At 40.7% G+C, this 123,292-nt stretch overlaps 12 non-coding genes and 3 gene segments (V, D, J or C); 7 read left to right on the top strand and 8 right to left on the bottom strand.

Annotated features, from left to right (window-relative positions):
- Nucleotides 1-18,981: 18,981 nt before the first annotated feature.
- Nucleotides 18,982-19,064, bottom strand: trnal-uag (transfer RNA leucine (anticodon UAG)). Its single transcript has one exon. It is a non-coding gene; the product is annotated as a tRNA-Leu (tRNA).
- Nucleotides 19,065-20,368: 1,304 nt separating this feature from the next.
- On the bottom strand, nucleotides 20,369-20,451 carry trnal-uag (transfer RNA leucine (anticodon UAG)). Its single transcript has one exon. It is a non-coding gene; the product is annotated as a tRNA-Leu (tRNA).
- Nucleotides 20,452-54,640: 34,189 nt separating this feature from the next.
- Nucleotides 54,641-54,713, top strand: trnaf-gaa (transfer RNA phenylalanine (anticodon GAA)). The gene has a single exon. It is a non-coding gene; the product is annotated as a tRNA-Phe (tRNA).
- A 1,584-nt stretch (nucleotides 54,714-56,297) lies between these two features.
- On the top strand, nucleotides 56,298-56,893 carry LOC132884391 (T cell receptor alpha variable 14/delta variable 4-like). The segment is given in 2 exon segments: nucleotides 56,298-56,364; nucleotides 56,562-56,893. Coding segments are annotated over 2 exon segments (399 nt in total).
- A 7,931-nt stretch (nucleotides 56,894-64,824) lies between these two features.
- trnaf-gaa (transfer RNA phenylalanine (anticodon GAA)) lies at nucleotides 64,825-64,897 on the top strand. Its single transcript has one exon. It is a non-coding gene; the product is annotated as a tRNA-Phe (tRNA).
- Nucleotides 64,898-67,363: 2,466 nt separating this feature from the next.
- Nucleotides 67,364-67,550, bottom strand: LOC132897730 (U2 spliceosomal RNA). The gene has a single exon (XR_009656368.1). It is a non-coding gene; the product is annotated as a U2 spliceosomal RNA (small nuclear RNA).
- Nucleotides 67,551-69,281: 1,731 nt separating this feature from the next.
- Nucleotides 69,282-69,396, bottom strand: LOC132896596 (U5 spliceosomal RNA). Its single transcript, XR_009656103.1, has one exon. It is a non-coding gene; the product is annotated as a U5 spliceosomal RNA (small nuclear RNA).
- Nucleotides 69,397-77,818: 8,422 nt separating this feature from the next.
- Nucleotides 77,819-83,827, top strand: LOC132884395 (T cell receptor alpha variable 12-3-like). The segment is given in 3 exon segments: nucleotides 77,819-77,858; nucleotides 77,951-78,258; nucleotides 83,675-83,827. Coding segments are annotated over 3 exon segments (501 nt in total).
- A 5,951-nt stretch (nucleotides 83,828-89,778) lies between these two features.
- On the top strand, nucleotides 89,779-90,357 carry LOC132884403 (T cell receptor alpha variable 14/delta variable 4-like). The segment is given in 2 exon segments: nucleotides 89,779-89,845; nucleotides 90,041-90,357. Coding segments are annotated over 2 exon segments (384 nt in total).
- Nucleotides 90,358-97,287: 6,930 nt separating this feature from the next.
- On the bottom strand, nucleotides 97,288-97,360 carry trnat-ugu (transfer RNA threonine (anticodon UGU)). The gene has a single exon. It is a non-coding gene; the product is annotated as a tRNA-Thr (tRNA).
- A 1,986-nt stretch (nucleotides 97,361-99,346) lies between these two features.
- LOC132895797 (U5 spliceosomal RNA) lies at nucleotides 99,347-99,461 on the bottom strand. The gene has a single exon (XR_009655835.1). It is a non-coding gene; the product is annotated as a U5 spliceosomal RNA (small nuclear RNA).
- Nucleotides 99,462-100,944: 1,483 nt separating this feature from the next.
- Nucleotides 100,945-101,130, bottom strand: LOC132897510 (U2 spliceosomal RNA). Its single transcript, XR_009656338.1, has one exon. It is a non-coding gene; the product is annotated as a U2 spliceosomal RNA (small nuclear RNA).
- Nucleotides 101,131-101,326: 196 nt separating this feature from the next.
- On the bottom strand, nucleotides 101,327-101,440 carry LOC132896482 (U5 spliceosomal RNA). The gene has a single exon (XR_009656060.1). It is a non-coding gene; the product is annotated as a U5 spliceosomal RNA (small nuclear RNA).
- Nucleotides 101,441-102,391: 951 nt separating this feature from the next.
- trnap-ugg (transfer RNA proline (anticodon UGG)) lies at nucleotides 102,392-102,463 on the top strand. Its single transcript has one exon. It is a non-coding gene; the product is annotated as a tRNA-Pro (tRNA).
- Nucleotides 102,464-102,955: 492 nt separating this feature from the next.
- On the top strand, nucleotides 102,956-103,027 carry trnap-agg (transfer RNA proline (anticodon AGG)). The gene has a single exon. It is a non-coding gene; the product is annotated as a tRNA-Pro (tRNA).
- The last annotated feature ends 20,265 nt before the right edge of the window (nucleotides 103,028-123,292 follow it).

A 123,292-nucleotide genomic window follows, 5' to 3' on the forward strand; every position in this document is an offset into this window, starting at 1 on the left:
CAGTATTTGCTTCAGAAGCATGCGATTGGGATGTATAGTAGATTTACAAGAATTAAACTATCATACTATTCATTACCTGGTGCGTAAAATCCGTAATGTGAGTGATGAGGTACGAACGTCCCAGCAGGCATTGAGCTTGGTGAGCCCTCATGGATGTGCCTGCAGCTGGATTGGTGCGAACACTGCGAGTTCATCGGGAAGTGGTGGAACCCAGAGCCTGGATTGCCATGGCCCATTACGGATGCTTGGGAGGGTTCGGATGTCCTGTCACAATCCGTCACATTCTGTGAGCCATCACCATGATTGTTGTGAAGAGCTTCCTCAACCAAGACTGAATCTAAACACAGAGACAGGGCAGATATTAATGAATAAAAAGTACTAAAAATTCAGATGATTGCTAGAGACCAAAAACTTAGCTAGCTGGCACTGTACAAGCAAGATGACTTTCCTTTTCTTATTCTCTGTCTATTGTCTTTACAAATTCCTGTAGATGACTCACTTTTTTTCCAAGGCTATTCTCCGATTAGTGAAATAGTAGTTTTAGGTGTGTCCAAACCTTTTATTGGTACTGTAGCTAGCCCTTTATCGGTGTACCATATGAAAATCTCCACACCCAAACTACCATAAATATCATTAAAAAAAAAAAATACCATAAATAACCCAAAAATATGTTTTCAACTAGAATACTTGCGTGTGGAAGGTGATCCCTCTTGATTTGCAATATTTGTTGGCATAATGTTAATCGTGAAGCATTCATGCCCCTTTCAAGGAATTTAGTCCACTCTCTTATCTGTTATCTTATGTCTCGTGCACATTCGAGGATTTTCAAATCTTAGCCAAGTTTAAAAATGTGGGCAACAGACAGATTTAATCAATTTTTTTTTTGTATTTTAATCGTAAGAATGCACACACCAGATGATTCATTCAAGGTGCAAGACCACACATTTGGCGATTATACTGAAACGATGTAGATGAATAAATATGTATTTTAAACTACCAACCGTTTTTCATCGTAGCAGAGTTTTCCTTGGGTGAATTCACCATCTGATAACAGAAACACTTTGTTGACTTGCTGGTCACCTTTATCCCAGCAGCAATCTTGGCCTTGTTGCCAGGCGTGAGTCGCTTTAGTTTGACCAGAAGCTCTGGGTTTGCCCGTCTGAAGTACTCGTTGTGAAAGTGATGCCGCTGGGCCAAGGCGAAAGCTTTGCCGAATTGCTGCCTCTCTGAGCTGTCATGATCTGGGTGCACTTTTCTGAAACCATACAGGTTTAGCTGGCGAAAGAAACTGATGATGGAAGTGGTTTTGAAGTACGCTCTCGTCTGCTCATTAGGAGAACCTAACACTTCTTCTTCAAAGGGTTCCTGATAGATGAGTATTTGTTCCCCACTGGAGTCCCAGCAGATTGAGCAAATTTGAGGATTGTTCACCAAATGCCACAACTTGCTGGGGAAATGGTTGGGGTTGATCGGGATGGTGAAGCATGTTTCTTTGACTTCCAGACCAGCTGAAGAATTTGCAAGCACCTGGTGAAAACGGACAGGAGCTCAGGGTTAGTGAACTGCAGTTATTGATTTATATAGACATTTGTAAACTAACTTGATTATAACAGTTGCTCTTTAGTGTTGACTAGTTAGCAAGGCGGGGGGGGGGGGGGGCGCAACGTCACACACTCAGAAAATAAAGTGCAGTAGTAGTCCTATTATGCATGGTCATTGGGACAGTACCCTCTAATGTGCTTATTTGTCCCATTTATATACTTCCTGGGAACACATATGGGCCTTTCTGATCCTACAAAGTACCCATAGTTACCTTGAGGCCCAATAATGAGCCCTAAGGGTACATTAGTGTAGATTGTACCTTGGGGAACAGAAATGGACTCTTACTGTAACACTATTTCTGAGAGTGGAGACTTGACCAGCCTCCTTTTTGTTCTTGTTTTTTGTTTGTTTTGTTTTAAAATAATCAAACAAAAACAGACCCAAAGTCAGTTTGAATTACACGATCATGTGTGGCTTATTGTCTGATATCTGGAAACGTACACCTGTTATTTTGGTTCCATTGGAGGTTCTCTGTTCTCCCCTCTTCTCAGAACCGTTAAAACTATGCGGGAACCGTTACTCACGCGCCAGTCTCGCGTGTTTACATTCAAAAGGAGACAAGCATGCGCATTTTCTTCTCTAGCACGCGCTGTGGAAAAACATGAATATTCAATGAGCGCGCGCGTGGACTTGTCCAATCAGAGTAACAAGCGCATGCAACTTCATCCGGCCCACTGATCTCTCTGTAAAATATCTGACTATTTTCTACATTGTAGAACAATACTGAAGAGATGGAAACTATCAAATAATATATGGAACATTGATGGAATTATGTAGTAAACAGAAAGTGTAAAAAAAAAAAAAGTTTCATATTTTAGATTCTTCAGAGTAGCCACCGTTTACCTTGACGCTTTGCACACTATTGGCATTATCTTAACCACTTCATGAGGTCGTCACCTGGAATGCTTTTCAATTAACAGGCAAATAATAAAAATACAGTAAACAGCCCTGCTCCACAACTGTAGTAATGCATATTATGTCAAGAACCGCTCATCTAAGTAAAGAGAAACGACATTCATCATTACTTTAAGACATGAAGTGTGTTTTAATGAATAAAAATAAAGAAAAACTACTGAATGAGGTGTCCAAACTTTTGACTGGTACTGTATATGAATATAGAATAACAGTTACAAATCATGAAATCTTTGAGGTAAATGATTGTATTTAGAATGCATGTGTAAGTTTGACGTCTTTTTGTCGTGAGTTAAAGGGCAGAGGAGTGAAACATGATATGGTTACACTTTCTCTCTCTGCTTCGCCAGACTATTGACCAGTTCGAGTCCGATGGCTGTTACTGCAAATGAAGGGGAACCGGGAGATGGTTTATGATGCACAAGCTCCTTTTTTGATGGGTATGCAGCATTCCTTTGGATTTTTTCCCTCTAATAAATCCTTTTTATTTATTAACTAAACTAAGTAACCAACGAATTAACTAATTTATTTATTTATTTTTGAATAAATAAGGCTGCGTTCTGTGTGTTTTTCCTTACAGTGTCATTGCAATGATGAGTCCTGAAGACAGCTGGGTGGCCAAGTGGCAAAGAATAGGTGTAATTTATACACTTCACTATAATTCAGGTCATTCATTTATATATACATAAATGAAATAAAGTCAATATTTGGTGTGAGATGACCCTTTGCTTAAAAAAAAAAGTAGTCTGAGGTACAATGAGTGCAGTTTTATGTGGAAATGAGCTGTAGGTTTTACTGAGCATCTTACAGAACCAGCCACAGTTCTTCTGGACACTTTGACTGTCACGCTCGCTTCTTCATTTTGCAGCAAAACCCAGCAGCCTTCATAACGTTTTCTTTTTTAATGTGAAAAGTGCTCTTATGTAATATGCTGTTCAAACATTTTGTTTTTTTTTTCTGTAACATTTAATTTTGTGCTGGAAAATGAATGTTTGGGACTCTAAAATGTTTTTGTATTCACTCGATAATGTAGAAATCATAAAATAAAAATCTATAACAAAGTTTGTATGAAAAAAACAGGGTGCCTAAGACTTTTGCACAGTCCTGTGTATATATAAATAAAATATTACTGCATTTGTGAATCTGTTATTTTCTTTCACAGGAAATTTCAAAGCAGGTGTCTATCCAGCCATCCATTATCTGTGGCCGCTTTATCCTGTTCTACAGGGTCGCAGGCAAGCTGGAGTCTATCCCAGCTCACCATAAGCTGGAACATTTACTGGAAGATTACAGTAACTGGCAAACACACCGCCTAGTGGCCAGTGTTAGTAATTACCAGTCAGACACACCGCCGAGTGGCCAGTGTTAGTAATTACCAGTCATACACACCGCCTAGTGGCCAGTGTTAGTAATTACCAGTCAGACACACCGCCTAGTGGCCAGTGTTAATAATTACCAGTCAGACACACCGCCTAGTGGCCAGTGTTAGTAATTACCAGTCAGACACACTGCCGAGTGAAGAATGTCTTAGCGTTAATAGGCCGTAAGGTGAACCCCGAAAAGTCTTTCAGAAACAAGATTCCGCTCCGACGTCTCCGAACTACATAATATCCAATTCTTAAAAATGGACGTATTATGAAATGATGTCATCAAAAAGTTCTCACCTTGTAATGCTGTCAATTTTTCGCACGAAGGCTTGAAAAAGCGAACTAATGTCATCAGCGCGGAATGATATTTTGGCACCGCGGAATAAGATTTCGCTACAGAACAGGTTCCACGGTTGCTAACGTAGCCCATAAACACCCGCGATGTAGCCTATTTCGTAAACAAGAGACCAACATGGCAGCCGCCACAGCCTCGTCTAGCAGCAGTGGAGGAGAGGAAAGTTTGGAAATAACGGCAAAAAGGAGAAAACTTCTTGCACGTAAGCAGTGCTATATGCATATAGCTTCTGTGAAGCACGGAGTGACCCAGGAATTTACCTTCAAACGGTGGAATACGATGACCACAGTATTCTGGTACACATTAAGGACAAAGACTGTGTGGCTCTGGAGGTGCAGTACCACAAGAGCTGCTACCAGCAGTACACCAGATTTCTGAATGAGCCTGCTAGACAAGAGAAGGACAAGTAAGCCATGTACTAACTTCTCATACATGACCATAGAATGCTACTTGCTACTGTTCAATGTGAAGACAATTAGTCACAGCACTGTGTGTGTGTGTGTGTGTGTGTGCATGTGCATGCATGCGCATGTTTATTTAGGTCAGTGTAGTAGTGGTTGGCAATATCTATCTGCATTTCTTTTCTAAATACTTCAGATAATACATACATTCAATTTAGCATGTAAACATTGCACCTTGTGTAAGTTGTATTTTGTTCCCCTGTACTTGTGTACTGTCAATGAAGTAAACTCTGAAACCTAATCTAAATCTTATGTATATTCTGCTGTATTTTCTGAAGGAATGAGCCAACATATGAAATAAGCTACAAGGCGTTCTGTGAGAGGATCATCCGGCAAAGGCTGATTATCAACCAGGAGGTGCTGAGAATGGCCCATCTGAGAAAGTTCATTGACATGGTGAAGTCAATCAAAGGACTGGCAGATGCTCTTGTGTCTCTGCAGGAGTCTGTTGCACGGACTTGTGCAGGTGTAGCAATTGCTCAAATATGAAGGAGACAGAGGACAAGGAAGATGACCAGTGCCCTGACAGTGATGAGGAGTAGCACCTGACTGAATGTTAGTGTGTGTGTGTGTGTCTTCCCCCCCTCTCTCTTTCTCTGTCACTGACACCTAGGTCATTGCCTGGATGCTGACCCCTGCCTTTTTGCACCGTGCCACAGGACCTTTTTTTATATATATATATATATATATATATATATAAAAAATGGGTGGCACGGTGGTGTAGTGGTTAGCGCTGTCGCCTCACAGCAAGAAGGTCCTGGGTTCAAGCCCCGGGGCCGGTGAGGGCCTTTCTGTGTGGAGTTTGCATGTTCTCCCCGTGTCCGCGTGGGTGTGGACATGTTAACCTAACATGCAGGTTAGGTTAACTGGTGACTCTAAATTGACCGTAGGTGTGAATGATTGTGTGTTTATGTGTCAGCCCTGTGATGACCTGGCGACTTGTCCAGGGTGTACCCTGCCTTTTGCCCGTAGTCAGCTGGGATAGGCTCCAGCTTGCCTGCGACCCTGTAGAAGGATAAAGCGGCTAGAGATAATGATATATATATATATATATATAAATAATAATTTTTTTTTTGTGTATATATAAATTTGCATTTGTAATGTGTATATATCACTGTTTTGTTTACATTTTCTATTAAAGTTTGCAATTTGCCACATAGTTATGTTGTGTGATGTATGATGACTCAGTCTTGCACCTTCTTTGTTGCCGCTGCTGCAGGTGCATAGTGCTGCCTAGTGCGTTTACCTACCTCTACTGTGCCGCTGCATAGGTAGTGAATACTTGAATCCCTGCCATTGTGCCTCTGAACTGAGCAATAGAACTGCAATATTATATATAGGTTGTATTATTATTATTATTATTGTGTATTATTCCTATGGACTCTTCTCCTTCCTGCACAATTTCTTAAATCTTGATCTGAAATCACACGCATTGCCTATATATTATATATGCCATTTTATGGCTAATCCATGGTGTGTATAGCCCACAATGACGAGTCAATACTCTATTCCATTACTGCCTGTGTAACATTGTAGGTCTGTTTTTCAAGCAAATTGTTTTATGGTTGATCAGTACTTTATAGTTAATAACCTAAGAGAATGAATACATGAATGGTCCTAGTCATAGACCATTACACCATATTTTGTAGTATAATGGTGATAATAAAAATTATTTTTATTCTAATAATATAAACACTTCAATATACCACATATATGCAATATTGTCTTAGTGATGTATTTAAAGCACTATTTAGGACTTAGAAGACATTTCACCCACTTTGGAGGGCGTTTTGGAGACTTTCTACTAATGTGACTGTAATTACGCAAGCTGTCAGCTGATCTGTGGTCAAAAATCGGCAACGCGATTGGTCCAGACTGGTCACGTGATGTCCCAACACGTCATTTTTAGAGGAAAATAGTTCGCCACGCGATCGCTCGGTGCGAGGAATTGACAGGATTATAAGGTGAGAACTTTTTTCGCCACACTTTCTAGTACTCATTCTTAATTTTAAAATAAATATTTCGTAGTTCGGAGACGTCGGAGCGAGATGAAACGAAAACGGGGTTCACCTTACGGCCTATAAGAGGCTTTTGAGAAACCCAGCCCTGATCAGTATGAAGGTAAAGAAGAAGGAATGAGAATAGACAGTCATGCGATTAGTGTGTGTCGTGTTAGTAGACTATTAAAACTTAAAAAAAAAAATACAAATCACTCAGTTAGTACAAGGTGACTTACTACGAAGGAGAAGATTAAATCGCTGATAGCCGCTGATGAATTGCTGATAATCGCTGATAATCGCTGGAAACTCGCTGTTAAGGTTTGTGTCGCTCTGAAGCTCTGTGTGGATGTGTGGCTCTTATATAGCTGCAGATTTTGAAACATAACTAATTAAACTGTTTTCATTTAAACTAATTAAACTGTCTTCTTTTAAACTAATTGAACTAATGAAATTGTCTGAATCATGTGACCTGGGTTTCCCCCTAAACTTTAGGGGAAAACCCAGGTCATGTGACCAGGTGACATCAGCTCCCTGAGAGAGAGAGAGAGAGAGAGAGAGCATCCTGATCGCTCTGTGTTGCTCAGTAGCCCATTCAGTGTTCTGTGTGGGCGGCTTTACATCTTCTCTCCCGGACCGAGAGCTCATAGGCTCGTCAGAGTGAAGCCATCTGGCCGCCATCTTACCCCTCACATCGCGTGGATTTGGTTTGTGTGTTAAACCGTCATATCCGATCAAACTGGCCCCAAGACAAGTTTCTCCTGACCCCCATCCCCATTACCTCCTCTTATTTTCTCAACTTTACCCCCATTCCTTACATATCTTTATAGCGCTCCCCTTCACTGTTTTTTTTTTTTCTTTTCCATTTCAGTCTCTGGTCATTTTATGAACAGCTCTTTTACTACTATAATTATTTTTACAGACATTATTTCAGTTTATCTTTTTCTTTTGTATAGTTCTTCCTTCCTTTCTATCTGTTTATTTAAATACCAACACAAAGGCTATCCTTCCTTTCTGTTTAGGACAGCTGTTGAAACAGGAATATTTTCTCATGTTATTTGCCATTTTCACTTCATTCTTACAGTCAGGTTTTAACAGTATTTATTGGTCACAAGCTGCATGAATATTGTGACAGTGAATTATGTGACTTTGCAGCTTTGCTGAGATTTCGTCCATATAGCGTTCCGATGCTCTCCCAACTGAGCTGCTTTACCTGAAAATCAGTAATGTATGAGGCAAAAATCAGACGCTTGGTCCAGGAGCAAGGTGAATCCCATTTTATCTGATGACCACGTTCGTAGAACAAGCCCGACCATGCCACCATCAGAGCTCTGTTCTAATGCTCCCTGAGCCACCATGTTGCACCCAATGCACACATTTCTTTAAAGGTCCCATGGCATGAAATTTTCACTTTCTGAGGTTTTTTAACGTTAAAATGAGTTCCTCTGACCTTCTTAAGTCACCCCAGTGGCTAGAAATGTCATAATGTGTAAACCAAACTATGCCCACCCTTTGTCAACATTTGAGAATGGCGCGTCAAAATGGCGCGTTGATAGGCTCTTCCCTTTACTACGTCAGCAAGGGAGATGATCCCCACGCCCCCCCTCTGGATTCCCACCCACTGTATGGATTGCCCGCCCAGCTCAAAAGTTGCCACCATAGATACGTCACTTCAATTTTGTAGTAAGGAGACCATAGAGGACACAACAACATGGCACCACCTAAGTGAGCGAAACATGGAAATTGCGCTGTACATGGATGTGACAACACAGAAAGGAGTCTGTTTTTACTGCCGACGGGAGAGCCTCTGAAGACGCAGTGGCTTAATTTTATTTACTTCAATAATACGCCGTCAAGTCTACCTAAGACGGTGTATGTTTATCAGAAGCATTTTCCTGGTGAATGTTTCCACAACTTGGGACAGTACAGGGCAGGTTTTGCACATCAACTGTCACTGAAGCCTGGGTCCGTACCAAGCATCCCTGCCGCATCAGCCACAACCAGCGAACAAGTAAGTGTATAACTGATAAGTCATTTTGCCGTGTTTTAAAATCGGTGCGTTAGCCTTGCAATGGCTACATTAGCTGTGCAGCTAACCGCTTCCTGCAGTTAGCCAGGTACTCTGTGCTACAAAACCAAAAAGCATGCAGCATGCTCTGTTAAACTGAGTTTAGTCTGGAAATTGACTGTAACTTATGAGCTTATGTTTGACTATTGCTCCGCAATGCATGTCTTCTGTTGGATAAGCGATATGTTGCTGTAGTTGCTGCTTCTATCCTCTTTGGTTATGGAGTGCGTGTTCAAGCCTAGGGTATTATACGTTCGTAAACTACCACTCCGAACACTCTCACTCTCTGTTCTCTGTGTCACGTTGAGATTACGAAAGGAGTCCGAGGGAGAACGGGGTTTTGTCTTAGCAGCATGGCTACAGGCGCTGATGGCAGCGAGTATGTGTGTACGCAGCTTGGTCAAGCCCCTCCCCCCATGGCCCGCCCCCACCCTCTACCCTTCCCCGCCTCCATGCTTCTCATTAGCAAAACGACGCACTGGGAAAAGGGCTGAAATGGGGCTTTCTCCCAGGAGGCTATATCTACGTGCCGAGGGTTCATTTCGAGAAAGGCTGCGGATATAACATCCAGAAACCTCCACGAACCCGTTTAAAGCATCAACAAACCACCATGCCATGGGTCCTTTAACTGCATGGACCAAAATTCACAGCCATGACCCATTTTCATCTTTAACAAAAGTTATTTCTTTGTCCATCATTCAAAGTGGGCAAAAGCTTTTAAAGGTTCCACCAAGAATTGGACTCGGATGACTGGATTCAAAGGCCAGAGTGCTAACCGTTACACCATGGAACCAAGTTATGCTCCACTTTTAATTTTTAGAAGATGAATACAGACCCGGGGCATTGCTAGACATAAAGCTCTATTGGGTCACAGCCCCCCCATATCAAAGGTTTATGGTAGTTATTGATTTTCACCCTGGCAAGACTGCATAGTTTTTGTAGCTTATATAAATGCTAGTATGCACTGACTTTTGAGTGCTACGCGATTCTGTAGATTAGAACTAACTAACTACTTTTGACAATGCAGTGAACTTACTGAAGGTTGACAGCCGTAAATCAAATGCATACAGCATCAACAACTAGCATCACTGTTGCCAGCTGACCGAGCATAGATCAATGATGATAATATTAACATACAGCTAGATCATCTTACCTCCCTCCACCTTATCCACATCTCTCCTTACTGCTTCTCTCCCTGTCTCTGTTTTGGATGAAGAATTTCCTGATGTCCATCTGCAGAGGTACAACCCTGATTCCAAAAAAGTTGGGACAAAGTACAAATTGTAAATAAAAACGGAATGCAATGATGTGGAAGTTTCAGAATTCCATATTTTATTCAGAATAGAACATAGATGACATATCAAATGTTTAAACTGAGAAAATGTAGCATTTAAAGAGAAAAATTAGGTGATTTTAAATTTCATGACAACACCACATCTCAAAAAAGTTGGGAAAAGGCCATGTTTACCACTGTGAGACATCCCCTTTTCTCTTTACAACAGTTTGTAAACGTCTGGGGACTGAGGAGGCAAGTTGTTCAAGTTTAGGGATAGGAATGTTAACCCATTCTTGTCTAATGTAGGATTCTAGTTGCTCAACTGTCTTAGGTCCTTTTTGTCGTCTCTTCCGTTTTATGATGCGCCAAATGTTTTCTATGGGTGAAAGATCTGGACTGCCAGTTCAGTACCCGGACCCTTCTTCTACGCAGCCATGATGCTGTAATTGATGCAGTATGTGGTTTGGCATTGTCATGTTGGAAAATGCAAGGTCTTCCCTGAAAGAGACGTCATCTGGATGGGAGCATATGTTGCTCTAGAACCTGGATATACCTTTCAGCATTGATGGTGTCTTTCCAGATGTGTAAGCTGCCCATGCCACACGCACTAATGCAACCCCATACCATCAGAGATGCAGGCTTCTGAACTGAGCTCTGATAATAACTTGGGTCGTCCTTCTCCTCTTTAGTCCGAATGACACGGCGTCCCTGATTTCCATAAAGAACTTCAAATTTTGATTCGTCTGACTACAGAACAGTTTTCCACTTTGCCACAGTCCATTTTAAATGAGCCTTGGCCCAGAGAAGACGTCTGCGCTTCTGGATCATGTTTAGATACGGCTGCTTCTTTGAACTATAGAGTTTTACCTGGCAACGGCAGATGGCACGGTGAATTGTGTTCACAGATAATGTTCTCTGGAAATATTCTTGAGCCCATTTTGTGATTTCCAATACAGAAGTATGCCTGTATGTGATGCAGTGCCGTCTAAGGGCCCGAAGATCACGGGCACTGAAAGGGTTCCCCCAGCTGGAACGGTCAACTTCTCGAGACCAATGCCCTCGTGCCACCTGCAGAATTCTGGGGAAAAAAAACACCGCGAAAAAACAGAGAACCAGAGATCGGTTTCACTGCTGTTTATTCAGTTTTCCCACCAAAGATGAAATTTTACAAACAACCTTTTATAACAAATTATAATCTCTCTAAACGGCCTATTGTGTCTGTCGAATATGTGTGTGTGTGTATGAAAAGGATGTGTGTAAAATGTGTGTGTGTGTGTGTGTTTGTGTGTGACCTCAGAGAGGGGTGGGTGTAAGATGTGTGTGTGTGTGTGTGTGTGTGTGTGTTGTGTGTGTGTGGATATCTTGTGCTAAGACAGCAAATCACATCTTAATTCCAATTCCTTAATTCCATTAATATGTATGTGTGTAAGTGAAAATATATCCTGTATACATTTCAGATGTTCTAACAGATATCAACATTTACCTCATGTTCTGATAGAATGTTCCAAAACACGTCTCGAGCAATGTGTCTAGCTTAGACAGAAGGTCACACGGTAACTTACAAGTTACACAGAATTCAATGCCTTCTAACATACAATATTAAGAATAAGTATTAAGTATTAAGAATTACTGCCTTCTTGGTCAAGAATAAATATTTACAATTATTTATCCTTCCAAAGGAATAAAACCTTACAATATGTGTGTGTGTGAATGAAACCTTCAATCATAAGCAAAATAACATTCATATCAGCGATTCAGCAATTTCAGCATTTATGCACGTCAAAGCGTGTGAGATATTTTCACAACAATTTTAAACAAGACACCATGTTTATGTCTAGCAAAGAGGAAGGTCAGGTTAGTCTAAAATAATAAAGGATCTTAAAAGCTCTAAAATATTAAATCATAAAGTCTAACAATCCTAAATCACGTGTAGCTATAAAACTAACTTAAATCATGGCTTTAAATCTAACAATCCCCCCCTTTGATACTAGATTGTAATCTAGTATCACACCCCAATATTCTGATCATACATACAACTCATATGCTTGAGTTAATCCTTGCTCTTCTTGATGGGTATTGGTGCTCAGAGGGCGGGCATGCCCTATCAGCCCTTGTCCCACCTCACCGGAGCTTAGAGAAACTCGAAACCTCTTAATTTGTCCCAAATACACACTACTTCCTTCAGAGTAATTTGTTCTAAAACAGTGAGGGAAAATGGAATTATAGGGCATATCGACCTATAGTGAGAACAGAGTCCTATAAGAATACAGAGCTTCAGAGCATAGAGACGTGTAATAATACATCAGATGGCATCAGATGACAGACATAACAACTTTCATTCGTGTGGTGTGTGCTCATGCAGTCCAGTTAGCGAATTGCCAGAAGATGTTGTCTTGAGGTCCAGCTCGAGCGGGTAACCCTGCTCCGAGCAGCAGTAGAGTAGTCACGAAACTCGTGATGAGGACTGTCATGGTTGTAGTGAGGATGATTGGTCCCAAATGGGGCGCAAGATCTCTTCCCGTCTTTGTTCACAACGTCTTGCAGGTAATATAATCTGAGGATTCTCAGTCGGCCAGGGCTGCACACAGGTCATGTCAAATCTGTATAGAGCTCAGAGAGAGAGAGAAAGAGAAAACAGAGACTGGATAGGGACATAGAAAAAACGTTAATAGCAAACTTGTCATTGTAACACAGCTTTGTTATGGAGCCTTCTTCAATCGCGTGGCATGGATCCACTGTGGAAAAAGATCAGTTAAAACAGCAGTAGACTAAAAGTAATGGCGACTATGTCTGCAGGCCCACTATATATAGGTTCTCCCAATTGTCCAAATCGTTTAAAAAGTCGCACCAGCACCTTGTCTCCCACATGAAAGGGGTGTGTGGGTGCTGATGGTGGAGATAATATTGTCACAAATTTTATGCAACTTATCTATAAGGGCTGCAGAATACTCATCCATATGCGTTTTCAAATCAGAGGTAGCCGGAGCCAGAGTTCCCTTCTTCCAGGGGAGAGGGAAAGGTCTTCCAAAATAATTTTTTAGTGTCAGATGAATTTCAGCCAGAGTGGCTGGCAATAAGTCTACCCAATTTTTCGAACCTGTGGCCTGCATGGCCTTAGTTAGTTTGTCTTTCAATGTTCGATTAGTACATTCTACAATATCAGAAGATTGAGGGTGGTACGGAATATGAAAACGCCAGTTTAGTGAGAGATACTTACAGAAAGGTTTGTGTGACTTTTGAAGTGAAAGGGGTACCCTTGTCTGAGTCTATGGCGTCTGGAACCCCATAACGAGGTATTATTTCTTTTGCCAGAATACGAGTAACTACCTTCGTGTTCTCTCGAGAACAAGGAAAAGCTTCTACCCATTCAGAGAATTTGTCCAGAATCAAGATGACAAAAATCAAATGAGAAAGGAAGAGCGTATGCCTCATGCACAATATCAGGCAGTGAACACACAGAGTAACCACAGAGGTATTATAAATATTATAAATTATAAATATTATACATCGTTTGAGGGTTTAGAACAAGAACCATCAACAAAGATCCCTAGAGGGCTGGAGGAGAGAGATCAGACCTGATACTAGTAGTATGTACAGGTACGATTTTTAGACAGCCAATATCAATGTCATCCCAAGTGTCATCCCGAGAATTAAGGAGGCGTGCGAGAGCGTGACCTACATTATCAAAAGAGGATGTGACACAAATTTCAAGATTGTTAGTAGAACAGAGAATAAACAGTCATATGTTAATTTAATTATCAATTAAATTACTGATAAATTAATTTAATGGGTCTGTAAATTTTGCAACACCTGTTTAACTTGATGTGACGAGTGCAAGATCAATGAGTGAGACAAAACCAATTTTTCCGCATCTAAAACCATCAGAGCACATGCAGAGACAGCCCTTAGACACGCAGGTAAGCCTTGAGAAACAATGTCTAATGTTTTGGATAAAAAACCCCGCACAAGGACGCATCCCCCCCTCATGCTCCACAGAGGCTGTGCCTTGGTGTTCACAGGCATAGAGCTGGAAGGGCTTGGAGTAATCAGGTAACCCCAGAGGTGGAACAAAGAGCGCTTTTGAGGGAGTGATGAGCGTCCATCATAGTATCAGTCCAGGTCAAAGGCTGTTGCAGTGGATCATGATGAGAGATTGAAGAACGGAGAATCTTGTCATATAAAGAGCAGTCAGGGATCCATTGTCTGCAGTAATTGATAAGACCCAGAAAAGACATCAGTGCATGTTTAGTTGCAGGGTGTTTTGGCGTTTTGTGTCTAGAATGACAGCTTTGAGAAAGTTCAAAACTTCAAAAGTTCAAATACTTAAGTGTCCATGCAATATTATGACTTGGTCCTGGAAACCTTAAAGCCCTTGTGCGCCAGATGTTGGAGCAGGTGCAAGGAAGTGTCTTGGCAGATTTCTGGTGACTCAGCAGATACCAGAAGATTGTCTGCGCACTGCAGGACCACAGAGTCCTGAGGGAGGGAGAGGCCACAGAGTGCGTTACGAATTTGAATTACGGCTGAAAAGACAGCAGGAGAGTCAATGAAACCTTGAAACAATGAAAACGTGTTAAAGCATACTGTTTCCCCATGTGCGTGAAGTGTTTTTCAACAGGAACGCTGAAAAAGGCAGAACAGAAATCAATAAGAAATGTCAGGTACAATGGATGCAACAGGGACAATCAATTAATTAATCTTACGTAAATCCTGCGTAAAACGCCAGGTACCATCAGATTTAGGTACTGGATTGACAGGTGTATTGTATGAGCTGGTACACGGTCTCACCACGCCTTGGATGACATCAATCCAGAGAGAGAGGTACTGCTTAACATAAACAGGCGTTTAAATGACGTTTTTTCTTCTTAATGGTTAAATAAAGATAAACCCAAGTCTCCGATTTATAAACACCACTGGAAGGACAAAAATTTTTTTTTCTCCAACATTCTTCAAGTAAACGTTTGTTAACTCTGTTTCTTGCTGAAAACAAATTATGGTTAACTAAATACATTAAAGGCCTATCCATTCCATATCCTCTGTGGTTTTTAAAGGCAAAAGTATGGAGGTTTAAAACTCAGCAAACAGTTAATCAGAACATTTCATATCAATAGTTCGAAATTAGGAGGAACATGTTTAAGCTTAGCCTCATAAGGAGCAATAAGTTTAAAAAAAGAAAAGGAGATATAAAACAGGGCAAATTGAAATGACAAACAATTTCACTGAATGTAATTTGAATAAAATTGAATAGCTGATAAGCACCTTTTGTTGGATTCGATATGTGACAGAGACTTAAAATCCTCAAAACACATTTTTAATTCAATTAAAAATAATGGGAATGGACATTTTGACTTTATGTATATGGAATTTACCTAGTAATATAAAGAGATTAATTATATTACATTTATTATTGTGAGAAAGTGCCAAGTGCAGATATCTGTGTCCTTGTCTGCCATGCTTGCATGGATGGTTGTTTGTTTATATTATTGCTATCTATCTGGGTCAGTCTTATCTCAATGTTGACTGAGAAAAGAGACAGAGCATATTGCTACGGAACAATTATTCAAATATTATATTTATAATAGGACGACAATTATTCCACGTCTCGCTAAAACGCGTCAGAAACAGAAGTATATAGGATATTTAAAGGTTAGAATTTTCAGCATGACCGTTACATATGATTAATAAAAAAATACCACTACACGATCAGTTTTAAAATGTTTTAGATCAACATTAGGTCATTGTTAAACTTTTCGGCATTTCCATTCACAAGTAGGGTAAATATATTTGATGCCTTTTATTATGCCTTTAAACAGGAAGTGGTATACTACTCAATATTTTAAAAATGATTCCTGATAAATATCTTCAAATCTGAAAGTGATATTTGAGCTGAATTAATCAAACTCAAAGCCTTAAATATATTTCTTCTGTTTTTACCATGTCTATTTAATTTAAGTGAATGTTTTAAAAATGGTTTTTGTGTTGTATTTGCTTGTACAGTTATTTCATTATTTAAGGTCTGAACGTATAGAATTACTGCCCAAATCTGAATAGACGAGAGTTTTGTCCTAAAGAGCTGCTTTTTCTTTTATCTAGTGCGCATGCCCAGCTCACAAGCATCATGGGAACTGGAGTTCTAATGTCATCAACACATAACATCACAATTTTGCCGTCACATACTTCTGTCCTACTTCGTATTCATCATTTATAGGATCTAGACTATAAAGCATCATGAAACTGCATTAATAGCTGCACTATTAATTATTAAAACACATTAATAGTCTTATAGACTACTCAGGGGTCCTGTTCAGAGATCACCTCGCAGACCACTCGTGACTTTACTGGTAACTTTCCAGTTACAAGTTTCAGACTATCGACACACAATGAATATAAAATAAAATAAAACGCTGAAACTAATTGATTAAGAAGCAGCCATTCTGTGTTGAGGGAAGAGGATCTCTTCTCTCCTTCCGTAACAGTGATGAGATTCACGAACGATTCGGATCTTTTTCGAGACGAAACATAAAAATGACTCGATCGAGCGAATTGATACAGACGCATGGACTGCATTTGTTTGAGTTCATGCACACGTAATGGTTTGAGGAAAGTTCATACTTTAATTTCATGCAGCATGAAAGTGTGATTATTGTTTGCAATTTGAAAACAGGAATACAAATAAGGTTTCCGTAGATTCTGAGTCAAGAGTGAAGAGTGAATCAAGTAAATTGATTCACACGCATGCGAGTTTGTTCTAAAGAATCGATTCAGTGAAGCTTTCGTTGAGATTAAAATGCACAATATACAGAATGTCCGTATTTTATACGGATTTGATTCAATAAATGTAGTATACGGGCGTACAAATAAAGTTATACGGATTCTTAAAAAAATACGTCAATATTTATTTAGAGCTATAATCAATTCCCACGATGATAAAAGAGCGCATAACATTTACACTTTGTGTTTTTTTCAAACATTGGAGCTTTGTATTCATTCTGAAAAAGTAACCGGGATATATCATTGTTAATTATCATTCAAATTTTAGGTAAATTATTTTAATTTGCATCTTATAAGGATTTTAATTGCCAAATTGTCTAGAATGCTAAACCACAGCAATTCATCCAATCCCGTGGGGTTTTCTCGGGGTCCGGGCACCTTAATACAATTTTCCCCCCATGGTGGCACGAAGGAATCAGTCCCGAGATTAATTATTGTGGGTAATTATTATGGGTTTAACTCATAAAGCACGCTCTTCCCGTGACAGCTCATTCACTTTACGAGGATAACCTTCTCATAAACCAATTACGAGGATAACCAGAAAATCTTCCCATAAACCAATTACGAGGATAACCAGAAAATCTTCCCGTAAACCAATTACGAGGATAACCAAACAAAAATCTTCCCGTAAACCAATTACGAGGATAACCAAACAAATTCTTCCCGTAAACCAATTACGAGGATAACCAAACAAAATCTTATAAATAGATAAGTGGGTTTTTCTGATACTACCAACCAGGCGGAAGTCCCCCCCAACTAATCAATTAAAAGAGACCCCTTACCTGACTGGAAGTATCCCCGTACGGGCCACCAAATTGAAAGGGTTCCCCCAGCTGGAACGGTCAACTTCTCGAGACCAATGCCCTCGTGCCACCTGCAGAATTCTGGGGCGAAAAAACACCGCAAAAAACAGAGAACCAGAGATCGGTTTCACTACTGTTTATTCACAGTTTTCTCACCGAAGATGAAATATTACAAACAACCTTTTATAACAAATTATAATCTCTCTAAACGGCAGCTGTGGTTATGTATTGTCTATCGAGTGTGTGTGTGTGTGTGTGTGTGTGAAAAGGGTGTGTGTGTGTTTGTGTGTGACCATGGCTATGTATGTGTGTAAGCAAAATAATATTTCATATCAATGGATATTTCAGCATGTATGCACGTCGAAGGGCGAAATGTTTTACGACAATTCTACTATGTTTAGTCTTAGCAAAGAAGTGTATGTCTTCTCCACTGGAGGAAGGTCAGGTTACACAGGGATAGTTTAAAATCACTGTTATAATAAAGGATCTTAAAAAGCTCTAAAATATTAAATCATGAAGTCTTAACAATCCTAAATCGTGTGTAGCTATAAAACTAACTTAAATCAGGGCTTTAAATCTAACAACAACCGTCTATGGGCAGCGCTGCTAAAAAAAGCCAGGGTTGCAAAACGAAACCCTGGAATGGACTGCAATGACCAGTATTCACCCATCCTATGGCAAACAGAATCTCAAACTTACTCGTAAGCACGCTAAATTGCGTAGGGAAACATCAAGGCATCCGTTTCAGTACCTTAAGATGCAAAACTGGATTTCAACGTGGTATCAGTACACCATCCCGAACATTAGTAAGCAGGACTTAACAGACCTCAGGATCAAGATAGAAGAACGCTTCTCCACTGGATACCGCTAGCCGAACACTGCTCCTAGTCCGCTCGGCCAGACAGCAGAGCGAGACGCATCGTCGACCACACCCAGGTCTTGAGCTGGCCACGTGAGTTGGCAATGCACTTGGGCCACTGCTCAAATACCTATGTGCGGTGATCAAAAGAAGACCGCCGTCCCGTTTCACACCGAGAGCACAGGGGCTCTGGCGAAACCGATCCACCGCCAGTCGGACCGACACGGGCAGCACTCGACAGGGCCCCAAATTTCACACCACACGTCGCCAGCAGGATTCGAACCTGGCAGGGAAACCCCAACGGATTTCAAGTCTGCGGCCATGACTACGGGAGGTGCCCAAATTCGTGAGCGACAAAAAAAAAAAAAACACCCCCACCGCTTTTTTTTGGCAAAGCCACACCAGACGAAGACTTCGTTTTCACCCACGCGATGGCGAAACTCCCCCCCACCACAGGCTGTTTGCACCAAGCGTGGGCCACAAGGCCCATTAGCAAACCGCTGCAACAAATGTCAGAAGTGGGATTCGAACCCACGCCTCCAGAGGAGACTGCGACCTAAACGCAGCACCTTAGACCGCTCAGCCACCCTGACACAAAGCGCCCAGCCAGAATCCGGCGTGGAACATGCTGAGGTCTCATGTCGACCTCACACGTGGGCCATGCGCTTGGCCAACGATTGCAATACTCTGGGCCGTGCTTTTACAAGCAACCTCTGCACACTTTTTAAGACAGTGCTTTGACTCGACCTGTCCGGGAGAGAAGCCCTTTCCGTTTCGGGCAGATTCCTGGAATTGGACCCGCTCCGTCTTTTGCCAGACAAGCTCGGGTAAAAGCCTCCACAGAACAAGGTTCCGGCTGCCTTTCATCAAACCCAATTTCAGATGGCGTCAGCAGCATACTCAAAGCAGCGTGGGAGACGTCGAGTGGAGGTCGAGGACATCGCTTTAACCAGGTGGCCACGACTGCACACGGGGCCACGGGACAGCGTGGACAAATTATCAGGAGATGCTTCGGTGCACTTGGTTTCAAAACGCATACGCTTCAGGGAGGCAAAATCCTCAGGTTGGACGTGAACGAGTCTACGGCCTAGCCTCGTTGATTCACTGGATGTACAACCGTCTGTGGGCAGGGCTGGTAAATAAAGCCAGGGTTGGAAAACGAAACCCTGGAATGGACTGCAATGACCAGTATTCACCCATCGTATGGCAAACAGAATCTCAAACTTACTCGTAAGCACGCTAAATTGCGTAGGGAAACATCAAGGCATCCGTTTCAGTACCTTAAGATGCAAAACTGGATTTCAACGTGGTATCAGTACACCATCCCGAACATTAGTAAGCAGGACTTAACAGACCTCAGGATCAAGATAGAAGAACGCTTCTCCACTGGATACCGCTAGCCGACCACTGCTCCTAGTCCGCTCGGCCAGACAGCAGAGCGAGACGCATCGTCGACCACACCCAGGTCTTGAGCTGGCCACGTGAGTTGGCAATGCACTTGGGCCACTGCTCAAATACCTATGTGCGGTGATCAAAAGAAGACCGCCGTCCCGTTTCACACCGAGAGCACAGGGGCTCTGGCGAAACCGATCCACAGCCAGTCGGACCGACACGGGCAGCACTCGACAGGGCCCCAAATTTCACACCACACGTCGCCAGCAGGATTCGAACCTGGCAGGGAAACCCCAACGGATTTCAAGTCTGCCGCCATGACTACGGGAGGTGCCCAAATTCGTGAGCGGCAAAAAAAAAAAAACACCCCCACCGCTTTTTTTTGGCAAAGCCACGCCAGACGAAGACTTCGTTTTCACCCACGCGATGGCGAAACTCCCCCCCACCACAGGCTGTTTGCACCAAGCGTGGGCCACAAGGCCCATTAGCAAACCGCTGCAACAAATGTCAGAAGTGGGATTCGAACCCACGCCTCCAGAGGAGACTGCGACCTAAACGCAGCGCCTTAGACCGCTCGGCCACCCTGACACTAAGCGCCCGGCCAGAATCCGGCGTGGAACATGCTGAGGTCTCATGTCGACCTCACACGTGGGCCATGCGCTTGGCCAACGATTGCAATACTCTGGGCCGTGCTTTTACAAGCAACCTCTGCACACTTTTTAAGACAGTGCTTTGACTTGACCTGTCCGGGAGAGAAGCCCTTTCCGTTTCGGGCAGATTCCTGGAATTGGACCCGCTCCGTCTTTTGCCAGACAAGCTCGGGTAAAAGCCGCCACAGAACAAGGTTCCGGCTGCCTTTCATCAAACCCAATTTCAGATGGCGTCAGCAGCATACTCAAAGCAGCGTGGGAGACGTCGAGTGGACGTCGAGGACATCGCTTTAACCAGGTGGCCACGACTGCACACGGGGCCACGGGACAGCGTGGACAAATTATCAGGAGATGCTTCGGTGCACTTCGTTTCAAAACGCATACGCTTCAGGGAGGCAAAATCCTCAGGTTGGACGTGAACGAGTCTACGGCCTAGCCTCGTTGATTCACTGGATGTACAACCGTCTGTGGGCAGGGCTGGTAAATAAAGCCAGGGTTGGAAAACGAAACCCTGGAATGGACTGCAATGACCAGTATTCACCCATCGTATGGCAAACAGAATCTCAAACTTACTCGTAAGCACGCTAAATTGCGTAGGGAAACATCAAGGCATCCGTTTCAGTACCTTAAACTGGATTTCAACGTGGTATCAGTACACCATCCCGAACATTAGTAAGCAGGACTTAACAGACCTCAGGATCAAGATAGAAGAACGCTTCTCCACTGGATACCGCTAGCCGAACACTGCTCCTAGTCCGCTCGGCCAGACAGCAGAGCGAGACGCATCGTCGACCACACCCAGGTCTTGAGCTGGCCACGTGAGTTGGCAATGCACTTGGGCCACTGCTCAAATACCTATGTGCGGTGATCAAAAGAAGACCGCCGTCCCGTTTCACACCGAGAGCACAGGGGCTCTGGCGAAACCGATCCACCGCCAGTCGGACCGACACGGGCAGCACTCGACAGGGCCCCAAATTTCACACCACACGTCGCCAGCAGGATTCGAACCTGGCAGGGAAACCCCAACGGATTTCAAGTCTGCCGCCATGACTACGGGAGGTGCCCAAATTCGTGAGCGGCAAAAAAAAAAAACCACCCCCACCGCTTTTTTTTTGGCAAAGCCACACCAGACGAAGACTTCGTTTTCACCCACGCGATGGCGAAACTCCCCCCCACCACAGGCTGTTTGCACCAAGCATGGGCCACAAGGCCCATTAGCAAACCGCTGCAACAAATGTCAGAAGTGGGATTCGAACCCACGCCTCCAGAGGAGACTGCGACCTAAACGCAGCGCCTTAGGCTACGTTTACATTACGTCGAATCAGCGGATCATCAGATTAACGTTCTTAAAACGATTCGCGTTTACACTAAAACCGTTAGCCGTGCACACAGCAACACCAATACGCGGATACGCTCGGCTCCGCAGGCATCCCCCGCTCCAAATCACTCCGCCCTGAACAGCGAGTGCCCTCTGGAGGGTGTGCACTCCGGCCCTGCGCAGCTCACAGAGCGCGCGAGTGAAGTGAACAAGCCACGATTCGGGACTGAGCCGCTGTGTGTGAGATCCCAGCGCATATCACTTATTACTTGCAAGTGGAAGGATGGCAAGCCTAAAGACAATCATAACTACACAATGGGCAGTATTTGCATCAGTATTTGCAGTATTTTCATACTTTTATACTCTTTAATGAAAGGTGATACAAGGCGGAAGTCTGCGCCGTTTTTCAGCAGTCGCATCACATGACCAACGCCAGCGAATCAGGAAGGTGGATGTCACAGTGACGTTGTCCAATGAGACGCCAGCTAGAGCTCAGCACAGCGTATTCGCGTATTCTCAATGTTTACACAGCACCGGAGCTGATACGATCTAGATTGAATACCTGGACGCTGGCGGATTCCCGTTTCCCCGCTTTTTCAGGGGGGTTAATGTAAACGGACAGTGCATCCGCGAAGAAAATGAGACAGATACGGTCTAGTGTAAACGTAGCCTTAGACCGCTCGGCCACCCTGACACAAAGCGCCTGGCCAGAATCCAGCGTGGAACATGCTGAGGTCTCATGTCGACCTCACACGTGGGCCATGCGCTTGGCCAACGATTGCAATACTCTGGGCCGTGCTTTTACAAGCAACCTCTGCACACTTTTTAAGACAGTGCTTTGACTCGACCTGTCCGGGAGAGAAGCCCTTTCCGTTTCGGGCAGATTCCTGGAATTGGACCCGCTCCGTCTTTTGCCAGACAAGCTCGGGTAAAAGCCGCCACAGAACAAGGTTCCGGCTGCCTTTCATCAAACCCAATTTCAGATGGCGTCAGCAGCATACTCAAAGCAGCGTGGGAGACGTCGAGTGGACGTCGAGGACATCGCTTTAACCAGGTGGCCACGACTGCACACGGGGCCACGGGACAGCGTGGACAAATTATCAGGAGATGCTTCGGTGCACTTCATTTCAAAACGCATACGCTTCAGGGAGGCAAAATCCTCAGGTTGGACGTGAACGAGTCTACGGCCTAGCCTCGTTGATTCACTGGATGTACAACCGTCTGTGGGCAGGGCTGGTAAATAAAGCCAGGGTTGGAAAACGAAACCCTGGAATGGACTGCAATGACCAGTATTCACCCATCGTATGGCAAACAGAATCTCAAACTTACTCGTAAGCACGCTAAATTGCGTAGGGAAACATCAAGGCATCCGTTTCAGTACCTTAAGATGCAAAACTGGATTTCAACGTGGTATCAGTACACCATCCCGAACATTAGTAAGCAGGACTTAACAGACCTCAGGATCAAGATAGAAGAACGCTTCTCCACTGGATACCGCTAGCCGAACACTGCTCCTAGTCCGCTCGGCCAGACAGCAGAGCGAGACGCATCGTCGACCACACCCAGGTCTTGAGCTGGCCACGTGAGTTGGCAAGCCACTTTATCCTGTTCTACATGGTCGCAGGCAAGCTGGAGCCTATCCCAGCTGACTACGGGCGAAAGGCGGGGTACACCCTGGACAAGTCGCCAGGTAATCACAGGGCTGACACAAACAACCATTCACACCTACGGTCAATTTAGAGTCACCAGTTAACCTAACCTGCATGTCTTTGGACTGTGGGGGAAACCGGAGCACCCGGAGGAAACCCATGCGGACACGGGGAGAACATGCAAACTCCACACAGAAAGGCCCTTGCCGGCCATGGGGCTCAAACCCAGCCTTTCTTACTGTGAGGCAACAGCACTAACCACTACACCACCCCTACACCGCCCCTATTGAAATATGAATAAAAAACAACAACTTCTTTTTCCCAGCAACACTTTTTTTTCCTGGTAAATGAGGAGCGTAGTTCATTTAAACAAAACAAAACAAACAGACAGACAAGCAAACAAAAAAGGCTTGGTTTTTCACCTTTCACAACAAGATGGCATCATTAGATGTCTTATTGTGGGCCAAGCACGAGGACCCTGCTCACGTCCCAGAGACCTTGACTTGTTTGTTTATGAATACTCCTTTTCACAATAATGTTCACTCTCTTCAATCATACATACATAGTCATTTAATATATAATGCAATGCAAAAAAAAAGAGATTGTACAGATGTGAGATTTTATTGCAGTTGTGCTCCAATCTAATGGAGCTTCAGCAACGTTTCAGATTTTTCTATCAAGCTGAATAATCCAATTGTCATCTCACCAAAGCCAAAATGACTTGTTTCTCTGAATTATTGAAGAAAATTGAAATTGCAGTCGGGCTATAAATACAATTTGTTAATAATGTGTGACCTGTAATATATTTGTCTCCTGCATGGACAAGCACATTGCAGCTGCAGTGAATAAAATGGGCTCTGGACAGGTTCACTTGCAATGGAGGTGTTTGTGATTGGATAATGTAAATACTTTATTGTGCTTACAGAGTTTCATGTTTAAATGACAAATAGCAACCATGAGATTTTGTTTAGTCTTTAGGTTTATAAAGCAGAATAATAATATTAAAATCATATGAGGCAAATTAATTAAAAACTAGACATGAGAAAGAAGACAGGTAGGCCAGGCAGCAGACAAGGCTACAGGGAGGAAATGAGGAACACAAAATAAATAAAACACCCAGTTTCTCTCTCTCTCTCTGCAACCTTCACTCGATCCAGCAAACTTCACACACAAAATGCATCACACCTTTTAAGGCCTAATGGCTTACTGGTATCTTTCATAATATTGTGAAGAGCAGCAGCTGGTTTGTTCCTCACCTCAGTGAAATAACAGGCTTCATTATTACAAAGTCAATAAATCAATTGCATTGTGATAATATTAATAATAACTTGTCATACTAAATTATTTGTCATGATTTATACTTATTTACAGCAATTTCAGATCAGGCCAAATCTCCTAATGCAGCAAAACCACTTATAAAACAAATATAACAGGGAATTTAAACATTTAATAATGTATTAATTATATTATATTTTTACAGATTAGAATGATGGATTTTTCATAATTCCATGAATTCTGCTGACAGTCGGAGTTGAAGACAGGTTCCCCATGTGAGGCTGAATGTAAAGCCAGGATGCTTCAGTAAGAATCAACAATCTGTCAGTAACAATGGTGACACTGTCATGTGGTGCTGTGGGCTGGAGCTTCATGAACCTTTATGATGTGAACATATCATAGTACAGAAAGAATACTTTCACTCAGCTGAGACCATTCATCATGTTCACTGTTATATTCATGTGTCTGTGGCTTTCACTCGGTGAGTTAACTTTGACTTTTTTTTTGTCACTGCAGAAATATTAAGTGTTGAATTAGTGTTTTATTTGTCTGTGTGCTGGGAAGAAAAATCAGAATGTGGGTCTGACTTATGTCATTCTGGCTTGATGGTGGAAATGATAACATTTTGTTCTCTTCTCTATGACAGGTGACTCCATGGCAGATTCAATAAGGCCACTTTTCACTCAAACAGTTATAGATGAAGGCAGTGATGTTACTCTGTCCTGCAACTATGAAGCAAGTGGTACAGGACATGACCTGCACTGGTACAGACAATATCCAAAATCTAAACCAGACTTCCTTCTTTATATATCAGAAAGTGGATATAAAAGTGACTCAATCCCACCACGTCTCTCTGCTAAAGTTGATGAAAAGAAGAAACAAGTGGATCTGCTCATCTCCTCTGCTGCTGTATCAGTCTCTGCACTATACTACTGTGCTCTGCGGCCAACAGTGACAGGAAATCCAACTGCACTGTACAAAAACTTTGTCCCAGTTATGTTATACTGAAGGCTGATCAACTGCTAAAGTTACACAATTCCAGATGATATAATATCAATGATATAATCAGTTAAAAATAAATAAATGGGGGGTTAGATAGGTCAATAAAAACAAACACTCACCTGCAGGTGTAGTAGGAACTTCTCCTTGATTCTAAGATCCCTGTTCTTGGCTGCAGGAGTGGAACCCAATGTGTTCTTCTGCAGTTGCATGCTGAGATACTTTTCTGCTCACCATGGTTGTAAAGAGTTGCTATGAGTTCATGAGTCCTTCCTGGCAGCTTGAACCAATCTGGCCATTTTCCTCTGACCTCTCTTGTCAACAAGGTGTTTCCACCCACATTTCTAATGGTCAGTTTTCAGTGACACTACTTCGACACTCACACTGTCTCTCTCTCTCTCTCGTTCCTGGCCATCTGAAAGACACACAGAGACACACGTTAATAGACAGCAAGTAATTAGACACAGTTTGACCTTGTCACATGTTAACTGCTGGTTCAATCTGACTCCTCTCCATTCACAGCCAACGCTCGACCACACCCTCACTGCCACACTCATCTTTATTATTTGCACTGCTCTTTTTAAATGTATGTAGTTCAGTTTCTGTCTCCTTATTAAGTTATCATCAACACCCATAATGTCTCAGGAAACTGAGGCATGTGCCAACTGACTATTAAATATCACGATTAAACTGATGATAAATTTTACTAAAAATATATAATTTGTCACTCACATATCTCTCCTTTAGGACCACAAACATTCTAAGCTACATTATTATATTGCAGCATTCAAAATCTCAGATAACATCCCATCTCATAAGATTATGATCATATTTCCAAGTCTCTCTCTCTCACTCTATCTTGCTCTCTTGCACACACATAAATACCATTTTCTCCAATGCATCCAGGCTCAGTTGACTGCAGCAGCTCATTTGTGGTGTCTGGACAACACAAATTTATATTCACATTAATATTGTGTGGCAAAAAAAAAAAATCCCTATATGTGAATAATCTTCCAAAGGCTGGCTATGGTTCGGTCAGCTGGCTGGTTCTGCGTAGGCTACATGTCACATTAAAACACATGATGAAATTATGTCAGGGCAACTACTGGTGTCTACATGAACACAAATTGTTATTGACCTGTTAAATAAACTTAGACTCTATATATCAGGCTCTGGGTTACCGATCAAAGGTTCAAGCCCCAGCACTGCCAAGCTGCCATTGTTGGGCTCTTGAGCAGGGCCCTTAACCCATTCTGCTCCAGGGATGCTGCATTATGGCTGACCCTGCCTGCTTTCTAACAAGCTGGGAGAAATTTCACTGTGCTGTAATGTATGTGTGATAAAGGGGCTGAGAGGGCTGTACCACAAAACAAACTTGTGGTTTTGTTATGGTAGCCAGCCTCCCTTCATCAAATATTTACAAGTTAGGTTAATTGGTATTACAGCGTGGGTTAACAAATGGTGAACAATCTTTTCTAATCACGTCCTCCATAAAGTAATACTGTCAGAGCTGCCAAGGTATGTGAAGGCGCATGGTGTCCCATCCAGTATCTATTCCTGCTTCATCCACAGTGCTGCCAGGAGACGCTTCAGATCCACCACAACCCTGGACAGGATAAAGCAGTTACTGAAGATAAATGGATGTTTTGGAAGTCAGTTATGGAAATGTGACCAGGATAAAGTGATCCCTGGAAATAAATGATGAATGAATGAATATTTGTTGTCTGCAGCTGCAGGACACTAAACAGCTGCTGATATTGTTAAGGTAGAGTGGGTTTGTAAATGAATCTACAATATGTCTCACAGCAAAGTTGGAGATTTTTCAAGGTTGATCTGCGGCTTGATTCTACAAGACTTAAAGTTGTAGTTTAATAATAGTGGCACGTGTGGTTTTGTTGAACATAATTACTTCTTGATGAGGGATTTGATTTTCTGTGAACAAATTTATTTCAATTAAATATTGGATTGTTCTCTTTTTTTCAGTGTGAGATGAAGTTACTTCACCAAATGGTGGATTTTTTTCTCACCCTTTTTACTAATCTTTACAAGGGGTGCCTACCGGTATAATTGTGGAGGGCAGTGTATGTCAGTGGGTGGAGTTACATCTGGAGACAGCAGAGACAATCTCAAATACACAACAATGACATTTATTTCTAAAGCTAGAGGTCTGAACTAAACACTCAGGATAACAATGTTACTCCTCTTCATGCTTTTATTCACCATTGCTGAAACTGGTAAGCCATATACATTACACACGATTTTAATTTATGTTTTAAAAGAAACAAAAACAGCAAATATTTATGAATAATAGTTTATTAACCTTCATCCTACCAAGTGGGGTCCATCTGGACCCCGCACCTATATGTTTGTTTGCCATTTTAAAAATATGTGACATACTGCCTCACCGTTTTATGAATTTGTCGGAATTTATGTCTTAATTAAAACACTAAAGCACCGGAAGATCAGCTTTTTGCATTGTGAAGGTATAATTAATTTGTTACTGGGGTCCAACCGGACCCCAGAGTAAAGTTTATCTGTCTTTCATTTTATAATTGAATAGCACACTGAAAGTTAACTTCTTTTATTTCTTTTATGTTCCATAATGAAACTACCAAGGCATTCCTTCTTGGGGTCCGTGTGGACCCCACTGCTGCAATAAGCACAGGCTGCAAAACAAAAGCCCTAAATTATTTTACAATTACTTTTTTGTTTTAAATTCTGTAAGAAAAGACCTAAGTTGTAATCCAGAATGTTTTACAGCTGCATGATCTGCAAAAATCATGTATATAATGCCAATTTTTTTTTGTGGCACTATAATTTGCTACATGTATGCTAGTTATTGCAATATTATTGCAATGTTATTGCATTTATAATACATCATTGATATTCAGCCATAGTGGATTTTGTTCTTCAATAAAGTTATGTCTGTTTGCTGCATTGAATTGGTTCTTACTGCATTGATTTCAAGGTATTCCCCCCTGGGGTCCATACGGACCCCGCCTGATAGTTTGTGTATGTAAAATTGGCTGGTAGGATGAAGGTTAAGTGTGTTCTTTATGCCTTGGGCCCTTTAGTGTATTGCTGTCATTAATACAAGATGTTCTGAACAAAACTTATCTGGTGATTTTGTCTTTATAAGCTTTAATTTTAAAGAAAAGTATTGGGGTCCAAACGGACCCCACATGGTAAGATTAAGGTGTAAAATAGCATGGTAGGATGAGGGTTAATAGTGAATAGCCACACTATTAAAATAGTATCTTTGTCACAGAGGCTGCTGACAACAGCATTAAACCAGACCAAACCACTATATCTGGAACCGAAGGCAGCAACATCACACTGTCCTGCACATATACTGGATCAGTTAACAGTCTCTACTGGTACCAACAAAAACCTGGATCAAGACCAGAGTTTCTGCTGCTGATTTTTGAAGGCAGTAAACAGGTCACAAAGGCTGATCCGCCTCACCCACGAGTGTCCATCAAACTTGATAAAACGAGTAAGAAAGTGGATCTGCTCATCTCCCCTGCTGCAGTGACAGACTCTGCACTGTACTACTGCGCTCTGGAGCCCACAGTGACAGGAAACCCAACTACACTGTACAAAAAGCACTACACATGACTGGAGCAGAGCCGTGCTTTTCTCACAAGATGGAGCTCTTTACATGTTTACATTCACATCTGCACTGCCTGTCTGTGAAAAAAATGCTTTTGAAGATCAACTGTTATTTGTGTACCTACTGTATGAAAAAAAAACTTTTCAATAAGATTTTTTTAATTAGAACAAAATAATACTCACCACTGGCATCTCAAATATCCGAATGATAAATTAAATATCTGATAATTTACTTCATTAAGAGTTTTGTACAACATGAATCCATGGACAACACATTTCATGTCCCTGTGGTTGTAGCACAATAACAATCTACTGAAAGCTTTCTCAATCATACTAATGTTTCTCACACATGATATCATCATTGCGAAACTCCACCTGACATGAGGCAAACCACATTTGGTTGCCATGGCCAGAATTGCAGCAGTAGGGTGGCCAGTTCCTTTCTGCACACTCCCACACCTATGGGCAATTTACAGTAACCAGTTACGCAACCTCACTGCATGTCTTTGGACTGTGGGGAAAACCAGAGCACCCAGAGGGAACCCTAGCCACTGGGCTTGAACGCAAAACTTTTGTATTGTGAGTCACCAGTGCTAACCACTCATGCCACCCACTCACACATACATAAGTCCTACTTACCAGGCTTAATCATTGTAAAAATAACAGTTAAAAAAAGAAACAACAATGAACAATACAACACAAACTAAAATGAAATCGAATTACAGGTAAAATCAGCTTCATTTCCATTTTCCTTCCATGTTCCCTTTTGAGACAGTAACAGATGAGTTCCAGAAGGGGGCAGTAATGCAAGTCTGCACAGACTGTGCGCATTGATTACGCATGTGTGGAACTGAATGTGCAGTAATGTGCCGATTCAATGGTGGTAGTGCACATGCATTCAGCTTCAATACACTGGAATGGACACACTGTGTCATTCAGCTTCAACACACTGGAATGGACATGCTATGTCGAACGTATACAGTGTAATCTTGGAAAGCTGATTTTTCAGTGTCATTTAAGGTCAATTATAATGGGAATGAGAGTATTGAAGAACACAGAAAATAACCATAGTAAAAAGTGGAATAATAGGCTTTGGGCATAAACCATCAACAAACACATGCACATCATGCTGAAAAGGCCCAGAGGATTAATCCCAACTCATGCTGGAGACATCAGTAATTTCATGTAAACAGTCAGGTGAGTCAGGAGGTTCAGAGGATGATGAGGCAGTCAGTAGATGATGTAACAGTACAGCAGGTGAATTGGGAGTGTCTGCAGCCTTAATAGAAGGACTTTGGGTCACAGAAAGGATTGCTTTATCCCCACCGCAATCCTGTGCTGTCATGTGTTGTGTCTGAATGTTAGTAAGAATTGTCACTACCTGGTGAGATGAATATACAACAAGTGAATGAGACAAAACAATTTGTTCAGCATCAGGGCAGATGCAGTGACGGCACACAGACAGGCAGGCATGCCCTGAACAAGCAATTCTAGAGTTTTAGAAAGGGATAACTACCTCCATGCTCTTGAGCTGACACTCCAGCTGCCGTCCCTCCTGATTCAAAGACATACAAGTGAAAGGGCAAAGCATAATTCAGCAAACCCAATGGAGAAGCAGAACAGAAGGAGGTTTTGAGTCTTAAAAGAGGTTCATCATGTTCTCTGTCCATGTGATTTGTTCAGGAGAGTCCTTTTTACAAACAGAGTGATGGACTTTATCATGTGTGGAGCAGTGAGGAATCCACTGTCTGCAGTAGTTGACCAGACCGAGGAACCTTAGCATGCCTGTCTGGGTGCTGGGACATTTGAGCTCACAGAGAATTCGCTGTCTGTCCTTGGACAGTTTTCTTTCCCCTTGTGAGAGCACAAATCCCAGATAAGAAACAGTGGGGAGGCAGCAGTGTAGCTTTGAGAGCGAGGCTAATTAATTAATTAATTAATTAATTAATTAATTAATTCCTCAACAGCTGGACACTGTCTGTGGAACCATGAAGATTCACCAGGTAAATTTCAGTTCTATGCTGTTGGCATAATGTGGATAATCTGTAAAGCAGCATTAACATACAGTCTTTCCGACTGAAACAGATGTTCACCAACACCCTGGGACACATAAACTGGCAAGAACTCAGCTGCTTCTGGTCAACTCCAGATGACTGTAAGTGCCCACCACATCTAAAAGAGCTGCAAACATGGGTGTGCAGAAATCTGTGATGACTGCAGAAGCAACCTTTGCTCTGGTCACTGAAATCACAGACAAACTCAAAGGATGTTGGTGTGTTGTAAAATATGACGGCTATGTGTGTCCAGGAATAATTCAAAATATGGATGCAGAGGATTACACTTTTGTCAAAACTATGAGCTGTTCAGGCCAAAACCATTTCTTATGGACTATGAAGGATGATATTCTGTGGTATTAGCCACATGTTCTCCTTTGCCTTATCCCACCACCTCCGTCAGTGATGAAGAGGCACATGAAGCTGCCAGTGGATGTCTGTAAGAAACTGTGTTCCCATATTGAGATATGAGATTTGTGAAGGAATCAGACTTTGGGTTCAGGAGACCCATAATTAAAATAGGTTCATTCAGCTACTGGACACACTCATTTACTCTCTGTCACCCAAGTCTTTCTCCATCTCTTTTTCTCTCAGTCACTCTCCACATCTCATCTCTCCAACTTTCTCACATGCACCTCTCCTTCACATTTTTTTATGTTCAGAGTCATGTTTAAAGGCAACCATATTTTGATGAGCATTGTTTCTTTAAGTTTTAAGCTAAAGATGTCAACTGTATGGATTACCATCTTTGTCCTCAAGCTAAGGTCTCATAGCCCGAATCATTTCTTGGTAGATGCCGGTAGATGATTTTGAGCCTTCCAGGGGTCAACCGGCACATGTTCTGGGCCCTTCTGTCAGAACACGTGAGAGTCAGGGAGCTACCTTCACAACTAAGAGGGCATGGCTTGCATCCCCAGAAAATTTTGTCGTGTTGAAAATTGCTGTGGGTCAAGCACAAGATGAATTCATCTGTCGCAACCATGAAGGCATCTGTGAGCATCCTTGAAGCATACATGATCATCCTTGAGGCATTCGTGAGGCTTATGTCAGCTACCAGGGGTTATGATCGCATTCCATTGCAACCATTTAGCTCAAATTGTTCATGGAACAACATTCTGCAGAAAGTAAAAAGTTTGCCTAGAGGGGCGTGGCTTATTTTGTCTTGCCGTGGCTATGCCGTACTGTAGTCATGAAATCTGTACACACTGCCATCATTGCTGTAAGGCCATACATTGCTAAATGTTGCTGGCACCATTGGTTTTACCAGCGTCTTCCATTGCTATCATCAGGGCTACTGTGGCTTCATTTGCATATTTACTTCACCCAAATTTATGCGACAGATCATCCCCACAAATCTGCCAGAATGACCGCGGTAGGCCTGGCCACAGTTTTCATGGACCAACCGGCTATGTGTGGCCTTAGCATAAGAGTCTTTGTCTATGTTCAGATTGTCAGTCCAAATCTGATTTTTGTGCATATCAGCTTTTGCAAATCTCTTTTGGTCTGACTGCTATGATCACTTTTTTTTTTCAACATGGATGACTTTTGACACCATATAAAGTTCACATTTAGGTTACATGTACAGGAAACAATACAAGTTTGTGGTGCACAAAATAAAGCAGGGAAGGCAACCTTCCTACGTCTGTGATGCTGTGTCATTATTTTTTATAAAACCTGTGCCATGGCTCCACATTACCATGTGGTAAATAAGCAAGCCCATTTCATGACCCTCCATTTTGCATCATTTATATCAACTACTTTTGGAAGCAATGCTATTACTATAGCAACCAAAATAAATAAAACTGAAAATGAGGCTCGTCACACAGACAGACAGATCGGCTCTGATCACCTGCAATATATAATGTGGACAGTCAATCAGAAAGATTGGATTCAGATCTGATATGAAAAAAAGAAAGGATTTAGACTCACAGTCTGAACATAGCATTTATGGCTAGGCTATGTTTGGATTTTTCTGCTGTTTTAATTTGATGATGTTATTGCTCCATCTGATTCTCTAGCAAACAACTCATAGGCTTCTTGAAGATTTGGGGGGGGGGGGGGGGTTTCCTCTCTATTTTGGTTGATTATAATATGCCATTTTTTTCATTGATGTCATCACCAAAACATTATCATTACCAGAAACACCACGTCATAACTGCTGTGATACTTTATTTACAGCAAAAGCAGGTTTAAAACTGTTTTATCTTCAATGCTGCACTGTTACATGTAAAACTTAATGAAATAATCACCCACCTATCCAAAGGGGAAAAAAATCTGAAAATAATTTTCCACACATTAAACAAAAGTGTATAGTTATACAGAAAAATAATGATTTGATGGTGAAAAGATGAAAATTGTCATGTTGTGGAATGTTAAAAACTCAAAGAAACTCAAACTAGTAAATAAATAAATATATTTTTTTAATGGTTAACAATGTCTACAGCATAGGAGATAAGCAGATCATTTGTACTCACCGTGTTAAAGACTGTAGTTTTGATGTTACAGATGTGAATTACATTTTGCTACGCCACCTGGCAAATAGTTATAAAATTTATTTATTATATATATGCTCAGTTGACATAATTTACTTGACATAATTAAAAGAAAATTATGACTAGTTACCTTTTATCAGAATTTAAGAGGGGAAAAAAGAGAATAGAAGAATCACCCATGCTCCACTGCAAATATTTTAATTGCAAAGTAATGTGTGATAAATAAATTATCTACTTGCACATGCAGTTGATTGACTAGCAGCTACCTAAGTACAGCGCATTAACCAACAACCCAGCTGTATTTAATGATAACCTATAGCTATCCTTACCTTACTCAGCTCCCTACATGCTTGCTAATCGCTAGTGTTGTAGTCAAGATCACCAAAACTGAGACCAAGTCATGACCAAGACCAAAGTGTATCGAGACCAAGACTTTGAAGGGTTGAAAACAAGTCAAAACCAAAGCAGGATGAGACCGAGTCAAGACCAGGACCAGACCAATGTGTGTGAAGGGTGCGGGAAGGGGTCATGGCCATTAACAGGAAAAGAAAAATTAAAATTCGCAGTGAGTCATGTTATTGTCATTTGAAACAGGAAATTTTACACCCAATCACAGTAACGATGTTCACAAATAAATCAGACAATTCATAGGCAATGTAGTGAAATCCCCACAGTTGTGGTCTTGACCAGACTTGAAATAAAATCCTGAGTCCTCAATGACTGAGACAAGACCAAGTAAAAATGTGGTCAATTCGGAGATGAGATCGAGGCCTTCAAAACATGGTCTTGAGATCAGTCTCAAGTACCACAACACTACTAATAGCTTATTTGAAGAGTTTGAAGAGCATACATCACATCCAGCTAAAGCATTATGTATTTACCCCCAAAATGCTTAGAAGTTCAAAGAAAACCTGTTCATCAAACTCATGTTTCACAGTCAGGGTTGCGAGATTGGATTAGGTTAATCTTTTATTTATTTATTTATTTATTTATTTATTTTAATGTGTTATTGTCTCATCCATTGAGGTTGAAATTGGTTTTGATGTTGGGAAGGCATGCAGTTGAAGCAAAGTAAAAAATAAAATAAAAAAAATCAATAATTCCCCTCAAATACATTGAACCTAAAGTAATGAGCCTGAATTGAAAATGTAAGGAATAGAGATTACAGATATTTGTTTTTAAATGTAGGGAGTAAATCTAAAGTTGTCAGAAAAATAAATACTCAGGTAACAGATATCTGAAAACTCTACTTAAGTACAGTAATGAAGGATTTGTACTTCGTTACTTCCCACCTCTGCAGTTCACTGACACTGATACTGTGAAGTGATGATCTGTACAGAGTTATGCCACAACAGCTGCACTTCCTGGGCGTGGCCTTCTAAACACATTTTCCCTCATGTATGAAGTTCAGCACATACAGCACTATTATACAGAATCCTCACAGAGCTGTGTTCAGAAATGGCTCAACTGTACAACTTACTGTATGCAGTGAGATACATCCCACTGATTCTCACTGTAGCAACAGTTAATTAACCTTCATAAGTTAATTAATTTTATAAATTTTTATATAATAATTTAAGTATGAGTTGATGTAGTTGATGTTTTGGGTACATTTACAAAAATAGTTCAAATATGTATTTTTATATTCATATTTATTTTTATATTCTTGTTTGCTTCAGGCAGTGTTGCAGATAATACTGGGCCAGCGGACAAAGATACCAACATTGTGGGGAAAGAAACAGACACTGTTACTCTGAAATGTTCATATCAGTCAAGCAGCAATGACATTTGGCTTTTCTGGTACAAACAATATCCTAACAGCGCACCACAGTTTTTACTGTATAAAGGCGCAAAGTCACGAAGTTATTAGGGCCCGAGCCCAAATGGGCGAAGGCCCTATTGTTCTTGTAAGAGTTCACTATTCTTCTTCTTCTTCTTCTTCTTTATTTTTCTCCGCTGTTGGGCCATTTTCGGGGCGCTTGCCATGGGCGAAAACGCACGAAATTTGGTGCCAGTTCCAAGAATTGCCACCGCTACTCAGAACCAAAAGCCCAAACTTGGCCAGGGCTCAGGGCCTCTATAGCGCCCCCTAAGTCGTTGTGATTTTGGCCTCCCGCATTAAGGTGCCTGGTTGCCATGTAGTTTGTAGTAGTGGCATGCCATTTGGTACGCATATGTATCTCACTAAGCTGGGCAAAAATGTAATGCCAATGCATTAGCCACGCCCAACAGGAAGTGAGGTACTTTCACTTTTGTGCGAAATGCATGGCCACGAAGACGGCGCAACTCCTCCTAGACCGTTCATAGGAATGTCACCAAAATTGATACACATCATCTACAGACATGGCTGACAAAAGTTACTAAATACGTTTCACGTGGGATAAACTGTTCAGAAGTTATACGTCAATCAATTTTCAATGCTAAATTTTACATGCTTAAAAATTCATAACAAATCTTCTAATTGCTCAAAACTGCTCATACTTCACATGCAAATCACTCATTGGGCTTCTGACATGTTACCCAATTTCTGTGATATTTCGCCACTGGGGGCGCTATTTTTGGGCAAAAAATCCAATCTTTCCTCAAATTTGGTCAAACTTCACGGCCACCCTCTTACTACCTCCCATGTCATGTATACCACATTTTGGGAATTTTCGTCCATGGGGGGCGCTGTTTTTGGCCGCCGCAATTGCTCCAAAACGGGTTTTTGGTAAATAATTCCATAATGCTTTTCCTTCACACCACTACCTTGTGATAGTACGTTGCTGTTGTAGACACTTATTTTTCCTACTCATAATCGCTCATGTACAGCATAGCGCCACCTACTGACATGGGAAAAACCAAAAAATTTATTCTTCAAAAATCTATATCTCATCTTCTAATTACTCAATTGTCATCAAACTTCATACGCAAACTCTTCATAGCTCACCTGACATATACGCCAAATTTTGTGCACTTTCGCCCCTGCGGGTGCTGGTTATGGCAAAAATGATATTGCAGCTTCTGATTTGTCAAACTTGGCAAGCAAACTCTTTTCAAGACCCTTATTGGGGCGCTTGCCATGGTCGACAATGCACGAAATTTGGCTCCTTTTTCTTAGACTGCCACCGCTACTGAGAACCAGAAGCCCAGATCCAGGCGGGCCTCAGGGCCTCTATAGCGCCCCCTAACGTGTTGTGATTTTTGCCTCTCGCATTAAGGTGCCTGCTTGGCATATAGTTTCTAGTTATTATTATTATTATTAGGGCCTGAGCACCGTCCAGTGCAAGACCCTATTGTTTTTGAAGGATGATTATTATTATTATTATTATTAGGCCCCGAGCACCGTACAGTGCGAGACCCTATTGTTGCCATGTGTCCAATTCTGTGCTTTGTCGCCATTGTGGGAGTAATGTCTCTTGCCGAAGAAGCTGTGGAAGGTATTTCGCGGGGACGCATGCCCCCGCCCCCCTTGGCCGCTGGCGCGAGGGCCCGTCAAGGCCGCTTGCGGCTTTAATTCTAATTACAACCCCACTGGCGCTCGATTCAAGGCAGAAACATCCTCAGACTCGACTGAACTTACTATTAAAGATCTACAGATCTCAGATTCTGCACTCTATCACTGCGCTCTTCAAGTAGGAGCAGCACAGTCATACAGAGTCAATAAGAGGCTGTACAAAAATCTAACATTTGTAAAAACCACAGAAGGTGAAAGATACTCCCTTTACCAACTTGTTATCAGTTAACCACAGACGCAAACAAAAGCGATAACGCAACTGAAATAAATGGAAAATAAATGTAAGAAGGTATGAACTACAATACATTAATCAGAGTAACTTTTTAAATCTACATTTTTCATGCTCGAGAATGTATTTTAATGACACTACCAGAACCATGAAGGTCTGGTGTTACTGGTGGAAATGATGTGTAAATAAATTAATTTACTTTTTCTGTTCAGTTTTCCCCATGATTAACTTCATTCATTCATTCATTCATTCATGTGTTTACAACCCCGATTCCAAAAAAGTTGGGACAAAGTACAAATTGTAAATAAAAACGGAATGCAATGATGTGGAAGTTTCAAAATTCCATACTTTATTCAGAATAGAACATAGATGACATATCAAATGTTTAAACTGAGAAAATGTATCATTTAAAGAGAAAAATTAGGGGATTTTAAATTTCATGACAACAACACATCTCAAAAAAGTTGGGATAAGGCCATGTTTACTACTGTGAGACATCCCCTTTTCTCTTTACAACAGTCTGTAAACGTCTGGGGACTGAAGAGACAAGTTGCTCAAGTTTAGGGATAGGAATGTTAACCCATTCTTGTCTAATGTAGGATTCTAGTTGCTCAACTGTCTTAGGTCTTTTTTGTCATATCTTCCGTTTTATGATGTGCCAAATGTTTTCTATGGGTGAAAGATCTGGACTGCAGGCTGGCCAGTTCAGTACCCAGACCCTTCTTCTACGCAGCCATGATGCTGTAATTGATGCAGTATGTGGTTTGGCATTGTCATGGTGGAAAATGCAAGGTCTTCCCTGAAAGAGACATCGTCTGGATGGGAGCATATGTTGCTCTAGATCCTGGATATACCTTTCAGCATTGATGGTGTCTTTCCAGATGTGTAAGCTGCCCATGCCACACGCACTAATGCAACCCCATACCATCAGAGATGCAGGCTTCTGAACTGAGCGCTGATAACAACTTGGGTCGTCCTTCTCCTCTTTAGTCCGAATGACACGGCGTCCCTGATTTCCATAAAGAACTTCAAATTTTGATTCGTCTGACCACAGAACAGTTTTCCACTTTGCCACAGTCCATTTTAAATGAGCCTTGGCCCAGAGAAGACGTCTGCGCTTCTGGATCATGTTTAGATACGGCTTCTTCTTTGAACTATAGAGTTTTAGCTGGCAACAGCGGATGGCACAGTGAATTGTGTTCACAGATAATTTTCTCTGGAAATATTCCTGAGCCCATTTTGTGATTTCCAATACAGAAGCATGCCTGTATGTCATGCAGTGCCATCTAAGGGCCCAAAGATCACGGGCACCCAGTATGGTTTTCTGGCCTTGACCCTTACGCACAGAGATTCTTCCAGATTCTCTGAATCTTTTGATGATATTATGCACTGTAGATGATGATATGTTCAAACTCTTTGCAATTTTACACTGTCAAACACCTTTCTGATATTGCTCCACTATTTGTCAGCCCAGAATTAGGGGGATTGGTGATCCTCTTCCCATCTTTACTTCTGAGAGTCGCTGCCACTTCAAGATGCTCTTTTTATACCCAGTCATGTTAATGACCTATTCCCAATTGACCTAATGAGTTACAATTTGGTCCTCCAGCTGTTCCTTTTTTGTACCTTTAACTTTTCCAGCCTCTTATTGCCCCTGTCCCAACTTTTTTGAGATGTGTTGCTGTCATGAAATTTCAAATGAGCCAATATTTGGCATGAAATTTCAAAATGCCTCACTTTTGACATTTGATATGTTGTCTATGTTCTATTGTGAATACAATATCAGTTTTTGAGATTTGTAAATTATTGCATTCCGTTTTTATTTACAATTTGTACTTTGTCCCAACTTTTTTGGAATCGGGGTTGTATTATGCATGTACAGTACATATACGGTAAATGTTACTTTGCGGTATGTGAGCTCAGGTAATGGACCTTGAGGAACACCCTGAACAGATGTGAGTTTGTTCCCTCAGATTTTTTAAACTGAGCACTCAATAAAAAAACCACACATTTGTAAGCCATACTAACTCCCCTGTGTAATGACTGAGAACTTGACATAGAATTTAGAGTTAATGAAACTTTGCTCAAGCACAATTTAATTGGATGTAACCTACACATTGATAAAGTACAGGGAACTTTAAACACTAGTTCCTATAACAAACTTCTATACCCCCCCCCCCCCCCCCCCACACACACACACACACAAAGTTTTGTGAACTTTCAATTAATAATTTGAGTTTCTGTCCAAAAGTTAAGTTGACTCAAAAATTTGTATGCAGAATGTTGACAATTGATTATTTTAAATTATTTTTTAATTTTAATTATTTATTTCTTTATATTTTTTTTAGTTGAAGTCACCACAGTGCTCATACAAGAGCATGAGTAAAAAAATAAAAAAATAAAAACATACTGGTTGTCACAGGAAAGGAGTAAAAAATATATGAATTCATTATCGTTTAGTACTGTAGTGTATTTTATTGTTGATGTTTTTTTCCGTATATTTTTAGGATGTTAAATAAACAGACTGAATAAATAAAATTCTCATTTGCAATATGAGATGAAGCAGAGTTGTCATGAATATGAATAAATATGAGTGGGTGGAGCAACATGTCGAGACATCAGAGAAAATCTCAAATGCACAACACAGGCATCTATTTCTAAAGCTAGAGGTCTGAACTAAACACTCAGAATAACGATGTTACTCCTCTTAGTTTTCTTCAGTATCACTGATATTGGTAAGTCATATACATTACACATGAAATAATTATTTTTATCATTAAGAAGCACAATTTCTGTATGAATAGCTTCATTTATGATGAACATTTCACAATATTATTGTAATGTTTTTCTAACAGAGGCTGTTGACAACAGCATTAAATCAGACCAAACTAATATATTTTCAACTGAAGGCAGCAACACCACGCTGTCCTGCACATACACTGGATATACTGGAACAGGTACCAGTCTCCACTGGTATCGACAAAAACCTGGATCAAGACCTGAGTTTCTGCTGCTGATTCTTGAAAGCAGTGGAAGTGTCATACACACTCAACCCCCTCATCAACGACTGTCCATCAAACTTGATAAAACGAGTAAGAAAGTGGATCTGTTCATCTCCTCTGCTGCAGTGACAGACTCTGCACTGTACTACTGCGCTCTGGGGCCCACAGTGACAGGAAACCCTTAAGAGTAAAGGACCGGATGGTATCTGTGGTCGTCTGCTGAAAACATGCTCAAAAGAACTGGCTCCAATATTCCACCACATATTCAACAAGTCCCTGCAAATCCAGCGTGTGCCCAAATGTTGGAAGGATGCTGTGGTGGTCCCAGTCCCTAAATCCAGCTGCCCTAAAGTATTAAATGACTTCAGACCCATAGCGCTCACATCCATAGTCATGAAAACTTTTGAAAAACTAATTAAATCTGTAGTTATGCTGAGGACACAGCCTGACATGGATGTATTGCAGTTTGCCTATAGACCACAGAGGGGAGTTGAAGATGCCACCGCCACCCTTCTGAATATGATTTTTAAACATTTAGAAGGGAAAGACACTCATGCACGACTCTTATTTATTGATTTTATGTCTGCTTTTAATTGTATCCAACCTCATGTTCTGATGGGAAGGCTTGAGGAGGAATTTAATTTGAGTAAAAACCTTTTGGGGTGGATTTTAGACTTTCTAATAAACTGGACACAGAGAGTACGGATCAATGGGACTATGTCTGACCAGACTTGCTGTTCCACTGGATCACCACAAGGATGTGTTCTGTCCCCTCTGCTGTTCATTTTATATACAAATATGTGTCAGAGCAACAGAGCTGGCAGATCCATTATAAAATATGCTGATGACACAGTTATTTTAAGTTTGTTACATGGTAGTGAGACAAGCCATGGCCCAATAGTAGATGAATTCAAAGACTGGTGTGACACGTCCTTTTTACAGATGAATGTTTTGAAGACCAAGGACATGATTGTTGATTTTAGGAAGTACCCCCAGACTCAGATTCCCACAGAAATACATGGTCAGAGTGTGGAGATAGTGGACAAATATAAATATCTTGGCACTATCATCGATAACAAACTCACTTTTGAGGCAAATTGTGAAGCTGTTTTTAAAAAGGCCAACCAACGTATGTATTGTCTGAGGAAATTGTCTTACTTCCACATTGACCGAACCCTACTGACTCTGTTTTATCGTGCTTTTATTGAATCTATTTTATCCTTCTGTTTGGTATGCTGGTTTAACAACCTATCTTTGAAAAACAAAAACTCACTTAATCAAATAGTTAAATGGTCTAGCAGACTCATTGGAGAGCCACAGCTTAGCCCTGAATCTTTGTACAACAGGCAACTGCAGAGGATAGCAGAATCCATTTTACAAGATGGCTCCCACCCATTAAATAAGGAATTTCAGCTCTTACCCTCTGGTTATAGATACAGCCAACCTGCCTGTAAAACAAAGCACTTCAGAGGAAGCTTTGTCCCCTCTGCTATTAGAGAAATTAACAAAATAGCCTCTAAACATGGACTGTGATGGCACATTTCTAGGGTATTTTAACTATATGATACCATGTCTCTTAAACAGGGCTTTGAACCGGAATTTTTTTCCTATTGGTTCGTTCCGAACAGAAACGGAATTTTAACGTTTCCGGTTTTGGGTTCCACCATTAAATAGCCGTTCCCGAACCGGTTAGAACAAAAAAATTTCGTTCCCGGAACGGTTAATTACGTTCCCTGTCAGCTGTTTAACAAATGGCTATAAAATTATGTCTCTGTCTCATCCAGCTTAAGCCAAATGTAGGCTAATTCTATTACAACCTTCATTAAATAAGACAAGAAATAATTCAAAACAATTATTATTTCAAATGTTGGCGATTTGGATTCTCAGTATGTCTTCCCATCTACACAAACAGAAAAAGTGCCAAAAATGAAAGATAATTCGTTTAGTGTGTTACCAAAGGCTAGTCAGGCCCTATAGAGGGCTACCGCATGACGTCACCGCGCCGCGAGATTTTGTTAGGCGCCATATTGGAAGTACACATCTATGCAAATACATACATTCATAACAAACTACAGCTGAAATGTAGCCAGGGCCGGTTCTGCCCTAATCTGGACCCGGGTGCAACATCGCGCAACCCCCCCCCCCCAAAAAAAAACAGTCTAAATCAGGACAACCATCACATAACTATAACTATAAACATTTTATATCAACTATTTTAACTAAATGGGCTATAATAAATAAGCCTGCAGGCAGCCACGGCGGGCTGCCTCAGAAAAGTAACCATTCAATGACGCAACTGAAAGCCTGCAGCCACGGCGGGCTGCCTTAAAAAGTAACCATTTGTCCTACCTTAAAACTCGTTTTGTATTTTCGACCCTCCGTTTATTTTCTTTCCTTTTCTGAAAACCCGATTTGTGTCCAGACATTTTGTTCTGCTACCAACGAACTAACTCGTCAGGTCTCGTCTCTCGAGCCCGCGATGATTCCCGTGGGAAGGGCAACAACTGATACATTTTTACAAACAGCCAATAGGGAGGTTGCATCGTTCAGGCTCTTCTTTGCTCAGACACTCAGTAATGGAGACATGATAGTAGTCCACCTTCCCGCTCTCTCCATTCAATCAGCAAACGTCACACAGGAAGTGAACCCCAGCGGGTCATAGAAACTTGCGCAGGAGAAGAATGACTATTTGTAGACTACAGAAACTTTGAGGAACGAAATAAAAACCGGTATTAACCGGTTACCATTATTTTTAATAAGCGTTTCTGTTCCGGAACATAAAAAATAATAAAGTTTCTGGTTTCGTTTCTGTTCCATGTAAAATAGAAAAAGTTCCCGGTTTTCATTCCTTGAACCGGTTCAAAGCCCTGCTCTTAAATAGGATGCACTACTTTTGGTGTTGTCTTGTGTTTAGTGTGAAATGCTTGTATGTTATGTCTTGTGTTTAGTGTGGAATGTTTGTATGTTATGTGTGTCCAAGATGTTTGGGTGTTTTGTATGAGCAGAGATCACTTGACTGCAAACCAAATCTACCTTTGGGTACTAATAAAGTCAACTAACTAACTAACTAACTACAATGCATTAATCAGAGTAACTTCATAAATCTGCATTTTTCATGCTCGAGGATGTATTTTAATGACACGACCAGAACCATGAAGGTCTGGTGTTACTGGTGGAAACGATGTGTAAATAAATTAACTGACCTTTTCTGTTCAGTTTTTCCCATGATTCATTCATTCATGTGTTTATTATGCATGTACAATACATACAAATATTACTTTGCGGGATGTGAGCTAAGGCAATGGACCTTCAGGGACACCTTGAACAGATGTGAGTTTGATCATATCCATATGACAAAGATGAAACAGATGAACAAGGAAACTACTGGTGGATTTTGTTTTCCTTGTTTTATGTTTTTTGCTTGTACAACATTGTGTACAACTTTGATAAATAATGGTCACATACTGTATATATAATCCAGGGCTTTCCCCAAAGTGTGGCTACATGACGCTCCACCACAGAGTGGCATGGCATGGCAGAGTGCTTTCTGCACCTAAATATCTACTATTCCCCTCTGAAAATGACTAATCACGATAGAAATAGGAAGATATTGTAATATACAGGTCTAGACTATTCTGGTACTCAACCCAAAAGTGAAAATAAAGGGTTTCACTGTGTGAACTGACTGCCATTCGCAACCATATACAAAACTGTGTTCTAGGTGCTGGTCACTAGATGGCGCTGTTGCATGATTTGACCTTGATTCTGTTCCTGGCACTATACTGCAGGCTTGTGTGTGTGACTTTTGCCTGTTGGGTCTGTAGTTGACAGCTGTATTGCTAGCATTCTAATTTCAGCTGATGTATTGTTCAATATTATGTATTTTTGTTGTGCAATAAAATTAAATATTTCTCTGAATTGACTGTTTCCAGTGTTTTCATTTCAAATCTAATTTTGCCCTTTAAATTTTGCCCCTTGCATATTTGACAAGGTAAAAAACAGCAAATTTAATAAGGTTGAATTGTGCCTAAATCAGCCCTATATATGCCACCAGAATGCATCATTTCGAGGCAGCATGCCCCCGGACCCCCCTAGCAGCCGGCCCTCCAGGCCAGGCTCTGCATCAGTAGCACTACTCTGACATTTTATTATTTTTTTTTCTGGGGAAAGCCCTGTAATCTAAAACATAATTACGTGATCAGGAATGGCTTTAGTATGATGGTGTATTAGGGCCACTGAAGTTAAAAAAATTACAGAGCTGGGGTGTGGGGGTAATATTCTGAGGAAAATTCAGAATTTCTTCAATTAAAGTTGTAAATGTATGATAAAAAAAACAGATATTCTCTCTGATTGTAAAGTCATTAATTTTCAAGAAAAAAAGTCACAAATTTATGAGAAACAAAACTCGGAAAACAGTGTTTTTGTCAAGTAACCACTTCACTTTGCAAGGTTGGATCAACATCATCACGACCAGTGTTGGGCACGTTACTTTCAAAAAGTAATTAGTTATAGTTGCTAGTTACTTTTCCCAAAAAGTAACTGAGTTACTAACGGAGTTACTTTGTCATAAAAGTAACTAATTACCAGGGAAAGTAATTATTCCGTTACATTTTGTTCCCCCTCAAAAAAAATCAAATTCAATTAGTGTAATCATAATAAAAGTGAATGTTAAATGTGTTTAATGACTGAAATGGACACTTAACAGAACCAATTAGTAACGTTATCTACAGTATATTAATATTTTTGTGGGACAATGTGAGATAAGACATATATCAAATGTAATATATTTTTGTAGTTATTAAAATTATGTTACTAATTACTGGCCACTGACGAGGACAAACGCTTTGTTCCTCGACATAATGTGCATTGCACGTAAACACTCTTGCCTTTTATTTCAAGTAATGAAAAGTAATGTCTGCATTTCCAGTGTGAAAGCGCAGTGCTGGGCTGACCGCTCGCCATCGCTGTGTCTTCTGATTGAAAGAGCACGCAGTAGTGCAGTAGGCGTGGCCTACCTACGTATGTTGTCCAAATCTACTCTGATTGGCTTACTGTGCCGTTGTCTCGTGTCTCCCCACCCCACACTAAAGCAGAGGAAAGAAAGGCTGAGCGAGCAGCGTGCCAGATGAGAACAGCTTTAATAAAGTAATGCATAGTATTTTATTGTAAGTAATGGGAACGGCATTATAACGATGTAAAAAGTAATTAATTAGATTACTCGTTACTAAAAAAAGTAACGCCGTTAGTAATGCCGTTTATTTCTAACGCCGTTATTCCCATCACTGATCACGACACAGATGCCATAGATTTCCAGAGTTATAGGAAATGCAGTCCTTCATCAGTTGCGCAATATAAAAGAATAAAATGTCATTTTGAAACGGCTCAGCTGTTAACTATAACTGAGAGTTATAGGAAGTGGAGTCTGTGTAGTCAACTACCCCTACTATTTTCAGATTTTTCTCATCAATTTTTTTTTTCTCATAAATTTGTCACTTTTTTCTTGTAAGTATCTCAGACTATTAACCCCTCCACCAGCTCAATATTTTTAATATCTGGCCCTAATATGCCATTGTACTCTATTTGAAATGAGATTTGAGATGCCATTGTACTCTATTTGAAATGAGATTTAAACTTTCAAGCATGTTTGTAGGTGGACTGGCTAATTGCAGATAAGTGTGAATGTGTGTGTACATGGTGTCTTGTGTTGTTCTTGTGTCTGATCCAGGATGTATTTCCTGGTTTTATGCCTGGTGGTGTTCGGATAGACTCCAAATCCACCGCAATCCTGACCTGGATAAAGCAGTTACATGAACATTTGTTGGCTGCAGCTGCTTATATTGTGTACAGTGGGTTTGTAAATGATTATATAATATACCAAACTTGAGGATTTTTGATGGTTGCTCTGTAGCTTGGTTCCACAAGCAGGGGCGTGGCCACCGGGGTGGCCGGGGGTGGCATTGGCTACCCCTGAAATTTGGTTGGCCACCCTAAGTGGCCCCCCCTCCCCCCCTCAGTAAGGGAGAAAAAAGGAGGGTTTAATTAATTGCAAAATTTATTTTTCCACACATATGTATAAAAGTACAATTTAAAAGTGTTTTGATGTTGGGCAATATTATTTTTAATTATTTTGTACGCAACAGTATAACTGCTTTTGCGAATAGGTTATTGGCCGCACAGGAAGAACGTCAATTTCATCCAATCACAACAGAAGAAGTTGGACCTCTTTCATGTTAATCAAGCTGGTATGGTTCCTGAGAACACCACCACTGCGGTGGTTAAACGCAAAGATTAATTAAGGTAAGTGAGAATGTCCAAAGTGTGAAAAAAGTGTGAATGTTAGTGTTTAATGTATTGGGAATTTCGCAGGTGATTAGGTAACGTTTGTGTAGCTGAAGTTAAGGAGCTAACGTTAGCAACATTAGCTTGACAGTATGTTATCAGCATTTAGCTGTGCAGTTATGTACTCGCGTATGGGTCCCAAAAAAGACGGTTCGAGCAGAAAAATAGAAAGGTCACACATGTGCGAGTACCGAATTCAGCCCATTCATTCTCATTTTTCTCCAGGAATGAATTCGTGCAAAGAGGATCTAAGTACAGTAACTTTTTCGCACATAAACAAACTTCCCTTTGGCACACCTCTAACACAGCCTGATAGATTTGACTTGAGTCAGGTCGGTGTCCTGAGCAGCCGCCTGAACTAGGCTACGTCCCTCGAGGGAAAAAAAAAAAACACGCAGCCCCACATGCAGACAGTAGCCTCGTCAAAAAATATCACCCCATCGCATTGAGGCTGAATGTCTTTGTCTAAATTGTTGTATGCACCATGTAGTTTGCCATCTCATGTCGTCATATCTCCATCTTTGCATCCTCTGCGTTGTGTTGCTGGGCAAAGATGTGCTCCGATCAAATTGCCATGCGATCTAAACTGTAGGCTACTGTAGCCGTCAACCTAAGTAAAAAGTTAACAAAATGGCGAAGTTATGGGGACATAAAACTAACTTGTGAACTTAAAATAATGCCATGCCATGAGAATTTGTGTTTGTTTAATCTTGATAGGCTACATCAATCACTCATCAGTGTCTATGTTGTGAAAATACTTCCCCCAACTGAGCATCCTTTCCTGTCCTCCTACTTCATGCTTATTGTCAGCTTGGGTAAAGTCAGTTTTATATTGGACATTTATTTAAGTAAATATTCAAAATAGAAACGTGATAGACCTACATCTGAAAAAATGTGACACATGAGGATTGTGGCACATGAGGATATTTGTCTGTTTCAAAGTTGGTTTGACAAAAAACAAGTGTTATTTTTTCTGACAGATCTCGCTTGTATGTTGAATGTTAAATGAATGTCCAATATAAAATGTCTTCATCCAACGTTGAATGTAGGCCTATGGGATGGTCCCAAGGCATTTTGGGAGATGTAGTTTTCTTATAGAGAGAGAAATGTTTGAGTGTTCAAAGTATGGAACACAAAATCAATATGTACTTGTACTAATGTACTATGTATCTATGTATTTGTATTATTAGCAGTATGATCACTAATGGCCTATCAAACATGATAAATGCCTAACTGAGCATTATGGCTTTACTTATTTTCTCAGGGGCAGACTAGGGAAAGAAGGTAGTAATAGCGGGAACGATGAAGAGATCTCAAAACATTGAGACTTTCTTTATTGTAAATAAGAAAAAAAGATCAGCTGCAGGAGACAGTGAGGCTAAGAAATCATCTTCAGGACAGCATTCAGCAGGTAAATAAATCATAAAATTAATAGTGCTAAATGTGTACTTAACCATAAGACAACAAGTTGAAATATATGCCTTATGTTTATGCATTAATGGAATATTTCTTTGTGTGGTCAGAGATTCTCCCCAGTGAGGGAGACAACCACTCAGATGAGGATCCACAAGAGTCTGTATGTGGAAGTTGCAGTGGCAGCGACACAGGCGAGGCTCCACATTCTCTGCTCCCTACATCGTCCGAGTCATCAGGTATTTAACTTCTAGTTTTGCTTGAAGATTAAGGAAAACTTGTACAAAAAATATGGATGAAGCAGTTTGGTGCATTATTTAATAGATGACCCAGGATTAGCTCAGTAATAATAAACTCAGTAATAATTATCTCACTAATTAATCATCAATAAAGTCATATTACTTATAATGTAGTCTACTGGTTATTATTGTCATCACCTAAAATCAGAGGCTGTCATAGGACACTTTAAACCATTTTATGTCAATACAATAGGGGTGTAAAGGTACAAGTACATTTACCGAACCGCTCGAAATCGAACGTTAGGTTCAATACAGTGCTGTATCGAACAGGAGCCTACAGTCAGTTTACATAGGCCATGATTGCATGCTGCCACTACATGTGCAGTGGCTCTTTAATATTCAAGAGGGTACTCATTCATGATTGGGGTGGTTAGGGAAGGATTTTAAATATTCATGAGGAAACTTGTCCGTGATTTGTGCTACTGTGATCATGTGTGACAGAGGTTTGGTTTAATAAACAACGTGCTGAGCAAGCAAATGGTTTAACATGTTATTCCTATACTGTACCGAAACGAATTGTGACCCCAAAACCGAGGTAATCGTGATTTTTGTGTATCGTTACACCCCTACAATACAATATGCCACCCCTCTACAGATTGTGACCCTATTTGGCCCCCCCAAGAAAAAAATCCTAGACACGCCCCTGTCCACAAGGTTTAAAATTGTAGTTTTATCAAAGCCATAGACTTGTACTGATAGACCGTAAACAAAAACAACTTGGAAGATGTGTGCCTTGATCTGAAGAAGTAATTAAGAAGCACAGTTTTGTGAGAAGAAGCTTAAAATGCTTTGTTTCACATAGAGGAAGCTGGAGTCAATCCCAGCTCAACACGCACACCTACAGGGAATTTAGAACAGCCAGTCGACCTGATTCATATGTTTTTGGAATGAAACCCACACAGACACAGGGAGAATATGCAAACTCCACACAGAAAGGCCTTGAACCCAGACCCTTCTTGCTGTAAGGCAACAATGCTGACCACTGCACTGCTCTGACCATGTTATGCTATCTTCAGTTTGACAAAAGTTGTGTAAACCAACAAGAAAGACTTTTTTTGTTTTCAGTTTATGCCTATTGGGTCTCAAAACTTTGCTATACATTCTACCAATGGTGTTTAAATAAAATTCAGATTCTTGGGGTAAAAACTGTATTTTTATTTGTGTTGTTCTACAAGCTGTAAGAATGGCAATTAAGGAATAACATTTATTTTCTATATTAGTATAGTATTATATAATATTAGTATATTGTCCAAATGCATCATTTTTGTAGTGTTAGAGAATTGAAGTCTGAAATTGAAAGTTGTTTTATTTCTCCTGAAATTTGGCAAAGAATTTTAATACAAAAATATTTCTGCAAAACACAAATTGTTGACTCAGTTTCTCCCGCAGATTTTTTAAACTTAGCACTCAATATAAAACACAGGTTTATAAGTCAGACTAACTTCCATTCGTAATGACTGAGAACTTGATATTGAATTATGAGTGAATGTAACTTTATTCAAACACAAATTTGTAGGTTACATCCAATTCAATTTTCAAATACAGGGAACTTTAAATACTTGTTCCTATAACAAACTCCTATAAAACACACACACACACACACACACAGTTTTATGAACTTTAAATAAATAACTTGATTTTTTATCCAAAAATACAGTTTACTCAAATATTTGTGTGTGGAATGTTGACAGTTTTTTTAAGCTGAAGTGATCACAGTGTTCATACAAGAGTATGAATTAAAAAAAAAAGGTTGTCACAAGAAAGGAGTAACAATATATGAATTCATTATCTCGTGTATTTTATTGTTGATGGTATTTTTCTATATATTTATAGGATGTTAAACAAGCAGACTGAATCAATAAAATTAACATTTTCATTCTGAGCTGAAGCAGAGTTGTCATGAATATGAATAAATATGAGTGGGTGGAGCAACATGTCGAGATGTCAGAGAAAATCTCACATGCACAACACAGGCATCTGTTTCTAAAGCTAGAGGTCTGAACTAAACACTCAGAATAACAATGTTACTCCTCTTAGTTTTCTTCAGTATCACTGATATTGGTAAGTCATATACATTACACATGAAATAATAATTTTTTTTATCATTAAGAAGAACAATTTCTGTATGAATATCTGCATTTATGATGAAAATATGACAATATTATTATAATGTTTTTTTTTCTAACAGAGGCTGCTGACAACAGCATTAAATCAAACCAAACTAATGTATTTTCAACTGAAGGCAGCAACACCACACTGTCCTGCACATACGAGTATACTGGATATACTGGATCAGAGATCAGTCTCCACTGGTATCGACAAAAACCTGGATCAAGACCTGAGTTTCTGCTGCTGATTCTTGAAAGCAGTGGAAGTATCATACACACTAAACCCCCTCATCAACGAGTGTCCATCAAACTTGATAAAGCGAGTAAGAAAGTGGATCTGCTCATCTCCTCTGCTGCTGTATCAGACTCTGCACTGTACTACTGCGCTCTGAGGCCCACAGTGACAGGAAACCCAACTACACTGTACAAAAAGCACTACACAAGACTGGAACAGAGCCATGCTTTTCTCACACGATGGAGCTCTGTACATGTTTACCCTCACTTCTTCATCATATCAGTTTAACCATCATTTTTACACTGACAATATGTTGTGGTAATACGTTATTTTAAAGGAAGACAATATTGGAGGTAAACTAATGTCTTATTCTTGGTAGAATAAAGCCCAACTTGCACTTCACTATTCTTTAGTCTTTATTTATAAAGACCTGTATTTCTTTATAATTATAATAACTACAATATGTTTCCTCTGTTATGAAACAGGCCTTAAATTATCACTAGAAGCAAAAAAGCACTAAACAAGTTTTTAATAAGTTCATATACATCCCACTTTCTAAAGTCAAGCTCTTGCAAATCCACAGTGATTTTACACAGTGAGGTGGGTTTTAGTGAAATGAAGTCATTATTGAAAATTTCTGATATATATTAGCCTGGGGGGCGGCACGGTGGTGTAGTGGTTAGCGCTGTCGCCTCACAGCAAGAAGGTCCTGGGTTCGAGCCCCGGGGCTGGCGAGGGCCTTTCTGTGTGGAGTTTGCATGTTCTCCCCGTGTCCGCGTGGGTTTCCTCCGGGTGCTCCGGTTTCCCCCACAGTCCAAAGACATGCAGGTTAGGTTAACTGGTGACTCTAAATTGACCGTAGGTGTAAATGTGAGTGTGAATGGTTGTCTGTGTCTATGTGTCAGCCCTGTGATGACCTGGCGACTTGTCCAGGGTGTACCCCGCCTTTCGCCCATAGTCAGCTGGGATAGGCTCCAGCTTGCCTGCGACCCTGTAGAAGGATAAAGCGGCTAGAGATAATGAGATGAGATATTAGCCTGGTGGATACACAGTACAACTAGGAACAGCTATTACACATAATATAATCTTATACCTTTTATACATTTACTTAAAAATGAGAAAATTGTCATGCATGTGTGCAATCTACTTTCAGTGTTTCCTCTTTTTATAATAAACTGTTTATTTGTGAATTATTCTTAAATGCTTCAATATGTCTCAAGGCTTGTAAAAATATTTCTGCGAACAAAGACTAAACAATGGGAGAAAATCTTTCAGCAACATTAGTAACAGCCGAACATTGGCACCAGTTACCAGTTCTGTTCATACGAACTTTCATTTCTGAGAGGATCCATAAGCAAAACTCTTCTTTAACATAATGAGAGCATGAAAACTGATTCCATCATTGTCTTGATTGTTGGATTTTAAGTCATCCTTTTAATGTACTTCTTATGTTTAATGACAGTTTTTCAATGAAAAATACTGTTTCACAAAAATGTTCAGTGATTCCTTGATGACTTCTGTTAAAAGCGAGTTTGGATATTTGGGGTTTATATTCTTTTTTCAGGTTTTTTTTTCACAATCTATTTTTTTTTATACCAACACAAAAGCTATACAGTACAACAAAACAAAGACAAGAGACAAAGACAACAGTGCACAAACAATGAGCACTAGATGTGCAGTGAACCAAGGGAAGAGGCAGATTTTCAAAAGTGCAAATTAAATCCTTAAGTGATTTATACAGTATCAGTGATTTGTATCAGTTTTTTTCTACCATTTTCTACACCGCAAAACAATACTGAAGACACCAAAACTTTGAAACAACATATGGAACACACATAGAACTATGTGACATACAAAAAAGTAAAAAAAAAAATCCCACAGGCTACAGGAATGACAGACCGCATAAGAAACAAGGGGATGGGGGCGTCGTGGCTCGGGTGGATAGGGCGCCATTCCGGGGACCCGGGTTCGGTTCCGACCCGGGGTCATTTCCTGGTCCCTCCCCATCTCTCTCCTGCTCATTTCCTATCTCTGCACTGTCCTGCCCAATAGAGGGTGGAAAAAGCCCAAAAAAAATCTTTAAAAAAAAATAAGGGGATACAAAAAATGACAAAACCTACACAATGATCGCAATGTAAAAGATAGTGCAAAAACCCCATCATCCCACCAGTGAAGCAGGCAGGGGCCCAATACAGACACGGCAACCACCGATGGGCCACATCACCGCCCCCGGGACCCCAGACAGACCAAACACAGGGCAGCAAACGGGAGAGTAGAGCCGACACCAGTGCGCAGCTTTGTCCTCGACCTGCACTGCAACGACCTCATCCCATCTCTCCTGCACATCTAACAGTGTGTGTGTGAGTGAGAGAGAGATTTTGATCATATATATATATATATATATATATATAATCAAAATCTCTCTATTCTTTATTCATTTTTTTATTTCACAATCTATTTTATTTACTACACACAGATCAAAACCTCTCTCTCTCTCTCTCTGTGCGTGTGTGCACTTATAAGGGAGATCATTACCCCCTTGACACTGTGGATAACAGTTGAAATAATCAAGACTGCATGATTGGGGGGTAACAGTGAACTGAGCGAGCACAGAGAATACATTTACCTCATTATTTAGCTTATTATTTGCTCATTCTTTCGTGTGAACGTTTGTTCATTTAATTAAAAACATGCTTGGAAGAAAAGAAATTGCCAAAAATGTAAAATAGTTTCATTCATCAATTACCACATTACATCATGCTTCCAGATGATACATATATGTTCTTTACCAGCTGGGAGGTCCGTATGGTGAAATACTGTACCGTGACCGAGGTCTTGAAAGTACTGAGCGAGGCCCTCTGGGCCAAGGTCAGTATTCAAGGCCAAGGTCACGGTATTTCACCATACGGACCGACCTTAAGCTGGTAAATAATATATTTATTTTTTTCTTTACAAAATTCTAACAGAAAACAAGAGTGCCTGAAAGGGAAAACCGAGCTGAGGCGAGCTGCCATTTTGAATCCTCATTCACAGCTGTAATGCAAATGGCTTCCTCCTCGGTATACAAGTGCACTTCCATGGCAGGAAATAAACTACATTTTGCTCGGCGTTAGCAACAGTTACAGGATTTTAGCTTTCTCCTGAAATGTTTTCTTTTATTTCTTCTTCCTCAGGGTCGTAAAACTCGCTTTCATTGTGAAGACTGTCGTTATCGCTATCCATGCTGTAAAATTAATGCTATTCTCCTGAGAAATGCTGGCAAAAATGTATAAGATTTTTGATAATCTTATTTAAAAAAAAAGATAAATGTTGACAAAAAAATACTACTATGTTTGTTGTTGTTGTGAACGAGCGAGTTGCCAGAGGTCCATAACCGGGGTCCATAACTGGGGTCCATATTGTAGGATACGGACCCGCTTGCCAGCCAATCAGAGCGCAGGATTTGATGGAAACCGGACCACGAAAAAAATAATACATATTATTTTAAACACTTTATATTTCATTAGATTTTGGTTAAAAAGGAACACCATGAGACCTTACTGATTGGATTTAGCAACTACTAATGTTTATATCGGTGACATGACTGCCTAGGTGGTAACATGAGCTTGCCGAAATAGCTCAGTAGGGAGAGCGTTAGACTGAAGATCTAAAGGTCCCTGGTTCAATCCCGGGTTTCGGCACTGTGGTGTGTGTTCATCTAAGCTTTTGACCAAGGGTCTGTTTGATTTTTTTTGCCAGGTCGCTGTCAGTATATGCCAGTAATTTGGTGGCGAAAATAATCTGGCCTCTGTTCCATGATGTAATGTTTAGCACTGTGGACTTTGACTCTAGTGGTCTGAGTTAAAATCTCTGTAGATTCTTTGTTTGCAGCTTGTAATATACACAGATTGTCTCAACTACAGGGTCCTTTTGGTCAAGAACGCTGTCATGTCCCAAACCCTTTGTTTCCGTTAAAGTGCTTGTCTTACGAAAATTACACCTTATAAAACTAGACATGTTAAATAGTTTACTGTCTAAATTGTATTTTAATATGAGACCAGGGACATGTTCTGTTAAGTTGGTAACGTTTGGCTCTTTGAGTCCGCCATTACACGAACGCGTTCCTGGTAAGTTACTGTTCATTCAAAGAAGTGATGTCATATGCAAAACGCTTGAAAGTTTGTGGCATTTCTGGCTTCGTCTACTTTGCAAAGTGTAGCACATTTTAATTTTTTTTTTAATTCCACAACAAAACTAAAACCAAAGCATGCCTCCTCAGGGGTGTGTCCTTCAAGGCTGTTCAAGTGTAGCCGATAAAAAAAGCAGAATTTTGATCCAGAATTTTGAAAGATTATCACACTACATGCTAAGATCACTTGAACCACAGTTGGTGAAAACTGTATGATTTTCTTAAGTAAAGAAAATCACAAAGAGGCAATATCATAATTTAAATCAAAATCGTTAATACTTAAGATTTCTTTTATCCAAAGAAATATATTATAGGGGGTGGCATGGCAGTGCAGTGGTTAATACTGTCACTTCACAGCAAGTAGGTTATGGGTTTGAACCTTCCTGTTTGGAGTTTGCATGTTTTCCCCATGCCTGCGTGGGTTTCCTCTGGGTGCTCCAGTTTCTTCCCACAGTCCAAAGACATGCAGATTAAGTCAACTGGTTATTCTTACTTGCCCCTTGGTGTGAATGTGAGTGGAAATAGCTGTCTGTCTCTCTGTGTTAACCCCACAATAGATTGGCAACCTGTCCAAGGTATACCCTGTCTCCCGTCAGCCACCAATATCAGCTGTTATTGGTTCCAGCTCACCAGAGACCCACAATGGATAAGCATTTTAGAAAATAAATTAATTAATATATTATAGTAACTCATATTAGTCTATAACTCTTTTTCAACAATATTACTCAAAATTTAGCAAAACATGTACATTAGCAAAATTAACATACATCATAAACTATATTATCCACATTTAATGTTTGTTTTAATGAATGGATTTTTAATCCATCTTTGTAATCCTGCTGCAGTATCAGACTCTGCACTGTCGTCCTGCACCCTGGAGCTCACAGTGACACAAAACTCAAACACACGGCCTTCTCCAAACTCGGTCAGATTAGGATGAGTTCAGATTTAATTAAAACTTTATTAATTGAAGTCCATACAGTGTTCGACAGCAGCACTTCCTGGGTGTGCACTTCTTACAGATGTGTTCCCTCATGTGGAAAGTTCAGCACAGACAGCACTATTATACAGAGTCCTCACAGAGCTGTGTTCAGAAATGGCTCAACCATACAATTTACTGTACACAGTGAGATACATCCCACTGATTCTCACTGTCGCAACAGGTAATTAACTTTCATCAGCTCATCATTACATTAATTAGTACAATCATGAATTATTACAATACATTTTAACTGTTACTTCATTGTATTAATTAATACCCATGTTTGTTTTCATCTAGTAATTTCTTAATTTATTAAGTCTGTATTTGGTTTAAAAAATACTTAACTGATTTATTTATTCATATTCTTTTTCACAACAGGCAGTTTTGCAGACAAAATTTGGCCGACAGATGAAGATGCCAACATTGTCAGGAAAGAAACAGACACTATTACTCTGAAATGTTCATATGAGTCAAGCAGTGAGAGCATTTGGCTTTACTGGTACAAACAATATCCGAACAGCGCACCACAGTTTTTACTGTATAAAGGTGCAGGGTCAAACTCAGATGATGATAGCACTCCTGATGATAGTCGATTAGAGTCAGAAACTCTAGATAACCCTAGATACTCAACAGAACTTACTATCAGAGGTCTAAAGCTCTCAGATTCTGCGCTCTATCACTGTGCTCTCAGAGTAGGAGTAGCACAGTAATACACAGTCATTAACAGGCTGTACAAAAACATACAAATGGTATACATGAAGCTTCTAAAACCACAGATCAAAGATACTCACTTTACCAGTTTGTCAGTTAACCGCAGACAACCAGCATTTGTGGTAACACATGCACCTGGAGGAAATAGAACAGAATAATAATGAGGGATTAACACAACAACTCCACATTAATCACAGTGAATTCACAAACCTACATGTTTCATTCTCCAAAATATTTTAATGACACTTCCAGATCCATTGTGTCAGGTTTTGCTGGTGTGCACTGTGTGGAATAAAACTAATGAACTCTTTTTCAGGTTTCCCCATAACCTACTGTAATTAATTTTCATTTGTTCATTCATTCACTCATTCATTTACTCATGTGTTTAGTATGCATGTAGGTATATATGTACAAACAGATGTGACTTAAATCATACAGATACAAAAAAAAAAAAAATGAAATAGAAAAATAAGAAAATTCCCAGTGGAATTTGCTTTTCCTTTTTCCATCGCAAGATTTGATTGCACTGAACTTTGATGAATATAGGTCATGTACGCGATTCTCCCCCTTATGGAATCAATTTTGTGCCAAAATGTTCATACAATACTTTTGAAATATCAAACAAAAACGACAAATCAAAATACAAAAAAAGAAAAAAAGTAAATTTTTTAGACTGGCAAACAAATTATTCGTGTAATCGTGCAAAATATCAGTCTTTTACTCTTCAGAAACCTTTTATTTTTGTTCCATGTCTTTCTCAGTTTTGTTTGACGTAATTTATTTTGGTTGCGATTCCAGCTCTCTCGTTTGCGCTCCCTGACTTTTTGCTTGCAGTTTTGGCACAAACTTCACGTGTGGGTGGGCTGTCCAGGAATGCATTCCCATTGGCTAACTTGTGTTTGACTGACAGCTACGCTCAGCCATTCCCTGGAGGCTGTTGCGGCCATTTCTTACTCGGATTCTGGCGGACTGTTTGACGAGTGACCGATCCATTGACGGTAAACAAGGATCGAGTGGACTCCAGTGGCGACTATGATATTTAATTTACACTTTGTTGAATTAATTCAATATCATAGTCGCCACTGAAGTCCACTCGATCCTTGTTTACCGTCAATGGATCGGTCACTCATCAAACAGTCCGCCAGAATCCGAGTAGGGAATGGCTGAGCGTAGCTGTCAGTCAAACACAAGTTAGCCAATGGGAATGCATTCCTGGACAGCCCACCCACACGTGAAGTTTGTGCCAAAACTGCAAGCAAAAAGTCAGGGAGCGCAAACGAGAAAGCTGGAATCGCAACCAAAATAAATTACGTCAAACAAAACTGAGAAAGACGCAGAACAAAAATAAAAGGTTTCTGAAGAGTAATAGACTGATATTTTGCACGATTACACGAATAATTTGTTTGCCAGTCTAAAAAAATTTACTTTTTTTTTCTTTTTTTGTATTTTGATTTGTCGTTTTTGTTTGATATTTCAAAAGTATTGTATGAACATTTTGGCACAAAATTGATTCCATACCCCCCTGGAGTTCACTGCAGTGAGACTCTGTGTGTGTGTGTTTTTTTTTTCCTATACTTTCTTTCTGTCTGTACTATGAAAGCTTGTACTGATAGACCATAAAAAGCCAACTTGGAAGATGAAGAAGTAATTAAGAAGCAGAGATCTGTGAGAGGGCAGCATGGTGGTGTAGTGGTTAGTGCTGCCGCCTCATAGTAAGAAGGTCCGGGTTCGAGCCCTGTGGCTGATAAGGGCCTTTCTGTGCAGAGTTTGCATGTTCTCCCTGTGGGTTTCCCCCACAGTCCAAAAACATGCAGGTTAGGTTAACTGGTGACTCTAAATTGACCGTAGGTGTGAGTGTAAATGGTTGTCTATGTGTCAGCCTTGTGATGACCTGGCGACTTGTCCAGGGTGTACCCTGCCTTTCGCCCATAGTCAGCTGGGATAGGCTCCAGCTTGCCTGCGACCCTGTAGAACAGGATAAAGTGGCTAGAGATAATGAGATGAGTTCTGTGAGAAGAAACTTAAAATGCTTTGTTTCACAGAGAGGATGCTGAAGTCAATCCCAGCTCAACACCTACGGGGAATTTAGAACAGCCAGTCAGCCTGATTCATATGCCTTTGGGAAGAAACAGACACAGGGAGAATATGTAAACTCCACACAGAAAGGCCTTGAACCCAGACCCTTCTTGCTGTAAGGCATCAATGCTGACCACTGCACCGCTCTGACCGCGTTATGCTATCTTCAATTTGACAAAAGTTGTGTAAAGCAACAAGAAAGACCTTTTTTTTTTTAGTTTATGCCTATTGGGTCTCAAAACTTTGCTCTAAATTCTACCAATGGTGTTTAAATAAAATTCAGATTCTTGGGGCAAAAACTGTATTTTTATTTATGTTGCTCTACAAGCTGTAAGAATGGCAATTAAGTAATAACATTTATTTTCTATATTAGTATAGTGTCATTTCATTATCTCTAGCCACTTTATCCTTCTACAGGGTCACAGGCAAGCTGGAGCCTATCCCAGCTGACTACGGGCGAAAGGCGGGGTACACCCTGGACAAGTCGCCAGGTCATCACAGGGCTGACACATAGACACAGACAACCATTCACACCTACAGTCAATTTAGAGTCACCAGTTAACCTAACCTGCATGTCTTTGGACTGTGGGGGAAACCGGAGCAAACCCACGCGGAGAACATGCAAACTCCACACAGAAAGGCCCTCACCGGCCCTGGGGCTCAAACCCAGGACCTTCTTGCTGTGAGGCAACAGCGCTAACCACTACACCACCATGCCGCCTTATATTAATATAGTATTATATAATATTAGTATTTGTACAAATGCATCATTTTTGTTTTAGAGAACTGAAGTCTGAAGTTGAAAGTTGTTTTTTTTTCCTCCCAAAATTTGGCAAAGAATTTTAATGCAAAAATATTTCTGCAAAACACAAATTGTTGACTCAGTTTCTCCCTCAGATTTTTTAAACTTAGCACTCAATATAAAACACACATTTGTAAGTCAGACTAACTTCCATTCGTAATGACCGAGAACTGGATATAGAATTATGAGTGAATGTAACTTTATTCAAACACAAATTTATAGGTTACATCCAATTCAATTTTCAAATACAGGGAACGTTAAATACTTGTTCTTATAACAAACTCCTCTAAAACACACACACACACACACACACACACACACAGTTTTATGAACTTTAAATAAATAACTTGAATTTTTATCCAAAAGTACATTTTACTCAAATATTGGTATGTGGAATGTTGACAGTTTTTTTTTAAGCTGAAGTGACCACAGTGTTCATACAAGAGTATGAATTAAAAAAAAAAGGTTGTCACAAGAAAGGAGTAACAATATATGAATTCATGATCTAGTGTATTTTATTGTTGATGGTATTTTTCTATATATTTATAGGATGTTAAGCAAGCAGACTGAATCAATAAAATTAACATTTTCATTCTGAGCTGAAGCAGAGTTGTCATGAATATGAATATGAGTGGGTGGAGCAACATGTCGAGATGTCAGAGAAAATCTCAAACGCACAACACAGGCATCTATTTCTAAAGCTAGAGGTCTGAACTAAACACTCAGAATAACAATGTTACTCCTCTTAGTTTTCTTCACTATCACTGATATTGGTAAGTCATATACATTACACATGAAATAATATTTTTTTATCATTAAGAAGCACAAATTTCTGTATGAATATCTGCATTTATGATGAAAATATCACAATATTATTATAATGTTTTTTTATAACAGAGGCTGCTGACAACAGCATTAAATCAAACCAAACTAATGTATTTTCAACTGAAGGCAGCAACACCACACTGTCCTGCACATACACTGGATATACTGGACCAGAGACCAGTCTCCACTGGTATCGACAAAAACCTGGATCAAGACCTGAGTTTCTGCTGCTGATTCTTGAAAGCAGTGGAAGTGTCATACACACTCAACCCCCTCATCAACGACTGTCCATAAAACTTGATAAAACGAGTAAGAAAGTGGATCTGCTCATCTCCTCTGCTGCAGTGACAGACTCTGCACTGTACTACTGCGCTCTGAGGCCCACAGTGACAGGAAACCCAACTACACTGTACAAAAAGCACTACACATGACTGCAGCAGAGCCGTGCTTTTCTCACAAGATGGAGCTCTGTACATGTTTACTCTCACTTCTTCATGATGTCAGTTTAACTATCATTTTTACACTGACAATATGTTGTGGTAATACGTTATTTTAAAGGAAGACAATATTAGAGGTGAACCATTGTCTTATTCTTGGTAGAATAAAGCCCAACTTGCACTTCACTATTCTTTAGTCTTTATTTATAAAGACCTGTATTTCTTTATAATTATAACAACTACAATATGTTTCCTCTGTTATGAAACAGGCCTTAAGTTATCACTAAAAGCTAAAAAGCACTAAACAAGTTTGCAATAAGTTCATATACATCCCACTTTCTAAAGTCAAGATTCTGCAGAGTCTGAATTTTACAATGATATTTGTGTGTTAGCTTCTTGTAATCCACAGTGATTTTACACAGTGAGGTGTGTTTTAGTGAAATGAAGTCATTATTGAGAATTTCTGATAGATATTAGCCTGCTGGATACACAGTACAACTAGGAACAGCTATTACACATAATATAATGTTGTACCTTTTATATATTTACTTAAAAATGAGAAAATTGTCATGCTTGTGTGCAATCTACTTTCAGTGTTTCCTCGTTTTATAATAAACTGTTTATTTGTGAATTATTCTTAAATGCTTCAATATGTCTCAAGACTTGTAAAATATTTCTGCGAACAAAGACTAAACGATGGGAGAAAATCTTTCAGCAACATTGGTAACAGCCAAACATTGGCACCAGTTACCAGTTCTGTTCATACGAACTTTCATTTCTGAGAGGATCCATAAGCAATACTCTTCTCTAACATAATGAGAGCATGAAAACTGATTCCATCATTGTCTTGATTGTTGGATTTTAAGTCATCCTTTTAATGTACTTCTTATGTTTAATGACAGTTTTTCAATGAAAAAATACTGTTTCACAAAAACGTTCAGTGATTCCTTGATGACTTCTGTTCAATGCGAGTTTGGATATTTGGGATTTATATTCTTTTTTCAGGTTTTTTTTTCACAATCTATTTTTTTTATTATTATACCAACACAAAAGCTAAACAGTACAACAAAACAAAGACAAGAGACAAAGACAACAGTGCACAAACAATGAACACAAGATGTGCAGTGAACCAAGGGAAGAGGCAGATTTTCAAAAGTGCAAATTAAATCCTAAAGTGATTTATACAGTATCAGTGATTTGTATCAGTTTTTTTTCTATTACCATTTTCTACACCGCAGAACAATTCTGAAGACACCAAAACTTTGAAACAACATATGGAACACACACAGAACTATGTGACATACAAAAAAGTAAAAAGAAAAAATCCCACAGGCTACAGGAATGACAGACCGCATAAGAAACAAGGGGATACAAAAAATGACAAAACCTACACAATGATCGCAATACAAAAGAACAGTAAAAGATAGTGCAAAAACCCCATCATCCCACCAGCGAAGCAGGCGATGGGTCACATCACCGCCCCCAGGACCCCAGACAGACCAAACACAGGGCAGCAAACGGGAGAGTAGAGCCGACACCAGTGCGCCGCTTTGTCCTCGACCTGCACTGCAACGACCTCATGCCATCTCTCCTGCACATCTAACATTGTGTGTGTGAGTGAGAGAGAGATTTTGATCATATGATCAAAATCTCTCTATTCTTTATTTATTTTTTTATTTCACAATCTATTTTATTTACTACACACAGATCAAAACCTCTCTCTCTCTCTCTGTGCGTGTGTGCACTTATAAGGGAGATCATTACCCCCTTGACACTGTGGATAACAGTTGAAATAATCAAGACTGCATGATTGGGGGGTAACAGTGAACTGAGCGAGCACAGAGAACACATTTACCTCATTATTTAGCTTATTATTTGCTCATTCTTTCGTGTGAATGTTTGTTCATTTAATTAAAAACAAGCTTGGAAGAAAAGAAATTGCCAAAAACGTAAAATAGTTTCATTCATCAATTACCACATTACCTATGTAATACTTCCAAATGATACCTATATGTTATTTACCAGCTGGGAGGTCCGTATGGTGAAATACCATGACTGAGGTCTTGAAAGTACTGAGCGAGGCCCTCTGGGCTGAGGTCAGTATTCAAGGTCACGGTCAGGGGCGTCACTAGACCCAAGACCATACTGGGGCACAAAAGGGGCACAGGAAATGTATGCGAGCGCGCGAAGCGCGCGAGCTAAAAATTTTGCACTATATTTATATTTATATTTTTTATATAATATATATTACATTTTATGTAATATATATTATATTTTATGTAATATATATTTATATATTGATATTTATATTTAGAAACGGCCTGCTTAAAACTAGTCACTAGAGCTGTAAAACTCAAAATGATTACGAGGACACTGAATCCAGGTCAATCATTTAATAATAACAGTATGAATATTTGCAACATTTGTGATAATAGCAATGTAATACTTATACTGTTGGTAATATTGTAAAAGAACATATTAACATACAATACAACACCGCCGAGTTTTTAAACTCAACCAAGAGTACTTAATGGCCAACAGTATTCACACTTGATACCTTTTAAATCACCAAACATATCTTTGTAAGCACACGCATTTTCAGCATTGAACATCTCTAAACACAATCCAAAAGCCTCTAAAAGCACCACTGTGTGTGTGTGTGTGTGTGTGTGTGTGTGTTACAAAAATGACAGTGGAATTACTGTCTACTAACCTGTAAACAGTTGAAAAACACGGAGAGATGGTTTCCCCTGCTCTGAATTTCATTGCATCTGAGAGCTGCTGGAGTCTGCGGTCCCCATAGCAACCAAGATGTTACTCATGTCACGCGCACACTTTTTTCACATTGCTTAGTGTGCGCGAGGCCAGCCAAAACTACCAATGTAAAAGCATTGTAGATGGTCTTCTTCGCGCATCGGTTAGCCTACCCCACGTTATGAATTAATTAAATTGCAGCTATTCCCAAGTTTAAAATTCAGAGCGTTTCGTCACTGGATTTTTTTTACTGGGGCACTACAGATCTATACTGGGGCACGTGCCCCAGTAAAATACCCCTGGCGACGCCGATGGTCACGGTATTTCACCATACAGACTGACCTTAAGCTGGTAAATAATATACTGTATTTATTTTTTTCTTTACCAAATTCTAACAGAAAACAAGAGCACCTGAAAGGGAAAACCGAGCTGAGGTGAGCCGCCATTTTGAATCCTCATTCACGGCTGTAATGCAAATGGCTTCCTCCTCGGTATACAAGTGCACTTCCATGGCAGGAAAAAAACTACATTTTGCTCGGTGTTAGCAACAGTTACAGGATTTTAGCTTTCTCTTGAAATGTTTTCTTTTATTTCTTCTTCCTCAGGGTAGTAAAACTTGCTTTCATTGTGAAGACTGTTGTTATCACTATCCATGCTGTAAAATTAATGCTATTCTCCTGAGAAATGCTGGTAAAAATTTATAAGATTTTTGATAATCTTATTTAAAAAAAGATAAATGTTGACAAAAAATGCTACTATGTTTGTTGTTGTTGTGAACGAGCGAGTCGCCAGAGGTCCATAACCGGGGTCCATAACTGGGGTCCATATTGTAGGATACGGCCCCGCTTGCCAGCCAATCAGAGCGCAGGATTTGATGGAAACCGGACCACGAAAAAAATAATACATACTATTTTAAACACTTTATATTTCATTAGATTTTGGTTAAAAAGGAACACCATGAGACCTTACTGACTGGATTTAGCAACTACTAATGTTTATATTGGTGACATGACTACTTAGATAGTAGCATGCGCTTGCCGAAATAGCTCAGTAGGGAGAGCATTAGACTGAAGATCTAAAGGTCCCTGGTTCAATCCCAGGTTTTGGCACTGTGGTGTGTGTTCATCTAAGCCAGGGGTGTCAAACCTGATCCATAAAGGGCCTTGTGGCTGCAGGTTTTCATTCCAGCCATGCAGCAGCACACCTGACTTGGCTCATTCAATCAACTGAACTGTCTTCACACAGTCAAATACTTGCAGCCACACCCACCCTTGATTAAAGGGTGGGTGTGTCAGTTGATTGAATAAGCCAAATCAGGGTGCTGCTGCATGGCTGGAATGAAAACCTGCAGCCACACGGCCCTTTATGGATCAGGTTTGACACGCCTGATCTAAGCTTTTGACCAAGGGTCTGTTTGATTTTTTTTGCCAGGTCGCTGTCAGTATATGCCAGTAATTTGGTGGTGAAAACAATCTGGCCTCTGTTCCATGATGTAATGTTTAGCACTGTGGACTTTGACTCCAGTGACCCGAGTTAAAATCTCTGTAGATTCTTTGTTTGCAGCTTGTAATATACACAGATTGTCTCAACTACAGGGTCCTTTTGGTCAAGCATGCTGTCATGTCCCAAACCCTTTGTTTCCATTAAAGTGCTTGTCTTACGAAAATTACACCTTATAAAACTAGACATGTTAAATAGTTTACTGTCTAAATTGTATTTTAATATGAGACCAGGGACATGTTCTGTTTAGTTGGTAAAGTTTGGCTCTTTGAGTCTGCCATTACACAAACGTGTTCCTGGTAAGTTACTGCTCATTCAAAGAAGTGGCGTCATATGCAAAACGCTTGAAAGTTTGTGGCATTTCTGGCTTCATCTGCTTTGCAAAGTGTAGCACATTTTAATTTTTTTTTTAATTCCACAACAAAACCAAAGCATGCCTCCTCAGGGGTGTGTCCTTCAAGGCTGTTCAAGTGTAGCCGATAAAAAAAGCAGAATTTTGATCCATTGTAGCCTAAAGTCAGCAGGACACTTGTGGAATGAATGGGTTTGATTTGTACTGACAAAGAGAGGTAACTTCAAGCCGACAGGATGGTTTGGTGTCTGCTCCATACATTTTGAAAAAGATAAATTTATGAGGCAGATTCACATAGAAGGATTTGAGCGATGTCTGGTACATGAACCAGTTCCTACGATCTGGAAACAAAAGCCAGCAACGCCATCCCAAAGAGCTCACCGCACAGTAAGGGTCAAGCTTGCATTTAGCCTGTTGCTTGAATTTATGAGTTGTCCATCAGCATCGCCAGACCCATTTCACTGGGGCACGTGCCCCAGTATATATCTGCTGTGCCCCAGTAAAATTTCCTGATCACATTTCAGAAACAGTAATGTATTTGGCACTGCGGAATAACCGTATATGACCGATGCGTGCAAATCGCACCCATTCACCTCTATTAAATTGCTGGTTGAACACTCATCACACAATTAACACACATATATCACATGAAACCACATGACTTGAGCTTCCCAAAGGTGCTACCCACGAGTTCCTGTGATAAACAATTTGTGATAAATTGAACATCAATGAATTCACATCAGATTTAATGATATTCTGCATACAGCTCTGCGTCCATCTCCACACCCATTCTTATCGGCACAATACCTCACTAACCCCTGAGTTTACATGACAAACCATACATCAAAATAAACAACAGTCCCTACCATTTCAAATGCTATAAAGTATTCATCCGTGCCTTTTGCCTTTCTCAAGTAATCCAGTTTTTAAATTACAGCAAATTACAGCAAAAATTTGTCTCCAACTTTGGAATGATATTCTAATGTAGCTTACATTACGTAATGTCGGTGCATGATATATTTTTACAAATTATTGCTAAGACATACAGTAGGCTATGTTGCCAGATTCCAGACAATACACACAAGTATGAAAAGATATTTCGGTTGCCATGCTTCCTATAGTGGCATACATTCAAGAACATGGAAAATTCATAAACGCAAAATGTTTTTCCTTTACACAAAAGCCTGATGTAAATATGCAAATATTATCATAACCTAGACTGCCTTGGGAAAAAAAAAACATTATATTATAGCATGTATACAAACATGACAATTACAAAGAGACACTGCTTTATCATAACTGTGAAAGTTGAACATCAAATCAGTAAAATAAAAATATACTGTATATATAAAACAAAATAAAATAAAATAGTACCACGAACTCCCCGGGTTCCGGAAAACAGCTGCTGCAGTTGTTGATCATCTTCTTCACGAGTGACTTGGCTTGTATATTTGTCTGCCTCTTTCTCTGTGGCTATAGGTTCTAAATCATCCTCAGACAACCAACCAAAGATTGAGGACGAATTTGAAGAGCTTTGTTGTCTTTTTCAAAAGAATTGGTATCAAGAACACACTGCAAAGCCATTACAATACCATAAAGATGCATAGAACAAAAAGAGCAAATCCCAAAATCAGTTTTCTGCACAAAAACATCCCTTTGCCATCTTTATTTAGAAAGCATATCAAAATGATCCATTAAAAAAAATATATATATTTCTTTTTTGAACAAGAATACTGATTCTGGAAGTATTACAAATCCAAGTTGATATACAGAGCAGAAAAAAAAACAAGCCCCTCTTCTAGCTCTAAAAATCTCTTTAAGATAATATTCTCATTTAGAGAATATATCAGAGATCAAACTAATAAAAACAGATACTACACTTGATCTGAGCCAAAAGACCAAGAAAAGATAACTTGTGGCAGTCAATGGCTTTAAATATACCACTTCCAAATATTAAAATCCAGAAAGGTAAACACAGCTAGACTCCGCCCCCAACAGCTGGATCCTTTTGAAGAGAGACATCACCATGTGTGTGTGTGGGGGGGGTGTTTCATTCAAAAAGCCAAATATTTCTAACCAGGGGCGTCAGAAGCATTTTTAATGTGTGTGTGTGTGGGGGGGACACACACTGGTGGGGGGTCTGGGGGTCGTCCCCCAGAAAATTTTTAATTAATTAGATGCCATTTCCTGCATTCTGGTGTATTTTTAACAGGTTGTTAAACACCTAATTTTACCTACAAAAGTCACTTAATTCAATGACTACTTTAGAGACTCAACAATAAGTCCTCATTCAACTAGTCCATATATTCATCAGCCTGTTTTTAAAACCACTGCTCTGCTTAAGATAATGAGATGAATGTGACACAATTTATCACCAACAATGACTTTATGGGTGCATTTTATTTTTTATTTTGTGTTTCCTTTTTTATTTAGTTTTAGACATGACACAACATGCCACTGTGACAAGCAATAGTGACACTCAACTGTATGTTTAAAAATAAGAATATTCATAATTTCACACAATGAACAGGCATGACATGGCATCATGCAAACTTCATAACACAAAATCACACTGTGTCAAGCAATGACACATAAAAGAGAACTTCACACAATGAACAAGTGCAGTTTTGTCAACCTACATGCAATGGTGGTACTACAGTAACATTTACAGATTAGTATAACAAATAGATTTATAGATATAACTCCTTCTTACATTGGTGCCACCACAATTTCTACCACTTCATAACTTTTATCCCCCTTTCCTTCACAATCCACCTGGAATAACATCCATCTCTCTCCATCGCTTTCCTTTCTACTATTCCTTCCCCATACACTGATTTCCCATCTTACTTTCCAGAAAACTGGCAAAGACCAGACAAAACAAGTTCTTCAAATCACAACAGGGAATCAGTAAATATCATCAGAGCAGACTTGACCTCATTCTTGGCATTACAATAAGGCAGGCCTACTGGGTTTGAATTAAATGATAGCTAACATTAAGCTATCTGATACGTCTCCTAACACTGACTAGCCAGCTAACTGCACTAACATTTACATTGGGACAAAAAAGCCCTGTCCTGTGGGGAAATTTTGACTTACCTTCCGCTTCTTTGTAAAGAATGTCCTTATGTCCATTGTGTCTGGGGAGGAGCAAATACTGCAAACAATTCATCATCAACCAAGAACACCCCACTAGGCTAAGCTTATTTCATTGTTTAGTTGAACATTAATTTAATGTGGCCTAGGGTTAATTTTGAGGGCATATAACAAAAGAATAAGGTTTTAGAAATAGCTAGACATTGTGAGGTGGCAATGGGGCTGACGTCACCTCCTCCACTTTCAAGCAGCTGCACCAACATTTCTCTGCTTGCACTGAGATTCACTTCACTTGCGTGCGGTGAGTTGTTGTAGGTAACGCCCAGAAAACTCAGAGTGGATTTTTAGTGGTATGTGTATTCTCTTATCGATCAAGTGAAATGGATTCTTTCACGAAGCAATAGAAACAGCGCTGGGTGAACTAATATTTTATATTAAATGTGGGGGGTCCAAACAAAGAATTATGAAACGTGAGGGGAAACGTCCCCTTCACATTCAGTGGTGGCGATGCCCATGTTTCTAACATTTGACCACCAAACATGTCCAGTGCCACCAAAGCAAAGCCTGCAAAAATAAGTTCAACTCATTAACATTCCGCTCCATCGAAATCTTTAGTAAAAGGCGAAAGATTTACAAGACAATGAAGAGAAACCTGCCGGATATTGTCTGAATTCTGTTCCAAAAATCACTCAAAGCTTGTCTGCCATTATTAGATCACAGCGATTTACAGCTTGGTGGCGCTGCACGTGTGATGTCATTTGCGCCAGTACCTTCTTTTGTTTCCATACGGACTCTATACTATTCTCTGCAGTTGTGTGCATTCTTGATATCGATTCTTTTGAAAAAGACAGGAAAGCTCTTCAAATTTGTCCTCAATCTTTGTTTTTTTGTTTGAGGATGATTTAGAACCTATAGCCACGGAGAAAGAGGTGGATTAATTTTTGTTTGCTTTTTGTTTGCTAGTTTAGCTTGTTGGTTTAGGGGTGTGATTCTTGCTTAGAGTATGAGAGGTCCTGGGTTCAAATCCCCAATAAGTCCAGCTTTTACCTTAAATGGTCGACCAGGGCTGCTGGCGACATGGATTTCACTTGGCTGCATCGTTCTTGAAGTGCTTGTTTAGTGAATGGTATGGACTGTCAGACTCTGTAAGTGCTTCTTCGATGGTGGAGTGGCTGGCTGGTTTATGTTCTAGGGCTCCCTCATTATCTGTGTTACCTTCTGGCTCTCTTTTTTAGTTATGTTGTCATAATTTGTCTTGCCGGAGTTCCTGCTTGCACTGAGCACACACATTGTATACTGTGCTTAACCATTAGGTAACAATGGGCATACCTAAAAACCTGTGTTTCTCTCTCTCTTGTGACACATCCATCCTGAGATACCAGTGAAGCTGACGTCTCCTGCTCTTCACACCTGCCTGAACTATCCTGATGCCCTACATCTGGCTGGAGTCTCATCACATCGCTCTTGTTGAGGATGGCCCCATCTGGACAGTTGAAAGATACACTTAGAAGATGGCTCTGGACACTTACAGTATTGCTATGATGGTTTGGGATTGCAACTGTCATGGTGACTTTGGGACTGCAGTCATATTTCTGCAGAAATATAGAAAATTCTAAAGGGTTCACAAACTTTCAAGCACCACTGTAGGTTAATTTAACCATTTCAAAAGTAAGCAGGAAATGCTGGTTATTTCTTAAGGTGCAGAATATTGCACTGCATGCTCAGAGTAGCTGACTAAGGTCAGTAATCCAACTCTGTAAAAAGTCACTCTAACACAGGGTGTGGGAGAGTGTGGGAGAGTCAGCCCCCCCTCAGAGAGCAAATAAACAACAGCGCCCCCCCTTACAATTTTTGTTGTTGCTATACTTAATGTTCCATTTGTATTTAAAAAAAAATGGTTGTTGTACACATTTTTATTTTTTTCTTTTACACATTTTAAACATCTGTGCTTTTTAAAACATCTTTTTTTACACATTTTAAACATCTCATAACATCATTAGCGAGCACCTCTTGGCAGACAACACACTGTGGCAGTGGAGCATCTTCAGATCCAGTCCATGAAAATCCAAACTTTAAATAATCGTGGTCATACTTCCTTCTTTTTTCAGTCCCCCAGGATTCCGCGGACCTTTTTTTTGATTGTTGTGGGCTAAAATGTCTGATGTTGCGGGGGTGTTTTTCCAAAAAAATTGCGATGAAAGTTACGGTGTTTTTTAGGTTTTTGTTGCGATTACGTTGCGGGAGGAAGTGAAAGTTGCGAGAAATTGTTGCGAATTTCTTTTTTTGTGATTAAAATTGAGTGATATGTTAAATATTAAGTTATTACTGAAAAACTATTGATTAAAAAACAAAGACACTGAGAAATGGTCCTGTAAACAACTTTACCAATATAAAAGATTACCAGGACTACAAAAATGCAGAAAAATAGGCTTTACTTATCCAAATGCACCTGTTGGTTCAAAAGTTGAAGTGCATAGAACCTCACAGCACAACATGAAGTTCCCTTAAAATATAATATAAATGCCTCAGCTTTCGTGTAAGAAAAAAAAAACTATTAATACTAGTACTGTGTGCAGGCAGTCTCTCCTGAAGACTAAATTAAACAATAATTATAAACTAATAAAATAAATGGCTCAGGCTTCATAGAAGAAAAAAAACAACAATTTGAACAGAATCTCACAGTATGATGCTGAAGCTGCCTAAACAATGGAAAATAAAATACCATTTTGGCAAAAACGTTGGCATCCATTAATTTCTTGTATTAAGTAAAAAAAAATAATGTAAAGTGCACACAGTCCTTCACTGTAAACATAACACACTTTCAGTAACAGAATTTAAGCCTACATAAACACTGACTCGCACATCATGCAGTGTTGCCAGATACTGCTGACGTTTTCCAGTCCAAAATATGTTCAAAACCCGCCAAAATGCACTTGAAACCGCCCAATCTGGCAACACTGCGTGCATGCTGCTTCCCTTGAACATATACACGGAAGTAAGGCGGAAGTTAGTTTGTCGACGTCACCTCAAGACGACACCAACGATTGGTCAAATTTGCGGGAAAGTTGCGGTGATTGGATATAATTGCAACACCGCCCTGAATTCGCGGGGATTGGTTGAATTTGCAAATCACTACGTCGCGAAATCCTGGACGCTTCGTTTTTTTGCTTGGCCCAGACTTTGTCTCCTCACTCACTGTAGCTTTAGGTACTAAAAATCGATCCATTTTGTCTCTGGCAAAGGCTAGCTGAAGTTCGCTAAATGTCCGCAATAGTAACTTATTCTGGTTTATTTTTCCTCACGTTGTGCCCCCCCTGAAGAACTCTGGCACCCCCTAAGGGAGGCGCGCCCCACACTTTGAAAAGCCCTGCTCTAACATGTTTATCTGATGTCTTTAATTGGCATCTAAGTAACAGCAGTAAGCAAAAGTTGATAAACATTCCAAGATGTTAACAGCTTGATTCAGCTTGATATCTATATGGTTTTACTTTATTTTATTTTATTTTCATGTAACTGGTGCCAAGTCTTTCATGGAGGGAAAAAACAAAACAAAATGAAACATGATTAATTGATCCCATACAAACTTGCCCCCTCAGCCATGATATTGTTGCACATATAAATGCCCAGTCAAATTATTGCCATATTCAGTTCATATACACTCATTCAGCAGGCTATTAGATTGGACACATTTTCAAAAAAATATGTCTTCTATCCATTTTGTGGAAAAAAAAAACTGAATACACATGCTCAGGATTACCAAAGCAGATTATCTTATTAGATGCTGCCATTTTAAAGTTAAAGGTCTCAGGTTGCTAATAGCTTCAGGGATGATCTATAGTAAATATAACTCTTAGGTCAGCCAACAACTGATCTCAAATGTGTCACTTTTATCGAATGGATAACACATTTTTGGGATGATTGGATTAATAACATATTTTGAATTAAATTACACACTTTGAGTGTAAACTAGTTGTTGGTGTAAACATGTTATCATCATCTCATCTCATTATCTCTAGCAGCTTTATCCTGTTCTACAGGGTCACAGGCAAGCTGGAGCCTATCCCAGCTGACTACGGGCGAAAGGCGGGGTACACCCTGGACAAGTCGCCAGGTCATCACAGGGCTGACACATAGACACAGACAACCATTCACACTCACATTCACACCTACAGTCAATTTAGAGTCACCAGTTAACCTAACCTGCATGTCTTTGGACTGTGGGGGAAACCGGAGCACCCGGAGGAAACCCACACAGACACGGGGAGAACATGCAAACTCCACACAGAAAGGCCCTCGCCGGCCCCGGGGCTCGAACCCAGGACCTTCTTGCTGTGAGGCGACAGTGCTAACCACTACACCACCGTGCCGCCAAGATGGCATCATTAGATGTCTTATTGTGGGCCAAGCACGAGGACCCTGCTCACGTCCCAGAGACCTTGACTTGTTTGTTTATGAATACTCCTTTTCACAATAATGTTCACTCTCTTCAATCATACATACATAGTCATTTAATATATAATGCAATGCAAAAAAGAAGAGATTGTACAGATGTGAGATCTTATTGCAGTTGTGCCTTAATCTAATGGAGCTTCAGCGACATTTCAGATTTTTCGATCAAGCTGAATAGTATCAACTCACCAAAACCAAAATGACTTGTTTCTCTGAATTAATGAAGAAAATTGAAATTGCAGTCGGACTATAAATACACAGCAAATTCCTCAGTGTTGAATTAACACTTTCAGAGTTAATCTGGGTCCAACTGGACCTATATAAACACTCTGGGTGTTAATTCAACACTGGGGATTTTGCTGTGTACAATTTGTTCATAATGTGTGACCTGGAATATATTTGTCTCCAGCATGTACAAGCACATTACAGCTGCAGTGAATAAAATGGGCTCTGGACAGGTTCACTTGTAATGGAGGTGTTTGTGACTGGATAATGTAAATACTTTACTGTGCTTACAGAGTTTCATGTTTAAATGACAAATAGCAACCATGAGATTTTGTTTTGTCTTTAGGTTTATAAAGCAGAATAATAATATTAAAATCATATGAGGCAAATTAATTAAAATATAGGCATGAGAAAGAAGACAGGTAGGCCAGGCAGCAGACAAGGCTACAGGGAGGAAATGAGGAACACAAAAGAAATTAAACACCCAGTTTCTTTCTCTCGCTCTCTCTGCAACCTTCACTCGATCCAGCAAACTTCACACACAAAATGTATCACCTCCCTTAAGGCCTCATGGCTTACTGTCATCTTTCATAGCATTGTGAAGAGCAGCAACTGGTTTGTTCCTCACCTCAGTGAAATAACAGGCTTCATTATTACAAAGTCAATAAATCAATTGCATTGTGATAATATTAATAATAACTTGTCATACAAAATTATTTGTCATGATTTATACTTATTTACAGCAATTTCAGATCAGGCCAAATCTCCTAATGCAGCAAAACCACTTATAAAACAAATATAACAGGGAATTTAAACATTTAATAATGTATTGATTAGATTTTTACAGATTAGAATGACTGATTTTTCATAATTCCATGAATTCTGCTGACAGTCGGAGTTGAAGACAGGTTCCCCATGTGAGGCTGAATGTAAAGCCAGGATGCTTCAGTAAGAATCAACAATCTGTCAGTAACAATGGTGACACTGTCATGTGGTGCTGTGGGCTGGAGCTTCATGAACCTTTATGATGTGAACATATCATAGTATAGAAAGAATACTTTCACTCAGCTGAGACCATTCATCACGTTCACTGTTATATTCATGTGTCTGTGGCTTTCACTCGGTGAGTTAACTTTGACTTTTCGTGATTGCAGAAATATTAAGCGTTGAATTAGTGATTTATTCGTCTGTGTGCTGGGAAGAAAAATCAGAATGTGGGTCTGACTTATGTCGTTCTGGCTTGATGGTGGAAATAATAAAAACATTATGTTCTCTTCTCTATGACAGGTGACTCCATGGCAGATTCAATAAAGCCACTTTTCACTCAGACAGTTATAGATGAAGGCAGTGATGTTACTCTGTCCTGCAGCTACGAAGCAAGTGGTATACAAAACTACCTGCACTGGTACAGACAATATCCAAAATCTAAACCTGACTTCCTTCTTTATATATCCCAAAGTGGATATAAAAGTGACTCAATCCCACCACGTCTCTCTGCTGAAGTTGTTGAAAAGAATAAACAAGTGCATCTGCTCATCTCCTCTGCTGCTATATCAGACTCTGCACTATACTACTGTGCTCTGCAGCCCACAGTGACAGGAAATCCAACTGCACTGTACAAAAACTTTCACACAGTTATGTTATACTGAAGGCTGATCAACTGCTAAAGTTACACAATTCCAGATGATATAATATCAATTATATAATCAGTTCAAAATAAATAAATGGGGGGTTAGATAGGTCAATAAAAACAAACACTCACCTGCAAGTGTAGTAGGAACTTCTTCTTGATTCTAAGATTCCTGTTCTTGGCTGCAGGAGTGGAACCCAATGTGTTCTTCTGCAGTTGCATGCTGAGATACTTTTCTGCTCACCATGGTTGTAAAGAGTTGCTATGAGTTCATGAGTCCTTCCTGGCAGCTTGAACCAATCTGGCCATTTTCCTCTGACTTCTCTTGTCAACAAGGTGTTTCCACCCACATTTCTAATGGTCAGTTTTCAGTGACACTACTTCGACACTCACTCTCTCTCTCTCTCTCTCATTCCTGACCATCTGAGGGCCCGTTTACACGAGGACGCTGTCGAGTAAAAACAACTAAATATTTTATCAGAAGTGCCTTTCGTCTACACGGGGATGGCATTTCCGAGGCTGAAAAATGGAAAAAATTGAAAACGCCTTCCAGAGTGGATAAGTTAAAAACAGCCCCCGTTGCATATCCACTACCCAATACGCGAAACTCTGCTCGGATCTGCTCACGTCGGGTACGCATTTACGTCATACATATGTCATATACTGTACATGCCAGTCCGGGAAGTAAGAAAGTAAGTAAAAAAGTAAGAGCATGTCTGATTACATCGATCCAACGGACCGTCAAGCTGCTCTGGCAGCTTTAATAAACGTCCAGGAGTCCTTCGAACATCTATACCGAATCTGCACATATACCATTAATGAACAGAGGCGGGTATAGTATGCTCTTACTTTTTTACTTACTTTCTTACTTACCATAGTAGTCAAAGTTTTCGCGGCGCAGATGTGCAGATCAGACATGACGGAAGACGTTGCGCATGCGTGCAGACATAGCGGAGGTCTTTCACAGCACCACCTAGCCGCCTGGCATGCACATCCAATTGAATTCCACACATTTATGCGTCACCGTATAGACGCAGATTTCCTCCTTGAAAACAGTCAAAAAAAAAAAAAGTGAGAACGAAAACGGACTTTTGCGTTTTTGTTTCAGACCGTCCCCGTGTAAAGTGGGCCTGAAAGACACACAGAGACACACGTTAATAGACAGCCAGTAATTAGACACAGTTTGACCTTGTCCCATGTTGCCTGCTGGTTCAATCTGACTCCTCTCCGTTCACAGCCGACACTCGACCACACCCTCACTGAAACAGTCATCTTTATTATTATTGATTTTTGCACTGCTCTTTTTAAATGTATAGTTCAGTTTGTTCCTTATTAAGTTATCATCAACACCCATAATGTCTCAGGAAACTGAGGCATGAGCCAACTGACTATTAAATATCACTATTAAACTGATGATAAATTTTACTAAAAATATATAATTTGTCACTCACATATCTCTCCTTTAGGACCACAAACATTCTAAGCTACATTATTATATTGCACCATTCAAAATCTTAGATAACATCCCATCTCACAAGATTATGATCATATTCATATGTCTTCCAAGTCTCTCTCTCACTCTCTCTCTTGCTCTCTTGCACACACATAAATACCATTTTCTCCAATGCATCCAGGCTCAGTTGACTGCAGCAGCTCATTTGTGGTGTCTGGACAACACAAATTTATGTTCACATTAATATTGTGTGGCAAAAAAAAAAAAAGAAAATACCCCTATATGTGACTAATATGCCAAAGGCTGGCTATGGTATGGCCGATTGCCTGGTTCTGCGTAGGCTACATGTCGCATTAAAACATGATTAAATTATGTCAGGGGAACTACTGGTGTCTACATGAACAAAAATTGTTGTTGACCTGTTAAATAAACTTCATCAGGGCAAATAGACCACCACTGTGGATATTCATTAAACCACTCAAACTTTTGAGCTCGCCTGGCACACTAATCATACAGAGCCTCTGCTGTAAATTCAACATCAGCAGGCTACATGGAGCAGTTTTTATGCATCAGCATAATTTGACAGGTTACATTGTTGATATATTCTATATATACACCCACGGTCGATGACTTACTATCTGGTTTCAGCTTGAAAAATCCAACAATAGTGGATTGTTTTTTAAGCCATCTTCCAACGCGTTCTGAATGTTCTTCTTCTGTTGGCAGTCACCAAAGTTTTGATCCCCCTACTCCCTTTGTCTTTGGACGCTGCAAGTCAAGTTCCAATCTGTTTCAGTCAGTTGTTTTCTATTAATCTCTTACTTTTTTGAGAGTGAAAATACCCGGGGCTATAGTCCCGAGTGATAGGGCCTAACGATACCACTGTTAACAAGTAAAAAATATATTATATTATATATTAAATTATTTCTAATTCTCAAGTAATCCTGTTTCTCTTCCACTTAGCAGTTCTAACATTAAGCTGCTGCTGCACACATGAAGGAAGTAAAACACATTGAATAAATTATCACACACTCTTCAAGCAAATATCACTGCAAACTTCATTTGATTCAGTAAATCTCACTCACACTCACTCACAAATATACACACACGCTGATTCATCTTTAGTCAGTGATTTATCCTGGTCAGGGTCCCACGTGATGCTCAGTGTAAAGCCAGAACGCTGCAGCAACTCAACAGTCTGACAGTAACATTGGTGACACTGTCATGTGATGCTGTGGGGTGGAGCTTCATGAAGCTTTATGATGTAAACATATGAGAGAACAGAAAGATCTCGGAATATTTTTATTCATCTAACAACATTCATCATGTTCACTGTTATATTCCTGTGTCTGTGGCTTTCACTGAGTGAGTTAACTTTGACTTTTTCTTATTTCAGAAACTAGTGATTAATTAGTCCTGGCTTGATTAAAAACATTATGTTCTCTTCTTTATGACAGGTGACTCCATGGCAGATTCAATAGAGCCACTTTTCACTCAGAAAGTTGTTGATGAAGGTGATGATGTTACTCTGTCCTGCAGCTACAAACCGACTGGTGCATCAGACTCCCTACAATGGTACAGACAATATCCAAACTCGAAACCTCAGTTCCTTCTTTATATCTTACCAAGTGGACATAAAAGTAACCCTCCTCCACCACGTCTCTCTGCTGAAGTTGATGAAAAGAAGAAAAAAGTGGATCTGCTCATCTCCTCTGCTGCTGTATCAGACTCTGCACTATACTACTGTGCTCTGCAGCCCACAGTGACAGGAAATCCAACTGCACTGTACAAAAACTTTCACACAGTTTTATTCCTTTTTGGGGGTTGATTCTTTCATGATTTACGAAGTTTCTATTCTTGGCATATACTGGATTATTAGATATCAGTTCCTTCATTCATTCATCCCATGATTCATTCACTGGAAAACTGGGCTTGAGGGAGGAATATGATTAAAGCAGAAAACATGGAGGAAACCTCATGTAACCTGAGCTCAACATTGAACCAGGCAGCAATACTACCCACAGCTCAACTGTCCCTGAAAAGTGGAAATTGCACAATGGTTTGGCTTTTGTTTTTATCACAGCAACTAATAATATATGTGTGATAAGTTTTAAGAGTAGCTTTCACTTTTATATGGTTTTGAGTTTTTAGGCAGGAGTTCTAAACTGCTAATCTGCTTGAACACTACATTTCATTAGATGCTGAGATCATGATTACTCTGACGACTCACAACACTGCTGCAAAGTACAGCTCAGGAGAACCCAAGTGGTCAATCTGTGCTCCTCTGCTGCTGTGATCATAGAGACAGTCTTTGGGGCACATCACAGCAGAGCAAACCTCACCTATCTTACCCTTATTACATTCGGAAGAATCATAGAGAGCATCCTGTGCAGCTGTAACACTGTTTACAATGAAAACTGTATTCTGTTGTAGTGTCCAAGATTCTCCAGCAGATAGTGAAAACCACTGGTAGCATCATCAGGGTCTCTCATCTTCAGTGAGGATTCTTCACAGAAAATATTAATTTATAAAGCCATCCACTTTATGAAGGTCCCCTCTCATCTTCCTAACACAATAAGGGTATTTAATTTCCTTGGGTATTGGTGACTCGATATATCAGGCTCTGGGTTACTGATCAGAGGTTCAAGCCCCAGCACTGCCAAGCTACCATTGTTGGGTTCTTGAGCAGGGCCCTTAACCCATTCTGCTCCAGGGATGCTGCATCATGGCTGACCCTGCCTGCTTTCTAACAAGCTGGGATATGCAAAAAAAAAAAGAATTTCACTGTGCTGTAATGTATATGTGACAAAGGGGTTGAGAGGGCTGTACCACAAAACAAACTTGTGGTTTTGTTATGGTAGCCAGCCTCCTTTCATCAAATATTTACAAACTGGGTTAATTGGTATTACAATGTGGGTTAACAAGCTTTTCTAATCATGTCCACCGTAAAGTGATACTGTCAGAGCTGCCAAGGCATGTGAAGGCGCATGGTGTCCCATCCAGTGTCTATTCCTGGTTCATCCACAGTGTTGCCAGGAGACGCTTCAGATCCACCACAACCTTGGACAGGATAAAGCAGTTCCTGAAGATAAATGGATGTTTTGGAAGTCAGTTATGGAAATGTGACCAGGATAAAGTGATCCCTGGAAATAAATGGTGAATGAATGAACATTTGTTTTCTGCAGCTGCAGGACACTAAACAGCTGCTGATATTGTTAAGGTAGAGTGGGTTTGTAAATGAATCTACAATATGTCTCACAGCAAAGTTGGAGATTTTTCAAAGTTGATCTGGGGCTTGATTCCACAAGACTTAAAGTTGTAGTTTCATAATAGTAGCATGTGTGTTTTTGTTGAAAATAATTATTTCTTGATGAAGGATTTGATTTTCTATGAATAAATTTATTTCTATTAAAATGTTGAAATTTTCCCATTTTTCAGTGTGAGATGAAGTTACTTCACCAAATGGTGGATTTTTTTTCTAACCCTTTTTACTAATCTTTACAAGGGGTGCCAATAATTGTGGAGGGCACTGTATGTGAGTGGGTGGAGTTACATCTGGAGACAGCAGAGACAATCTCAAATACACAACAATGACATTTATTTCTAAAGCTAGAGGTCTGAACTAAACACTCAGGATAACAATGTTACTCCTCTTCATGCTTTTATTGACCATTGCTAATACTGGTAAGCCATATACATTACACGTGATATTTTATGTTTTTCCCCTCCTAGAACTGCCACCTTATTGTGGTGGAGGGGTTTGTGTGCTTGAATGATCCTAGGAGCTATGTTGTCGGGGGCATTATGCCCCTGTCAGGGTTTCCCAAGGCAGACAGGTCCTAGGTGACAGGCCAGACTAAGAGCAGTTCACCAAAACCCCTATGGAGAAAAATCTGAGGACCGTGACGTCGCCCGGGATGACGCAGCCGGGGCCCCACCCTGGAGCCAGGCCCGGGGTTGGGGCTCGTATGCGAGCGCTTGGTGGCCGGGCCTTTGCCCATGGGGCCCGGCCGGGCTCAGCCCGAAGAAGTGACGTGGGCCCGACCTCCTGTGGGTTCACCACCCACAGAGGTAGCAGTAGGGGACTGGTGCAATGTGGATTGGGTGGCAGTCGAAGGCAGGGGCCTCGACGACCTGATCCCCGGACACAGCGGCTGGCTGTTGGGACATGGAATGTCACTTCGCTGGGGTGGAAAGAGCCTGAGCTTGTGCAGGAGGTTGAGAGGTACCGGCTAGAGATAGTCGGGCTCACCTCCACGCACAGCTTGGGCTCTGGAACCCAGCTCCTCGAGAGGGGCTGGACTCTCCACTTCTCTGGAGTCGCCCGTGGTGAGCGGCGGCGGGCTGGTGTGGGCTTGCTTATAGCTCCCCAGCTCAGCCGCCATGTGTCGGAGTTTACCCCAGTGAACGAGAGGGTTGCCTCTCTGCGCCTTCGGATTGGGGAGAGGGCTCTTGCTGTTGTTTGTGCCTACGGCCCAAATAGCAGTATGGAGTATCCGGCCTTCTTGGAGTCCCTGGGAGAGGTACTGAGGAGTGCTTAGACTGGGGACTCCATTGTGCTACTGGGGGACTTCAATGCTCACGTGGGCAATGACAGTGACACCTGGAGGGGCGTGGTTGGGAGGAACGGCCTCCCTGATCTGAACCCGAGTGGTGTTTTGTTATTGGACTTCTGTGCTAGTCACGGTTTGTCCATAACGAACACGATGTTCGAGCATAGGGGTGTCCATAAGTGCACGTGGCACCAGGACACCTTAGGTCAGAGGTCGATGATAGACTTTGTAGTTGTTTCATCTGATCTCCGGCCCTATGTCTTGGACACTCGGGTGAAGAGAGGGGCTGAGCTGTCAACTGATCACCACCTGGTGGTGAGTTGGATCCGCTGGCGGAGGAGGAAGCTGGACAGACCTGGCAGGCCCAAACGTATGGTGAGGGTCTGCTGGGAACATCTGGCCGAGCACTCTGTTGGGGAGGTCTTTAACTCCCACCTCCGGGAGAGCTTTTCCCAGCTTCCGAGGGAGGCGGGGGACATTGAGTCTGAGTGGACCATGTTCTCTACCTCCATTGTGGACGCAGCTGTTCGGAGCTGTGGCCGCAAGGTCTCTGGTGCCTGTCGTGGCGGCAATCCCCGAACCCGGTGGTGGACACCAGAAGTAAGGGATGCCGTCAAGCTGAAGAAGGAGTCCTATCGGGCCATGTTATCCTCCAGGACTCCCAAGGCAGCTGACGGGTATCGGCAGGCCAGGCGTGCTGCAGCTCGGGCAGTTGCGGAGGCAAAAACTCGGAACTGGGAGGAGTTCGGGGAGGCCATGGAGAAGGACTATCGGTCGGCCTCGAAGAAATTCTGGCAAACCATCCGGCGCCTCAGGAGGGGGAAGCAGTACTCTGCCAACACTGTTTACAGTGCGGGTGGGGAGCTGTTGACCTCGACTGGGGACATTGTCGGGCGGTGGAAGGAATACTTTGAGGATCTCCTCAATCCCACCGTCATGTCTTCCACTGAGGAGACTGAGGCTGATGACTCAGAGGTGGACTCATCCATTACCCAAGCCGAAGTCACTGAGGTGGTTTGCAAGCTCCTCGGTGGCAAGGCACCGGGGGTGGATGAGATCCGCCCTGAGTATCTCAAGTCTCTGGATGTTGTTGGGCTGTCTTGGTTGACACGCCTCTGCAACATCGCGTGGCGGTCAGGGACAGTGCCTCTGGAGTGGCAGACTGGGGTGGTGGTCCCTCTTTTTAAGAAAGGGGACCGGAGAGTGTGCTCCAATTATAGGGGAATCACACTTCTCAGCCTCCCAGGGAAGGTTTACTCCAGGGTACTGGAGAAGAGAATTCGACCAATAGTCGAACCTCGGATCCAGGAGGAACAATGTGGTTTTCGTCCTGGTCGCGGAACACTGGACCAGCTCTATACCCTTCATAGGGTGCTCGAGGGTTCATGGGAGTTTGCCCAACCAGTCCACATGTGCTTTGTGGATCTGGAGAAGGCATTCGACCGTGTCCCCCGTAGTATTCTGTGGGGGGTGCTTCGGGAGTATGGGGTTCGGGGCTCTTTGCTAAGGGCTGTCCGGTCCCTGTACGAACGGAGCAGGAGTCTGGTTCGCATTGCCGGCAGTAAGTCAGACCTGTTCCCAGTGCATGTTGGACTCCGGCAGGGCTGCCCTTTGTCACCGGTTCTGTTCATAATTTTTATGGACAGAATTTCTAGGTGCAGCCAGGGGCCAGAAGGAATCCTGTTTGGGAACCACAGGATTTCATCTCTGCTTTTTGCGGATGATGTTGTCCTGTTGGCTTCTTCAAACCAGGACCTTCAGCATGCACTGGGGCGGTTTGCAGTCGAGTGTGAAGCGGCTGGGATGAGAATCAGCACCTCCAAGTCCGAGGCCATGGTTCTCGACCGGAAAAGGGTGGCTTGCCCTCTCCAGGTTGGTGGAGAAGTTCTGCCTCAAGTGGAGGAGTTTAAGTATCTCGGGATCTTGTTCACGAGTGAGGGAAGGATGGAGCGTGAGATCGACAGGCGGATCGGTGCAGCCTCCGCAGTGATGCGGTCGCTTTACCGGTCCGTCGTGGTGAAGAAGGAGCTGAGCCAAAAGGCGAAGCTCTCAATTTACCGGTCGATCTACGTTCCGACTCTCACCTATGGTCATGAGCTTTGGGTAATGACCGAAAGGACAAGATCGCGGATACAAGCGGCCGAAATGAGTTTCCTTCGCAGGGTGGCTGGGCGCTCCCTTGGAGATAGGGTGAGAAGCACAGTCACTCGGGAGGAGCTCGGAGTAGAGCCGCTGCTGCTCCACATCGAGAGGAATCAGCTGAGGTGGCTCGGGCATCTTTTTCGGATGCCTCCTGGACGCCTCCCTGGGGAGGTGTTCCAGGCATGTCCCCCCGGGAGGAGGCCCCGGGGAAGACCCAGGACACGCTGGAGGGACTATGTCTCTCGGCTGGCCTGGGAACGCCTCGGTGTTCTTCCCGAGGAGCTGGCCGAGGTGTCTGGGGAAAGGGAAGTTTGGGCTTCCCTGCTTAGGCTGCTGCCTCCGCGACCCGGTCCCGGATAAAGCGGAAGAAGACGAGACAAGACGAGACGAGATTTTATGTTTTTAAACAAACAAAAAGAACAATTATTTCTTAATCATAGTTTATTAATAGTAAATAGCTATGATATTTTAATATCTTTGTTGCAGAGGCTGCTGACAACAGCATTCAACCAGCCCAAACCACTATATCTGGAACCGAAGGCAGCAACATCACACTGTCCTGCACATATACTGGATCAGTTCGGAGTCTCTACTGGTACCAACAAAAACCTGGATCAAGACCAGAGTTTCTGCTGCTGATTCTTGAAGGCAATAAACAGGTCACAAAGGCTGATCCGCCTCATCCAGGATTGTTCATCAAACTTGATAAAGCGAGTAAGAAAGTGGATCTGCTCATCTCCTCTGCTGCAGTGACAGACTCTGCACTGTACTACTGCGCTCTGGAGCCCACAGTGACAGGAAACCCAACTACACTGTACAAAAAGCACTACACATGACTGGAGCAGAGCCGTGCTTTTCTCACAAGATGGAGCGCTTTACATGTTTGCATTCACATCTGAACTGCCTGTCTGTGAAAGAAAATGCTTTTGAAAAATCAACTGTCATTTATGTACCGACTGTATGAAAAACTTTATGATAAAATGTTTTTAATTACAGTAAAATAACACTCACCACAGGCATCTCAAAAATAGTTATGATAAGTTAAACCTGATAAGCACACCTTCTGCGTGCTTCGACAGCACATTGATACGGAGCTCAGTATCAATGCGCTGTCGAAGCGCGCAGAAGGTGTTAGTACGCCTGTCATTATAGTGCGGACTTTCCATAGCATAGAAAATCGCTACGTTTCAATTTGTGTAACTGAACTTGTTTCATATCACTGGTCATATAAACCTATGTAAACAGGAAAAACACGAAAGAGTTTGGTCGCATCTAACTACAGCCCCAAAAAATACCATTGGCCATGCTGAGCCTAGCTACATTGCTAACAGGAGTGACAGCGCGTCTGACTGACTAGGAGGTCGCGCAAAGCTCGGAGAGGTACGGAGCAGCTCGTCTCAATTCAGATAAGAGCATATTTCATTATGGAAGTACGGTGGACTGTTCCTTTAAAACTATTCCTATGCCATTCTTGAGGTCTCATGGCATTTATAAACAAAAAGTGAGGCCATGGTTCTACGTATCTCCTTTAAGGTCAATTATAGTGGGAGTGAGAGTATTGAAGAACACAGAAAATAACCACAGTACAAAGTGTAATCAGAGGCTTTGGGCATAAACCATCAACAAACACATGCACACCATGCTCAAACAGCACAGAGGATCAATCCCGTCTAATCCTCGAGACGTCAGTAATTTCATGTAAACAGTCATGTGAGTCAGGAGGTTCAGAGGATGATGAGGCAGTCAATAGATGATGTAACAGTACAGCAGGTGAGTCGGGAGTGTCTGCAGGCTTAATAGAAAGACTTTGGGTCACAGAAAGGATTGGTTTATCCCCAGAGTGATGCTGTGCTGTCATGTGTTGTGTCTGAATGTTGTTAAGAATCATCACTACCTAGTGAGACAAATGTACAATAATTGGATGAGACAAAACAATTTGTTCAGCATCAGGGCAGATGCAGTAACAGCACACAGACAGGCAGGCATGCCCTGAACAACCAATTCTAGAGTTTTGGAGAGGTAACCCACAGGCCGATAACTATATCCATGCTCTTGAGCTGACACTCCAGCTGCCATCCTGCCTGATTCAAAGACATAAAAGTGAAAGGGCAAAGGCAAAGCATAATTAGGCAAACCCAATGGAAAAGCAGAACAGATGGAGGTTGTTAGGGTCTTCAAAGGAGTTCATCATGTTCTCTGTCCATGTGATCTGTTCAGGAGAGTCCTGTTTGCAAACAGAGTGAAGGACTTTGTCATGTGTGGGGTAGTCAGGAATCCTCTGTCTGCAGTAGTTGACCAGACCGAGGAACCTTAGCATGCCTGTCTGGGTGCTGGGAGGTTTGAGCTCACAGAGAATTTGCTCTCTGTCCTGGGATGGTTTTCTTTCCCCTTGTGGGAGCGCAAATCCCAGATAAGAAACAGTGGGGAGGCAGCAGTGTAGCTTTGAGAGTGAGGCTAATTAATTAATTAATTAATTCCCCAACAGCTGGACACTGTCTGTGGAACCATGAAGATTCACCAGGTAAATTTCAGTTCTATGCTGCTGACATAATGTGGATAATCTGTAAAGCAGCATTGACCTACAGTCTTTTCTATTGAAACAGATCTTCACCAACACCCCAGGGCACATAAACCGGCAAGAACTCAGCTGCTTCTGGTCAGCTCTAGATGACTACAAGTGCCCACCACATCCAAGGCTACGTTCACACTGCAGGCTGAAGTGACTCAAATCCGATCTTTTCGCCCATATGTGACCTGTATCCGATCTTTTATTGACAATATGAACGACACAGATCTGATTTTTTCAAATCCGACCCAGGCCGTTTGGATATGTGGTCCTAATTCCGATTCCTATCTGCTCTTTTCATATGCGACTTCAGTCTGAACTGCCAGGTCGCATTCATCCGACTTACACGTCATCAACAAGCCACAAACGTCACTATTCTGCGCTGAAGTAGGCGGCGGGTCTCTCAAAAAAAGTTACAACAACATGGCGCATAATCACGGGCGCAGATAGAGGGGGGACGGGTGGGACTCGTCCCACCCAGATTTAAATTCACCTCGTTCGGTCCCCCCACCCACCCCACCCCACTTATAGGGAGGAAAAAACGTCTATGCTGTCTTTCTTTGCATAAGGCAAACCTCACGCAAAAATCAAAAGACTAATTACCATTCGGTTTATTGAGGTGCACAGCAGTGTATACATAGTTGCAACAACTCACATAAAACAAAGACTGATATTCGGTTGGTTGAGCTGCGCAGACTGCACAGGTTGCGAGCTCGAGCTTGATTGCTATGGTAACCTACAACAAGTTTGACAGGCATATCGGGGTTGGTTTGCTGGCAGCTTTGTCCCCCCCAGTTTTTTGTCCCCCCCAGTTCAAAAAACGTATCTGCGCCCCTGCGCATGACATCAATGCGAGGGACGCTTCGGGCTGTGAAGGTTCTGAATCTTCTCAATGGAAGGACGCAGAGGTTAGGGAGCTGATTTCCATTTGGGGGGATACAGCTATTCAAGCTAGATTGGATGGGTCATACCGCAACCAGGCGGTTTTACTTCCGTAAACACTGGCCATGCTCACTGCGTGTGACATCGTCGTATCCTGCAATGCACATGCGGAACACTTTTAGGTCGCTTTTTGTTCATACTGAGGATCACATACAAGTCGCATATATTTGTTAATGTGAACGACCTCACAAAAAAATCGGATTTCACAAAAAAATCGGAATTGAGCATTAAGCCTTGCAGTGTGAACGTAGCGCAAGAGAGCTGCAAACATGGATGTGCAGACATCTGTGATTGCTGCAGAAGCAACCTTTGCTCTGGTCACTGAAATCACAGACAAACTTAAAGGTGTGTTGTAAATTATGACGGCTATGTGTATCCAGGAATAATTCAAGATGTGGATGTGGAAGATTGCACTCTTGTCAAAACTATGAGCTTTTCAGGCCAAAACCATTTCTTATGGACTATGAGGGATGATATTCTGTGGTATTACCCACAGGATCTCTTTTGCCTGATCCCACCACCTCAGCCAGTGATGAAGAGGCACTTGATGCTGCCAGTGGATGTCTGGAAGAAATTGTGCTCCCATATTGAGATATGAGATTTGTGAAGGAGGCAGACTTTGGGTTCAGGAGACTCATAATTAAAATAGGTTCATTCCGTTATTGGACACACTCATTTACTCTCTCTCATCCTGCTCTTTCTCCATCTCTTTTTCTCTCAGTCTCTCTCCACATCTCATCTCTCCCACTTTCTCACATGCACCTCTCCTCCACATGTTTTTTCATGTTCAGTGTCATGTTTAAAGGCAACCATTTTGTGATGAGCATTGTTTCATTAAATTATTAAGCCAAAGATGTCAACAGTATGAATTACCATTTTTCTCCTAAAGCTAAGGTCACACATAGCCATAATCATTTCATGGTAGATGCCGGTAGATGATTTTAAGCCTTTCAGGGGTCAACTGGTATGTGTTTCAAGCCCTTCCATCAGGATTCGTGAGAGCCAGGGAGCTACCTTAACAACTAAGAGGACATGGCTTACATCCCTGGAAAGTTTCGTCGTGTTGAAAATTGTTGTGGGTCAAGCACCGAATGAATTCATCATTCATCATTCAAGTGAGCATCCTTGAAGCATACATGATCATCCTTGAGGCATACATTAGGCTTATGTCAGCTACTGGGGATTACGATCGCATTCTGTCGCAACCATTGAGCTCAAATTGTTCACCGAACAACATTCTGCAGAAAGTAAAAAGTTTGCTGAGAAGGGTGTGGCTTATTTTGTCTTGCCGTGGCTATGCCGCACTGCAGTCGTGAAATCTGTACATACTGCCATTATTGCTGTAAGGCCATACATTGCTATATATCACTGGCACCATTGGTTTTACCAGCGTCTTCCATTGCTATCATCAGGGCTACTGTGGCTTCATTTGCATATTTACTTCACCCAAATTTATGCGACAGATCATCCCCACAAATCTGCCAGAATGACCGCGGTAGGCCCGGCCACGGTTTTCATGGATCAACCGGCTATGTGTGACCTTAGCATAAGAGTCTTTGTCTATGTTGATTGTCAGTCCAAATCTGATTCATGGTTTTGCAAATCTCTTTTAGGCTGACTGCAATTATCACTTTTTTTTTTTATACATGTATGACTTTGGACACCATAGAAAGTTCACATTTACGTCACAGATACAGGAAACATACTAGTTTGTGGTGCACAAAATAAAGCAGGGAAGGCAACCTTCCTACATCTGTGTTGCTGTGTTATTAGTTTTATAAAACCTGTGCTATGGCTCCTCATTACCATGCGGTAAATAATCAAGCTCATTTCATTACCCTCCATTCTGCATTGTTTATATCAACTACTTTTGGAAGCAATGCCATTACTACTTCCCAGGGCAATGCCATTACTGTAGCAACCAAAATAAATAAGACTGAAACTGAGGATTGTCACACAGACAGACAGATCGTCTCTGATCACCTGCAATATATAATGTGGACAGTCAATCAGAAAGATTGGATTCAGATCTGATATGAAAAAAAAGGACAGCAACTGACAGTCTGAACGTAGCCTTTGTGATGCTATGTTTGGATTTTTCTGCTGTTTTAGTTTGATGATGTTTTTGTTCCATCTTGCAAACAACTCATAGGCTTCTTGAAGACGGGGGGTTTCCTCTCTATTTTGGTTGATTATAATATGCCATTTTGTTCATTGATGTCATCACCAAAACATTATCATTACCAGAAACACCACGTCATAACTGCTGTGATACTTTATTTACAGCAAAAACAGGTTTAAAACTGTTTTATCTTCAATGCTGCACTGTTACAGGCAAACCTTAAGGAAATAATCACCCACCTATGCAAAGGAAAAAAAAAAGAATTTTCCAAACATTAAACAAAAGTGTATATTGTTATACAGAAAAAAATAATGATTTGATGGTGAAAAGATGAAAAATGTTATGTTTTCAATGTTAAAAAGTCAAAGAAACTCAATAAACTAAAAAAAAAGTTGTTTTTTTTTTAATGGTGAACAATGTCAACAACATAGGAGATAAGCAGATCATTTTAACTCAGTGTTAAAGACTGCGTTTTGATGTTACAGATGTGAATTACATTTTGCTATGCCACCTGGCAACTAGTTATAAAATATTTAAATTTATATATATATATATATATATATATATATATATATATATATATATATATATATATATATATATATAAACACTGTACATCATAAACTGTATTATCCACATTTAATATTTTAATGAATGTATTGTTACTCCAGCTTTGTAATCCTGCTGCAGTATCAGACTCTGCACTGTCGTCCTGCACCCTGGAGCTCACAGTGACACAAAACTCAAACAGACGGCCTTCTCCAAACTCGGTCAGATTAGGCTGAAGTCAGATTTAATTTAAACTTTATTTATTGATATTAATGAGCCAATAAGAAGCCCATACAGTGTTCGACAGCAGCACTTCCTGGGTGTGCACTTCTTACAGATGTGTTCCCTCATGTGGAAAGTTCAGCACATACAGCACTATTATACAGAGTCCTCACAGAACTGTGTTCAGAAATGGCTCAACCATACAATTTACTGTACACAGTGAGATACATCCCACTGATTCTCACTGTCGCAACAGGTAATTAACTTTCATCAGCTCATCATTACATTAATTAGTACAATCATGAATTATTACAATACAGTTTAACTGCTAAATCATTGTATTAATTAATACACGTTTGTTTTCATCTAGTAATTTCTTAATTTATTAAGTCTGTATTTGGTTTAAAAAATACTTCACTGATTTATTTATTTATATTCTCTTTTACAACAGGCAGTTTTGCAGACAAAATTTGGCCGACAGATGAAGATGCCAACATTGTCAGGAATGAAACAGACACTGTTACTCTGAAATGTTCATATGAGTCAAGCAGTGAGAACATTCGGCTTTACTGGTACAAACAATATCCGAACAGCGCACCACAGTTTTTACTGTATAAAGGCGCAAGGTCAAACTCCTACCAGACCACTCCTGATGATCGTCGATTAGAGTCAAAAACAACCAGAGACTCCACTGAACTTACTATCAGAGGTCTAAAGCTCTCAGATTCTGCGCTCTATCACTGTGCTCTTAGAGATGCAGCACAGTAATACACAGTCAATGAAAGGCTTTACAAAAACATACAAATGGTATACATGAAGCTTCTAAAACCACAGATGAAAGATACTCACTTTACCAGTTTGTCAGTTAACCACAGACACAAACAGCATTTGTGGTAACACATGCACCTGGAGGAAATAGAACAGAATAATAATGAGGGATTAACACAACAACTCCACATTAATCACAGTGAATTCACAAACCTACATGTTTTATTCTCCAAAATATTTTAATGACACTTCCAGATCCATTGTGTCAGGTTTTGCTGGTTTTCACTGTCTGGAATAAAACTAATGAACTCTTTTCTGGGTTTCCCCATAAACTACTGTAATCAATTTTCATTTGTTCATTCATTCACTCATTAATTTGCTCATGTGTTTATTATGCATGTAGGTATATATGTATGAACAGATGTGACTTTGATCATACAGATACAAAAAATAATGAAATAGAAAAATAAGAAAATTCCCAGTGGAATTTGCTTTTCCTTTTTCCATCGCAAGATTTGATTACACTGAACTTTGATGAATATGGGTCATGTATATCATGTAAAACAAAATTATGTGATTAATGGATGATGACTCTGGACTTTCATCAAGCACTATTTTTTTTTTTATTTATGCTGTGATTCAAACTTTCAAACATGCATTTAGGTGGATTGGTCACACTAAATTTCCTATACTGTCCACTTTATTAGGAACACCTGCACATTCTTGCAATTATCTCAGCTGATTATGTGGCAGCAGCATAATACAAAAACAAAACAAAACATACAGATACAGGGCAAGAGCTTCAGGTAATGCTCACATCAAACATTAGAATGAAGAAAAAGTGCGATCTCTGTGATTTTTTCATTGCATGGTTGTTGGTGCCAGAAAGACCGGTTTGAGTATTTCAGAAACTACTGATCTTCTGGATTTTCACACACACCAGTCTCTACAGGTTACACAGGATGGTGAGAAAAACAAACAAACAAACAAAAAATTGAGTGAGTGACAGTTCTCTGCATAGAAACTGTTAGGCCGCCACTCTAATTGTGTTTAGTTAATCTTTTCTGTAATAATAATAATAATGTAAGTCTCTGACATTAGTGGAATACTGAAGTGCTACAGGTGGGAAATGATGTTAACACAGACTTTATTTCTCACTTTGGGCTGCTTTTCAGCTTTACTAATCTCATTCACTCGCTCACACACTCATACACACGTGCTCTGGTCAGGAGAGATCCCCTCTCTTCACTCCCTCCTTTCTGTCCTCCGTCGTCACTGCAAAACAAACACACACACCATTAGTTGACAACAGGTGTACTGACTTTCCCACTCACCTTCCCTGGCCCCGCCCTCCATTCACAAACCGATGCCTGGCCACACCCCTGCTGCCACAAATAATAATAAAAATAATCGATATGTGCAGTGATGTTGGTGATTCTACACTGTGTAAGAGTGAAGTTGTTGAATATCTTTGTCGTAAATCTTTTCGGTGTTGCACTTTGTACACAGTCCCTGAGCACTCATCTCACAGCCAGCAAATTTACTGCAAACAGCAAACATTCTAGCAAACCTGCAGCAAAAAATAGAATTAGGGATCAATTGTTTGCTGTGAGTTTTCCACAAAGTTAGCCACAAGTGCACCAGAGGTTTGCCACAAAATTAATTTGCATGTGAAAATATGACCTTGCCACAAATTTGCAGCAACATTGCCAAAGGTTAACCACAACTGTCTACCAGAAACCTGAACTTTTGTAAGGGACGTCTCCAGTCTACTTACCGGTATGTTTTTGGAAGGAGATCAGAAACTGGATAACCTGGAGGAAACACGTGCAGGACTCGAGGAGAAATTCACATAGAGGTTATCAATGTTTACTTCCCATCCCAACCTGTGAACACCCAGGTATATGCAGGTACAATGTCTGGCCAAAAATATGTGGACACTTGACCATGACACCCATGTGCTTTCTGAACTTCTTATTCACAAGGCAGGACATAAATACCATGAATGCTGAGTTCAACTGTCAGTTCGGATAAAAGCTACTCTAAATGTAAATGAAGGCCACAGGAAGGAAGGAAGAAACCTAAAGCAAGTAAAACACTCAATTTACCACTCACACACTCCAACTGAAAACCACTTCAACCCTCTTTCACACCAGCAAACCTCTCTCTCTCTCTCTCTCACACACACACACACACACAACATACACCACTCCCCTGTAAGGCCTAATGACTTGACGACATCTTTGATAGTATTACCAAGACCAGCAGCTGTTTTTTCCCTCACTTTAATGAAATCCTCCAGAAAAAGTCTGTTATAAAATAAACAATCAAAAATATTTTGAATTGATTGTGAGATTACATTGCAGACTTTCAGTTTGAAATTGTGTGTATTTAGAGGAGGGTTTCTCTTTCCATCTGCCCAACCCCCTCACTCTCTCACTACACATGCAACTCCTGAGATACCAGGGACCCCGTCTTGCCACCATCACCTTCTGGCTTCATCCTTCAGGATAAATTCTATCTATGTAAAATTTATGTATTTCTGTAAAGCTGCTTTGTGATGATGTCCATTGTTAAAAGCATTCTACAGATAAAATTGAATTTAATTGTATTTTATTGTCATTAAATTTGTAGGTACACAGCCCGTCTCTTTAAGAAACTACATTTCCCATCAGCCAACTTCCGCATTGACCTGCGTCATGCCAGGGCGGGAGCACCAACATCACGTCCTCCATGAAAGCATAAATAACGGAACAAACTTCCGCTCTTCCTCTTTCCGTCGCGGGATCAGCGGTCTGCGTACACAAAGAGGCTGCTCACCCAAGCAAATTTAAAAAGACGTCTTTTTCTTTCTTTCTTGCAAGATCCATGAGTTAGCGCGATTTCTTTGTTTACCACTGGCCACGGTAGACTCTAAGATCGCACGATTTTAAACTCAGTGAGTTTCGACCGGTTTCATTCATTAAGTACGTATGACTGCAGCTGAAAGCAGTTAATTTATAATTAGGAGCGACCAGAATTCCTCCTGATTGAAGCGCTGTGCATATTGTTTAATCAGAGACTTTCTTTTCATCACGAGCGACCATGCGTCGGATCAAGAAGTTCTCTGCGCCTCACGGAAGCTACTCACGTGCTCCACAGGCGAAACTCCGAAAGCCTCAGAACATCTCTTCATAATCTTGCTAGAGGCAAGATATTGAGTAAGACTTGGCATTTTTGGGCATAATTAAAGCTAGTCTTAGGAATTTGCTTTTATTGAAATAGTGTGAATTTAAACCCAGGTTTATTTGTTACACTGTTAAACACGCAGCGTGTTTAATTGATTTATTTTGTTCTATGTTCTCTCAATTGTTTAATAGATAGGCTGTGCATGCTTCTCTTTATTCCTACTGACATATTTAATTCTCCTTATCATACATCTTGATCTCATCAAGATTTCAGTGGCTTTAGTAGTGTTATGAGCTAGCATTCCTTTGTCTTAGCTTAGCCACACGAGGTTAATCTAAGCCCACACACACGTGGTCACAGGCCCCACCAGGCCTGATAAACCACACTTTAGCTAGCCACCAGAGCTAAATCCTTTGTTCTCAAACCCCACGTGGTGACACACCCTCCTTAGCTAGCCACACGGCTAATTATTTTGTCTACTTAGCAACACAAAGCTAATCTAGGCCTCACCACGTGCTCAAACACACCTCAGTTAGCATCCCACGCTAGCTTTTTCCTTTTGCTAGGCCATAGGCCTAAACACATGGTCAACTCCCCCACGTCGCCACCACTCACAAACACACCTTAGCTAGCAACAGAGCTAATCCTTTGTTCTACTTAGATAACATTCCTTTGTCTTAGCTAGCCACCAAGCTAGGCCTCCACCATGTACACACACACCCACACAAACACACACACACCATATCATATTTGTATATAATGATTCCATCTGCTATTATCCATTTTTATCTTTGTTATAATAAATTCCATTTATTATTGAAACTGTGTGTTTTATTTGTGTTCCAATATCTTTGAAGTCCCCAATCTCCCAAAGAATTCAAAAAGGTGCATATAAGTTATGTAATACGGTAAGTGATCATAATAATTTGGAATATACCATAATTTAGCTGTTTGGTAATTTATTATTAAGCACCAAAATTAATGGTATGATTCACTTTAAATGATTCACTTTGAATGATTCAATTTAAATGATTCAATTTAAACAATTCAAATGAGACTGATTCAATTTAATTATTAACCTTCAAATTTAATGAGACTGATTTAATGAGATTGATCACTTAATAATTACCAAATGTACCTACAAATTGTATGAGCCAACATACAGAGAGAAGGTGAAGTGGGTCAGAGGACTACAGTAGAAGCAACAATCCATGAAGGAAAACAAAAGAGATGATTTTTGACCCCAGTAGGACTCACAGTCCCACACTGATCAATCTGTGCTCTTCTGCTAGTGTGATCATGGAGACAGTCTTGGGGTGCACATGACAGAGGATCTTATCTGTGCCAGAAAATCCCAACATTGTCTCACTTTTCTGCAGAGACAGGAGAGCAAACCTCACCCCTCCGAGCTTCAATACATTTAGGGGAACCATAGACAGCATCCTGTGCAGCTCTGTGAGTATCTTCTCTGAAAATTGCTTTCTGTGTCAAAGCACAAGCCGCTAGAACACATAATGGAAACCACTGGAACCATCATCAGAGTTTCCCTTACCTCAGTTGAGGATCTTTACCAGAAAATATGAATTTTAAAAAACTACCCACTTTAAGCATGTTCCCTCCCATCCTGCTAACAGAATATTTAATAATCTGCTCATCTACAGTACATGAGCTAGAAAGCTTTCCAGAAAGGTCCACAAAAAAGACTTCTTATTCCCAGCATCCATTTTTATCTGTGCAAAATGTGGCAAAGTGGTAGGGATGAGTGAAAGAAGATAAATAGATAGATAACCTTGGTGTGTTAAAATCTTTCTCCTTTCTACACAAGATGGCATAGTCAATTATCTTACTGTGGGCCAAGTACTAGGATCCTGCACACCCCCCCCCCCCCCCCCCCAGAGATATAGACTTCTGTCATTATATAAATAACACTTTACACAATTATATAGGCTCAATCTGTTCTTCAGTCATACATACATACTACATTTATATTCACCGATCAGCCATAACATTGACACCACTGGCAGGTGAAGTGAATTACATTGATTATCTCGTTACAGTGGCACCTGTCAAAAAGTGGGAAATATTAGGCAACAAGTGAACAGTCAGTTCTCGAAGCATTATTGCCAACTTAGTGACTTTTTTAAATAAAAAAAAAAAGTGACTAGCGACAAATCTTGTGAGTTTTTGGACAAATCTTAGCTACTTTCAAAAGACGATATCTTTGTCTCCAGAGGATTAAAAGGTTTATTCGCTACAGGGCAGATGAGGCCGAATCATCCCTGACTGAAAACGAAACATCCTTCTTGTGGTTGGTTTCCCAGGCAGACAGAGGCTGTGCACTGTGTGAGAGAAAAAATAAGGAAAACACCTTGTCTCTTCAAACTTGCTCTCTGAGTAATCATTTTATATGTAAATATAGTAATTATCACTGCACGGTTGTTTTCTTTAAAATTATGTGCATGGTGATTTTGTCAGATGACACTGAGGTTATAAAATAGGAATTTTCTCAGTGCAGAGCAGCAGCGTGAAAATGGCTTGGATGTGACTGCTAGTGAACATGTTGTTTTAATAGGCCACATTTTAGTCACTATTTCATACTCGTTCCATTGCCTGATAACCGAAACAGGAAAAAAAATGTAAATGAGAACAGCTTTATTGGGAATTAGGCTGTATTAAAATTATGTCCGTCACCAGCTATGCGGTCACTGAGGTCCAGACCTCAGTATTTTTTTTTTTTCAGAACTAAAGAAAAAAGGCAACTGATTAAAAAGAGTGAACTTTCCTGATAAGATGACTGCATGCTGTCCAAACACATCTTCTCGCCAGCCATCATCACATGGTCCATTGTTGGTGTTATCAACTGTGCATTGATGGAGACTTGAGTGCAAACTGTTCTGCAGAAATTGCACACCAAAGACACATTCAAGCCCTTAGTCTCATCCACAGTAATCACACTGATCTTTAAACTGTCCAAATGGAGACATTCTCACCAGCAGAAAATGGTCTTCAGGTGATGTGAAATCATGAGCAGCACTTGCCCACCTTCTCAATATCCCCTCTTTTGTCTGGATCACCTTTCTACATTCAAAGCATCCCTTACAGGCCCCAGCAAGGATCGAACTCACAATCTCTAGTTTATGAGACCAGTGCTCTTACTACTGAGCCTTGAATCTTTCACAGCAGCTGAAGATTGGGAACACAGCAGAACCTTGAAGCTCCTGTGCCAATCCTCAGTAGAGCCCACAGAAACTGCTACAACATCACTCACAACTTTAGTTCCTAGCTGCAGTTAGCTTCTGTTTACTATTTGCCTCACAAAAAATGGACACACATTTTAAATAATGTGGTGTGTCAATCATAGAGTGGGCTGTGGGCTGTACATTCTGGCTAAACACACTGAGCAGCAGCCAGTGGTTTTCAGGTGATGAGAACTATAACCAAAAAAATCTAACCAGTGTTTTTGGTTCTTTTTTTAATGTAATTTTCTCAACCTCGTGCTTTTTCCATGCATATCTCATAGACTTCTTGTCCCAAGTTCCCAAGCGCTATATAGTCCAAAATTGTAATTGTGTAACCAGGAACTTACAAATATGTGCAGCATGATAAGAATCCTTTAGAGTTTTAGCTGCAGTCTTTTTGTTGATATCAACTCGCTCACTGATAGAGAACTGAGTAGAAGAAAGAGTGAGAGCTCTCAAGCAACAAACAATAAGGCACCACTTTTTCTCAGTCACAATTCTCTACCTTCAGAAGGTAGGTCAAAGGCCCCAGTGAGAATTGAACTCACCACCCCTGGTTTACAGGACCAGTGCTCTAACCACTGAGCTATGGAGCCTCAAACAAGTACTTATCTATTGATCCATGCAAAATTACTCAAAATGATTGGAGCAATGACGTAGTGGTTAGCGCTGTCGCCTCACAGCAAGAAGGTCCGGGTTCGAGCCCCGTGGCCGGTGAGGGCCTTTCTGTGTGGAGTTTGCATGTTCTCCCCGTGTCTGCATGGGTTTCCTCTGGGTGCTCCGGATTCCCCCACAGTCCAAAGACATGCAGGTTAGGTTAACTGGTGACTCTAAATTGACCGTAGGTGTGAATGTGAGTGTGAATGGTTGTCTGTATCTATGTGTCAGCCCTGTGATGACCTGGCGACTTGTCCAGGGTGTACTCCGCCTTTTGCCTGTAGTCAGCTGGGATAGGCTCCAGCTTGCCTGCGATCCTGTAGAACAGGATAAAGAGGCTAGAGATAATGAGATGAGAATAAAAATAATAAAAAAACCATATTGTTTACTGAATGAGAAGGGCAGGGAAGATTGAGAATCCAGCAGCTATGGTTTGTTTACACCCAATATTAAAACTTGAAGCATCTTAGCAATCACCACAAAGACGCCTACAAAAAGCAAGAATCGGAGACAGTTTCACTAACTCTTTACATGCCAGCAGCCAAATCAGTTTCTCTGACCACCACTTCACTGGAATTAAACTCGCAAGCAAAAGTCACATGACTGAATACAACCTTTGTTCTATTCCAGGTTAAGCACTTGCAAAGAATGATTGAAAAACTTCTCTGTGGATTGTCGGTGAATAAAATGGCAAGCTTGTGGTCGCAAACTGTGACTGTATGGCAGGCTTTGGAGAAAACTTTTTTGTCCTTTCTCAAGATCTGCACCAGCAGCTCAATACAGGCTATGAACAGGAGTGGAGATAATGGGCACCCCTGGTGGACACCAGAGCGAACATCAATCACTTTTGTGAGGTGCCCATTTACCAAAATTCTGTTGCAAATATCTTGATACAGCAGACCCACCCACTCTTTAAACCTCCCTGGAAAACCCGCCTTTTCCAGTACCTGAAAAAGATACTGGTGTGAGACCCGATCAAAGGCTTTCTCAAAGTCTAAATTTATAACTAATAGCCAAAAGTTTCTGTCCCTCGCAAAACAGATGGTGTCTCAAACAAGCACTCAGCTGTCCATGATCTTCCTCAGGAGGATGGCACAGGCTTGATCCAGGTGGATCATGTCTTCTAAAACTGTTGACATACGTCGTGATAGTTTGCTAAAAAGCTTACAATCAAAATTTAAAAGGATGATCGGTCTCCCGTTCCTCAAGTCTGTCTTGTCACCTTTTTTGCGCAGTAAAGCAACTATCCCTATCCTGAAACTGTCTGGAAGTGAAGCCAATCTTTCAAATTCTTTAAAATCAGTCAAAATGTCATTTGCTAAAACATCCCAAATGGTTTGATAAAATTCCAGAGGGAGTCCAACCGCTCCTGGAGACTTTCCTTGTTTAAAACCTTGAAGACAGTTTTGCAATTCTAAAATAGTAAAATCCTTGACTAATACACCATGACTGTTTTTTTTTGTCTAAAAAACTTAAAACTTCCTGCACTGTTTCACATTGCACAACTTTACTTCTGTAGATGTTTTCATGTTAATTTAAAAAAACAAAACAAAACAAAAAAAAAACCTCTAACATGCTTAAATGAGATACGCAGAACCTTTATTTTTAAATACATTTCTGAGTGGATAATATCTCCGTCCTTGACTCTTGTTTGCTGCATAAATGGGAATAAAAACATATATTTTTTGAGAGTTAAAATTGACCACAAAGTTGGCATTCGAGCTGCCCCGCTGAGCCAGCCAGCCCTGAGCGCGTGACGTCACAGCGGTAACCGGTTTTAAGGCAGAGGCCTTTGACAGCTATAGCTCAAAGTCATATAAAAAAAAAATATGGTGAAAGGGGCTTTTGTGTGTGTGTGGGGGGGGGGGGGGGGGGGTCCATGCAAAAAGCTTGATATTTCTAACATTTGACCACCAAAAATTTACAGCTCTATCAGAGCAAAGCCTGCAAACATAAGTTGATCTCATTAACATTCCTCTCCACAGAAATCTTTAGTAAAAGGCGAAAGATTTATGCATCAATGAAGAGAAACCTGAGCTACACTTAACACTGGATCAGGCTAGTGAAACTGTATAGAGTTTTCACGTGATGTCATCAAACCGGAAGTCGGCCATATTGGAGGCATTGGACACATCAACAGCAAAGCAATCTTTGTGAATGTTTCGATAAACAAACCAAATAATGGTGAATTACTGCACAGTTTTGGGTTGCCACAATCGCTCAGATTGCGAGAAACATCTGCACTTCCATGGATTACCTAAAATAATCGAAAATCAGGGGGAGGAAAACAGAAAATTGTCAGAGGAGCGTCGTCGTCTCTGGCTTGCCAAACTAAACCAGGATCTGACCGACAAAAATCCGCACAACATAAGTGTTCAGTTCACTTTGTATCAGGTATGAGGGTTTTTTTTTTAAAGTTTTGATCTATGTCTTAAAATTAAACATAACACCATATTTCTCCTGTCTAGCCATGATGGTGCTTCTGTATGTTCTCTTGAGAGTAAGCTAAAGTTAAAAATCACAATCAGCCATCTGCTGTCAGCTGAGGTAGGCCCACAGGGGATGTGCACACATGATCTACAGTATATCACTGTACATGTAATGTACACAGTACACACCTTTGCTTTCACCAGACATTTGTCACCAAATTTCCATGCTTTTCATTCCCTGACTCAGTCACAGCACATCTGGTTCTAGGCTTCTAGTCCCTTGAAACACTTCAGATCCTCAGCAGTGTATGGACTTGGTAAAAAAAAAAAAAAATTAGTTGATGATGTCTGGGTATATTACAGCCGGCAGTAACACTTTGTTTTCACTCAGTTTCTTCCCCATTTCATATGGTTCCAGGCTGTTGATTAACTGCAGTTTCCCCAGATAGTAGGCTCTTACACTGGGCTCTTGGCTTTCTACATACTTTCTAGCAGTTTCTGTCTTCTTATTGCAAGTTTCTTTAACCAATACCATTACAAAAAATGTGATTTATTTTTTCTTGAGTGAAATAGAAACACTGTCAACAGAAATCAATAGCTCTAATATGGTACACATCTAGAACTTTCATGTTTTGGTGATGTTGGTGAAAACACTACTGGAAGTCCAGAAAGCTGGTCCAGGGTAAGGTGGCCTGGGCCAATCTCTTGCATCTTTACAGCTTTCTTAGCCATTGCAAACAGGCAGAGAAATAAATAAGCCAGTAAGTAAATAAAAAGAAAGAAAGCAGAAGGTAGATGTTATGTGATCTGTCTCATGAAAAAGTATTACTGCAGACTAACAGTCCAGTTGCTTGTTAAACATGGAGAAAACCAGAAAACAGGAGACCAGACAAAAAAAAGAATTTTTTTAAACTTTTTGAACAAAATAACTTTCTAGGGCTAATATAATATCACACAGATACATGGAATAGAAAAAGCAAGCCCCAGTTCTACAGTAGCTCTTTACTATCATCTACTCTTACAAAGAAAACATAAACATTAAACTAACCTATTTAAAAAAAAAAAGTGCACCTTTTTTTTTTTTTCAGTTTTTAAACAAAGGGACCATTCCTGGAAATACTGCAATACCAGGTTGATGCATGGAGTAAAAAGAGCAAGACTTTATTCCAGCTCCCTGTTCTAAAAATCTGTTTAATATATCATCCTCATTTATAGAACACATCAGATATTAAACTGATAAGATACTACACTTGATCTTAGCCAAAAGACCGAGAAGCGATAAAATTTTGTAGTGAACAGCTTTAAATAAACCACTTCCAAATATTAAACTCCAGAAAGGTAAACACAGCTAGACTCCGCCCTCAACAGCTGGATCCTTTTGAAGAGAGACATCGGCTTGGTGTGTGTGTGTGTGTGTGTTGGGGGTTTCCATGCAAAAGGCTCGATATTTCTAACATTTGACCATGAAACATGTCCAGCTCTACCAGAGCAAAGCCTGCAAAAATAAGCTGAGCTCATTAACATCCCTCTCCCCGGAAATGTTTAGTAAAAGGTGAAAGATTTGCGGTCAGTGCAGAGAAACCTGAGCTGCACTGAACACTGGATCAGGTTAGTGACACTGGATTGGAGGCTGGGAGACTCTCAGCGCTGCCGCTGTGATGCTTGGAGTTGTGGCTGAGGAGCTCATTACGGAAACACCTGGGATCTCCTTTAAAAGGAGGAGCCTTTGGGAAATGGCGGGGGCTTGGAGCTCATCACCTGCTGTCTTGGGTTTGGTTATTTATAATGGCTTTGTTTTGTATTTGTTTTTTCTTTCATGTTACAGCTCTTCACTCCACTATCATCACATGCTTGCACTGTCTAACACTACTGATTAATTGCCTTACTCACACCATACATTCATTTAGTAAATATTTCTATTTTCTTTAAGTAAATGAATTAAGCTCTTCAGTCTCTGTCCTTGTCCTCCTTCCTTTGTTGGGATTTGTAAATCAGTCGAAACACTAAGTCATATCAGAAGGCGGGGTCACGTGACTGCAGCTGTGTGAGCTTTGAACCCTGACATTACAAAAGTATAAGTTTAGAAACACAAGCCAAATGTGACCAACATACAAATAAACAGATCAAAGCACATTTGAATGAAGTATTAAACTTGGATGAGCCAGCAGCAATATTGCTTTAAAAATATTCTGATCACTGGACTGAAAACCTAAATAATTATTGACAACTTTTTCCTGGGGCTCGAGGCAAAAATATTCGCTTGTGCTACATCCTAAGGCAAAGTTTAGTTTTATAAAATTGAGAGCATCATTATTAGATCAAAGATGCCTCTAAACTTTAAGCTAACACTATTTGTTTTCTCTAGAAATGTAATTTCATTGGTGAACGGCTGCTTATATTGTTTCTATGGTAGACTGGGTCTGTATGTGATTATATATGACACAGCCGGGGCTGCATTACAGCTGTGAATTTTGCACATTGGGAAAGAAGCGGACAGTGTTTTTTTTTGTTGTTGTTGTTGTTGTTGTTGAGCTGTAGGTTGGCTTGTTGGTCTAGGGGTATGATTCTCGCTTTGGGTGCGAGAGGTCCCGGGTTCAACTCCCGGACGAGCCCAAGTTTTACCTTAAATCCTTAAATGGTCGATCTGGACCGGGGTATCAGGGATTTCACTTGGCTGAATTGCTCTTCAAGTGCTCATCTCATGAAAGTTACATCAGAAGGTGTGACGTGCTCAAATACACTGTAAAGTTGCCGGATAAATCAAAAAATGATTTGGAAAACTGCTTTTTTGCATCTGAATTCTGTTCCAAAAATCACTCAAAGCTCGGCCGCCATTATTAGTTCGCAGCGATTTACAGGTCGGCGGCGCTGCACGCGTGACATCGTTTGCGCCAGCCCGTTCTTTTGTTTCCACACGGACTGTATCCTATTCTCTGCAGTGGCGTGCGTTCTTGATACCGAGACTTTTGAAAAAAGACACGAAAGCTCTTCAAACTCGTCCTCAATCGTTGGCTCTTTGGATTAGGATGACATCGAACCTTTTGCCGCGGAGAAAGAAGCGGACGGATTTTTTTTTCCTAATTTATCCTTTGCTTTCGATAGTTTGGCTCGTTGGTCTAGGGGTATGATTCTTGCTTAGGGTGCGAGAGGTCCCGGGTTCAACTCCTGGACGAGCCCAGGCTTTACCTTAAATGGTCGATCTGGACTGGGGTATCAGGGATGTCGCTGGAGTGCGTCTTTCTTAAAGTGCGAGTCGAATGAAAGTGACATCAGAAAATCCCTGCCTTGCTGTGTGTGATGTGCTCGAATACACCGTGAAGTTGGCAAATAACTGAAAAATTGGTTTGGGTTCCTTTTTCTGCACCTGAATTGAGGAATGTGTAAAGGACATTAGACACTGGATGCTTATTCATTTGCTTCTGCTTAACTCTGACAAAACGGAAGTACTTGTCCTGGGACCACATGCAGCTCGAAGTAAGTTTTCTGATTCCACAGTAACTCTGGATGGCTTTTCTGTTTCTTCACGTGTAGCAGTAAAAGACCTCGGAGTGATTATTCACCCCAGTCTTTCATTCGAAAATTTGAAACTCACATTGGGAAGGAAGTGGATGTTTTTGTTTTTTTTTTTGAACTGTGTTTAGATTCAGTCTTGGTTGAGGAAACTCTTCACAACCATCATGGTGATGGCTCACAGAATGTGACGGATTGTGACCGGACATCCAAACCCTCCCAAGCATCTGTAATGGGCCATGGCAATCCAGGCTCTGGGTTCCACCACTTCCTGATGAACTCGCAGTGTTCGCACCAATCCAGCTGCAGGCACATCCATGAGGGCTCACCAAGCTCAATGCCTGCTGGGACGTTCGTACCTCATCACTCACATTACGGATTTTACGCACCAGGTAATGAATAGTGTGATATTTTAATTATTGTAAATCTACTATACATCCCAATCGCATGCGCATAGATAGATAGATAGATAGATAGATAGATAGATAGATAGATAGATAGATAGATAGATAGATAGATAATAACCATTGTGTGTTAAAGTCTTTCTCCTTTCTACACAAGATGGCACAGTCACTTATCTTATTGTGGGCCAAGTACTAGGATCCTGCACACACACCCCAGAGATATAGACTTCTGTCATTATATAAATAACACTTTACACAATTATACTGGCTCAATCTGTTCTTCAGTCATACATACATAGTACATTTATTCACTGATCAGCCATAACATTAACACCACTGGCAGGTGAAGTGAATTACATTGATTATCTCGTTACAATGGCACCTGACAAGAAGTGGGAAATATTAGGCAACAAGTGAACAGTCAGTTCTTGAAGCATTATTGCCAACTTAGTGACTTTTTTAAATAAAAAACAAAGCGACTAGCGACAAATCTTGTGACTTTTTGGACAAATCTTAGATACTTTAGATACTGTATTAAAATCATGTCTGGGGCGGCACGGTGGTGTAGTGGTTAGCGCTGTTGCCTCACAGCAAGAAGGTCCGGGTTTGAGCCCCGTGGCTGGCGAGGGCCTTTCTGTGCGGAGTTTGCATGTTGTCTGTGTGGGTTTCCTCTGGATGCTCCGGTTTCCCCCACAGTCCAAAGACATGCAGGTTAGGTTAACTGGTGACTCTAAATTGACCGTAGGTGTGAGTGTGAATGGTTGTCTGTGTCTATGTGTCAGCCCTGTGATGACCTGGCGACTTGTCCAGGGTGTACCCTGCCCTTCGCCTGTAGTCAGCTGGGATAGGCTCCAGCTTGCCTGCGACCCTGTAGAAGGATAAAGCGGCTAGAGATGATGAGATGAGAAAATCATGTCTGTCACCAGCTATGAGGTTACTGAGGTCTGGACCTCAGTAATTTTTTTTAGAACTAAAAAATAAATAAATAATAATAATCAGATCAAATAAAAAGTTTAAACCTAAAGACAACTGGATAAAAAGCAAACTTCTCTGATAAGATGACTGCATGCTGTCCAAAAATGTCTTCTTGCCAGCCATAGTCACATAGTCCCCCTTGAAAACTGGGGAACAATAGTCTGTTAAGGGGGGGGAAGAAAGGAGGGGGGGGGGGAAGAAAGGAGGGGGGGGGGGGAAGAAGGGAAAAAGAGGAAAAAAGAGGGAAAGGGAAGAGAAAAGATTATTAAGGGCTTAGCTTATGATTTTTAAGTATTGAACCATGGTAAACATTAGTTGTGAATAATTTTTAAAAAATAATTTTTCTATTTTCCCATAAATATATTTGACTTTGGAATCGCCGGTTCGAATCCCACCTCCGGCGAAACAATTTGACATTCAGTACAATTGTAATATTTCATCAACTTTTATTAATATTGATATTAAACATGTTCCATCAAGTACTGTTGGATTTTTTTAAAGGTTTTTGGTTGTTAAAGGTTTTTGATTGAGTGACAGCTAGTGTAAAGACTGACAAGTGTCTTTTGAATCACATCAGATTACGTTATATAACATGTTAACACTGATTAAATTAGACATTTGCCTCATATTTTCATCCAAAGTGTTTTTGCTATCCATGTGGTGTTAAAGGTATATTCTTCAAAGATTGTATTATATTAGCTTTTGTAGAATCCTTATTATAAAAACCTTAATTAAAAAAATATATAGTATATATATGAAAGTGCTTAAGTCACAAAAAGACCCATTTTGATATATTTAAAAAAAAATTATTTCACATTTATTCATAGAAACATATTTCACATTTATTCAAGATCACACAAAGAGTTGGGGCAGCGTGTCCCCCCAAAAAATAACAACATATTTACACATTCAAAACAACAACAGCTCCTCTCTAGTGCAAACAAACAGTCTGCAGCCTGCCCTCAAACAAGAACAACAAATCACAGACTGTACCTTTAAGGAGGAGTCCTACACTTTTTTTAATTCATATAATTAAACAGTGAATTAATGGCACTGTAATATTCACAATTAATGAACAGCATTCACCAGCTTGCTTCAGCTTTACTCACTTGCGGGTCAGGATAAGCCTGAACATCTGGGCGTGCGGCAGGTCCAGCTGCTCCCGGACAGCTTGACTGGTCGACAAGTAATTCAGGGAACAGACCGTGCACCTGAGGGTTTCGGTCAGCATCAGGTAATACCTGTCAATGTCCAGGACTTTACGGGCCCTTTTATGGACACCATATCCAGTCAGCTGCTTTCCACAGGAGGGGCAGAAAACTCTCACTTTCCACAGGTGGTAGGGCATCCACACCATCAGCCTGTGTGTGAAAAAGCGGTCTGGAGTCGGGGTCTGGTGGTAAATGAGTGCTGGGACTGGGGGCTCATACCACAACTTCAGATCCGCTCGTAGTCTGCCAGACTGGAATATGGTGTTGGCAATCCAGCGCTGGTCCTGTGTGGGGATCATCTTCCTCAACTCCCCTGGCAACCAAAATGAAGCTCCATCTCCTGCTTCATCCTGATAGGTTGAAGATAAAATAAGAATTAGTTTTATGCATGAATACAAGTTAAAACTCAGCAAATAAAATGCAGACACACACATATGCACGCACACATAAACACACACACCCACCCACACACAGACACACTCAAGTAATCTGTGTGACTTCTGTAGTGTGTTATTCCTACCAGGCTGCTGGTGTTGGTATCACCATGTGGACATGCAGGAGGAGGAAGAGGAGCAGGGCTTGGGGTCCTCACGGAGAATGCAGCAGAGGGAGCAGGGCTTGGGGTCCTCACGGAGGATGCAGCAGAGGGAGCAGGGCTTGGGGTCCTCACGGAGGATGTAGCAGAGGGAGGAAGAGGAGTGGGGCTTGGGGTCCTTCTGGCCACTAGATGTGGCTTCAAAGAGGCTGACTGCACCCCGCCAAAATGTTGCTTGGTGAACTGAAAGCAGTTAACATTCAGTAAGACTTCAATGAAAACAGACACAGAACACTTAAAGCTCAAGTGGGATGGCATCATTCAAAGCAATCAGTATAAATCATATTCACCGCCGACAGGCTTGGAGGAGGCCGCAAGAAAGTCTTCTGAGCAGCTGCAGGGGCCACAGATCCCTGACTGGCTGGCGCTGGCTCTCCTGCCGCTGGTGACTGTGTGGCAGGCTGCTAAAATGGAATTACAGAATGGGAAGAGATAGTTAACAGCAGATGAGCATGTTTTAGTACCACAAAAGCTTGAAGAATCAGTCAGCACATCACATAGCTCACCTTTGTGGTATGGAAACCACAAGTGCAGCCTGTGGGCCAACCAAAAAGTGTTGCCTGCCCAGGTGTCTGGAGGGGGCATTTCTCTATCTACAATGACATCATTATCGCTCAGTCAAGAATGAGTTACTCAGTGTTCAACATACTAATCTCTGTTAAGCAGTCAGTACTGTCTTCCTACTTTACCTTTTGATAGAGGTCGTGCCATTTTTTTTGCCTTGGCACTGGTCTGTTACCAGAGCCAGAGGGCCAAACTCCGCTGGAGGCAAAAGTTCTCAATCTCGCCATCCCCTCCCCTCCCCCATGCCTTTATGGCTCTTACTCATCTGAATGAAGAAAATGTAAAAATAAAGACAGTGATCACAATTTCCATTTATATAACGATAGAGAAATAGCTTGGATACACACATTAACACCCTTTATTCTTACACTAATGCTGGGACTGGTGCACACTTACTGTAAACAAGCCATATTCTTACACTAATGCTGGGACTGGTGCACACTTACTGTAAACAAGCCATATTCTTACACTAATGCTGGGACTGGTGCACACTTACTGTAAACAAGCCATATTCTTACACTAATGCACTAGTGCACACTTACTGTAAACAAGCCATATTCTTACACTAATGCTGGGACTGGTGCACACTTACTGTAAACAAGCCATATTGAGGTAACATTACAAGAGAATGCTAACAAACAAAATGCTAAACAAATTCAAACTATTGTTGGTTTATTATTGAATATTAACACTGAGTCAAGATAAATAGCCTAACGCACGTTTATAATCAACCATCATATTATCATCGTGGCAGAAGTTAATGTCCAACCACAAAATTACCATCGTAGCATAGGATAAATATAATGTCCATCCTTACGTTAATATTATGCTAACATCATTCATATGTAAATCTATGCCTTTTGATCATCGTATTTGCTTTCTTTACGTCAATAACAGTAATTTCGCAAAAACGCTGACATGCCATTGAATTGATATATGATCATTTTCCACAGGTATTAAACATTAGCAAGACAGTAAACTTATCTGACAATCGTTTGTTCGTTGCTGAATTTACACAAAGTTTTTACAGAAAACTTTTATTCATAATATGGTCTTACTTTTAGTATTGCTGGATTGATGACGACAGCCACTGAAAAAAGTGAACTGAGCGAAGACTCTCCGTTGCAAGGTACGCACAATCCAATGTGAGATTGGAGAGAAGCGTAGATGAGTATTTGTTCCCCACTGGAGTCCCAGCAGATTGAGCAAATTTGAGGATTGTTCACCAAACGCCACAACTTGCTGGGGAAATGGTTGGGGTTGATCGGGACGGTGAAGCATGTTTCTTTGACTTCCATACCAGCTGAAGAATTTGCAAGCACCTGGTGAAAACGGACAGGAGCTCAGCGTTAGTGAACTGGAGTTATTGATTTATATAGACATTTGTAAACCAACTTGATTATAACAGTTGCTCTTTAGTGTTGACTAGTTAGCAAGGCGGGGGGGGGGGGGGGACGACAACATGTCACACTCTCAGAAAATAAAGTGCAGTAGTAGTCCATATGTCCATAGTATGCATGGTCATTGGGACAGTACCCTCTAATGTGCTTATTTGTCCCATTTATATACTTCCTGGGAACGCACATGGACCTTTCTGATCCTAAGAAGTACCCATAGTTACCTTGAGGCCCAATAATGAGCCCTAAGGGTACATTAGTGTAGATTGTACCTTGGGGAACAGAAATGAACTCTTACTGTAACACTATTTCTGACAGTGGAGACTTGACCAGCCTCCTTTTTGTTGTTTTAATATAATCAAACAAAAACAGACCCAAAGTCAGTTTGAATTACACGATCATGTGTGGCTTATTGTCTGATATCTGGAAACGTACACCTGTTATTTTGGTTCCTTTTGGAGGTTCTCTGTTCTCCCCTCTTCTCAGAACCGTTAAAACTATGCGGGAACCGTTACTCACGCGCCAGTCTCGCGTGTTTACATTCAAAAGGAGACAAGCATGCGCATTTTCTTCTCTAGCACGCGCTGTGGAAAAACATGAATATTCAATGAGCGCGCGCGTGGACTTGTCCAATCAGAGTAACAAGCGCATGCAACTTCATCCGGCCCACTGATCTCTCTGTAAAATATCTGACTATTTTCTACATTGTAGAACAATACTGAAGAGATGGAAACTATCAAATAATATATGGAACATAGATGGAATTATGTAGTAAACAGAAAGTGTAAAAAAAACAAACACAACCCAAAATGTTTCATATTTTAGATTCTTCAGAGTAGCCACCGTTTACCTTGACGCTTTGCACACTGTTGGCATTATCTTAACCAGCTTCATGAGGTCATCACCTGGAATGCTTTTCAGTTAACAGGCAAATAATAAAAATACAGTAAACAGCCCTGCTCCACAACTGTAGTAATGCATATTATGTCAAGAACTGCTCAGCTAAGTAAAGAGAAATGACATTCATCATTACTTTAAGACATGAAGTGTGTTTTAATGAATAAAAATAAAGAAAAACTACTGAATGAGGTGTCCAAACTTTTGACTGGTACTGTATATTAATATAGAATAACAGTTACAAATCATGAAGTCTTTGAGGTAAATGATTGTATTTAGAATGCATGTGCAAGTTTGACGTCTTTTTGTCGTGAGTTAAAGGGCAGAGGAGTGAAACATGATATGGTTACACTTTCTCTCTCTGCTTCGCCAGACTATTGACCAGTTCGAGTCCGATGGCTGTGATAACTGAGTCTTACTGCAAGTGAAGGGGAACCGGGAGATGGTTTATGATGCACAAGCTCCTTTTTTGATGGGTATGCAGCATTCCTTTGGATTTTTTCCCTCTAATAAATCATTTTTATTTATTAACTAAACTAAGTAACCAACAAATTAACTAATTTATTTATTTATTTTTGAATAAATAAGGCTGCGTTCTGTGTGTTTTCCTTACAGTGTCATTGCAATGATGAGTCCTGAAGACAGCTGGGTGGCCAAGTGGCAAAGAATAGGTGTAATTTATACACTTCACTATAATTCAGTCATTCATTTTATATATATATATATATATATATATATATATATATATATATGAAATAGTCAATATTTGGTGTGAGATGACCCTTTGCTTTAAAAAAAAAATAGTAGTCTGAGGTACAATGAGTGCAGTTTTATGCGGAAATGAGCTGTAGGTTTTACTGAGCATCTTACAGAACCAGCCACAGTTCTTCTGGACACTTTGACTGTCACGCTCGCTTCTTAATTTTGCACCAAAACCCAGCAGCCTTCATAACGTTTTCTTTTTTAATCTGAAAAGTGCTCTTATGTAATATGCTGTTCAAATATTTTGGTTTTTTTCTGTAACATTTAATTTTGTGCTGGAAAATGAATGTTTGGGACTCTAAAATGTTTTTGTACTCACTCGATAATGTAGAAATCATAAAATAAAAATATATAACAAAAGTTTGTATGAAAAAAAAATAGGGTGCCTAAGACTTTTGCACAGTCCTGTGTGTATATATAAAATATTACTGCATTTGTGAATCTGTTATTTCCTTTCACAGGAAATTTCAAAGCAGGTGTCGATCCAGCCATCCATTATCTGTGGCCGCTTATCCTGTTCTACAGGGTCGCAGGCAAGCTGGAGTCTATCCCAGCTCACCATAAGCTGGAACATTTACTGGAAGATTACAGTAACTGGCAAACACACCGCCTAGTGGCCAGTGTTAGTAATTACCAGTCATACACACCGCCTAGTGGCCAGTGTTAGTAATTATCAGTCATACACACCCGCCTAGTGGCCAGTGTTAGTAATTACCAGTCAGACACACCGCATAGTGGCCAGTGTTAGTAATTACCAGTCAGACACACCGCATAGTGGCCAGTGTTAGTAATTACCAGTCAGGCACACTGCCGAGTGAAGAATGTCTGAGCGTTAAGAGGCTTTTGGGAAACCCAGCCCTGATCAGTATGAAGGTAAAGAAGAAGGAATGAGAATAGACAGTCATGCGATTAGTGTGTGTCGTGTTAGTAGACTATTAAAACTTAAAAAAAAAATACAAATCACTCAGTTAGTACAAGGTGACTTACTACGAAGGAGGAGCTTAAATCGCTGATAGCCGCTGATGAATTGCTGATAAGTTGCTGATAATCGCTGGAAACTCGCTGTTACTCGCTGTGAAGGTTTGTGTCGCTCTGAAGCTCTGTGTGGATGTGTGGCTCTTATATAGCTGCAGATTTTGAAACATAACTAATTAAACTGTTTTCATTTAAACTAATTAAACTCTTTTAAACTAATTGAACTAATGAAATTGTCTGAATCATGTGACCTGGGTTTCCCCCTAAACTTTAGGGGAAACCCAGGTCATGTGACCAGGTGACATCAGCTCCCTGAGAGAGAGAGAGAGAGAGAGAGAGAGAGCATCCTGATGGCTCTGTGTTGCTCAGTAGCCCATTCAGTGTTGTGTGTGGGCGGCTTTACATCTTCTCTCCCGGACCGAGAGCTCATAGGCTCGTCAGAGTGAAGCCATCTGGCCGCCATCTTACCCCTCACATCGCGTGGATTTGGTTTGTGTGTTAAACCGTCATATCCGATCAAACTGACCCCAAGACAAGTATCTCCTGACCCCCATCCCCATTACCTCCTCTTATTTTCTCAACTTTACCCCCATTCCTTACATATCTTTATAGCGCTCCCCTTTTCTTTTCCATTTCAGTCTCTGGTCATTTTATGAGCAGCTCTTTTACTACTATAATTATTTTTACAGACATTATTTCAGTTTATCTTTTTCTTTTGTATAGTTCTTCCTTCCTTTCTATCTGTTTATTTAAATACCAACACAAAGGCTATCCTTCCTTTCTGTTTAGGACAGCTGTTGAAACAGGAATATTTTCTCATGTTATTTGCCATTTTCACTTCATTCTTACAGTCAGGTTTTAACAGGTTTTAACAGGTTTTATTGGTCACAAGCTGCATGAATATTGTGACAGTGAATTATGTGACTTTGCAGCTTTGCTGAGATTTCGTCCATATAGTGTTCCGATGCTCTCCCAACTGAGCTGCTTTACCTGAAAATCAGTAACGTATGAGGCAAAAATCAGACGCTTGGTCCAGGAGCAAGGTGAATCCCATTTTATCTGATGACCACGTTCGTAGAACAAGCCCGACCATGCCACCATCTGCCACTGTTCTAATGCTCCCCAAGCCACCATGTTGCACCCAATGCACACATTTCTTTAACTGCATGGACCAAAATTCACAGCCATGACCCATTTTCATCTTTAACAAAAGTTATTTCTTTGTCCATCATTCAAAGTGGGCAAAAGCTTTTAAAGGTTCCACCAAGAATTGGACTCGGATAACTGGATTCAAAGGCCAGAGTGCTAACCGTTACACCATGGAACCAAGTTATGCTCCACTTTTAATTTTTAGAAGATGAATACAGACCCGGGGCATTGCTAGACATAAAGCTCTATTGGGTCACAGCCCCCTCCATATCAAAGGTTTATGGTAGTTATTGATTTTCACCCTGGCAAGACTGCATAGTTTTTGTAGCTTATATAAATGCTAGTATGCACTGACTTTTGAGTGCTACGCGATTCTGTAGATTAGAACTAACTAACTACTTTTGACAATGCAGTGAACTTACTGAAGGTTGACAGCCGTAAATCAAATGCATACAGCATCAACAACTAGCATCACTGTTGCCAGCTGACCGAGCATAGATCAATGATGATAATATTAACATACAGCTAGATCATCTTACCTCCCTCCACCTTATCCACATCTCTCCTTACTGCTTCTCTCCCTGCCTCTGTTTTGGATGAAGAATTTCCTGATGTCCATCTGCAGAGGTACAACCCCGATTCCAAAAAAGTTGGGACAAAGTACAAATTGTAAATAAAAATGGAATGCAATGGTGTGGAAGTTTCAACATTCCATATTTTATTCAGAATAGAACATAGATGACATATCAAATGTTTAAACTGAGAAAATGTATCATTTAAAGACAAAAATTAGGTGATTTTAAATTTCATGACAACAACACATCTCAAAAAAGTTGGGACAAGGCCATGTTTACCACTGTGAGACATCTCCTTTTCTCTTTACAACAGTCTGTAAACATCTGGGGACTGAGGAGACAAGTTGCTCAAGTTTAGGGATAGGAATGTTAACCCATTCTTGTCTAATGTAGGATTCTAGTTGCTCAACTGTCTTAGGGCTTTTTTGTCGTATCTTCTGTTTTATGATGCGCCAAATGTTTTCTGTGGGTGAAAGATCTGGACTGCAGGCTGGCCAGTTCAGTACCCGGACCCTTCTTCTACGCAGCCATGATGCTGTAATTGATGCAGTATGTGGTTTGGCATTGTCATGTTGGAAAATGCAAGGTCTTCCCTGAAAGAGACGTCGTCTGGATGGGAGCATATGTTGCTCTAGAGCCTGGATATACCTTTCAGCATTGATGGTGTCTTTCCAGATGTGTAAGCTGCCCATGCCACATGCATTAATGCAACCCCATACCATCAGAGATGCAGGCTTCTGAACTGAGCTCTGATAACAACTTGGGTCGTCCTTCTTCTCTTTAGTCTGAATGACACGGCGTCCCTGATTTCCATAAAGAACTTCAAATTTTGATTTGTCTGACCACAGAACAGTTTTCCGCTTTGCCACAGTCCATTTTAAATGAGCCTTGGCCCAGAGAAGACGTCTGCGCTTCTGGATCATGTTTAGATACGGCTGCTTCTTTGAACTATAGAGTTTTAGCTGGCAACGGCAGATGGCACGGTGAATTGTGTTCACAGATAATGTTCTCTGGAAATATTCCTGAGCCCATTTTGCGATTTCCAATACAGAAGCATGTCTGTATGTGATGCAGTGCTGTCTAAGGGCCCAAAGATCACGGGCACCCAGTATGGTTTTCCGGCCTTGACCCTTAAGCACAGAGATTCTTCCAGATTCTCTGAATCTTTTGATGATATTATGCACTGTAGATGATGATATGTTCAAACTCTTTGCAATTTTACACTGTTGAACTCCTTTCTGATATTGCGCCACTATTTGTCAGCGCAAAATTAGGGGGATTGGTGATCCTCTTCCCATCTTTACTTCTGAGAGCCGCTGCCACTCCAAGATGCTCTTTTTATACCCAGTCATGTTAATGCTGGGCTGCCAACTCTCACGCAATGAGCGTGAGACACACGCATTTGATTGTCTTCACACGCTCACACGCCATACCTCCGATTTCTCACGCTAGAAAAAAATCTATTTTATCTATCTGATCTAGGCTACCCATTGCGTCGCGCCAACCACTTGTGATCGACCAATTACGCCTTACGCACGGCTAAACAGGCAGAGAGGTGGTCCCTTCTGTACACACTCCCCTATGGTAGGTGGCGCATCTAATGATGCTGCACTCGCCGGAAGTTGGATAATTGCCTACCGTCAATTTCGAGGAAGAGGAGAGAGAAGAAGGTATTTGAGTTGAAGACGGGTGTCTCAGACAGGTTTGTACATATGCACGCCAATGTGTGGTGTTACTGGTGTAATTATGAACTCATATAAAGTTTCTTAATTGTTTTAGCCTCTAAGTGTTGTGAAAATATTCAATGCCATATTGAGAGCTGTGTACTAGGCATGCTAAATCATTATAGGTCTACTGCCATGCCACAGCCTCTATCTTCCCCAACAAGCAGCATGGGAGAGCACCTCCTTATCACACATTTATTAAGGTGCATTTTTAGTTTGTTTACTGTATGTTATCATACTTTATGGCTACGTTCACACTGCAGGCTGAAGTGACTCAAATCCGATCTTTTCGCCCATATGTGACCTGTATCCGATCTTTTATTGACAATATGAACGACACAGATCCGATTTTTTCAAATCCGACCCAGGCCGTTTGGATATGTGGTGCTAATTCCGATTCCTATCCGCTCTTTTCATATGCGACTTCAGTCTGAACCGCCAGGTCGCATTCATCCGACTTTCACGTCATCAACAAGCCACAAACGTCACTATTCTGCGCTGAAGTAGGCGGCGGGTCTCTCAAAAAAGTTACAACAACATGGCGCATAATCACGGGCGCAGATAGAGGGTGGGACGAGTCATATTTAAATTCACCTCGTTCGGTCCCCCCCCCCCACTTATAGGGAGGAAAAAAACGTCTATGCTGTCTTTCTTTGCATAAGGCAAACCTCACGGAAAAATCAAAAGACTAATTACCATTCGGTTTATTGAGGTGCACAGCAGTGTATACATATAGTTGCAACAACTCACATAAAACAAAACAAAGACTGATATTCGGTTGGTTGAGCTGCGCAGACTGCACAGGTTGCGAGCTCGAGCTTGGTTGCTATGGTTACTAACAACAAGTTTGACAGGCATATCGGGGTTGGGGTTGGTTTGCTGGCAGCTTTGTCCCCCCCCAGTTCAAAAAACGTATCTGCGCCCCTGCGCATGACATCAATGCGAGGGACGCTTCGGGCTGTGAAGGTTCTGAATCTTCTCAATGGAAGGACGCAGAGGTTAGGGAGCTGATTTCCATTTGGGGGGATGCAGCTATTCAAGCTAGATTGGATGAGTCATACCGCAACCGGGCGGTTTTACTTCCGTAAACACTGGCCATGCTCACTGCGTGTGACATCGTCGTATCCTGCAGTGCGCATGCGGAACACTTTTAGGTCGCTTTTCGTTCATACTGAGGATCACATACAAGTCGCATATATTTGTTAATGTGAACGACCTCACAAAAAAATCGGATTTCACAAAAAAATCGGAATTGAGCATTAAGCCTTGCAGTGTGAACGTAGCGTATGACTTTATTTGAAGCCATACTGGAAATGTTGTAAAATAAAGCAAGTAAGAGATAATATTACAAATGCAAGAAGAGCCATTAGCCACCATACCTATTGTTTATTTACAGGGTATTTATTTTTAATTATTTATGTTGTATGTAATTGCTCAGTTAAAGTAAATAAAGCATGGTCACCTGTAATATCAAAGAACTTGAACTTGTGAATAATTAAAAAAAAGACAGAGAACAATATACTGAGGAGACAGGGTTTCAAAGAGGGCAAGACAGGTAGAGAATATTTGTCAGATAACAGGCCCTGACAAATGCTCTATTACTAATAAGAAACATAGATAAGAAATAAATTAATAAGAAATATATTAATATAGCTTAGTTAAGTATGACCAAAATTTTTAAGCCCAACTTTGTGTGCACATTCCCACCTATGGCCAAGGTTCAGCTTTTTGTGTTTCAATACTGTTCAAACTTAATCATTTTAATGTTTCTTGCACATTTTGCTTACTGTTTAAGCATTTTATTTGTTCTTTTGCTGTTGATATTTTTCCCCATGCCAATCTTCTGCTGAACCCAGTGGTGGGGAAAGCCCTTAAATGCATAATGAATAGTCAGTGAGGGACAATCTTATTTTTTGCAACAGTTATTAAAAACTTAACATTTAGTTTCAATTCAGAAGGTATTTAGGCTTAGCTGATGAAATATTTTCAAACATGAACTTGCCTTTAAATCTGAAACACAGGTCTATAGGGCTACAGGAATATTGGCAGTCATCTGTAGTTTTCTAGTGTGGGGGCTTTTAAGCCAAAACTTGGTGCTTTTGTTGGCCACAAACTGAAGGCCTGGCAAGTCAGGGTGTGTAAGAATGTAGGTATGGCACAGCAGGCCACTCCAAAAATCCACCAGAATGCAGGAACATCTACTAAATTCAAAATTCTCAACCCCCCCCCGTCCATCTCCAGCTGGATGACCCACAAACAAAACACCAGAATGCAGGGGGACAAGTGAATATCAAACTGAATACAAAATTCCCACTTACTGCATGGTGTGCGGAAAAATTTTGCCGTCGACCCCCCCCCCCCCCCCCCCCCAAAAAAAAATCTCACTCCAAGGAATTTTGGCAGCCCTGCCTTACAGGTCCCAGGGAGGCTTGAACTCATGACCCCTGGTTTACAAGAACAGGGCTCTCACCACTGAGCTATGGAGCCTTAACTCTTTCTCAGATGCTGAAGCTTGGGGCCACAGCAGAACCTTGAAGCCCCTGCACCGATCCTCAAAACAGCCCACAGAAATTGGTGTCACATCACTCACAACTTTAGTTCTTAGCTGCAGTTAGCTTCTGTTTACTATTTGTCTCACAAAAAAAGACACACATTTTAAATAATGTGGTGTGTCAATCGTAGAGTGGGCTGTGGACTGTACATTCTGGCTACTTTCTCATCTGAGCTAACAAAAACACTGGACAAGCCAAACCCTCAAGAGATGAACCATAAGCACCATGAGTGACCTCCTGATCTTCAGGCTCTTCATGTGGGGTCATCCTCAGCAGCAGCCAATGGTTTTCAGGTGATGAGAACTCCAACCAAAAAAAATCCAAACAGTATTTTTGGTTGCATGTCTGTGAAGATTCTCAGTCATCCAGGTCATAGTAAACTGTGGGTGGTAAAAGAGAGCAACTGGACTTGCTTGAAGATTCTTGAAGACGTTTCACCTCTCATCCAAATACTTCTTCTGTCTTAGAAGTCTTTCGTATGAGAGGTGAAACGTCTTCAAGAATCTTCAAGCAAGTCCTGTTGCTCTGTTTTACCACCCACAGTATTTTTGGTTCTTTTTTTTATCCTCCGCCCAAACGAAGTTTGGCGGGGGATATAGAAACGGGTTCCATCTGGTCATGTTTTCATTTCCAGGCCATATCTTTAAAACTACTGAAGATATTTTCATGAAACTTTGTATACGTATCAAGCAACATGGGAACTGCTGTGTTTTGCTATTTTGGATTTTTTGGGTTATGACTGTGAAAGTGTTTTCAAAATTTCTACTTTCCTGATGTTGCATTTGGTGAACTTTTACTCATATATTACTTTTTTGGAGTTATTTTTATTGGGTCATGCAAAAACCTCCCGCACCCAACATCACCTCACTTTTGATAAATACATGTATATTAAAGAAATAAATCATGATTATAAAATAAATTAATTGAAAGATGTGTAAAGTACTTTTATATAACAATAAATTGCTTAACAATTGTTGTAATAATAATTATAATTGTTAATTAAGTATTACTTAACACTTATAATTATTATTACAACAATTGTTAAGCAATTTATTAACCCCGCCGACAGTAGTCGGGGGGGTTATTATTTTTAACCCCGCCGACAGTAGTTGGAGGGGTTATTATTTTCACCTGCGTCAGTCTGTGTGTGTGTGTATCTGTCTGTCTGTCTGTCTGTGTGTCTGCAAGATATCTCAAGAACCAATGGATCGATTTGGACCAAATTTTGTACATGTGTTGCCAATCACCCAGGAAGGAAACCATTAAATTTTGGAGGTCAAAGGTCAAGGTCATGGCAGAACTTCGAAATTTTCGCCAAATGTATTAATGACCTAAAACTTGTGAACAAAGTAAAAGGCCTAAGGTTAAGGTCATTGTCAAGGTTTGTCACTGATTGTTAACCCCTAGTGATGGCTGTGCAGGCGGGGTTTGCACTCGTTAGAGTGTCCCTGTCTAGTTGTTATATAAAAGTACTTTACACATCTTTCAATGAATTTATTTTATAATCATAATTACTATTTGCCTCACAAAAAAAGGACACACATTTTAAATAATGCAGTGTGTCAATGGACTGTACATTCTGGCTACTTTCTCAAGTATTTTTCAAATTTTTACATAAATAGATTTTGACTTAGTTTCTAAGAGCAATGTTTGTTTCCGGAGCATATATCCAAAACTATTCATGATACGGATTTGAAACTTGGCATACATATTAACAAGGTGATGTAGATGTGCCTTTTCATACTAAGAAATTTGAGAAATTTAAATTTTTCATGTTTCCATGGAAGCAATTTCAGACTAAGTCTCTCAGGTTAGTCTGAGGTTTTGTTTCCAGAGCAGAACTTAAAAACTATGAGTGGTATGGTCTTGAAAGTTAGCATATTCCTATCTCTGAGTAGTTCGCCATGATTGTATAGTGGTTAGTACTCTGCGTTGTGGCTGCAGGAACCCTGGTTCGAATCCGAGTCATGGCAAGAAACAAAAAAAAGCTACTTGAGTAGGCATAATTTTGGGTGGCATGGTGGTGTAAGTGGTTAGCATGGTTGCCTCACAGCAAGAAGTTTCTGAGTTTGCAGCCAGAGGGGGCCTTTCTGTATGGAGTCTGGGTGCTCTGGTTTCCCCCACAGTTCAAAGACATGCGATTAGGTTAATATGGGATGGCCTTGAGCAAGGCACCTAACTCCCAACTGCTCCCCGGGTGCTGTTAGCATGGCTGCCCACTGCTCTAGGTATGTGTGTGGGTTCACTGCTTCAGATGGGTTAAATGCAGAGAGGAAATTTCACAAGTGTGTGATGAATAAAGTTGTGCTTTCTTTCTTTTCTTAATGTGTTGATTAAGTAATGTATATGTGCCTTTTGATACTAAGAAATGTGAGAAATTTTAATTTTTAGCTCACCTGGACCAAAGGTCCGGTGGGCTTATGCCATGGGCTGCTGAGGTCAGTATAAAGAGGTAGGGTTGGTTTCCTGCAGCAGAATTTGAAAAATGTGACAAATAATATCTTGAAACTTGGTATATAGTTGGTATATAGGGTGGGGGATATAGATGACTCTGTCTTCTTGTCTTTTTTAACTTGTAATTTTCTCAACCTCATGCTTTTTCCATGTATATCTCATGGAGTTCTTGTCCCGAGTTTCCTAGTGCTATGTAACCAGGAACTTACAAATATTTTCAGCATTATAAGAATCCTTTAGAGCTTTAATTGAAGTATTTTTGTTGGTGTCAAAGGCTCGATGATAAAGACTTAAGTGTAACATGTTTTGAAGAAACTTCTCCTTCCTCAGCAGCAAGAACTCACAAGCACCACTTCTCTCAGGTCCCAATATTTTTAGATCAGAACCTGAGACGTGATCTTTCTCCCTTCAGGTCCGTCAAAGGCCTCAATGAGGATTGAAGGAGGAAATAAGAAACACAAATAAATAAAACACCCAGTTTCTTTCTCTCTCTCTGTGCAACCTTCACTTGATCCAGCAAACTTCACACACAAAATGCATCACACCTCTTAAGGCCTAATGGCTTGGTGGTATCTTTCATAATATTACAAAGAGCAGCAGCTGGTTTGTTCCTCACCTCAGTGAAATAACAGGCTTCATTAGTACAAAGTCAATAAATCAATCACATTGTAATAATAATAATAACTGGTCAAACTAAATTATTTGTCATGATTTATACTTATTTACAGCAATTTCAGATCAGGCCAAATCTCCTAATGCAGCAAAACCACTTTTAAAACAAATATAACAGGGAATTTAAACATTTAATAATGTATTAACTAGATTATATTTTTACAGATTAAAATGACTGATTTTTCATCTCATCATCTCTAGCCGCTTTATCCTTCTACAGGGTCGCAGGCAAGCTGGAGCCTATCCCAGCTGACTACGGGCGAAAGGTGGGGTACACCCTGGACAAGTCGCCAGGTCATCACAGGGCTGACACATAGACACAGACAACCATTCACACTCACTTTAGGGTCACCAGTTAACCTAACCTGCATGTCTTTGGACTGTGGGGGAAACCGGAGCACCCGGAGGAAACCCACGCGGACACAGGGAGAACATGCAAACTCCGCACAGAAAGGCCCTCACCGGCCCCGGGGCTCGAACCCAGGACCTTCTTGCTGTGAGGCGACAGCGCTAACCACTACACCACCGTGCCGCCCCTGATTTTTCATAATTATATGAATTCTGCTGACAGTCGGAGTTGAAGACAGGTTCCCCATGTGAGGCTGAATGTAAAGCCAGGATGCTTCAGTAAGAATCAACAATTTGTCAGTAACAATGGTGACACTGTCATGTGGTGCTGTGGGCTGGAGCTTCATGAACCTTTATGATGTGAACATATCATAGTACAGAAAGAATACTTTCACTCAGCTGAGACCATTCATCATGTTCACTGTTATATTCATGTGTCTGTGGCTTTCACTCGGTGAGTTAACTTTGACTTTTTTTTTGTCACTGCAGAAAGATTAAATGTTGAATTAGTGATTTATTCTTCTGTGTGGTGGTCAGAAAAATGAGAATGTGCATGCTCTCTTCTCCATGACAGGTGACTCCATGGCAGCTTCAATAAAGCCACTTTTCACACATACAGTTATAGATGAAGGCAGTGATGTTACTCTGTCCTGCAGCTACAAATCAAGTGATATAGGAAACTACCTGCACTGGTACAGACAAAATCTAAACTGGAGTTCCTTCTTTTTATATCCCAAAGTGGACATAAAAGTGACTCAATCCCACCACGTCTCTCTGCTGAAGTTGATGAAAAGAATAACCAAGTGGATCTGCTCATCTCCTCTGCTGCTGTATCAGACTCTGCACTATACTACTGTGCTCTGCAGCCCACAGTGACAGGAAATCCAACTGCACTGTACAAAAACTTTCACACAGTTATATTATACTGAAGGCTGATCAACTGCTAAGGTTACACAATTCCGGATGATATAATATCAATGATATAATCAGTTAAAAATAAATAAATGGATGGTTTGAGAGGTCAATAAAAATATACACTCACCTGCCAGTGTAATAGGAACTTGTTCTTGATTTGAAGATTCCTGTTCTTGGCTGCAGGAGTGGAACCCAGTGTGGTCTTCTGCTGTTGATTGCTGAGCTGCTTTTCTGCTCACCATGGTTGTAAAGAGTTGCTGTGAGTTGCGATATCCTTGTTAAAAGCACTAAACAAGTTTTCAATAAGTTCATATACATCCCACTTTCTAAAGTCAAGATCCTGCAGAGTCTGAATTTTACAATGATATTTGTGTGTTAGCTTTTTGTAATCCACAGTGATTTTACACAGTGAGGTGTGTTTTAGTGAAATGAAGTCATTATTGAGAATTTCTGATAGATATTAGCCTGGTGGATACACAGTACAACTAGGAACAGCTATTACACATAATATAATCTTATACCTTTTATATATTTACTTAAAAATGAGAAAATTGTCATGCTTGTGTGCAATTTACTTTCAGTATTTCCTCTTTTTATAAGAAACTGTTTATTTGTGAATTATTCTTAAATGCTTCAATATGTCTCAAGGCTTGTAAAAATATTTCTGCGAACAAAGACTAAACGATGAGAGAAAATCTTTCAGCAACATTGGTAACAGCCGAACATTGGCACCAGTTACCAGTTCTGTTCATACGAACTTTCATTTCTGAGAGGATCCATAAGCAATACTCTTCTTTAACATAATGAGAGCATGAAAACTGATTCCATCATTGTCTTGATTGTTGGATTTTAAGTCATCCTTTTAATGTACTTCTTATGTTTAATGACAGTTTTTCAATGAAAAATACTGTTTCACAAAAATGTTCAGTGATTCCTTGATGACTTCTGTTAAAAGCGAGTTTGGATATTTGGGGTTTATATTCTTTTTTCAGGGTTTTTTTCATAATCTATTTTTTTACCAACACAAAAGCTATACAGTACAACAAAACAAAGACAATAGACAAAGACAACAGTGCACAAACAATGAACACAAGATGTGCAATGAACCAAATGAATAGGTAGATTTTCAAAAGTGCAAATTAAATCCTTAAGTGTACAGTATCAGTGATTTGTATCAGTTTTTTTTCTATTACCATTTTCTACACTGCAGAACAATACTGGAGACACCAAAACTTAAAAAAAAACAAACAAAAAACATATGGAACACACACAGAACTATGTGACATACAAAAAAAGTAAAAAAAAAAAAAAATTCCCACAGGAATGACAGACCGCATAAGAAACAAGGGGACACAAAAATTAGAACAACAGGGACAAATGAAAAGAGCAATGACAAAACCTACACAATACCTACACAACAATCGCAATACAAAAGAACAGTAAAAGATAGTGCAAAAACCCCATCATCCCACCAGCCACCGGCGAAGCAGGCAGGGGCCCGATACAGACACAGCAACCACCGATGGGCCACATCACCACCTCCAGGACCCCAGACAGACCAAACACAGGGCAGCAAATGGGAGAGTAGAGCCGACACCAGTGCGCAGCTTTGTCCTCGACCTGCACTGCAACGACCTCATGCCATCTCTCCTGCACATCTAACATTGTGTGTGTGTGTGTGTGAGAGAGAGAAAGATTTTGATCATATAATCAAAATCTCTCTATTCTTTATTCAGTTTTTTATTTCACAATCTATTTTATAC

The sequence above is a fragment of the Neoarius graeffei genome, chromosome 1, assembly GCF_027579695.1.
Source record: "Neoarius graeffei isolate fNeoGra1 chromosome 1, fNeoGra1.pri, whole genome shotgun sequence".
Lineage (NCBI taxonomy): Eukaryota > Metazoa > Chordata > Actinopteri > Siluriformes > Ariidae > Neoarius > Neoarius graeffei.